Source organism: Argopecten irradians, chromosome 1 (genome assembly GCF_041381155.1).
Source record: "Argopecten irradians isolate NY chromosome 1, Ai_NY, whole genome shotgun sequence".
Taxonomy (NCBI): domain Eukaryota; kingdom Metazoa; phylum Mollusca; class Bivalvia; order Pectinida; family Pectinidae; genus Argopecten; species Argopecten irradians.
In genome coordinates this window covers 48,271,302-48,415,480 of record NC_091134.1, presented here as the reverse complement: position 1 = coordinate 48,415,480, position 144,179 = coordinate 48,271,302, and the positions used below count along the sequence as shown (strand labels likewise).

Genomic DNA, 144,179 nt, shown 5'->3' with positions numbered 1-144,179 from the left:
TATCTAGATATAACGAATTATCATTTCGATCAAATGAAATGTTATTTCGAAAAAACAAAATGATATATCATTAAACGAATTAAAATTTCAATATAGAATTATGTTTCTTAATTACTTTCATGAATATGGGCCTAGGTCCCGTTTAGTCCTCTTGGTATTATCTGCACATTTGGGCTAATAAGAAATGAGTCATTAAAACGGTTATGTGGTAATCTCAAATACTATGTCGTTTAACGAAATACCATTTCGTATTAATGTTATTTTTTCAATAAACGAAATATATAATAAAATAATATTTCGATAAAACGGAATGAAATTTCGTTAAAACGAATTAGTATTTCGTAAAAAAGAAATAATACTTCGATTAAACTAAAGAATATTACTATTGAAAATCAAAAATAATTATTTTAGATAAAACCACATAACATTTTTATAAAATGAAATATTATTTCAATAAACGAAATATTATTTAAATCAAATAAAATAACCTTTCGATAAACCTAAATGAAATTTCGTTAAAACGAATTAGTATTGCGTTGAAAAGAGATAAGACTTCGATAAAACTAAAGAATATTGCTATTGAAAAAATCAAAAAATATCGATAAAACGAAATAACATTTCGATAAAATAACATATTATTTAAATAAACGAAATATTATTTAAATCAAATGAAATAATATTTCGATAAAACGGAATGATATTTTGTTAAAACGAATTAGTATTTCGTTAAAAAGACATAATATTTCCATAAAACGAAATAACATAACCATATAATGAAATAACATTTCGATAAAATGAAATATTTTTTTCAATTAATGAAATATTATTTCAATAAACGAAATATTATTTAAATCAAATAAAATAATATTTCGATAAAACGAAATATTTTTAAATCAAATAAAATATCATTTCGATAAAACGTAATGAAATTTCGTAAAAACGAATTAGTATTTCATTAAAAAGAAATAAAACTTCGATTAAACTAAAGAATATTTCTATTGAAAATCAAAAATGTTTTTTTTAGATAAAACTAAATAACATTTTCATAAAATAAACGAAATATTATTTCAATAAACGAAGTATTATTTAAATCAATTAAAATACCTTTTCGATAAAACTAAATGAAATTTCGTTAAAACGAATAAATATTTCGTTAAAAAGAAATAAGACTTTGATAAAACTAAAGAATATTGCTAATGAAAAAAAAATAAAAAAATCGATAAAACGAAATAACATTTCGATAAAATAACATATTATTTAAATAAACGAAATATTATTTGAATCAAATAAAATAATATTTCGATAAAACGGAATGATATTTTGTTAAAACGAATTAGTATTTCGTTAAAAAGACATAATATTTCCATAAAACGAAATAACATAACAATATAATGAAATAATATTTCGATAAAATGAAATATTTTTTCAATAAACGAAATATTATTTCAATAAACGAAGTATTATTTAAATCAACTAAAATACCTTTTCGATAAAACTAAATGAAATTTCGTTAAAACGAATAAATATTTCGTTAAAAAGAAATAAGACTTCGATAAAACTAAAGAATATTGCTATTGAAAAAATGAAGAAAAAAAAATCGATAAAACAAAATAACATTTCGACAAAATAACATATTGTTTCAATAAACGAAATATTATTTAAATCAAATGAAATTATATTTCGATAAAACGGAATGATATTTTGTTAAAACGAATTAGTATTTCATTAAAAAGAAATAATACTTCCATAAAACGAAATCATATTTCGTTAAAACGAATTAGAATTTCGTTCAAAAGAAATAATACTTCGATTAAACGATAGAAAATAACATTTCGATAAAATGAAACATTATTTCGTTTACACGAAATAATATTTTGATAAAGCGAATATTTTGTTTAAACGAAATAATACTTCTATAAAACGAAATAATACTTCAATAAATACTTCGATAAAACGAAATAGCTTCTATTGTTTACCTCTCCGACAGGGTGGTTAATATGATCCTCAAGCGTAGCTATCGATGCGTATATAACCACTTCTTGTGATGTCTCAGCAGAAAATTGTGATTTTAAAGATTTGGAAATTTTTCTCCTCTGCCTGACTGTTAAAGTTCCATTTACCTGTAACAGATAAAAATGAGTTTCCATTTACTTATACTTATTCTTCTTTTAGAATTATGCGTCTACCAAACATCTTTTTGTACTCATACACACTTTAATTTCTACCAACTATTCAAATTTAATTTTGTGTTTCATGATACACTGTTTACATTTAATTAATTAGGATTATGGTAAGTTCTGTTATGTTAAACAAGTTTCAATGTCATTCAACTATATTTGCCCCATAACTATGCATGTTTCACAATAGAAAACCCATTTGATCAATTCCATAATAGTTGGTTATCGTTTATGTTTACACACACCAGTGTGTAAACACCTACGACGTCTCTGATTGGTCAAATCCAAGATCGCTTGATTCCGATTGGCTCTCAACTTCGGTCTAATTTTCATAGCGCATTTTATTTTAAATAGCATAGTATTTACTTATAACAGGTAGTTGCTTATTCAAAGTATTAAAAATTGAATATTGGCTGTTTATTGAGACACTATATTTTAGGACGGAAAGATATCACTACACATTGTATGGTGGTAAGTTTCCCTGAATGAAGTCGAGAAAATGGTCACCACGGTATAAATATATAGTTAAAGTTATAGGATAAATAAATTCCCCAACGCGTGACTGTTGTTTATCATGTTTATCTAAACTCTCGTTAATTGAGTTAATTTTCAAATTCTTAAAAGACACTCGTTAAAGCTGGTGTCTTTTCAAAATTTGAAAATTAACTAACTCGAATTTGATAAGCATGATAAACAACAGTCACTTGATGGGGAACCTCTATATACCAACCTTGAACTCCGGGAACTTTAACACTTTCCGAACACGTACTTGCGCAGGACAACCCATTTTTTTCGTTTTCCGGTGAGCAGACCGGCTAGTGGTTTCCTTTATCAAACAGTGAGATATATATTTCATGATCATCTGACCATATCAATGTAGTTAAGATACATTTTAGATAAAACAGTGTGATAATGTTTATATCAACAATAACAATAAACGCCGTATACATTATATTAAATCATTTCATAGGTAATACATTAGATCCACTATATAAAACATATGTTTCAACCAACCTGTTCTCGGCAATGATCTGGCCCCTGCTGACACTCGTATACCTCATTCTCCAAGATGACATAAGGTGTACCATCATATGGGATCTTTAGCAAGGATGAAGGATGTCCATCGTCTTCAACACGTATTCTTCGCCCTTTCAACGATGATAGACCTACAAATGATAATTACACTTGTTGCATTTTTCATCTGTATTAAATTCCATCAAACATTTTAATAACAATATCATCGTCACAGTTACTTGACATAAGGAACAATAGACACAGAGGACCAGTAACATTCACATGATGTATTTATTAAGTCACAACTGAAACTGTACGTACCATCACATAGCATATGGATGGTACAGATCAAACAATTGATATCAATTGTTCAGTTACTGTACACTTTGTCTATTTATAATAATACTTCTAACCAATCAAGTTTGACTCGTTTCCCATGATTATTGAGCCAAAAATGGTCATATGCATCATATGTGTTTATCCGAGGTCAACTTGACCCCCTTTCCCAAGGTAAAATGTGACATTCCATTGCCATGAAATTCTCATTTTTTTGTAACGTAACACATTTCAAGCTGTAAAGACTGACATATTTTGGAAAAATGGGGTAGCAAAAATTGCGCACCATCCGATTTAAGGTGGTAGTCTCACATTCCCCAAAATTTTCCTGTCGTTCAATATTTTTCATATTTGATTTATGAAGTAAATATGTTGTTATGCATCTTCTGTCAAAGTTTCGAAGAAATTGAACCATCCATTTTTTCTAAATAAATATTCAAATTTGCCATTTTTGAGTAGATACTGCACATGATAAAACAGCATTAGTCTGTACTAAATCTGCCCTTTCTACGATATATATATTGTTTAATTGATGTGATATATATCAATCCTTTTTTGAAGAAAATGCTTTACTTCTCGTCATAATTAATTTCTAGTGATCATTTTTGGGGGAAATTAGGTAAAAAAGACGCAAGTAAATTACCTAAAATATTCTCACCAAAATGAAAATAAATCAAAATTGTGAAGTTCAATTTTTATAGAAAAATAACAGACTAAAAAGTGACAAAGTTGCTTTTAATCAGTCAATTTTCAAGAAAATTGAACCACAATTTGTCAAGATAGAGCATTTTTAGCACCAAAAAACCTTCATTTTTCATTGAAAAAGACGGGATTCACAATAGAGTTATCTCCCCTAATATGTATACTTTTTATACAATCACTGCAGAATTTTCTGTTACAATATAGCCTAGATGCCAATACTTTTAGTTTTAAAATCATTAACAATGTTTAATTAATATATATTAACCAGAAAATAGCAATTTAAGATTGATAGGATTATTTGTGTTGTTATTTTTCAAACTAATAAAATAATTTATTCATAAATTTAAACTTCAGAAAAGGGGGTATTAATCAAATCGCGGTCATTCAAATGCTTGAAGAGCTTGGGGCACTGTCATAACTCAAGCGTCTGTATGAAAAAATCATGATCTATCTCCCTTACCACGAGACTACATTCTTAAACAAACAAATGCGCAGTGTTATAAGTCTCGGTACATTAATACTTCATATATTCTTTTTTTCAATTTTGCTTTTTTTTTAAGAACCGAAAATGATGTTTTCAAACAATACTCTGGGTATGTGTCAAGTGGACCCCTTTTGGACCCCTTTTCCACATATTTCATTTTTATTTTATTTATTTATTTATTTTTTTTTTTTTTTGGTGAATGAAAGATACTTCCTTCTTTATTGTATACCCATTTATAATGATATTTAATGATTGATGAATACTAATTGATTTTTCAAGCTAAACAATTAAGGGTATATTGAGCACCAAATATTTTGCATGTTATCAATTTTGTCCGCACTTTTAAATCGTTTTTAAAAATATGCCATATAATATATATAATCTTATAACAGATACTTGAAGAAATTGGAATAAGGGAAGATAGCATTTTGAAGACTGAAATGTAGCCAGGGAGCAAGGATTTCCTAACGAAATTCAAATTTGTCCAAGGTGACTTGAAATTCTAAATTGCCCATAGCTACCGTAATAGCTAAGTCAACATGCATTAGAAACTTAACAGGTATATCTGTTAAATCATACTTCATTTGATCACATGATGTGAAGTCTCATGTGATAAATTCTTATTATCTTTTTTGTTATCTTTTGTCTGTCATCGTTTGCGCATAAACCCCGGAATCAATTTGCATTTTCAACTTCTCCAAAACACACTTTTACTTCACTTAGGCAACATTAATATTTCATCTTGGATTGAAGGTTCTGCACTGAAATGCACCTACACAAGGTGTATGTTTATAGAATAATTGGAGCTTCAAAATGTGTACAAATAAATAAATGTGTTTAATTGTTATGCCGAAAAAAAGACAACTATTACTTGTATTAATGTGTTCTTTTATTTTAGGCATAGTTTATGCCATATCTTCTTTGGGTCGTTTACGTGTACTTATTTGCAGTTACATACAAATACTTAAGGCATTGACTTATCAATTTTTAACACTCGAATCAACTCCTATCATTCAGAAGTTTTACCGATACAGTACTTTCAGTACTTTGATTTCCAAAAGTGTTAAATTTGTTTTGAAATGATTTACTTTAAAGGTTCACAACCTTTCCGGAGCAAAACATAAAGGTTTCTTAATAACACATTAATAACATCAGAGCATAGATATCGATTGCCTAAGATGAGGTTTAACCAACCAACATATGCAGGATTTCTTGCGTGATATATTAAAACAGTGGAGGTAATTTCGCTGTTTTGCCGTCTGCCACAGTGGTACTCAACTACTGCGCGGTAATTAGGACGACAGCGGGAAACATAAGATGATCTGCGTTATGAAAATTAACATTTTATTTCTTATAGTTATATTGTTCGGATGGTGATGATAAATGTAGTATTAAAATTATCGATCTAGGTTTATATTCCCATTTCCAAAATTAAAAGCCGTTTTGGAAAGGTTGTGGGCCTTTAAAATGGGTTCCCGCGTATATAAGAGGTTTTTTCAACCATGAAACCGATAAATTTATTAATGTATGCATTTCTTGTTGATTTAAAATAGTATCGGATACTGAAGTTTTACTCCACAGTCTTAGTTTTCTCAATCGGATCTCGAAACGAATAAACTGGATCATGATATGAATATCCCATGATCCAGTAGATGTCACGCCTCGACTAGAAGCCAACAAGGGGTAATACTAAAATGTATATATAATGTGAAAGACATCGTGTGCGTAATGTGATAAAATTACATTATAAAGAAGCACATCCTGCTGGAAAAAGAAATTCTTATGTAAAATATACAAATCGCCTTATTATGCAGTAATTGTATAATTAGACAATTGTTTGTACGAATATATATATATATATGTACGCTCGAAGAAATAGTTTGTTTATTGTCAATAGAGTTTATATAGAAACTACTTTATAGGGGTATAACAATCCTTTATATTGTACCTACAGCAAACAAAACACCACAAACTCTCGTTACAAGCCCCTACGATCTAGTGGGCCTACACATGTATTAAATATATCTGTAACAATTATTAATGCACATCACCAATATTATCCAAGGGCTATGAAAATCAGGTTAATATAGTAGCATTTAAACAGTAACATTAACACCCATCCCCTCTATACATTGTGGTTGACTGTTGGAAACCGCTCAAGAAAGGCTCTCATTGGTCACGTGGTAATAAATATTTCATAAACAGAAAAACTTCAATAACAGATTTTTAAAACTTATTAAGCCCATGTTTAACCTTCTGCTGCAGAAGACCCCTTCCTTCTTTGCTTGACGAATCGTACGTTGTCGCGTATCTCAACCTCATGCAAAGCTTCAGTAAATGCAGCTTCACTACGATATATTTGTACTGTTGCCGCCATCATCTCTGACCGACACCGGAAGGACACAAAGTTCCATAACTCCAAGTATCAGGGATAAAGTATACATCTAGTGTACATTCAAGCCGTGGTGTCTGATTAAAGGCTGAATTAATGTATTTATTTAGATGTGGTAGAGGTGGTACCGGAAGTGGTTTTCCGTTTGAGTTTCGTTAGGGATATAGTATAGATCTGGTGTATATTCAAGCCGTGGTGTCTAATTCTTAGCTGAATTAATGTCTTTATTGAATTAAAAACGGTTGCATATGATAACTTACGATGTTGGTGAAGATATTTGTGATAGATTGATGTGGTAGAGGTGGTCCCGGAAGTAGTTTCCCAGGTAACTTCCGTTAGGGATATTTAAGGATTAACTTGAATATATTTTTTATGTTATGGAAATATAACACAAAAATCTGAGTGTACTCTAAATAAACCGCGAAGCGGTTTATGATGAGAGTACACTCAGATTTTTGTGTTATATCTCCATAACATAAAAAATATATTCAAATTAGTCCTTATAATTCAATTTACTAAAGATAATCTCTTCAATATTCAAAATTCATTATTGGACTCTTTTGTCTATGAAATCATCACGCCGTCCTCTCAGCCAATCAGAAGCAACGTTATAAACGGCGACGCCATTTTTTCCTTTATGGGCTGATAAAGTAAATTTTTAAGCCAATGAAAATGCTCGTAACAAGCAAAATTGAATTATAGTATAGATCTAGTGTACATTCAAGCCGTGGTTTCTGATTAAAGGCTGAATTAATGTCTTTATTGAATTAGAATTGGTTATATATGATACCTGACAATTTTGTGAACACAATAGTGTGATAGATGTGGTCCCGGAAGTAGTTTCCCAGGTAACTTCCGTTAGGGATATAGTATAGATCTAGTGTACATTCAAGCCGTGGTATTTAATTCTTGACTGAATTAATGTATTTATTGAATTAAAAACGGTTGCATATGATAACTTACAATGTTGTGAACATATTTCTGATAAATTGATGTGGTAGAGATGGTCCCGGAAGTGGTTTCCAAGGAAAATGCCGTTAGGGATAAAGTATAGATATAGTGTACATTCAAGCCGTGGTTTCTGATTCTTAGCTGAATTAATGTCTTTATTGTATTAAAAACGGTTGCATATGATACCTTACGATGGTGGTGAAGATATTTGTGATGCATTGATGTGGTAGAGGTGGTCCCGGAAGTAGTTTCCCAGGTAACTTCCGTTAGTGATATAGTATAGATCTAGTGTACATTCATGCCGTGGTATCTGACTAAAGGCTAAATTAATATATTTATTGAATTACAATTGGTTATATATGATACCTGACAATGTTGTGAACACAATAGTGTGATATATGTGGTCCCGGAAGTAGTTTCCCAGGGAACTTCCGTTAGGGATATAATATAGATCTTGTGTACATTCAAGCCGTGGTATCGGATTCTTAGCTGAATTAATGTCTTTATTTAATTAAAAACGGTTGCATATGATAAGTTTCGATGTTGTGAACATATTTGTGATAGATTGATGTGGTAGATATGGTCCCGGAAGTGGTTTCCAATGAAAATTCCGTTAGGGATAAAGTATGGATATAGTGTACAATCAAGCTGTGGTGTTTGATTAAAGGCTGAATTAATGTATTTATTGAATTAGAATCGGTTGTATATGATACCTGACAATGTTGTGAGTACAATAGTGTGATAGATGTGGTCCCAGAAGTATTTCACAGGTAACTTCCGTTAGGGATCAAGTATAGATCTTGTGTACATTCAAGCCGTGGTATCTGATTAAAGGCGGAATTGGTATATTAATTGAATTATAATCGGTTGTATATGATACCTGACAATGTTGTGAACACAATAGTGTGATAGAGGTGGTCCCGGAAGTGGTTTCCAAGGAAAATTCCGTTACGGATCAAGTATAGATCTAGTGTACATTCAAGCCGTGGTATCTGATTCTTGGCTGAATTAATGTCTCTATTGAATGAAAAGCTGTTGTATATGATAACTTACGATGTTGTGAACATACATTGTATTTGTGATAGATTGATGTGGTAGAGATGGTCCCGGAAGTGGTTTCCAAGGAAAATTCCGTTAGGGATCAAGTATAGATCTTGTGTACATTCAAGCCGTGGTATCTAATTAAAGGCGGAATTGGTATATTAATTGAATTATAATCGGTTGTATATGATACCTGACAATGTTGTGAACACAATAGTGTGATAGAGGTGGTCCCGGAAGTGGTTTCCAAGGAAAATTCCGTTACGGATCAAGTATAGATCTAGTGTACATTCAAGCCGTGGTATCTGATTCTTGGCTGAATTAATGTCTCTATTGAATGAAAAGCTGTTGTATATGATAACTTACGATGTTGTGAACATACATTGTATTTGTGATAGATTGATGTGGTAGAGATGGTCCCGGAAGTGGTTTCCAAGGAAAATTCCGTTAGGGATCAAGTATAGATCTTGTGTACATTCAAGCCGTGGTATCTAATTAAAGGCGGAATTGGTATATTAATTGAATTATAATCGGTTGTATATGATACCTGACAATGTTGTGAACACAATAGTGTGATAGAGGTGGTCCCGGAAGTGGTTTCCAAGGAAAATTCCGTTACGGATCAAGTATAGATCTAGTGTACATTCAAGCCGTGGTATCTGATTCTTGGCTGAATTAATGTCTCTATTGAATGAAAAGCTGTTGTATATGATAACTTACGATGTTGTGAACATATTTGTGATAGATTGATGTGGTAGAGATGGTCCCGGAAGTGGTTTCCAAGGAAAATTCCGTTAGGGATCAAGTATAGATCTTGTGTACATTCAAGCCGTGGTATCTGATTAAAGGCGGAATTGGTATATTAATTGAATTATAATCGGTTGTATATGATACCTGACAATGTTATCGTTTATATATGGCAAGCCGTTTTGATATTTAATACATAATAGCTTAAGTTAAAAAGTTATTTAGCTTAAGTTGAAAAGATTTCAACTTAAGTTAAAAAGATTTCAACTTAAGTCAAAAAATGGTTTTTTGCATTATCACTTTTTTCACTTAAGTCAAAAAAAATCTTTTTGACTTAAGTTGAAATCTTTTTGACTTAAGCTGAAAAAAGTGATAATGCAAATAAACCTTATTCAACTTAAGCTGAAAAAATCCGGTTGTAGATAAGTAAAGCGTATTTCCAATATTCCACCTGCCATCCCCTTATATTTATAATGGGTTAGGCTAGTCCATCTGTGTTCCCGACAAGCTTGTACAGCCATATTGCGAAAAAGAAAATGGCCGACGACGTGCTATCAGCAATTCAGAGAAATATTCGAACGGTATCAAATCAACTACTTCAAGGTAATCCCAACAGGCATCACCTTAGAGACATTATTAGACACTTCAAGGAAAACTTAGACCGTGTTTCCTCCACAGATGCTTTACAGTTTGTCGATGTCCACGCTGCCCTGGATGATTTGTTAGCTCTCGTCGATCGCGATCATTCCACATCTGCCGAACAAGGTTCCGCCGTTGAAGAAGTACAACTTGAAGAAACGAGTAAGTTCTTTATTAGAATGATATTGTTTTTACTCAAATATGATCATCATATCACCCAACGACTGCTAGAACCACCGTATCAAACGTTTTTCACGTTTTACTTTTTGATAGGATTTTCAAAACTGGCGCTGCGCATGCGTCCTAGACCAACTCAAAACAAAAACACAATATTTGGAAAAAAAATAAATTAAAGATGTTCCACCGCTGACAAATGGTATTTTTTCACTATCAAAAACAGTAGCAGACGATTTAGTAATTTTCTTCAGTTAAAAAAGTTACTTACTTTACACCATTGAAAAGTTTGAGCTTCTTATTTTACTTGAAGTTAAAAAAAATATGAAAAATAATTAATTGCATCCTGAAAATATTCCGTGTCACTATATCCTATATAGAATGAAGTACTGATTGCGCATGCACCAAAGGCAAAATTAGTTATTTTATATTATTTTTTTGTGTTATTTAGACATATATATATACACGATTAAACACCAATTATTGTTCAAATTTAGACTTCCGGTTGCGCATGGGCAAGAAGACGGAAGCTTTATAAATCTGTCAAGAAAAGACCAGCGAATTTTTATAGTTTTCAGGTTTACTAGGAAATATCAGTGTCGAAATTGTGTTTGCTGTAACACCTTTATTGATGAGATAATCGGGGAAGTCGATGAAATTGTGGTCGGGCTAATTTTAGTCATGTAATGAAAATTTTGGATTCGTCGGGTTTATGATCTGAGTAGTCAACATAAACAACATGGCGGACAATTTTTCGCGCGATAATCTGTTTGTTATGAATTAGTCTGATTTATCCATTGTGTGTTATTGTGTCACTATTATGAACCCTGTGTCTATTATTAAGTGTCACCAAATATAAATGTGTGCTGAAATATAATGACTGCTGCCAAACTTACGAAATACTTGGTGAAATCCGAATCAAATATTGACAAGTCATTCATAGTCAATCGGAAACCAGTGTTTGTTAGTGCAAGTAAAGGGCGTTACCTACGCTCAGTTGCTTTTTCTGATGCCGAAAAATCAATTGATTGGCACATTCACCCTGGGAAAACAAGTGATTTTCTAGTGAATTACGCTATAGACAATCTTGACAATCTTGTAAAACGTCATGGCCAAATTCTGCTAGCCGTATGGGCTGGCACTTGTGATTTAACCAGGAAAGGTCGACACGGATATATTGATCTGAATAACTCAATCTCCATCGATGACATTATATTTAATTTCGAAAGATTACTGACCTGTGTACAAAAACATAACAACAAAGTCAAAGTGGTATTTCTAGAGTGCCCCTACTATTCTATAACAATATGGAATGAGAGGAAAGGACACCGCAACCCTGAGGCCTTTACCAGCAATACTCGGGAACTTGAAAATCGTGTCAATGATCTGAATAAAAAAATCCTTCAAATTAATATCCGTAATAACGTGCGTGCACCAAGATTTTCACAGGACATGCTAAAATCTAGAAAAAGTAACAAAGGCTACACGACAACCAAAGTCTCTTACAGTTTACTTATCGATGGAATACACCCTGGTGAAATATTAAGCAGAACTTGGATGAGAAGACTACTTCTGCACACAATCCAGAGGCACTGCTAACTTCTTGTAACGAGGAGTCAAAATGGATAGTCATGAATTAATGGAATCAGGCGAAAACGCGTCTAAGCGTCTCAGAGAGGATAATGACAGCCCCCCCTCATGTGTATTATGTGAACAATCGGGACAAAAAACTTTGTTGTGTGAAGGTTGTCGCCTTCCCTTCTGTTCTGAGTGTTCCAAATTACCTGAACAAGTTTTCCTCTATATTCATGGGAATGTAACAGGCACCGGTATCACATATAAATGCAAGGCCTGCAAAATAACCCAACCGCCTCAAGAGGTAATTAAGACAACACTGAAGGACTACACAAGATCTAACGACATTAGAATCTCCAAACTTGAAACCCGGATTTCTGATCTGGAATTAAACACTAGGACTGTAGTACAAGAAGAAGTCGGTCATTCGCATGCCGTATACATGGAAACTATGCGCAGCAATGTCATTCAGTTCGTGGATGATCGAAACAAAGAATATGAGGATCGCAGAAATAAAGAACTCAATGTTATCCTGTTCGGTGTACCTGAAAAAACCGACAATGAGGGGCAGGTAAAAAAACAGAAGGACAAGGAGGATATATGCGAGCTAGCTTCATCACTAGGTCTTACAGATGTAACTATCGTAGCCAACTTTAGACTGGGACGTCTGACTGGGGACAACATTAGGCCACTCATAGCGGTGTTGGGCACAAGGGCCCAGCGTAAATACCTCCTGGAGAAAGCCTTCGAAATCAACAGTAAAGCCCCAGAAAGACTAAAAAACGTTGTTCTCAAGAAAGACATGACTAAACTACAAAGGGAAGAGCGTAAGGCAAGAAGGGGAGGGAACCCTTACCAACAGGTAAACCCTTACCAACAGGTAAACCCATTTCAACAGGTGAACCCTTACCAACAGGTGAACCCTTACCAACAGGTGAACCCCTATCAACAGGCCCCAAAACCAGCCCCGCCCCCAATAAGACCTAACCAATATGAACTGCCACACCCAATCAACCAACCCCTAGGAGGCCCCCTACAAGTGTCAACCCCCAACAGACAGACCGTAAGATGTCATAGGATCCCTAACAACCGCCCGCCCTTCGACCAACAAGCGTTTGGATTCAGGACGTCATCATTCATGGGGTATCCAGCTGCAGGCGCGCCACAGTATGACATCCCCAACCCACAGACGAACTTGTTTCACAATGGGCAGCCTCAATATCCACCTCACACGCAAATCCCACAACATCGATCTGGTCACCAAGCTAGTGCACCAAATACCAATGAAGACCAGGACAGGACACTCCCTTATTGCCTGAACGATACCCTCACTCTATCGTTAGTTAGCGAACACAACGTTAGCGATAATGAGGAAACCAGTGTGAAAACAATATAGGCTGCAAGTTTTATCGATTTTAATGATGATTCAACAGGCAGTAACAAATTAAGAATCTACTATTCCAATGTGGACACTTTAACAACCAATAAAAAGACAGAACTTGAAGAATTTATTTTGGAACATCAACCTGTAATTGTGTGTTTAACAGAAGTCCTCCCTAAGTTTTCGAGATCTGCCACATGTCTTCAGTCATACAACATAAACGATTATGACTTATATTTCGGGCCTATAAACCAACGAGGGGTAGCAATTTATCTCAAAAATGGACCTTCAGGGGAACAAATTGATCTCGGAATCAACTACTCAGAATATGTCGCGTGCAAAATCAAGCTTCGTGGTAACGACAGTCTACTAGTATGTAATATCTACAGGAGCCCTAACAGTTCTGAAGAAAACAATACAAATCTCAACATCTTGATGGACAATATATATGATCATCAATCAACCCACAAATTAGTCGTAGGAGATTTCAATTACAAAGAAATTAATTGGGATATCGGAGTCGCGAGTGTCGGAACTCACCATCCAGCTAATAAATTTCTTGAAAAAACAAAGGATAACTTCTGGTATCAGCACGTCGACCAACCCACCAGATACAGAGAAAATCAAAACCTCTCTACTTTGGATTTAATATTAACCAACGAAGAAAACATGATTAGTAACGTTTCATATCTCGAAGGTCTCGGCAAAAGCGACCACATAGTGTTAAATTTTTATTACAACTGTTACATTGACAACCATAACAGATCCGGTCTTATGGATACAAGTAGGCGTAACTTCTACAAAGGTGATTATCAATCTATCAAAAGGGAAATTGAAATGCTTGACCTAGTAACTCTAGAAACCCAGGATGTCAACACTGCATGGAACCACCTTACTGTCTTCCTCAACACGATTATTGAAAAACTCATACCAGTGAGTAAGGATCGCGGTTCTAACGGCAACAAATCTTCCTGTCTAGATCAAGCAGCTCGTGAAGCTCGTAAGAACAAATCACGTAAATGGAAGCGTTATCTGCATTGTAAAACGGAGGAAAACTTCACCGCCTACAAATTGGCTCGAAACCACTTCATCAAACTATCAAGAAAATCCACCTACAAATACGAAGAAGACCTTTCTCAAAAAATCAAATCAAACCCGAAATTATTTTGGAAACATGTCAGAAGCAAAACCAAGACTAAGACAACAATGCAGCGTGTAACAAAATTAAACGGCGAACTTTCTACGAATGACAATGAAACTGCCAACACAATGAACACATTCTTTTCAAGGGTTTTCAGTAGAGATAATAACTGTGATCCACCACCACTCGCTGAAAAAGTATATCAACAAACCCTGAACTCGATAGAAATTACTGAGGAGAAAGTAGCAAAAGCCATCAGAGCAACAAACCCAAACAAAGCCCCAGGACCAGATAATCTTCATCCTAAATTCATAGTGGAGACATGCGACTCAATCACTAAACCACTATCAATCATCTTCAACAAATCCATTGATGAGAGTACCCTACCAACAAGTTGGAAGATGGCTAACGTAACTCCCATCTTCAAAAAGGGCTCTAAATCAAATCCCTCAAACTATCGCCCTATTAGCCTCACATCTGTACCCTGCAAAATCCTTCAGAAGATCATCAGGAATGAGATCGTGGCCCACATGGAAGATAACCAACTCTTTTCAAACGACCAACATGGTTTTCGTCAAGGAAAATCATGTACCACCCAACTCCTGGAAACACTGGAAATCTGGTACAGCTCCCTTGATGAGGGCCATAATGTGGACGTGATATACATGGATTTTAGTAAGGCCTTTGATAAGGTCTGCCATACTGCCATAGATTACTTATTTACAAGTTGGAAAAATATGGGATAGCTGGTAAAATATTAGCCTGGATATCTTCATTCCTGAAAAACACAAATCAACGAGTCATCATTAATGGTACTCTATCCGAACCACTGCCTGTCTTGAGTGGAGTACCACAGGGAAGTGTACTTGGACCAACGCTTTTTCTGATCTATATAAATGACTTGCCGGAGATGCTAAATTGTACCAAAAAATTATTTGCGGACGACACCAAATTATCATCAGTTAATACAACGCCTGAGCAAAGAGAGGAACTCCAACAAAGTATAGACTACATGTGCAGGTGGACCGAGTCATGGCTCATGGCCCTTAACATCGACAAATGTAAGCACATCGAGATTGGCACCAAAGAAAAAACATCACAGTACACTCTACACCAAGATGGAACTCGGTCAGTGATAGATAAAACAAACCAAGAAAAAGACCTAGGAGTCTTTGTGGACGATAAACTGAACTTTTCAACGCATGTCCAAAAAACCGCCAGTAAAGCCAACCAAATCACTGGCATCATATATCGAAGTTTCACATATATGAGTCCAGCAATTTTTACAACCCTGTACAAGGCCCTTATTCGACCCCACCTGGAGTATGCCTCAACAACCTGGTCACCGTTATATGTAAAAGATAAAATCTCAATAGGAGGTGTACAAAGACGGGCAACAAAACGTATCCCAACATTAGAAGGTAAAACTTACACAGAGCGTCTCAAAATTCTAGGACTGCCAACCCTGGAGTATCGGAGGGAGAGAGCTGATATGATCCAAGTCTACAAAATAATCAACAACATCGACATTTTGAACAGAGACAACTTATTTACCCAGAACCCTTATGTATCAACTAGAGGTCACTCCAAAAAGCTCTATAAGAGACCATTCCGTAAACAGCTGACAGCAAATTTCTTCAGTAATCGAATCATTCAGCCTTGGAACTCCCTACCAGAGGAAGTGGTGTCGGCCCCGTCTGTAAACAGCTTTAAAAATCGCCTCAATGAATTCTGGAAGAACCACCCTCGTAAATTCAAACCATCATTCATGCAGTGAAGTGTGAGTGAGAAATAGACCAACCATCAACAACGTCATGTGAGCTATTGTTACTATTGATGAACTGGTTGTATCTGCTGTCTGGGGTAATTTGTCCCGCCACAGCTCTGCAACATTCAATATCTGTCAACTGAAACTCCAAATACTACCTGACCAACTTATACCACCATACGTGATACCACGTGCACGCTGAATATGATGAACTGGTTGTATCTGCTGTCTGGGGTAATTTGTCCCGTCACAGCTCTGCAACATTCAATATATGTCAACTGAAACTCCAAATACTACCAGATCAACTTATACCACCATACGTGATACCATGAGCACGCTGAATATGACGAACTGGGTGTATCTGCTGTCTGGGGTAATTTGTCCCGCCACAGCTCTGCATTATTCAATATCTGTCAACTTAAACTCCAAAAACTACTAGACCAACTTATACCACCATACGTGATACCACGTGCACGCTGAATATGGCGAACTGGTTGTATCTGCTGTCTGGGGAAATTTGTCCCGTCACAGCTCTGCAACATTCAATATCTGTCAACTGAAACTCAAAATACTACCAGACCAACTTATACCACCATACGTGACACCACGCTGAATATGACGAACTGGTTGTATCTGCTGTCTGGGGTAATTTGTCCCGCCACAGCTCTGCAACAATTAATTCAGCACGAATAAACTGGGGATTACTGCCTCCCCTTTTAATGTGTTAAGTGACATTATGTCATATGTGAATATGTTCTTAAGATTGAGGAGTATGACAATTAAATTACGTTTGGCATGGAACCATGCAAGTCAAAATATATAAATGCTACCAGTACTTGTGTAAATAGGCTGTACATGTTTTGAGCGCTAAGTCAGGCTACGGAAGCAAGCAAGACAACCACCCACACATTTAATAACATGGAGTGTCCACACACAGCCACAATTCGATAATCCATCACTATGACGTGAAACTGCGCTCAAGCTGATAAGGCTGAAACTGCAGGCGAAGCAGTGTTCAGGGCAAACGTAAATTGAAGTTTCGCTACGGAAACAAGAAAAATGAAAATGAAAAGAATATTAGCCGAATGCTATGCGCAACCGGAGGAAACATCAATTGATCATATGTATGTATCCCTCAGCTAGCAGGTCATATTTTAATTGAGCGGTTGCCCCTAATCTCTCAAGGAACTTCTTCTGCTCTAGGCATATCTTCTATCAACTTGTTCCAATACGACCCACCCATTCTGACTCTACTAACTATTATAATGTAAATACTAAATCAATTCAATATTTGCTTGTGGTACGAAGACGAAGCATTACTATCACATTGGGCTCATAAAAAATGTAACCTTTGGCAGCCACATCCAAAATGGGGAAAAGAACTGTGCGCTCAACCAGAGTAAATATAAACGTTGCTTTCTGATTGGACTTGACGAGTAACAGCGTCGTACAATGATTTTCTACTCATAAAGACAATAGAGTCCCATAAATCAGAAAATATTGAATAATAGAATGAAAGTTATCTTTAGTAAAATTGAATTCATTAGGATTATTTGCGAAGGAATTTGTCTATGTTATGGAGATATAAAACACATAAAATGTGAGTGTACCATTCTCATCATTACAAAAACCGCATTCGCGTTTCAATTTAGGAGTTACAGCTCAGCTATTATTCTTCTAAGTGCGTATATTTCTACGTAGCGCATAAAAAGTCTATTCAAGTTAAGAGGCCCCTTAATATAAAACTCAATTCCCATCTATTGCGTGATTGTAACATCAGGTGGCGTATCTAACCTGGAGAGAAGGCAACTCCGAACCCTTCTTATACGGTTTTGATTAATATTATCCTACTTATCTTGTGAACAGTGTACTAGATGTGTGAAACGAAAAGCACATGGACATGATGAGGTGCATTTGAAAACTTGTCGTTACGAAGCATGTCTGAAGCAGGTTTTGTGTCCGGATATGGTACAACAGTTGCTACAGTCTGCAAGTAGTAGACCTGAAGGCATTTTGAGCCCATTTTGTTAGTAACTTCTGTCATAGTTTAGGTGAACTACCATTTAACCATAATAGATGCGCATCGCCTATCTGAAAGTTATATAAATCAATGGAAACTCTGAGTGTTTTCGATAATGTGTTTCTCTTCGCGCGCGATCACAAACACTTAATTAGTTAGAGAAATAAAAGTTTTTACACAAATATCCTTCGGTCTGAAGGTCCTCAAACGCCGGACAACCGAAATTGATTGACGCAGCAAAGCAAAAAAAACAGGTCAAGGCATGTTAGTCAAATGACGTTCACATTCAATTTACAAAATCTTTACTCACTGACTATGTATTAGGGAATGCCAACAAGAGACAGTGTTCTCCGTCACAATTAGTAATATTTTCCATCTAGGCCAATAGGGCCTGAGGAGGGTCCCACATGCAACCCCCCACTTCACTCACCCCCCCCAAACCTCAGTACAAATATTTCTTTTCTGAACCCTTATAGTAGCCCACTGATCACCAATCCAAAATGTCATTACATTAGCATAAGTTGGGATTGACACTTTCCGGTATAAGGACGTCACTCAAGATGGCCACCTGCCATTCTCGGAATTTCACGAAATAAACTCGATTGAAAAAGAGTCCATACATTAACATTTTTTCCAACCGTAAGTAAAGACATAAATGATTGCTACCAAAATGACCACAATAGAACAACTAATTACATATCGCAGGAGACCAAAAAAGCCAATAAAGGTATTCTTTCCTCCTGACGCAGGAAAATGCAAAAAACGGTGATTAAAAGCGCAAAAATGGTGATTGTCCAGCAAAATTTTGCAGAGTTTGTTGTAATATGCGCAAGCATCAAAAATGTTTTTCCCAACACCAAACATTATTATTGCTAATAAGTGTTTTGTGTGAACCACTTGTCAATCAGTTTAAGCATCAAAAACAACCAAAACCACAAAATGTTTAACCATCGAGAATAAGTTTCCGTTATTGACCATCATCAAGATGGCCCACACCATTCTCGAATTATCACTCTGCACAAACACAAGATAAAAAAAATAGTCTCATAACCACATGGGCAGTGTTTCAACTGAGAATCAGACAAATGAAGGTATCACAAATGAACCACAAATAGGACACACCCAATTACATAGTCGTGACCGGCGAATAAGCCAGATATAGTGTAGATGATTTTTGAAAAACGCAGGAAATGAAAAAATCTTGATTATTTTAAAAAAGCATCAAAAATGGTTAGTAATTTTATTGTTTCAGGCATTATGTGTTAGGTCAAATTTGGCTTGACCCAGCCATAAACAGTTGTTTTACTCAACAAGTGCATCAATTTGCGTCTATTCTATCTATTCAGTGAGCTTCTGAACTCGATCTATCAAATCTCTAGTTAAAGACAACAACATGCAAAAAGGATGATAAGAAATCTGCCAAAAACGAATTCAATTGTTATACCCACAATTTAAATAGATTAGCCAGCCGTCTTCATACGACAAATTAACACTAACACCCTACTGAATAGCGAGTAACAAAATGTAACCTAAGGCTAAGCCTTGTCGTTTCCGCTTAACTATCATGTAACAGGTTCCCAAAGCGGTGTTTGAGTGAGGTACACATGTGGAGCACATTCCATTGATGTTTATTTTCCTCTGCATGAGCCATATATGCGAAAAATTGTTCCATAATTTTACTACAATTCTCACTAATCACACAGGTCTTTACCTTTGTCACTGGTTCACAAGTGATAACCAGTTATCATTAGTGGCGTGCTTTCCTTCTCACCGTGCCCTCGACTAGACCTCGATACCACTGAAGAGCCGCCTCTGCATGATCCATGGTAGCAGGTACAGGCTAGTCTGCGAACTAGAGCACTTTCGAGATATCAGTATCCATTTCGTCGAAAGCCAATCGACGTCTTCGACTGTTCAGTCACTGTGCTCAATCAGTTGAACAGCTGCATTTACCCAGTGTTGTTCTTAAATGCCTGTTATGGACACCATCTCCAATTACACACGAGAGTATAAAATATCAAGAAACAAAACCAAAAGGTTCAAGGGAAATGGGGAATACCTCTTCAGATTCTAACTTCTCGGTACGTATCTATGAGTGTTCACTCAGGGACTTCTCCGGCATGAAACAGCATAAATTACACCAGATGCACATTCTTTCAAATGGTGGCATTGGTATCACTTAAGCACAATAACTGTCCATAATGTCCCGTATGAAGAGACTCATTCAACAAACTTGTTGACCCTCGTGCAACCAAAAGTGGGCAACTGGTGGAATATCATCGAGGTCATTAAAAGAGTCGCGCCTCTAAAATGTTAAAATGTTTGTCAATTGGTTCCTGAACATTTTCCCCAATCAGGGATCCACCCTTCAGTGAAGACAGCATGAGGTTGTGTCACATCTTGTAGTGATGCGCACAAAGCAGCCCGATTTAGAAGACTCCCTCTAGGAAAAAATGCTTTCCCATGACGTTTGTCAAATGAGTGAAAAAACTTTCACTGCAGTACCGCAGTTATGACCTCAAAAGGAATGCCACCCTGGTAGTGACACCTATTGGTTCTACTGAGTGTTCATCAAGTAAAATTATGAGAAGGTGCCTTCAAGAACCGAATTAAGGAGAACCAACTCAAACCCACCGCAGAAATGTTGGATCCTGGTGTCTTTTCCCTCTAATTGGCATGGCCGGAAGTTCCCTGGAACATCATTTACATGGGGGGAATCTTAGGTGAAACTAGGTTTGAAACACGAAGAGCCTCCCCACATCCCTGAAGCCAGATTGTTGTCTGAGCACGAACTCTGAACCATGGACAGTGTGAACTAAGTTAGAACCCAAACGACGAAGGTAACCCCGGTTAATGGTAATGTTCAACATCATCAGGTCACCGAGGTCGAAGAAGACGACACCCCTGGCGAGAAAAGCACCGCAACAAGCGAACAAAGATTAGCATTAAGAACAAGTAGAAAACAGAAAAATAATGTGACATGCTGTAGTAAACAACCATCTTATGATCTTTGCGTTATACACATGAAATAAACAATGGAATGTGCTCATGTCTAAAAGACACAAATAGGTTCGAAAAGGGTCCATGGAATTAACGGAACTTTAAATTTGATACCCCGATACGCTATTAGTTAAGCGTTTTGCGCTTGTAATAAGTTCATTGTGAGCATTCTAGCTAGTCCTAACAAAATGTCGAGGCATTGAAAATGGATAAGTTTTAGGAAGTCCCACATTATATAGTCCAGCCAACTTTTAAATTGCAAATTTGTTAAAGATATAAACCGTCAGATATCCAATTGTTATATTCAGAGGAAATTCCAAGACACCAGGAAACTCGCAATGTTAGGCAGTTTGGAAAAAAATAACAATCATATATGCCGCATTCCGGTGATGTTTTTTGAAAACCAAATGATGGTATATGCCAAATCTCTGTTGGCATTTTCATATATATTTTTGGTTGTTGTTGTTTTACACAGATTGATACAAAGATGTCAAATAACAGATTGTGAATAGACAATTTTGTTGTTCTGGGAAACAATTTTTCTGCGTTCAGAGCCAAAATATGAAAAATCTGCTGAAAATTATTGACTCATTTTTTTATTGCGCTTTAAAACTATTATTTTTTTTTCGATTTCCCTTTCATGCATTCAAACTCACTAACATATAATGGCTAACAATAAAACATTATAATTTGGTCCAGAACAACAGGGAATGATGGTGTTGTCGACTTGTCGGTCAGATTTGAATACCATCAGTGGTACTACATCAATTAGAAAAAAATGCTAATATTGTTGACTAGTTTTTTCCATTTTTCCAGCAGTGAAAGTTCCGATATGGTGGGCCATCTTGATGACGACTCCAATACAACCCGCAACCTATGAACCTATCGTTAACCATTCGGTTTTGAGGCGCATAGCTGTTGGTTCCGCTTCAAACTGATCTGGACATAGATGGGGCTCGAAAAACCTAATTAGAAATAATAGATTGCCTGTGGGGAAACCAGTATTGCTAGCACGTCAAAAACAAACCATATAAAACAAACCACACATTTGGCCTGAAAAAAACAAAATCCCACCATTTTTATGAGTCGTTTAAATCCCCGAATTTTTTCAGCTTATCCTGTATTCGTAGAAATAACTACCATAATATTTGGATTTTTTTGTAGGTCCTGAATAATTTATAATTTTGGATTTGTATTCCTAGTTTCAGATGGTCCATTTTGATACCTCATTTGTCTACTCTATGCACAGGTAGTATGAAAATATGATTAAGTGTAAACATAGACGAGTTGTTCAATATTTTTAAGTGAAATTTCTTTCATCTTCAAATGGCGGACCAGCTTGAGGACTGAGTCATACCCGGAAAGTTCATACGCCAACTTTATTCAAATGTTAACCATTTTGGAATTTGTGATCCAGGTGGGGTCAACAAGGGTTCAGAAAAAATATTGGCTCGCGAAGGTTTTGGGGGGGTGGGTGTCATGAGGGACCACTCCTAGCCTCCCAAGGACTTACAAGGTATTATTTGGTGACAAATTGCCCAATCCAACTGATATCAAAATGAATGTGTTAAAAGGTTTATTGGCTGGACGTTTTGGCATATACCGTAATTGATGGCCATTTTGTTGCACGAACATGTTACTGGCGGCGTTAAAGTCATCATTATGGAGGTATATCATTTATCCTAGCTCTTTAATATAAATGTACATATATGAGAGAAATTAGGACTGTCTCCCTCACAAAAGTAAGATATTCTAAGGCAAGATATCACTTTTCTCAACAAATTTAAAAAGTGTCTTATTAAACTAGTATGGGTAGGGAAATGAGTTATTACCAGAACTACTTCCTGCGACAATCAGAATAATCGACACACACTTACCTCACTAAAAAACCAATACGAAGAAGTACAAGTGAGTACGTTAGTTACTAATATACAAGTCTGGAACTATCTGTTCGATGGTCAGTTGTAGTTACACAGTGTATCAGACTTGACTGTAATAAGAAAGTCGGACGTATGATTTTGGTTATAGATATTATACAGAAAGCGAGAACTTTTCAAAGAACATCGGGTCAATTCCGAACCGTGCTCTTTCGTCTGGTGAGAGAAATATCTTTGGGGTGGGGGGGGGGTGGGGGTGGGGAGGGGGGGCGGGCGTCACGATGAGGCAAAATCTCCCGGCTTTTTAAGATACAATGGAGAATAACTAATTAATCATCATTCCTCTTGAGGGAATGGCACACGGACGGAATAGTGAGACACATGCCCGGGCTAGAGGTGTTTGTGAATACTATCAAAGTTCACCGATTATAGAACATTACTTAAGTGAGGCACAACCAAAGGCTGAACGACACTGGGACCAAATAATCAGTCAAAAACAAACCATAAATCAGAGGAGCTTATGTGACAAACTTGGCGACCCATATGGAACCCACTTGAACGCAAGTCTGAGTTTATTAGATACATATCAAGCAACCATAGGTTAACATTCAAACACTCGCACATCGTGCTGCTGAAAGCGAAAGCTTTCTGCAGACGCTTAGCAGACAATTAAATTGCCTCATCTCTAGGATACCACCTCGCTCACAACTCCTAATACATGTGTATGTCCTAACAATCGACCCTATTGATTAAGAAACCTAGATATAATAATAAACTCAACCCCAGCCATATTGCGATATATGTTCCAATCGCGTGGTTCTTTTTAATTTAGTGGCGGCGAGGTAATAAAGTGGTTGAGAAAATGATCACTTTATAGTTCACACTGAAGCACGTTTTCGTTCGTGTTTGACCATGTGAAGCAAGTAATCTGAAACATTCGACAGTATTACAATTTCTGTCGTAAATTAATCGATCAACCTTCACATATTCCCGTGTCGGCATTCTGAAAGTTTGATATAAATGTGAACCTGTTTTCGTTACAATGCTTTTTTAAAGAGATCATCTAGATGAACAACTGTTTCCAAAATCAATCCTTCGAATGAAGATTCAAAAATGACACATAGAAATGAAACGATACAGATGCAAAAACTATGTCGACTTGTACCAGTTCTATTAGATTTAGAATGTATAAATGTAAGTCAAATGACTCATGCAATTTAAAATCTTTGAACTGATTATTTATTACACTGTTAGTATTATAGAGTAGATAAGGATGTAACACACTTCACACATGTTTTTCATCACAATTAAAAATAATGTACAAGTTATTTTTTGTTGACAATGTTACTAGCCGATTTGGGATTCAATAGTGTTTCAAGGTATAATGTCTGTACGTTTGTCCATTTCTGTAATATTATTATTAATATTATTACTAATTTTCCGTTAATCAAAATACATATGGGAATGTAAGATAAAGTACACTTTATTGTTTATCCGTTTGTGCTTGTATGACGCCATGCAGTGAAAATAATCTTGATCTTGTATCTGATCACACACTTAGATTTCACCTGAATCTGGCGTGTGCGATGAGATGGTGCTATTCTAAATATGATGAAGCTACGCGCTTGTTATTCCATCTTCCAGGCACTCGCCTGAGGGGCCAAGCGAAATGTCCCAAATACACATTTGCGAATAAATCATAACAAATACTCCAAGGAACACCCTACATTGCGTACCCAGGAGGATTTATACAGGCACTAGCTTTTGTTCTTCAAAACTAACTTCGACAATGGTATTTCGTTTATATCATTGACGTCCTTATTAACAGGAAGCAGGGTAATTAAGGATTTGCCTTGCTCGATGATATGACGATATGCTTGATATAGTATGGAATTCGTGCCGATCCTTTTATATGTGCTAGAGCGCGAATCAACGTTAGAATAAGCACAAGCCGCGAATACACCCATGGCCACATCCCACCCCCACCCACCGGTTCCAACTTATACTAGACAACATGGGGCAAATCCTCTCCCGAGAACCATGCTCTCCCATAAGTGATGAACGCTAAGCGAGGACAAGCAACCTACCACGGAGTATCTAGACTATAGATGTGTGTTGTGTGACAGTATACCAGATACCCCCAGAGACCTAACCTCTATACCGAAGGCAAAATGTGCGGTGAGAGTGCGTGAGGGTGACTTTAGGTAAGAAGAAGAGTTTGTTTGTGGAAAAGAGAAAAGATTAACCAACCTAAGTTAAGTCCGCCTTTTAAGATATAACAAACCGCAATAACGTTCCGCAGGTACAAGTCGAACGCCCAACCAGCAGGAGCAGTGGTACTAACTCCAGCGGGGGAAATAAGCAAAGATGGGCGATCACGTGCTCTTCAAGCTGCTAAAATGATGTTTGAACTCTTAGGTAACTCACAGGGACCGCAGCTCGATCCACCTAATACTTTGTCAAGTCCCAAATTAACTCTACTGATATAATTTAAAAAGAATAAACTCAATCCCATATTGAAATATTATCTAATTAATTGGGGTGTGTGCGGACCATGATATGGTATCAAGGTGAAATCCAATGTACATGATGGTAATTTTCTGAAACTGTCATTAGGAAATTATGTGAAGCAGGTTTGTCCGAGTGTCGTGATATGTCAGAAACCAATATGTTATGTTAAGCATGTATCCTGGAGCAATTGGTCATTGTTACAACTTCTTTTTATAGTTATGTGAAACCATTATAACAAATTAGTGTCCGCAATAGCAACTGGTTCGTTCTGTGGCAGTGTGTATAAAGCTGAAACACTGGTCATGATGGTAATTTGAAACCCATCAGAATTATGTGAAGCAGTTTTCGTGTCGAATATGTGAAACAATTATGACGGTTATGTGAATCTGCATTGACATGATCTGTCAACATTTTGACATGATCACATCACCTGTCATAAGTATGTGAAACATCGTGTCGCAACATGTCGCATTAGAATGTATAATTAAGTTAAATGACGTCATACAATTCAACATCGTGGAACTGATTTTTATATATTTATTACATAACACTGACATGTTCTCGTTAAAGGAAGCTATACGGGGATTTTTTGGCGAAAAAGCTACTATTTATTTTGAATAATTTGTCAAAGGTGTAATGTTGTTTGACATTTGACACATTCCTGTAATAATGCCTATAATAAATAGAGAAATAGTTCCTTACTCTTTATGCATTGCTTTTGTATGGTTTTTAGTGATGTTATGTGTAGCATTATGAATGCTTCTCTCAAACGTAATGGGAAAATAATCTTCTAAATCTCAAAAAAAAAAAAAAAAAAAAAAAAAAAAAAAAAATCAGGAGAGTGACCTTATTGCCAGAACGTGTACACTGACCCATATAGACAGCAGGATGTCGAACCCTCATCACTGACCCATATAGACAGCAGGATGTCGAACCCTCATCACTGACCCATATAGACAGCAGGATGTCGAACCCTCATCACTGAAACAATGCTTAAATAAATGACCAAAGTTTCATATTAAACAAGGACGACTACTGCTGAAGGTCATTTAGATGTAGGCAGGAGGTTACACTTGATTATTGGAGAAGACGGACGGATTTTTGTACCAGAAGACTTCAATGACATCGGTCAAATCAGAACAGTTTCCCTTTCAGCGTAGATTTTTTTCGTAGTGCTTTCAACCAGTATGTTGACATTAGTTATAAGAAAGGCTTAACCACTGGATTTTAGGATGAATTGATTATAATGTATCACCAGTCCACTTAATGATGGTGCCGGGACGAAGAGAAGTGTGGCGTCCATCCGTCCATCCGTCCGTCCTTTAACATTTCCGCTAAATATCTGCTACACCTGAATGGATTGACGGAGTGGGACCCTATTTTGTATAAGACAAGGTGAACACAACCCAACATCTAATACTGACTCTCCTCTCTACGGGGCCGGGAAGGGGGCCAATAGTGTAATCTTCCTACTATTTTCCCCCTGTAGGAATGTTTGTTCATCTATATCGCTAGAATGAGTATTGAAACAACCAGAACCTTGCATATGTTTGAGAGCGGATAGTCGCACTAAGGAAGGAGGAAGCTGTGTGGCAACATTGGGGATAATGAAGAAACGATATATCTCCACCTCTATTCTGCATTGAGTACATGTGACCTCTGATCCCCCGGTTTGGTAAAACTATCATTCGAGAACAGTTGTGAATGTCTGCACCTATATCGAGACATGTTCTTATCCGGCTAATTCTGATTATAATTGAGATCTCTCGATACACGACAATACATTGGTTGTGATTTGACAATACCAACTATAAACTATACTATTATTTCTTAACGCGTGTAGATGGAATGATTAACTTCGATTCCTCATATTCACAAAGTTAGAGGGCCTTATCAATTTACTTACCATTGTATTATATATGTATTATTGATATTATTATACTTGGAGTACCCAACCCTTCTCATATTCGCTTGCAGCTTCTCATTGCTAGCACACTGAGAGCGTCCAGCTCCGTTCCAGTATGTGGCAATTTGATTGTGTTGTGCAAACGTGACATGACCCTTAATCAAAGGACAAATCCAGTTTCACAAATGTATCAAGGTCGTTAGTAGCTCTACATTAAATGACTTTTATGTGAGATTTAGCAATGGATATAGAAATCTGCTCACGTGTGCTTTGCTTGGTCGTTCAGGATAACCATTAGACACAGAGGAGGTAGCGCTGCAAAACTACATGTAAAGTGTTGGGCTGACGCTGCAAATCCAACAACGTATGTAATGGAATGACTTGATACAGTTTAATAGCAGCGCGACATGAAATGTCAGGAAGAATAGATCTATACCAGTAAAGGCAGGCGAGCCGTAATAAACTTCACTCATAGAGCGACAATGTCTAAATAGACATTTATCAGAACGTAATCATGGTTATGATAAGGATTATACATAATATTCAAACCATCCCTCTAATTAAAGCTAACACTACTGTTTCATCTTTCTGGGTACAACGTTCATCCTGTCGCCATTTTACTGGATGAACCGGTTGAACTTGTAAAACTCTTCATCTGGCCCTTTATAAGGTTCATACCGTTTAACAAACATGTTTTTGATGTAGCGTCGATGATCTATTTTTATCAAATCAAAGAAAATTTTGAAATTATCTACGTGTATACTCTATGTTAAACCGAGATGTTTGCGGAATATGTGATAGTCTCACTTCGCTTTGATACACATAATTATCACGTTTATTAATGAAATTTTACAAAGGAATTTATAACAATAGAGAACTAAATTTGATGTAACAACATCGAAAATTGACCTCATTCAAAACTAGGAATGCAGATATTGGTGAAGGGAATCCCATCCTTAAACTAAATATTGAGAGGCCAAAAGTAATTATTGGACCATTACATGTAAGCAGAAAACAACACGAAATATAAATATGTCTGTTTTATAGTGCTGTCATAGTGAATCACATACTTCCTATAGATAATCAGCTGGACACCTCTCTCCGTAATTATGCACTAATTGTTATTATGGAGAAATTGTAAAAAGAGACAGGGACAGATGAATATAACTATTGGTTCGTACTCTATAACGTGAAACGAAAAAAAATATTACTATGACAACAACTTACAGTTACCCATAATTATACACAAGCCGGGCCTGTTTAAAAAAAAAACCCAGTTGAATCGTATTCAATAAAATTTGTAATGATATAAAATGAAATGAAAATTATTATTCTGGAAAGTATAGTCGGACAATTTCAATGATAGATAGGTATTTCAATATGATTTCAGAACCAAATTAATTGCATCCATAACGAAATCAGTTCAATCAATAGAAGAGGTTGATTTTCATTATAATTGTTTAGATAGGTCGAGCAATGGATACGCCATTATGACATTATTTATCCTCGAACCACACTGAAACTCAGATTAAGTTATGCACACGCTCAATGGGCAAATATTACAAAAGAATGCAATTTCAGTGTCCGTGCGTTATCAAAATCAATGCTTTAATTAAATAGACTAATAAGTGTTTGGTTCTATCACATTACTGGTAATGAAAAGAAATATATGATATCGGTTCCCAGACAGACTAATCACTCACTAATCCAGTTCTCTCGAGTAGGGTCTTATTTCTCTAACGTGCTACACTATCTACCAAGGAGGGACAAGAAGAGAGATGTGCGGGGGCAACAAAAACGTATCATATCGCTAGGCTAACGACGTCATCATCATAGATATATCCTTGATCATGACACTTTGATCATACAAAGTAAAAAGAAATAATAAATTGGAAATATGTTAGGAAAATATGAGGGTCGTCTCACCCAAATTTATTTCTAACTTCATTCTTCCCGGAAGTTTGACCGATAATTTTGTATCATCCGCAGATGGGAAGGGATGGACGACTTATTGGAAGGGGGAATAGGCAAATGGAAGTACGGGGACAGAACGGAACGCGACTCAGGTGATAGTAGATGACACGCGAAAGGGACATGCGCATTAATACGAGAGATGGTGCGCACGGACGCGTCCGTACGAGATCGGAATGGGTAGTCGTAACAAGAAGGCATGTGACACGCTATGGGTAGTGGAAGCGCAACAGGAACTGTATATGGGGCCTCACGCGAGAGGACGTTGTGTGACAATGAGGCAAGAAACGACTGGATAGAGACAATACGCAACATGATGGAGTGTAGTTGGATAGGTAAGGATACAACGAAATGGACGACATGGACTGAATGGAGAACAGACGAAATATAACTAGCGACAAGAGGTACAACGAGTGGTGGCGACGGAACGATATCTTACCCTGGGCAATATTAGAAACACAATGCGGTTCTTTTGGGTGACACAGGACATCGAGAGAATTGAAAAATACCTGGCATACATACTCAATACTGCTATAGACTATTGTTAGAAATGAAATTTAGTATCTGTGTAAATACAGTAAATATTCTGTAAATTATACAGCTGCAGTGACTTGATACTAATTTCTTTCAATATAAGATACCAAACTCAAGTCATTCACGTTTATGAAAATACTATACTAATATATCTTTGGTATGTTTCTAATCGAAACAAAATACTATGTACAATCTAACATATATAATTAGCGTCCTGTCCCCGTACTTCCTCATCATCATCAATCTTCATTCCTCAAAAATGAGAGTGTATAATACAGAAAAAGAAAACAAAATTAATAATTGATATATACAATATATATCAAATTTTGAAAGTCTCGTATCTGAAACAACATATCAATGTTCTTTGCTAGGGGTGTATCCCCCTGACATCTTATGGTATCATTCCATGTTCACGGCGTTAAAATACGTTTGTGCTGCTTTATACAAGAAATATATACAGTCGTTTGCGAATTCGCAGCCCACCGCATCGTTGTCAAAGTCATGTTCGCCAAGTGTTGCTTTAAAAAGAGACACTAAAAGTTTCTCGTCACTCATCTGCGACAACGTCAGATATGGCTGTACACCATAGTAATTTATTATTTTGTCCATAAACGTGTCCCTGAGAATGAATGTTGGTAGTACATTCAGTGACGAAATGCCGAATGACGTCATAGGAAGGTTTTCCGCACTTCACACATATTTTGCTACTGTGTTCTATAGGAGGGCAAGTTAACATTTTACAGACGTATAATACTTCTTTCTTATTGGTGTTTTCTAATTTTAGTAGCTTATATGGTTCACTATATGTCATGTGTACATTTTTAAAACGATTAAAATCAGAGTCATTGTTCATTCGTTCTTTAAGTTGTGCGTTTTCACGGATGTGTATTGCAGCTCTTACTATATATTTCCACTCGCGTCGATTTGGAAAGTTCCCATCTATTACGTATTGAGATATATATGTTATTAAATTATACTTGCGAAGAATGTTGACTATATCAGGCACGAATCCGCCTTGTATCTTTGATGTTCCGTCATAATTCAGGAATTTTAAAAGTCTACGAATGAAAATATCTTTTGTTGTACTATTTGGAGGACTACTTATCAGGCAGTGTAGAAAGTTCAATTTCCTCTTTTCAATTTCACTATTGATTCTATAGATGCCGAGCATCGTTTCACACATATCCGACCTTGAAGATTTCCTAAGATTTAGAATAATTTTTGTAGCATAGTGCTGGAAGATTTCTAGCGTTTGTCTGTCTTTTGCCGTTAAGTTGCTCCACATTTCAGACCCATATAACACGGCTGGTAGTATTACCTACTTATAAATGTTAACAGTGGTCAACGGCTTAGTATATGCACAGTCTGATCCCATACGAGTTATGGCATGTAACATGTTCCTTCCTTTTCTGCATGCTTTCTCCACCGCGTTTGAGATCTTTAGATCCGATGATACTTCAATTCCTAGATGAACTTCTGATTTTACCGTCTTGAGTATATTCCCGTCCAATGTCCATGTGATATTTGTAATACAGTTTTTAAACGATATTATAGAGCACTTTGAAGAATTAAAAGTAAAATTCCACGTCTTCGCATATTCTTCCGCGATGTTGAGTAGGCACTGAAGAGCTCTCGGACTCGTGCTAATGAGTGCTATATCGTCCGCTAGGCATGGGTTAGCACATTTAACTGACAGAATTCTCGCGCCTGCTGCCGATGCTTCTAATTGGTTAAGTAGATCGTTTATATGGAGGAGGTATAAAAAAGTTGACATTATTCCTCCTTGTCTTACTGATCTTTTCACACTGAACCAACGTGATTGGACATTATTGTGGAAGACCGCACTGACGATTCCTTTATATGAGTTGTAAAGCATTCTGAACAAGTTTCCGGTTATACCGAGTTCATATAACTTCTGAAACATGCCTTTATGTTGAACAGTATCGAAAGCTTTGTATGTATCTAAAAACGCAACATACACATTACTCTTTTGTTCTAGATTTTCGTTGATACATTCGTGAAGATTAAAAGATGCCATGGTGCAGCTCTTTCCTTCTTGAAATCCTTGTTGCTGTTTGTTAGGGAATTGGATATTTTCCGTTTCCATCCATCGAAGGACACGATTACGAATAACATTTTCCATCAGTTTGTAAAGGGTCGGTAGTAACGATATTGGACGGTAATTATTCGGATCGTTCTTCTTTTTTATGTCCACCTTTATATATTGGAATGACTATTCCCATTTTCCACGTTTTTGGTATTTTCCCTGAAATCCTTATACAGTTGAACAGTTCTACTATCTTCTCTATCAATACTTTCCCTCCATATCTGATATGTTCATTTGTTATATTATCAATACCTGGGGATTTATTCTGTTTTAGCTGTCGTATGCATATGTTGATCTCATCAAACGTAAACGGCGAGTCTAATTCCTCTACGTACCTATGTGGTGGGTCGAAGTCCGTCTCCTCATTTGAGTTATCCGAGTAAAGGCTTTCAAAAAAGTCTGCAAAAATGCCCGCTATTCCAATGGAGTCTCTACTATCAACACCTCCAAGTGACAATGATGTACATATTTCTGGCATTAGAAAATGTATGGCTCGCTTCCATAATATGCAACGCGGGATTTAAAAGAAGTCATCAGCAAATGATAGTTAAAGGAGGAGTATCGCTTTGAGCCATTTTACAACAAGCATGAAGATACCTTAGGGTCAGCTGCATATTGTATGCTATTCAGAATATTCGATTTTTTTGCGCTCATCTTAATTTCAGAGGTGAAAGGTCAAAGGGTAAAAATTCACATTTTCATTGTTTAAGTCCTAATTAATTAAATATTAGATTAGAGATAACATTTTCGCAGATTCTGCAAATAATATTGGGTTTGTGAAGTTCTGTTCAGAAAACTGATGAAAAGTTCAAAAAGTAGGTCACAGTGACCTAGTTAAGCATTTATTCTATTTTAGCACTAAAAACTTTAATATTTTTGCTGAAAACTAGGATTTTTCAAAGATTTGATAGCTTAAAAATAATGTTTAGTACTGCATAGGGATCTTGACATAACCTGCTTAAAATGATTACATCCAAGGGTCACATTGGCTAGGTCACGTGCATAAATTAGGTCATATTCAATGAATGGTATCACCTGTCCACCAAGCATATGCTGTTTTCCCATGTTTAAATTAGTTAGACATGTTTTATGAGCTTTATTTCAAGCAACGCCTTCACTGAGGTAGAATGTTAGAATTATGCCTGCTGCCCCACCAATGATCGTGAAAGGCGACTAAATTTGTAATCTTAATTTCACGGTTATTGAGATGAAAATATTTAAATTTTTCAACCATTTCAAAGCTTAAAAGTAATGTTAAACACTTGATTTGTATTTTGTCAGATCTACACATTTGCTGGGTCACGTGTATAAATTAGATCACATTCAATGAATTTTATTGTCTGTCAACTAAGTATCTTCTGGATTTTCCATGTGTAAAGCAAGTGTTTAAGCTATTTAGGTTTGTTGTAAGAGAAAATATTAAGCAACACCTACATTGCAAGTATGATGTTAGAATTGTGCCTGCTGCTTCTTTGCATGATCGGAAAAGGCGACTAAATCGGGATCTCAATTCTAGTGTCTACCTAGATCAAAAGATATTGGAGTTCTCTCTCAAATATCATAGAGAAGGTTTCATGAAAACTTTCCTGTCACTACAAACCAATTAATAATAATAAGATGATATTCTCTTACTGTGAACACTAGATGTTAAATACGTGATATTGTTTGGTAAAGCCACGAGATGAAGGTTCCATATTTCGTCGCCTTTTACGATCATGCAATGGAGCAGAAGGCACAATTCAACAAAATGCTTGCAATGCAGGTGTTGCTTGAAATTATCTCATAAAGAACCTTAAATAGCTTAAACACTTGCTGCATATATAGAACATCGAGAAGATACATTATTGACAGAATATACCTTTCATTTAATATGACCTAATTCATTCCCGTCACCCAGCTCATATGACCCTAAGCTGCCACCAGATCATTATAAAGTCTAAATACAGCTCTAAACGTCACTCTGAAGCTATGGAATGGATGAAAATGTAAACTATTTTCTTCTAGGTAACAATGAAATTAAGATGCCAAAAGTCGCCTTTCACGATCATGTAGTGGGGCAGCAGGCATAATTATAACATCCTACCTCAGTGAAGGCGTTGTTTGAAATAAAGCTCATAAAACAAGTCTAATTAAAACATGGGAAAACATCATATGCTTAGTGGACAGATGTTACCGTTCATTGAATATGACCTAATTTGTGCACATGACCTAGCCGATGTGACCCTAGGATGTAATCATCTTAAGCAGATCATGCCAAGATCCTTAGTCATCAAATCTTCGTTTTCAGCAAAATAATTAAAGTTTTTAATGCTAAAATAGAATAAATGCTTAACTAGGCCACTGTGACCTACTTTTGAACTTTTCATCAGTTTTCTGAACTGAGCTTCACACACCCAATATTATTTGCAAAATCTGCAAAAGATGTTATCTCTATTCTAGTATTTAATTAATTAGGACTTAAAGTGAATAGTCGGGCAAAGAAAACCAGTCTAAATGCGTTCATTGGCCTTCCAAAAGTTCTTACATATTAATACGACGGTCAAGCTCTGCTTAGTTTCCCAGTTCTGACCATTAAAGTAAAGAAAAGTTGAAAGCATTGAAAGCGAGGCTGCGTGGAAATGTAACCACGGACATAGTAAGCCGGGTGGACGTTTTAGAATTTCCATACTTTAAATTAATTTCTTCGTACGCAGACAGATTTTGACGAGAGATTTTATTTTTCCATTTCATAAGAAATTATACTGCATACATTCACACCATTTTTACCGACTTTAGCCATCCTTGCCCGACTGTTCACTTTAAACAATGAAAATGTGAATTTTTATCCTTTGACCTTTAAGTCTGAAATAACCATGAGCGCAGATAAACGGATATTCTGAATAGCATACAATATGCAACTCACCCTAATGTATCTTTATGCAAAATATTTTGCTTATCACTGAGTGGCCGTAAAACGGCCCAAAGTGATACCCCTCTTTTCTTCAAAACTTGTTGGACATTACCGATTTTCATAAATATTTTGTTTGAAACAGTCTTTGCGTACCTAATATCTCCGAGGTCTAGATGAAGAGCCTTCTCAGATGCCAATCGCAGGAGAAGTAACTGTAGACAAACCTTTAGGAGCGTTTGAGTTATATGAGAAACTGAAGGCACTCACAGTCTTTTACGGAATTTTATCGCTTAGTATAAACATCCAATAGAGGTCACCAGAAGTGTATTGTGTCCTAGTTACTGTTCATTTTGAAAACTCGTGTGGAAAACGAATTTGAGAGTTGTTGGATCCGTCGGAATGAAGTGCTTAAAATACGCATGCACAAGAGTAAGCTCCAGTTCCAGCAATAAAATGATGCATTTTGATATGTGTTAATATTTTCTTTTTTTACACTTAAAACTAGTGTCAGCGTGTTCTTCGTAATCGATACAGTGTTGCCTCAGTGTTAAAGTTGTATGGTCTATAACTTTCGCTCTTTTGGTCATAGTGAAAACTGTTTAAGTGTTATACATATTTTTCTCCGTCTGCCTGAGGTTTAAACTTTCTAATTATACCACTTTTTATAAAGTTGCAGCACTGGGAGTATCTTTAATTATAAAAGTAAAAAATCTTTTTAACGTGTACACGTGAAAAATAGGCTCGAAACATGCCGAATCATTCCGAACTCTTCCGAACATCGTCGCGACAATCTCGAAGTAAAACGAGAGTTGTGAAACCAAGAGAAAATATCAACAATTTTTCATAAACAAAACATGTGGTCGCCCTCATCAGACTCTATCTACAAAGAAAATAATGCTCGCACATTACAATATTTGATACACACAACATTTTACGGTAATGTGTAAATTGGATGTTTCAAATACTCAATCTGTGGACATATACCAGCATGATTTGCTCATATAGGCCAGAAGGAAAACGTAAACAAACACATGTGTGCTTACGCTAGTTACCTGGCTCACCACGTGCAGGTCGTGTCGAACGTCAGTCACGTGATACGATTAGGAATCCGACAAAACCCGAAGTCACTGAACATGGCGGTGATTGAAGGCGCTTTATTCAAAACCAGGAATATATGATTCCTAGATTTCTGCTGCTCTCTTATAGGCCGACATATGCTTTTGGGGAGCTAAATCATCAAGTTACATGTCAATATTTAAATATCAAATTGTTAAGTTACATATCGTTACAGTGAAATTAGCAGCAATACAACTTTAAAAAAAGTTTTTAACATTTGACTTGTTTGTTCACTAATCCGAAAAAATTGATACGTCTTTAAATTTAAATCCTACGTTTTGCACAACGCTGATTTGTCGGTCACCAACATCAACTTTTTTATTATTAATAAATAATAAACGAGTTATCCAAATTAAAATAGGGCGGCAAAGACACACACTTAGTATTGTTAACAGTGATGGAATCTCCGATTGTATTGGTCTCTTCTAGAGAGCGTTAGGACTATCCATCATCAGAGCCGCGGTGTACGATGAATGTAAATGTATTACAATGACAGCTAATAATCAAACCACACAACAAAATGGCGATTATTAAATTTATAACCGAGTTGGGATAGCCTAGTTGATGGATAGCCTTGGAAGGCAGATATATATCCGGGACCTGCTATAATCTGGACAACAATCATCGAGGTAGGCGTGGGAGCCTCGTCATTTAGCCGAGTTTGTCGCTATGAATGACAATGATTTTAGACTGTTATCGTTTCCCCTACCATTCATTCCCGATCAATCTCTGACATATTCCACATCGTTTTCATCCTGAAATCGTTGCTGCTCATCTCTAGTATCTTCTTATAGTCCCAATATCCCTGTCATTCTATTCCTTTAATCTTTTTATGTCACTTGACATTAAACTCGCATCCTATTCTAGGATATCTCAACCATCCATACACGTGCTACCTGACATGTTTTGTAACGAAATTTATAATTGAAGATTTTCTATGATATGGATCACACAATACTCATGTATAACAGTTTGGTACCTCAAAATAGATGACTTATACAGATGTTATGAAATTCAGTCTGAATGATCAATTAAATGAGGATCATGGAAACAAGATACAGTGGAATTCTGGTAACTTGACAATCTCCTTTGCTGGCCTAATTTGCTTATTCTTTGAAAAAAACTAGGAAAATTCAAATTGTACTAGCACCTTGATATAAAGCCATATACAGCTGTACAGTCGTCTGTGTGACAGATTTATTGACGAATACGTGACTTAGTGGCTTGAAAGGTTTATGAGTGGAAATTAAGATTCAGGAAAAGAGTCAAAATATGTTAATATCTACGAAAATCGACCATATCCCGAATGTTAATTTACTATCATCATAGTCAATTTGGAAAACAGAAAACAAAAAGAGTTTAAGAAGATATGCGATATCTAAGAATATCTTTTAATGCTCAATATCTATACAGGTTGAATTTATTTCTTATATATGTGTTTATTTTTATTTTGGTGTTTGGAAGAGTTTAACTTAGTACACGTATGTTCTACAAACAAGTGTTGTCTGGTTATCGTATAGCCGACTATTGTGTCCGGTCAAAATTTCGCGTCTCAATTTTTTCGCGATTTTAACTAAGAACGAGAAAAATAACTTTTAAAATGGACGCGATCAGGATTGAACGATATATATAAATTGACATGATTCACCAATGTTTCAATATTTCGCGGATCGAATTTTCGCGCCATAGTAATAACTTGCAAGATGGCGAAAAAGCAAGTGTCGAGAAAATAACCGGCTACTTATACAGTAATTATTTAATCTAATAAACTTCTGACGATTTCTGATGACACGATGGTTATCCACGAATGGAACAAGAGATGATTTTCGATGAATTGTACACCACCTACTCTCACTTTAACCATTGCTTCTCTATATACACTATCTTGAATAATAGTTTTACATATATATTGTGAATAAATACAATTTTTATAAATGTCCATGGATAAAAAGGTAAGAATTATATGTGATGGGATAATTGCAGATTTGTGCGAGAAATTGATGTAACGTGTGGTTAAGAGAGAATTTAGGAAGTTTTAGTCTCCCAGAAGAACTATATGACAAACTGAGTGTGACAAAATAGTATTTATTAAAGATTATACAACATATTTCCATTTCATTTTGTTTCGGCACCCTAAATCCGTTTTGAATTATGGGTACCACTTCATTGAACTGAACTTTTCTTGTGTTTTTTTTTCAATCTAATGCTGTCTATATATAGAAAAAGAAGCAACGTTTGTAGTTAGGGTTTCTTTTATTGTAAATGGAAGCAATGAATTGTCCTCATAAACTGACAAATAACAGTGCATATTGTTATAAAATTTACCACCATTTACTACTGTAAAAGGCATCAGTCTATCTATCGGGAATTCGAACTCCCACGCGAACCTATCACACAAAAGCCGAGCCTGCCAACCACGCATTAACCAGGAAACTAGCAATGTATCGCTGATCTCCCCTGATAAATGTATCGCTCCAACATCGACTTAGCACGCCGTCAAACATTGACAACTATACATCATGCTTTCAGTGACGGTCACAAAAAACTTCCTCGCAATCTCATGTCGTAATGACGGTCTCCAAATATCTGGAGATGGCACATTGATGATCTTTACATCAAATTCTATGGAATCCTAGAAATATTAATATAACCAAGGATTTATTTGTCTCACGTTATCATTTCATATACACGCAACTTTTATTTTCAAAATGGTATTTGATAATTATATCGCCATTGTTACTGGGTATAAATACGCCACCTGCTTTAAATAGTTGATAATTCAATATAGTATTATTTTACTATTTATTTTATCATATTATTTTAATTACAATTAAGTATATGTACACACTAAAAAGTGATTATACAAAGAAGAACAAAATTTCAATTATAAAAGAACCATATTTGTAGCCATGAGTTAGTGTTTCATTGCCGACAACCGCCATATAAATTGGGGAATAACTGAATTGAAGCATCTTACTTTCACCGTTTTGCAGCGATTTGCATTTTTCTTTATCGATTTATTTGATGTAATGCAGTTTACTAGAATACTATTTAAGCATTGATGCTACTATTTTTTTAACTTCATAGGAGTATGAAAGAAATTTTGTTTGCAAACTGTGTGAATCCGCGTCACAAAAGTTTGCAAACAAAATTTATTTCATAACCCTATGAAGTTAAAAAATAGTTACATCAATGCTTATAATTAATTTTTCAGACTACTTGATAACATAAAGTACGTTTAAACGTACGATTCTTTTGATTTTCCAATGGATTATTTTTTCTTAATCAATACGCAACGTCGACGTCACTATGGTGACGTCATGATTACGTCGGATTTTCGCGCCATTCTCGGATTTATTCTTCATAGTATATGAAGAAAAAGAATTTGCCAATTAGAGAGTTGGATTTAGTATGAAAACAAATAAAAAGTTATTATTTTTCTTCTTATTTAAGTGTTACGTCAACATCTTTGATTTAGCCTTTTCAATTTAAAATCCTGATACATAATCCAGATTATTTTAAAAGTGTGAAACGCAATATCTCAATTTTTGGAAGACAGTACACGTAGGAGGAAACATTTGTAATGGCTTTTTATTTAAATCATAACAAATGCACTTGTTGAATTAAAGATTACCAGAATATATTAACATTTTGCGGAAGATATAATGATATTGCTACTCCAAACAGAGAGCAGTAGCCGTTGACAAGTGTGATTTTAACGGTTCATATATAACGAAACATCATACATACATGGACGTCATACAGGGTGCCCAAGGGTTTTTCTCAATTTGATACTCAGGTGGATAATATATATACTACCTATATATAGAGAATACATGGTTAGTATCTTACAATACAAGGTTTATTTTGGTGCGAGACTTAGGAAAGCCGAGATGACGAGGCTTTGCCGAGTCATCTCGGCTTTCCGTGTCGAGAACCAAAATAAATCTTGTATTGTAAGATACTAATCGTGTATTCTGTTTATCCTGCAACTATTATGGCATTCAAAACGAAAGCAAATTGACAGTTATTTACTTGGTTTCGCTCGAAGCGTGACGCTTCTTTGATGCGGAGGTAAATATTCATTCACTAAACCGGATGAGAGTGTACTCCTTTTTACTGCCGTGGGAAATAAATAAGCGCGTTCACAAACACCATCCGTAAATCCATTCAGTGTAATATATCACTGAAACAATATGAAAATACTCAAAAAACAATATATACCCGTTTAAAAATTACTTTGCAATACATACCTTTGCCATGAGCCAAGAAAAAAACGACACCGCCATACGAGATTTTGGATACCGTAAAAATGACGTCATTCCGATGAATGTGACGTCACGTTTTAGCGGGACTGAATGACGTTTAATTCACCGGAAGGTTCAAGTTCTGGGTCAAGTTAGAAAAAGTTCCGTCAGATATGGAACAAATTCACGTGATCGTATTGACGGATAAAGCATTTCGTATTGACGGATAAAGCACAAGTTTATCCGGCAGTAGTTATCGGTCAGTATGTGGGACAGTTGCAGGATAAATCATAACCTCACACCAATACCTACCATGTGTCTGTTAATTCCAGCAATGAAGGGCTACCATGTAATTAATTATAGTTAATCTTCTGCAGTGTTTGTATACCCTATAATCTGGGCATATAATTACCTTGGCTTTATTGTACTGAGCACACATCAACATCATTTAATTATTGTTAGTACTGTAGTACTGTTTATTGATGTCACACGATACTGAACCCAGATAGGGAATCATGTTTTTATTAATAACCTACAGAATGACTTATACTATGCTAGTTCCAAAATACAATGCTTATTTCATAAAAAAGTAAACTGCTGTCAAATAAGTTCAGAATGATACAGAGACGCCTTGTCTTGATTAATGAAGCAAAAACAAAGAGTTCATTTTGATATTTCAACACACTTTTAGCCGACATAGTTTTCCGATACATGCTTATAAATATACGGTCACGTGTCTTTTTTCGATAGATAAATAGCACAGCAACATGCCAACATACCTTCCGAAAAAAATCAACGTCAAAAGATATTGGAAAATGACAGAGGAGGACGCCATTTTGTCACGATGTCCTCAGTCTTGACACAATACTGACGTCAACCCATGACGTCACTATATTTATTAGCCAAGTGTTTCAGATTATGTTTCATATATGCTAAATATAACATGGGCGAAGCCAATGGGCTTCAGACTGATTATGTGATAAACCTTGTTTGGTCGCTGATAACAAATCAATTTTTATGTAATATATTGCTATCCGATATAGTTTTTCTGTTATTGTTTGTAACAGAATACATTATAGCGTCACAGTGGTAGTTAAATTATACCTTTAGATCAGAATTGACTGGCCCCTATAGTCTGGTTATTAGAGTCGGTTATGTTTTGTTGGCTACATGGACTACACGAGCATTAAAATGATACAAACAAATGCTCATTTATTTGATTAAATTATATTGGAATCAATTTCTGCTTCCATTTTCAAATTTTAGTTAATATATATATTTGTAAACTTGAAAACGTCACGAATTATTTTAATAATGTTTATTATGTACAAAAATGATACGAAATCAGTACACATGTATCCTATCAATCGGATCGACACTACTCGCATATAATAGAGTGAAAACAAACACGTTTTAGGTGAACGACAGGTCATTTACATTGAAGTCTCGTTAACTCTAATTGGCGGGGTTTTGATTACATTTCCAAATGTACGAGTCTTCGGATTAAATATACGTTAATATTTGTCCATCGGGACCAGAAATACTTCGGATTAAACTGTGTCTTCAGATAATACGGGATCGACATAATGAGGTCAGGTTGTACCGAAAACCAACTGATTTTTGCGACTACTCACGTTCGCTTTTCCATGCCTAACAACTTTTTCTAGACAATTTGATTTTTTAAATGTTATTATTAATTTTTTTTATTCATTGTACTTATAGTTGATACGCTTTCGCGGTATATTATTTTTTGATTTACCATACGCTTAATACGCGAACTTAATTCTCACGAGAAAATAAGGTGGATTACAGTTAAAACATAGATAAAACGAAGGATTATCAATACGGATAATAGGTGAAATATCATCAAAGTCATACCATTTAAAACTTGCCTTTTGCTAACGTTAATTTCAGCGAAGTTTTTGAACTATCTATATTTTGCGAATGTGTTGATTTCTACTATGCTTTTATACTACGCATTTTAATTTTTCCTTTTCGACAACTTTGTTTTCGCTTTGTCGCTTTGCATTTAAGATAACATGATGATATCCCGGTCTGATTGTTCAGTCGCTAATCCGTACTTTCTCTATGTCGCCTAGGTTATTGTGTTTCATTTTTATGTTACATCATTTTATATTGTAACATGACGTTTTTTGTTTTTGTGTTTTACTTGAATATTTTACTTGACAAACGTTACATAACATCAAAATACGACATTTTGTCCGCTGTTACATAATTCTCTCCACATGTTGAATTTTGCATCCTCCATAATGTTGTCCGTTTGACAGCCACTACTCTTGCTTTTATTTAAGCTCGACAACGCTTTCATCGTGTCGTCGTTTGACACTGTGAAACTAAACGTCTAAACGTTGCTAGTTTTAAAATATCCTAGTTAGATCTTAATCTATCCAATTAACGTTATAACTGTATTTCAATTTATTGTTTTAGCTTACACCTCGTCCACTCTTTTTCTCTCTAAACAACGTGAATCATTTTTTTTCATTCTGTTAACTCTTACCTTAGTTTGTATTTTCCCTTTTTCCTTTTTCATTATTATTATTATTTTGAATTTCTAGTGTTTCGATATTTAATATGAGATAACCCCATTTTGCCTCTGCATTGTTTACTATAGAAAAGGTGTGGTTTAAAGGGTGGGCGATGTTTCATTACTTAATCTATAATTAGAGTCATTGACGTATTGTTTGTGTTAAAATCTTGTCATAAATACAGCGATGGACACTATCTATAACTGTCGAATCATTAATAACGCCATACATTGGTGTCATTGGTGTAAACTAATCCAATAATATTTCATTAAACCAATGATCCCTTGTTTACAGACATGCAAGTTAAAACAAGTGATGATGTCATAGAAATATCGGCTCCAAAGTATAGATGCATTAAAACTAACAACACGTCTATTAATTACGCCATATCATATCGATACATTGTACGCCATATCGATACATTATACGCCATGTCGCTACATGGAACGCCATATCAATACATGGAACGACATATCGATACATTGTACGCCATATCAATGCATTGCAAGCCGTGTCAATAAAGGACAACAGTAAACAGCAAACAGTATCGATACATTGCAGGCCATATCGATACATTGTAGGCCATATCGATACATTGCACGCCATACCGACGCCATATCGATACATTTTACGCCATATCGATACATCAAATCAGAAGTTCTCGTCCTTTCAAATGAGTAGACAGAGAAAAGATCATGAACCATAAGTATGGAGAAGAAAAGTAAAACAAACGTGAAGCAAAATATACATACATAAAGATCAAGGCTTGAAGCTTAATGGAGGTAGGATTAATGGACCAAAATAGACACAAGTTCTAAATAAATAAAAGGATTCTGAAGATAATCTTGCTGTAAGACGTTTTAAAATTGTATTCGACTGGGTTAACATTGGTCAAAGCGAAGCAAATTCCCTGCTATCAATGACAGTGATGCAAAACTATGCTTATTGATAGTCTTTATTCTTTGGTAGATATAGGCTTTAGAATGTGATTCTTTATAGCAGATAACTGTCGCATTTTTTTAACCTACTTTTTAACCCACAATTTTTTTGAAAACATGATGTAAACCATGAAAGTCGGTAAGAGAAGGAATATATGTTTTACGAAGTACCATACAGTGTTATTTGTTTCACTGTAGCAGTCAGCTGTTGCCCAATATCAAATTCTTAAAGTCTGGCATCAGAACTCGCTAAATATCATTGACATTGCGAAACAAATTTAGAAAAGATGAAACTATGATCAATTACTGCCAAAATACCTAGGCGTGTGCATCTTGCGGGGTTATAATGGGAATAGATTTATATAGTGTGTTGGGTTGCATCAGCAGTTCAAACCAATGCGGTGGACCTCTATAGAATATGTCTACATGTATTACCCCCTGGAGCTGCAAGATATGCACAATTGGATACATGGAAATGGAAAAAGTCCAAAGGCACGGCATTTCATTAAGTAAATCCTCAAATTTCGTTATTTGTCGTCATGCACTCTGTCACCTATGACTTTTATTTTAAATCTATAGATAGAAAAAGGTTGACATTCCCTACAAGTTTTACGTAGGGTGAATTGTGACGTGTTAATGATTGGATGTTACCCGACACTTAACAAATCTATCATGTACATCAGTGTTTAAAGCGACTACAAGTCGTAGATCAAACCTCTATTGATTTAAATGGTAGTCCATATTTACCGCACCACACTTCCGGTACGTTATTGTGCTCACGTGGCAAACACAAACCGGAAACAAAGCGTGGTCGGCAGGACATTTTCATCACACACTTAATGTTCGGATTTGTCCGTTAATTAAGATATTTCTATAACAAGAACATTTTAAAATTTTTGCAGTTATTGGTTTAATTGATATCGATATGCTGAATTGCTGATCCCAGATTTCTATCCTTTTTGTTCCTTTCCTGACGCCCTCTAGAGAGATGAAGTCATACCATTGCAAGCCAGCTGTTGTATATTTCACATGTTTTAACCGCAATGATATGTATAACTTTATGGATATTTGTGTTAATATAAAACAAATATAATTGAGTTTGGGTAAAACACAATGTATTCAATAACCGTATTGTTATATACACAACAAAATTAATTCTATCGATTGCAAAAGGCATATCAGCCCACTTCATAAACAGCCCACGTTTGTCTAAATATTCCAGGTTATTTGATAATAAATCAATGTTGATATGGATTCTGTTAAGTTTTATAAAGTCAAAGTATGGGGTTGAGGGATATAGCAATTTCTGGTTTCCTGAGACTTGTCTATTTTCCGAGGCGGAGCCGAGGGAAATAGGCAAGTTCGAGGAAACCGTTCGGCGAGTTGTCGTCTTAACATACCTACGCGAAGACATGAAAGAGCGGGAAAATTTACACGAAAACGCGCGTTTTAAAACTGTTTAAAATCTCGTCTTTTTGTGTAACTTTCACCCTTTTGTCTTTTTGCCTTATAAAATTAAGCGACAATTCGCCGAACGGATCGGGTTGTCGCATAAGAAACAACACGAAAAGGCGAAAAGGGCACACATTAGACGCCATAGGTACAGATGTAGTAATGATTGGTTCTTCATGTATAGTGATGCAACGATAACTTGTACAGCAATTGTTTAGCTGGGAAAGATCACATACTTCGTTACAAAGTTAACTGGAATGCCTTTTGTCTAGTGTATGGTCTATATGACCAAGCAAGTTAACACTATGTGGAATCTCAAAAGGTGTGTATTTTCAGACAAATCTGAAATTGCCCAATATGTACACACTTCTATCTTACGCTATCAAAATACCGGGAAACGGAACAGGATATAGGATATGTGTTTATTTGTAATAAATTACCGTTGCTGCTATCAACACTCTATCTATTTATACATGACCAATTAGACAACAAATTGTTTCGCATATCCACTTGTTTTCTACTGTATGCATCCATTGACGCTATTCGGAATCCCTCGGGCCATGTGCACTTGTGTGTATGGGAGCGGCTTATCTATCTGATTACAATAGTTTTACCCAATGAGCCTGCAAATTGCGATAACGTGAAATCAACCCGGAAGCTCAATCAATTTGATTCCTTCTGGTCTTAACTTTGAATATCTATACTTGTATGCTTTGCTGACTGATAAAGATCTACTTAATGAACCAGGGCATGTAAAGCAAAGATTTTGTTTATAGTTGATCAGGCAGACTACACAATCCGGACGGTATTCAGGGAGGGTCATTGATTACCGTTCACATCACGACTTCCATGATCAGCGTGAGCTTCCGGATTTTGTTGAATGCTCGGTATGGCATTCTAGCTAGATGACTAAACACTACTGGATTGTAGTCACTTAACGGTATGAACCGTTCCACGTTGGGTCTTACTGTCACACTTATTTATTTTGGTACATTTTTTGTATTAACTTTAAACGGATACAACAGATAAATATATGTCGGATAGTTGTGAAATGATGAAATCAGGCGTTGCTTGTGTTTTCCTATTTAGACATTGAATTGGTCATTGAGATCACAGGGACCTGGCACGAATTTTTTAACCAATTGTATACATATATATATTATAGTATCAAGGGTATGAACTCGGCGGTCGAGAGAAACGGACCTATTTTTTTAAACCGTGGTTATTTTAATAAATTGGTTCTATACAACATTGACGGATATCCTACCTTAAAGAGAAATAATTTATCTTTCCATTGAGTGCTTGATGAACAAAATTGGCCAAGTATTGACGAAGTTATGGCTTGATGAATCGGGAATTTACGAAAAATTTTCCCTGTCCGGTCGAAATGTGGCCTCGGCTCTAATGGGTACCTCAAAAACCAGACTTATTTTAACCGTCACCGCCATGTTCATTTTTCTCTCGGAACGCTTCTCGACTTTACATATCTTGACTACATTATGCAAATTATGTAATGTTTTGCTTGTGGGTAAACTCGAGAAGCGTTCAGAAGAACAAATGAAAATGGCGGTGACGGTTAAAGTAAGTGAGCTACACGATGTTTAAATGGAGTTTCTACAAAGTATGGGTCATGACACCTCAAAAGGAGATTGTGGATGAAGACAGTTATGGGTACTGTTTACCACCACAAGCGTAGATTTTGTGATTTTGGCTTGGTTTTTGAGGTGCCCATTAGAGCCGAGACGACATTTCGACCGGACAGGGAAATGTCTACCTAGCATATTTTTCGTAAATTTCCCGATTCATCAAGTCATAACTTCGTCAATACTTGGCCAATTTTGTTCATGAAGCACTCAATGGAAAGATAAATTATTTCTCTTTAAGGTAAGATATCCGTCAATGTTGTATAGAACATATTTATTAAAATAATTACGGTTTTGAAAAAATAGGTCCGTTTTTCTCGGCTATCGAGTTCATACCCTTGATACTATAATATATATATATGTATACTGTTAGTTAAAAAATCGTGCCAGGTCCCTGTGATTGAGATCGAGAACTACGGCTACTATAATTGCAAACCGTTATCTTGTATTGGAGTGTTTATCATAGAGCATCGGTGTGCAGCGGGATTCAAATAGATTGCATTCGGGATGCAGCTTTCTGATTGTCTATGAAAACATTATATCACGAACTCGGAAAACATTATACAATCCATGGCACTGACTGTGCACTTACAATTGTATTGCTTGGTAAAGTAATGGCCATCGCATTAAAGAAATTTCAAAATAACGCTACAAGTAACTTCTTAATTAGTGCTAATTTCATTGATAAAATATATATTACTTACATCTATCACTTGAAATAGCAATGAAGGTTTCTCGCAAAATCATATGGAATCATCATAGTTCATTTACTTTTGATCAAGAGGGACTCTCTCAATACAAAAGCGCTTTGTCTTATTGTAAATGTTCGTTGACGATTCCTGACATCAGTATTGGCTTTATGGAGAACGTGACATGAATTCTGTCATGACGTAGCAATACCGGAAGTAGAGCCGATGGATACAGACAAACGGTGGCAGTGCCTGTCCAGCCCCGCACACTGTCTATCCATCATAACCACTAGGAGGAGGATTAAGGAGGCGAGAGACCGGAAGCATAGCACATTATCACACTGCTTCAACAGCACTACGTCACGTAATCTGCTAACCCAAACATCCGGATTGATCACAATCCACTTCCGGTTTTTCCATTACAAAATACCGGATACAGGATTTCAATGCGTCTGCTTTTTTTCGTTTACCGTTGTTTCATTGGTAATAGATTGTATTATAGGTGAGGCAAACGGGATTTGTATTATTATTTTAGCTAACAATGACAAAAAGTCTTCACTTTTTATAGCTTTTCGATTGTTAACTTGAATTAAATTGAAGTCTCACATTCAATGGGTTTTTATTCGTACTTTCCCCTCTATTTGTAAGCACTTACCAATATCACCCGACACACGACAGCAAGCAATATGTCTCAATTGAAAAACAATACATCAACACTAATTTTTTATTTGTTTTTATGGTAGTGATATTTTGATCACTATGCTTTCTCGTTATATATATTAAATTCGATATCTGCGTAAACCTCTGTTGTGTAACTAGAGGAAGCTAATAAAAAGCCAGTTTATTATCACCCGACATTCTGTTTTCAGAAATGTGCTATCAATATTCGATTCGTTGACTCATATTATGCCACGACGGATTCAACTACCTAGCCTGATTACCGTTTTAATATTTTATATAAGTTCGGATAGCAATGCCTTTTCATATATAGAATATTTCATCCCACGTCGTGAACCTATAGGATTTGTTATATATTGAAATAGAAATCCTCAGACAATTCATATACTTATGATCTGGTTCCGCCACCTCTTGATTTTCCTAGTAATTTCATTGTCGAAACTAGGTTTAGTATTTAAGTTCATTTGTATTTGGCCTGGATCTGTATGTCGATACGTCATTGAGATCAGTTCAGCTGTAGGAACAGTTCATGTAATCCTTTTATTACTTCAAAGCGTTTCCATCAAAAACCTGTATAACTCGTTACAACACTCCAGGGGTTAGCATGATGTCGTCATGTCCTACTCTGGAATATGTCATAGTAAATCTGGATGTACTGAAGGAGAAACACACGAGTAATCACATCCCTTCAGAGACTTCTCCGAAGACTACAAGGGTGTGGGGTAGTTTATTATATCAATGTCCTATTGACAGTCATCATCGATTATCCAGGGGTTCCAATCACTTACGATCCCTACACCCCTGGACTATCTCCTTGTAAAACTGGAGGCAACAGTACAGAACAGGTAATTTAATCCTTTGGTGTACATCAAAAGAGTCGTATAACGGTACTCTTTGTGGCTTTGAAGTTGAGCGTCGCTCTCTCTGTAGTCTTCAAAGGAAATGTTTGCTGGCCTGTGATTGGTTCAGAAGTTTTCCCCTGTTCTGTCTTCAGTTTTACTATGAGATAGTCCAGGGGTGTAGATATCGTAAGCGATCGGAACCCCTGGAGTATTGAGGATAATTGGAAGTCAGAGTCATTTAAGGACGGCATCCCATGTGTGCAACGTGTTGCGATGTGTGATTGTCTGTATGTAAAACTTTTTATGACATATTGCAAAATTTCTGTCGGCTATTAATTTTCCAAAATTGACCGTTCTATCCATTCCATTTACTCAGAAAAAAAGTATATGCTACTCCTGCCTCTAACTTTTGTTGATCGAAATCCTCGTTTCTCACCTTGTTTTCCACAAAGGTCTAATAAGAGTTCTTTTCTGATGTCTAGCAGCTTAAAAGGGAAACAATGAGGTCAGCGAGCTGTACTTTTTGTCTCTTTAAAAGACTTGTTATTTTTCGGCATTTTTGTTTAAGTGAACAGTCGGGCAAGGATGGCTAAAGTTGGTGAAAATGGTGTGAATGTATCCAGTATTATTTCTTATGAAATAGAAAAATAAAATCTCTCGCCAAAATCTGTCTGCGTACGAAAAAAATAATTTAAAGTATGGGAATTCTAAAACGTCCTCCCGGCTCACTAACGTCTGTGGTTACATTTCCACGCAGCCTCGCTTTCAATGCTTTCAACTTTTCTTTACTTTAAATGGTCAGAACTGTACGGAAGCCGTGAGGGGACATTCTGACTTTTGATTTCTTACTTTCAACTTCTTACTTCTCACTTACTACTTCTTACTTATTATTGCTGTATTAAATATACGCGGGAAAGAAGCCATTTTTCTTCTAGAGGTGAGAGCAACAGCTAGTGGTGAGAGAAACAGTAAGGGTGAGTTTGTTTTAATTCCTTTTTTAATCGTTCTTATACGTTCGCAGCATGTTATTTAACTCAATTTTGACGTCGTTTTAATGACGATAGTAACCATGATAATATGGACATATAGATGACGAGAAATGGTCACCAGAACATCAGTAGTCTCCCAACATTTATATTTGCTTTACAATAGACAGGACGAAGATGTAAATGTAGGTCCGCTGAATTATTCAACAAGTAAAGTCTACAGTACAGTACCAATTACCGTGATTTCTGCTAGTGATAGCGCTAGTGACATGGAATGTTTTCGGGATGCAATTAATTATTTTTAATAGTTTAATTTTGAATTAAAATTAGTAGCTCAACTTTTTCAATGGTTGATCGACGTATGAGGTTTATTTAATGATGATAAAACATAGTGAAGAACTGAAACAAACCGAAAGAAGAATTACTCTACATCATTTTCCCGAAAAAAATCCATGACACTAGCACTAAAAACTTAATAAATTATTTTATATTCTTTTTTGTGTTAATTAGGGTTAATATATATATACACGATTTAACATCAATTATTGTTCAAATAATGAGTATCGTTTATGCTCTGTCGGCGGTGGAACATCTTTAAGGCGTGCATTCAGAATATATAAAAATGCGCTTTTAAAAACATGCTTATTGCACCAAAACTTAGTATGTGTTTAAATAAAGTGACAAACATCTATTTGATATCTTTTAATGAAATAATGTAATCGTAATGCAAGGTTAGATTTTAAGCTATCCCCCGCTGTGATTGAATGTTAAAAATTTTTATTTCAAAAGGATTTCGGTTGCAAATGAACATTTTTTGTTGAATAAACACTTCCATGGCTACCGTAATTTAGCTGTTCAAAAAATTCCAAAATATTGTGCGGGAGATTGAGCGTGCGCAGAAATCACGGTAATTGGTACTGTACTGTAGACTTTACTTGTTGAATAATTCAACAAGTAAAATCTACTGTTGACTTCTGACATCTTTCTGTAGACTTCAGACTGTTGACTTCTGACATCTTTCTGTCGACTTCAGACTGTTGACTTCTGACTTCTTGTTGGCGACTTCAGACTGTTGACTTCTGACTTCTTGCTGGCGACTTCAGACTGTTGACTTCTGACTTCTTGCTGGCGACTTCAGCTGTTGACTTCTGACTTCTTGCTGGCGACTTCAGACTGTTGACTTCTGACATCTTACTTTTGACTTAAAATGTATGTTGATTCTAATTCACCTTTGTCTGTGTTTTTGTTTTCTTTTTTTCTTTTTTTCTTTTTAACTTCAATAAAGCCAGTCATCTTCTTTTCAGATATTACAGCTTCCTTGGATGCTAGTCAAGTAGTCATGCTACTATGGATGAAGAGAAAATGGTAAGATCACAAAAATTGAACGTCTGTGTTATGTAAAATTCTACTGCTGAGGCAAAGTAGTTTTTTTTGTAGATGCAAATCTGTCCATATCCAGTTTGTCCAATTTCTGAAAATGACCATAAATTTGTAAAAATATTTTTGTCACAAGCATATATACCTGTCGTGCATTATAGAATATAGTAAACGATAGGTGAGTCGAGTTTACGATGTTAAGTAATACACGTACGAGTGTACTGGGATCGGATACATATATATATACATATGCATATATTAAGAACAATAATAAATCATGTCCAGGAAAGCTCACAGCTCAAAATGTCTAACCCGCCAACCTTTAGCGGTTGTAAAAACACATTTCTAGTACATCGTCATAAAAACGGTTACTAACTTTAAGACTAACTTTAAGGGAGGGATTCCTACAGAATCCGACGTAAAGCCTATATATGATCCTAAAATTCCAGAAATTAAAAAAAGTCCCAAAATAGGACATGTACATCATGGTACCTTGACCCACTCCACAAGTTTAAAGCATGTGTTCCAGGTCACGTGAAATGTAAACAGGTAGTTCTAAATATAAACACAACCAGTTGAGCATAACTGCATGTACTAGTATAGTACTGACCACTGAGAAAAATAGCATATCTAAGAGAAGAACAACGTGTAATGCTAAGTTCACGAATCTACAAATAAAATTAGTCTCTTGTAAACCAGTTTCCTTATATTGATCAATTCTTACATGTCACGTGACCAAATTCTTATCTAAAATTAACACTGACTTTTTTCAAACTTTTAGGTCAAAGCCACAGGCTGATGAAGACACATTATGTACAAGATCCTCATTGGCTGGCAGAATTATTCAAAAGGTGGTTACCATCTTGTAACATCGAAGACGGGAGGAGGTGTTCGAACTATTGAATACAACAAGGATGACCCCCAGAGTGTTACAACGTTAACAAATCTGGGGAAGAAGCTTTTCGTTCCAGGTGCAATAAGTAGTCTGGACAATTTAGCAGAGTTCGATGTTACACTGGCTAATTACAAAGGTGATCCTATAAAAGAATTCCAAGACCTTGATAGTAAACTATGCAGTTTTCAGGAATATTTGAAAGCACACATTTTATACTCTTCAAAATACTATGTTTATTTGGTGACCAGAGTTAAGGTACCATCCGAAGACTCTTCTGTTGTCGCCGGAAACCGCCAAGGATCTGAATCCCATCGAATATGGTTCTGAAGTATTCCAAATAAAAGTCTTCTCTGTACAGCAGCAACACTATAAGCAACTGCTTCAAGGACTGTTTTATGATGTCTGGACTGCCAGATGTAATGGAGTCTTAATATAACCCCATCGACGATGGTTTCAATGTGTCGTCCATTGCAATAAATGGTAAAAAATATCTAACAAAGACCATTGACGGACAATACCAGTTTTCCGAGAGTCGTCAAGCTGTCTCAAATGACACAGTTATAATACATGGGCCTAGTGAAATATTTGGAGTGGAGCAAGAAGTACTTTTGTGTTAATTAGACGCAAATACAGTATACATGATCAGACATCAGTTATTGTTCAAATGATCTGTGTCGTTTATACTCTGTCGGCGGTGGAGTAAAAAATGAATACTCTCAGATGGACAAAAATATAAGTTATGTTACTTGAACATAGTCATAGCTGATTGAATGGGTATTTAAGGATTAACTTGAATAGATTTTTTATGTTATGGAGATATAACACAAAAATCTGACTGTACTCTAAATAAACCGCGAAGCGGTTTATGATGAGAGTACACTCAGATTTTTGTGTTATATCTCCATAACATAAAAAATATATTCAAATTAATCCTTATAATTCAATTTACTAAAGATAATCTCTTCAATATTCAAAATTCATTTTGGGACTCTTTTGTCTATGAAATCATTACGCCGTCATCTCAGCCAATCAGAAGCAACGTTACAAACGGCCACGACATTTTTTCCTTTATGGGCTGATAAAGTAAATTTTCAAGCAAATGAAATTACTCGTAACAAGCAAAATTGAATTATATCCGTATAGCATAAAACAATAGAAATTATGTAGAAGGTTGATACGAAAAAGCGTTTGTTACCCATTCGTTCGTCCGTCCACACATTTTCTGCAATAACTCCAACAACTGTTGTCGGATATTCGTCAAACTTTGTGGGATGCAGCATTATGTGAACCTTCTAGGGGATGTGAATTTATTCGAACAACACATGTATATTTGATAGTTGTGTGTCAGTTTAATTGCAAAATAATGGAATTCCGTACAAAAAGCTAAAATTTTGTTTGTTTTTGTTTTATATAATTTTTGATATAACATTGTATTCCTTTTCTGTATGATGTTTATCATCAAATTGCAAGTTTTCATGTTACTTTCCAACTTTTTGCAGAATTAGGGTTATGACACTTTAATACCTACAATGTACATTCTTCTTACTTTTTTTTTTTTTTACAGGCGCAACTAGTCCCACAGTTTTATACGCAATGTTTTAAGCAATTCACCATGAGTTATGAGGTATCATATGAAAATGTGTATATATCGTAATGTGAAGTTTATACCAAAGAGGTATGGTCCTTTGATTTTGTAAAATTGAATTCTGACAGAAAGTGCAAGGACTTTACATTATTCGATTCTTGCCACAAGAGTGCAACTAATCATTTGATAAAGAATAAACACGTTTTCCATATCTCCTTAATTTCATTTAAATATGATTGCTGGATTGCAAACAAAGGTTTTCTCCATCATGGACTGATTTGAATACATCAGGAGACATGATCGTATGGGCAAGTGATAACTGTGTGCCCATCGTGGTCATTATTATATTCACTGTGGTCAGTTCATACTCATATATTTACACTTGCTAGGCTTGGTCACTATACGCTAATACTAGCCGATTTTGTTTACCATAACTGCATGGTAACATTGAACTTTGAACTTGCGTATGAAAATATTCTATGCAACATAAAGGGGCTACTTTTTTTTTAAAGAAACACATGGCTTTGTTTACATTTTGACGCAACATTACGTGTATATTGTTGTTTTTCATAGAATTTTGGAAAAATGTAAACAATATATACATGTTTTATATATTTATATATGATTCAAACAATTTTTAAATTAACAATTGTATAAAGAAACGGAAAAATATCCCGACCGGGGCGACGTGCTTTCATTTTTGTTAAAAATGATGGGTGTCAAATGTAAACATTACCTCTGTGCCTATGTTCGTCCTACGATCGAGCCTTTGGGGTGGACGGGTGTGAGACCCTCTGATAGAGGTCAGTTATAAACATATCCTCTTGTCTTTGTTCTTTGAGTATTTAATCATGTGTATTATAAAACATGCACCGCTAATAATCCACAGTTCCGCGTCACCACAAATACATTGTATCCATCGAACACAAGTGAATTTGTTTCATCTATCGATGGCGATATGGATCTAAGCGTAGATTATATAATCACATGGTTCCCAAGGATGTAATACCGTCAAGTCAGACGACATCTCAAACACATTGAGCTACTTGAAAATCGGTGTTTTGCCAACTTCGGCAAACTAAAGTGTGTAAGCGTGCGTCAGCTTCGCCTCGCTGCACAATAACGGTCACCGAGTTCACACATGTGGCCGTGTACAAATTCTTTATGTTATTACGCTATATATATAAACTTTTAGCAAAATTGAATATATATTTAAAGTTCTGATCTGATTAAATAAAATCATCTCTGAAATTTACTTTGGTTGTCATGTTTATTTTACACTAAAATATTGAACTTTTTTGTCGTCGCGGATGAATAATTCTACCTTACGTGAAGCGTCACCATTCGCTGTTCAAATGAGTAAGCTCCTCCCACTTTTGACCGACTTTTATTGAATAATTACGTCACTTTCAAATGACGATTTTATTGCATAAAATATAAATAAAAAGTCGTGTGAGTGTAAATATAGGGATTGGATTTTGTTTTTATGTTAACCATGCTTGTATGGAGCAATTCCTATAAGAATATATTCAATATGGGGCGCTAACGCGCCTCATAGAATATATTCTTAGAGGAATTGCTCCATACAAGCATGGTTAACATAAAAACGAAATCCAATCCCTATATGCTTATTTTATACCAAGTTTGGTACTTTCATATCTTAGTTAATTATTGTTTTAATTATTTTCTCCTCCAGGCAGATCAAGGGATATTGAGCATATGAAAGTACACCACTTTTGGTATTGAATAAAGAATTGGTTTCCTGTTTATGTTTTTCTGTTTTATTTAACAATTGAATTTTTTGAAAATACGCTTCATGACTTTGATGATGCAGGCAAACTCCATAGCTTCATAACGGTAGCTAATAAAGAATGTCTTATAAGTTTCAATTTTAGTTTCAAATGTACATCGTTCTACATCGTGCCAAGATTCTTACTGAGCTCGAAGATCCGAAGTCATTCTGAATGGATCAAATCATATATATTATCATATATCAGGGGAAATGACGTTACAGACACCTTAAAGGGACAATTCACTCGGACTAATTCTTTTACATAACCAAGGAGCAAAATATGGCATAAATGTATTGTTCTACATTTCTTATGAAACATATAACATAAAATATTGACAAATTCCATGTCATTGTTTAGTATTTTAATATATACCGTTGTAACTATAAATTGTTGATCAATACGATTCAGCAGGTAAAATATGTACGCTGTACCTAAACACGAGCCAACGCCAAGCACGTTAAACAAATGAACTACATAACCACTGAGGAGGTGATAAAATGATTTTCTAGACAAGGCAATTCACCTAATAAGGCAAACACATTACTTTCAGAGCGATTTGAGCACTTCTAGACAAAAGTAGTATTACTCTACAAGCACAGGACAGGGTTCGGCATACAAGATGTTCGACCACAATGTGTAATGGCGGACAGCGAGCGAGTTTGAACACTCCACACGCATTTCGCCACCATGGGCTTTTCTGGCATATCACAGTAAAACCGACTGATCTAATTTCCATTAGAACTGGCGTTTTTCCGATATATGTACAAATTTTAATGTTCTTTTAGCCTGAAGTGTCCCTTTAAGATGTGCTGATCGTAATATACAAACTGTAAGGCCACGCTAAAGTTGCCATTGAAACGAAATGGAGGCCACTGATTAGTCGAAATTTACATATAGGCCGATTACAGGGGACATTGGTATAGAGGCATTGAGGGATGTCGAGGGGCAAGTTGCCATGGAAACAAATTGGTGTCCTCTTATTGGTCAATTTTTAATATAGCCCGATTTTGCTGAAATTCGTTACGTAGAGGTATTACTGTGCATGTTTTGTTATAGTGACGACCCTCGTTCATAACTTCAACCACATGTTGTCGGTCAGCATTGTTGCAACTTTTGGGATTGGCACTTTCTTTGGGTGAGTTGTAAGCGCTGTCAGAGCTGCATTACAATTATATCTAGTAGTTCTTAAAACTTGAAGAACAAGTTCAACTTCAGGACGGTCATCACAAGTGGGGAAAGGGAATACGACTGAATAGCATAAATATTTGTTCTATACTTCCATACTCGCTAATAATCCCAGTAATTAAATTAAATCTATTTGAGAACTGAATAGGTTTTATACATAGATATACAAAACTATCAATTTTAATGTAATTTTCATGCAGTGTGTTTGGTTTGGGGGAGTGAGGCCTATAGCTAGGGTTTAGGATCATTTGTTTCACTTTCAGAGTGCCTAGCATTCTGCAAATTAAACCTTGCTGGTAGCATACAGCAACATAGTTTCATTTGTTATGGCTTGTTCGGTAGATCAGTTAAATGATCTTAGGGAACATTTTCACACCGATTTGTTTTTCAAGCACGTCTATTCAAAGTATTGAGGTGTTTGCAAAAACTATACATCTTTCTTTAAACTGGGTGTATTATGATTCTCATGCCCAAATTACCAAAATCTTAATCAATGTATTTTGTTTTCAAACTATTAGGTTTTCAATATTGCTGATACATTTATTTTCGAAATGTGCTACATATCCTACAGTTTCATCATATCAACAATAATTGCTGTGTAACGTCGACAATGCTATCGTGTTTAACAGTATAGTTAATCTCAACCATTACTAATTACTCTTGAACAACAAATGTATGAACGAATAGTCGATGTCTGCCTGTTATATCCTTGATTATTAATACTAATAATGACTAAATATTTGGGTAAGTTCAAAGTACAATTCCAAAGCAGATATTGTGTCAACAGGAAATTGAATGTCTGGCTTCATCAGATTAACCAATTCTTTGAACTCTTCGCAACAAATTTCTCGTGCCGATCCGTACAGTTCCATGCTTAGTTTAACATCACGTTTGTTGACCCTGGTTCCGTAGTCACGAGCACCAAATGTCTCTGGAATGAAGGATAGGACGTCGGGCTTTCCATGTCGTGCTTCGGCAACTCTCTGAGACCTCAAATTATAAAGATTCCAATGTAAAGCTATTCTGTCGAGATTCATAAAGCAAAATTTCAAACATTTGACATGGAGTGGGTTTGAATCGTTATATTATTTGGTATCTCTTAAATCTAAACAAAAGATAAACAAAATAATATATCCCAAATTGTTATGCAATCTCTATATATACATCAGTTCGCAATATGTCTACCAATGAAATAAATTGACAATAACGTGGAATATAAGTAAATTGGTGACCAGCTCTCCCAACCTACCTGTCAATATTATCGCAGCAGTTTAAACTTCACGAAAACGACGTCAAAATTACGTTGAAATAACATGTACTTCAAGAAATCCAAGCTCCGTTCATCTCGCCTTTAGAAGAAAGATTGCTTCTTTCCCGCCTAATTTCTATAACAAAAGTAATAAGTAAGAAGTTGAAAGTAAGAAGGTAGAAGTGAGAAGTAAGAAGTTAGAAGTAAGAAATCAAAAGTCAGAATGTCCCCTCACGGCTTCCGTAGAACTGCGAAACTAAGCAGAACTTGACCGTCCTATTAATATGTGAGAACTTTTGGAAGGCCAATGAACGCATATCGACTGGTTTTCTTTGCCCGACTATTCACTTTAAAAAAAACCCAAACATTTTTCACTTAAATATTGAATTGAATATTTTGGAGAAAAGATTGAGAGTTCATCTTTCTACAAAAAAAAACTTTTTTTTTTCAAAGAAAAAGAAGTACACAATTTCGAAATGGACGCAAAATTTCTCCAAAATAAAATATCTACAAACAAATGTTGCTACATTTTTATTTAGAAAAAATGCTACAAATGGAACTCTTGTAAAAACAATATGAATTCTGAAATTTGTCAATTTATCGAAATCTCCCGGTGATTTGTAATGTTTCATATCGGGGTTTCCAATCTCTTCAGCTAACGAAAAGCGCGTGTTTTCACTAACAATATATATATATATATATGCTGACTGAGCGCCAACTAAGCCTAGTAAAATGTGTGAAAGGTTTCTTTTATTTTCTCCATCCCTGTTGTGATGATGTCACATCTTGATGATAATAAAGCTGTTGCCGCCATCATGTGCACTTGGAAATTCTTCAAAACAAAATAGCACTGACAATATTATAGCAATCCTCAACTCCCACACCTTTGGCCTTTCCTATTCACCGGGAGAATCTGCGAAGAAAGACATTTTTTATGTCAATCTTGGTATAGATTTGGAAGCACTCGCGAGTATGCTTTGGAGTCTTCTGAAAGTGGAATTAATGGAGTTAATGGAACGCGGATTATAAAACCATCCAAGGGCCTTGTAATCTATGTTTGATATCCGCTCGTTTCAAATATCCTGTCTGAAAATAAAAATTGTTTCACTATATATACATATATTTGAAAAGCATCACAGCATCGCAATGCATTAATTGACACTAGAATATTTTTTGTGAAGCAAGCAGTGGTAACATACGACCGTAAGACGTTTTCTAATTTTATCTATTATCTTCTCTTCCTCAAAACTTTTGGCTTTATGATCCTAAGACAGAAACTGCTGCATGGTAAAATCTACAACCTAATATGATGTATACTTTCAGAAAGTTTTACCGGTGTCTTGATAATCCTACATAAAATGTACACTTCCCTTTTTATAACTGGATGATATACGTGTTCAGTGGTACTTGATATACTTATGTGATTATTGATCGACATCTGATTCTCGTTTACGTTGATATGGGTGTGAAGTATTCTTGGTCCCCAGGGGTTCCGTTCTCTTTCGTAATATCTACACCTATGTGTGCGACAACTAATGTGTAAGATGAGATAAGATAGTTGGGACCTTTGATGTACATCAAATGAATTCGGAGAATAAAAAAACTGCACTCTGTGTATGCTTCGAAATTGGGCGTCGCTTCTTTGTCATTTTAATAGAAGAATAAGTATAGGTATATCACTGGTAAGATTTGTCGCCTGGAACTCCTTCCGTTTAGCCATGACATATCCTAGTGTTGATTATTACGACAGTGATAGTTATGCCTGGATCATCGAGAATTGCAGTGAAGTAGACGTATGACGGTCTTTGTCTATAAAGCGGGCAATAATACGTTTTCCAAAATTTTTGTTTTGTTTATTCAATGGGTTTCCAAATCTAATTTGATATTGTCGGTATTTTAATATTTGTAAATACATTTTTAATCATCGTAATACATGTAATCAACACCAAAAACAACATCATCTCCAGAATAATCTGATCATAATCAAGAAAATTCAGGAGAATTGCATTAATACATATCATCATCTCGATGCATGACTTTTCTCACGTCCTAGCCATTTTGCAGTCAATACCCAGATATTATACAGATATTTACCAATTCTGTGCGATAAACATATTGCAATATCGAACTACGTGACAGTCATATACATTGTATCAGGTAGCTTAATAAACAATAGGGTGTGATGTCACCAGATTATTGTTTAAAGTAACGGCAAACATCCATACCCAGTCGATTTATTAAAACCTTCTGATAACTGACAAACATGTTTGTTTAATCTCAAATCACCTCTCATGGACGTCCCTCCTGCAAATTGTTGCATACAATGTTATTCTCATGCACCTGTACTATAATAGGTTTATACAGCGACTTAGGTAAACGCATTATGAAATGCTAATATTTCTTCTATCAATTCAATAAAACTTCTCCACTTTTCTTTCCTGTCTGTAACTATAAGATTAATGTTGCACGTCAAGCTAACGTTATCATGGATACCGCTATTTGATGCTTAAATACAAGCATAATGGGAACGAGGATAATAATTCAATACAAATATGACGGGAACGAGCAGATTAGCCGATATGACACGATTTCAGACACGACTAAATGTTTTATACATGTCTGAGCCACAAAAGTAAGCGGTTCAAGCTGAAGTCGATAGAGAAGAGTTGTAATTTAATTACTACCGCCCCCACCTTACATGTAATACTCAACACACAGGGAACAATGATAACGGTCAGACAAGCGGGAGCCGTGCAATGGTGGTTCAAAAGGCAGATCTACTTCTCAATGATCGGTCTTTGCTACAGAGGAGAAAACAATTGCCGAAGCTTTTGTCGTCGGTGGCTACCGAAAGGTTATAGTATCCTCTCCACCGACAGACTTTTAATTAGGGTCTAGCAGCCAAACTCAATATTATGACTTCTGCTAACGAAGTTGGAGGAGTCGCGCCCGGTTTCGCATTTCTCTCGTCACCTTCACCGCAAACTATGCGGCTTCGTATGACATAGCCAGTGGACTTCATAAAAATCAATTTTAATATTCCACCGTCTCAGTGTTGCTCTCTCTTAAAACCGTATCCCACTGATATTGTTGAACTAGTAATAAATAATCCCTTGGAAAAATCAATGGAGTTGTACGTGTAAACGTATTTCATTTTATAAAGTAGATTGGAAAATTAATTATAAACATTGAAGTCACTATTTTTTAATTTCATCGGGGTATGAAAGAGATTTTGTTTGCAAACTTCAATGCATTTTTAAATATACAAGGCCATTTTCTATTTTTCTTTGGTTATACCCTATTAAAGTGATAGTAAATATGACCGGTCAGTCTTAATTCAATTCAATTCTTTTATTTCCTTAGGCCATTTGCCCTATCGGCTACAAACAAGCATATACATTTACACAATAACACAAATTCTAAAGAATACATTTGACAAAATACTAAAGCGGTGCGTATTTTCCAAAAACGTAATCATATGAATTAAATACATACAATGTAAACAGAATAACCAATATATAATACTTTGAATAAGATATTGCACCTAGAGTTACAATATGGAGTTATATGTACTAAAATTATACATGTACAAATGACAAAGGAACATGCGGACGAACGGACTGATTGAAGGACACGAAAATATCGGATAGAGAGCAGCACTTAGAAGACAAAAACATTTCAGTAATAAATAATGTAATTACACAATTCTACGTTTATTGGTTTCTACTATAAATCTTCCCAGCAAATTCAATTCTTTCTGAATCTTTGAGTTTAATAATTCGATAACTTTGTGAACTGACGGCTTGTGCCAATAATATTTCTTTATATATTTCAATCTAATATCAGAATAAAAGTGACAGACAAGAAGAAAATGTTATTCATCTTCAACATCTAATAAATTACAATATTGGCAATATTTGTAACACCTTTCTACATTCCTGTATCTCCCGGATTCTACAGCTAAATTATGCACAGAAAGACGAAATTTCGTAATCATAATTCTTCGTTGATTTGGTAATGGTTTAGTCAATTAGAATTGCAAAGTCACTTTATCAACCATATGCCTATAAAGATCACATTTACTTGAGACTTGTATCAAATTGAATAAATTTTGATTGGCCTGATCTTCAATTCCCTGTTTAGATAGAGGCAAAAGATAGATATCGCTGGAAGTCTGTCTTGTCCAAACATAACCAAAACCTAGCTCAAATAATTTACGCTTTAGATATACTAACCAATTTTGCTTAGAATGTTCCTTCTCCGTTTCCATGTAAAGAAAGTTATAGACCTCAGATAAGATACAATTTTCTGATTTTAATATTTTAAACCAATATTTTAACATTATATACAGTGTGCATTAGCCAGCGGTTGACGACCAAGTTCAATGTATACCATATCGTTACATGTGGATTTCTTTACACCAAGTAAATTTTTGCAAAATTCCAAATGAATTTTTTCTACCTCAACCGATTTATTAATTCCCCATATTTCACAGCCATAGAGAAGAACACTACAAACATATGAATCAAAAAGGCGCAACATAGTTTTGATATTCAAAAGAGCAAATAGAGCTTTTCGTCCCTGTTCAGCCACATGTTTAGACATAAAACTAAGATTATTGTTGAGTCGGAAGAGGGCGCCTAAATAACAAAATTGATCAACTAAAGAAAGCTGTTCTCCATTGAAAGTCCAAATTTCGTTTGCTTTAACTATACCTACATTACGAAAAACGACAATCTTAGTTTTTTTCTGTATTAACTATTAGTTTCCATTTATCTGCATATGTATTCAAACTGTTTAAAAGCCCTTGCAACCCTTCAACCGATTCAGAAAACAATACCAGATCGTCAGCGTATAGAAGAAGGAATAAACTTAATTCCCCAAACTCGTAACTAGGAGCAGCATTTTCAATAAAGCTATTCTCAAAATCGTTTATAAACAAAGAAAAAGGCAGAGGGGACAACATTTCCCCTTGCATTACCCCTACGTTATTAGAGAAAAAATTTGAACAGTTTCCATTTACTAAAACACAAGATTTAACAGATGTATAAAGAGATTTGACCGTTGTCAAAAACTTTCCACGAATACCTAATTTGGACAGTTTGTACCAGAGACTTGCTCTATCTACATAGTCAAAAGCTTTACGAAAATCTACAAAACAACAATAAAGACGTTTTCTTTTAGACAAAGTTTTTGCAATTATAGTTTGTAAAGCGAAAATAGCATCCATTGTACTAACCCCAGGTCTGAATTCGAATTGAGCGTCCGTTAAAATATCACTTCTGTTACATACATCTAATAATCTTTTATTAAAAATTGAGGTAAACAATTTACATAAACAGCTGATTAGACTAATGCCCCTATAATTGTTGGGGTCAGTTCGACTCCCTTTCTTATGAACAGGTACAATAACTGCAGTAGACCATTCAGACGGAAAACAACCAGAGTTTAAAATGTTATTAAATCATGTATGCAACATAGGCAATAAAAACACTTTACCTTCGATAAAACATTCATTTAACAAACAGTCCAGACCGTGTGATTTACCACGTTTAAGATTATTAATTGCAGATTGTATTTTATTAATAGAAAAATACGTGTCTAACTCCTCAAAAATTACCGCCTCATCAACTACAGCCTCGTTCTCGATTGTAGAAGCGGAGTTAACTCCATTGTTAGCTACGTTATTAAAATGGTCAAACAACTGATTAATTGAAATTTGGAGTGAGTTAGAATTTTTGTTTTTACTGAATTATTTTGTAAAAAATATTTTGGGTTATGCTTATGAAGATATTCTAACCTATCACCCTCTCGCAACATGTATCGTCTTTTGTTCTTTTTTTCAATGATTTTATAAAGGCCTTTTCTTAGCAATCAACTCAGCGTGCGTCACTGCATTTTTATTTTTGTTAAAGATGCTAAGAGCACTTAAATATTGCCAACGTAAACATTTAATTTCATCGTTAAACCATGACTGGTTTTCAGTAGATTGACTATTTTGATACTGAGCTTTGCCCGCCATGTCTGTATTACAAGAATCAGTAGATATATGTTTCTTAAAGAAAGGCTCCATAATATTTTGTAATTCAACGGTGAATCGATTGACACTTATATCAATATACAAAAAGTGAAATCATTGGAAGCACCATCATTGTCTCTGCCGTTTCTAATATGAAGACCGTTAGACTTACACAAATTAATTAATCTTGAACCATAATCATTGATACCTGTATCAGGGTTATATCTAAGGGGGGATTTTTGTCAACATTATCGCATACATTGTATATAATTAGATATAGATTCAAGGTGATTTCGGACACTTCCGTGAATAAAATCATAATAAATAAAATCATCAATATTACGAGTTCGACTATCTGAGTCTCCTAACAACATTACTTGTTGGAAGCAGAGGCCTCCAAAATCAGCGATTCTAACTCCTTAAATATCACAATTATAGTACGTGTAATATTTAGAAGAACTTGGGGTATATATGTAAAAATAAGCATAATATCTTCATCACTGTGTATTAACCTCTTACTAATATTCACAGGAACGATAGTATAAAAATATGAGTTACCAAAAGATATATAATTGGATATTTGCTCACGAATAAGAAGAGCACAACGAGTCAATCGTCGCGGTATAACAATGGATATGAATTGGTCAATATCTAACGTGTAATCATTTGGGATCCAACACTCTGTCAGAAATATAATGTCATAGGTAGGTATGAAAATTTTAAATTCTGGAATTTTCAATTTATTGTCCAGATCACCGTTAACATTCCAAGAACTGAGTGTTCACTTCGGTTGGGTACATGTACACTTGGCCCTCCCCGACACCCCTAACTGGGGGTGCTAGTGTTCCGTCTCCTCCGTTTCGCATCATGTCGGGACGAAGTCGGCGTAGTTATTGCCACATCGCGGTCCGCTACTGACAGGAGGTGAATCGCGAGATGGACGCCTGTCGGAATTGGTATCCGAATGGTCAGAAGATCGACTGCCAGCAGCATTGTCCACACAGTATACAATGTAGCTGCCCGTCAACGTACAGTCTATCTCTCACTAAGTTGGCTTTATGCCCATTCCTCTTGATCTCCTTCAAAACTGGATATAGTTTTCTTCGCCTAGCCTCGACATCAGCCGGATATTGCTCATTAATTCCGTAATCCGTATTTCTGAGTTTGTGAGCGTTGTCCTTAACATAAGCGAGGTCCTTCTGATAAATGAATTTGGCAACGATCGGCCTAGGTTTGCCACGTAGAAAACGACCGAACCGATTGACATTGGCAAATTCTACATGGCATATGTTGGCAATTTGATATCGTTAATCATCCATTATAAGTCTCTACGATATGTATTTTAATGTTCCGAAATAAAGGTTTACTACCGTGAGTTTTCTGTGTTTACGTTTACTTTCATAAATTCAGCGAATATCTACAACTGTAATTGTCATCAGTTTCAATTTTTACTCTTTTATAATTGTTAAAAAATCCTGAGTACCATTCGCCATTAAAAAAATTGCCACGATCTAATTCTAGTTTCCTGACCAAAAGACTTACGAAACATTTATTTCAGGCAGTAGTATTCAAAGCAACACTTTGAGATATTGTTAATTTTGTACGGCATCATCAAAACATATATTCATTTTTAGGTTCATCATTTGATAAATACCAATTCAATTCAACATCACCTCTCAACGTTTTAAAACCTTATGTATGACAGGCGATTTGTAACTATAAGGGAAAAATGAATATAATGCTACAAAGATCATCTAATCTGAAATATAGGCGAACTGCAAAATAGCACAAAGCATTGAACAAATAATTCATTATTTAAAATTCTAGTATAGGATATCACTCAAAATCATGACGATAACAGTTTTCAATAGCGTATCAACTTCGTGTTTATCAATAGACGTATCAGGCTCTATCTTTGATGTACAATCGAGCATACAGTGGAGGAGAGAGGTTTTATATAAACATTTATCTGTTCATTTCAGCAAACACAAATCAGATAGGAATTATCCCGTGTTTTATAAAACATATCGACACGACAATCCAATGGAAAGACATGACCTGAATTACGCCAAAATGACATGCATTATTGATGGTGAATATACAATGTATGTGAATGGTTAGGAGGATTTGAAACCCCATCAACGAAGTGTTCGCCTCTGACAAGTGATCCCTAGGGGACGATTCCATACAGTCAAACAACCGATAGCATGTTCGGAAGTTCGGAATATTAAATAACAGTTGTTAATGTGGTGTAATTATTGATTATTTTGATGGACAGGATTTTTTTCACAAATTTTATATTTCATATATTTCACCAGCCTACAGTATCATGTATCAATCAGTAGCTACTCGCTGTATTGAGTTTCGTTATCTCGAAGTGCAGTAGAAACAATTTGCTTTTTACATGTGTGACTACTTTATTTTTCTGTACAATGTTAATTTGACATGTGTGCCATTTTGAAGACAAATCGTTACATGCATGTGATTTCTAGTTCCATGACGAGTCAGGGTTAATTTGGGGCCAGTGCTTGGTTTGTTATGCGGATATTTCGCTGATAAACGTTAATGAACAGCACTTTTAAACGGTAAGGCTGTAAGTTGAATAGGCAGTGATCAATTAACTAGAAAAAAACAGACATGCTAATTAAACGCTTAGTTGATCCATATAATCTGATTCAGTTAAGAACAAATATTGTCATAGAAGGTGATAATAGAAGCTAAACAATTAATAAGGATTTAAACATGGTTAGATAGGTGCGCTAGCGGTACAAGTAAAATATCGATACATTGATTGATAAATTAACATCACATACCTGTCAGTTAGTTGTGTAATTACCTCTTTGCTAATAGCCTTATTAAACTAATAGTCATAAAACAATCATGCGATAATTAGAAACCTTGAAAATATAGATTAAATCATAGTTATATAAGCATAATTGTATTACCTAAAGGGAGCACGTACGTGACATATATCTTGTAATATAACATGATGTTTCCCTATCATTTACGCCACAAGGTTGTTCAATGTAAATCTCAAATCTTACTGAAAAATTCAATTTATTATAGCAAAACCATGACACTTACCTTCAGCTGCCAGACATTTTTAATCTGTATAGTGCATTTGAACATAATTAATTACATAATTTTTTTTACATAAAAAAAAAGAAAACAAAAAACTTTCAACGTCCGCTCTGCAGTTGATGATACCGATGCTTATATCAGGACAGTAATCCATGTTTTACTGAATATCACGTTATACATTTGATCACCAAATTCTAATTCTACTTCAATACAGTGTCCTTACCGTCCGTCTCGTTTGTAATGATGTTGGTTCATCTAACCTTGTCCAACAAGGTGTAGTCTGAGGGTCAAAACTCCAACCATAAAATACTCATATATCATAAACAATTAGCAATGGATGGTGTCCCAGCAAAAGCATTGTTAATTGTATGACTAACCGATACAGTTATTTTCTTTGTTTTTATTTCTGTATTTTCTTCAGATAACCAATGACTGTTACCATAAATAAACTTCAAAGAGCTACACTAACGGTGGTCTCACTGTTCATGGTAATGTGGCCAACACATTTAATTTGAACGAGGAACTTTTGAAGGCCTTTTCCTATTTTCCATGTAATAGTATAAGCTGTGTCTTATCAATACGTCCAACGCATGTGGATGACTCTGTATGCTATATCGTTAACATATATTTCAAATTTATTGATACGTTTTGTTTTGTTTTTACTATTTTTTCATATTAGTATCGCAGTGTATATTATTTCGAAGGGGTAATCTTTAAAAACATTAAATAGCAATTGCTTCGCTTTGATTTGATTAAAAATAAGTACCTCGTGTAGATAATACCAAAGTATATAAGAAACAGTTCATTATTTCTATAACAGTACTACATATGTTGAAGTGTACGTTCGTTTGCTGTGTGTGTTCCGTCTTTGCATATTAAAGCGTTATCTGTCCTTGCGGGTAGGTATTTATTGTGGCGACGTGTGCTTGTGAGAGTACCGTCATACTTTTCAGAGAAAACGACGCTCACAAACAATGACGTCACAATTGATATCTTTCCTCAAGGGATTATGCCGATAATGATACCCCAGGACGGAATACTAACATAAAAATGATAAATTATCTAAAAAAACAAAGAAAAAACAAGAACAAAAAAATAAAAACAAAAAATGCGAAAACAAACAATAAAATTATAGCTGTCAGTAGCTGGAAAAATGATAAATTATCCCTATTATTTTCTCATCAAGTTTTAATCAACCACATTTATATAGAGATAGTTAATGTTCATCTTTAGCGTTTACTAATGACATTTGTGATTAACAACAAATGGTGATGTAGATAGGTTTTTATGAATGAGAAAGGAGTGATACACAGGTCATTACGGTACATGCTCCTATTGAAATATCTTTTAATAAATATGTCTATCACATAAGGTATTTAAATCATTAGCACTGGAGAAAAGGTTATACGACACAGGTAAAGAAATGTCAATCCAAGAAAATACATCTGATCTGCAAAATGTTCTTCTCGGTTATGAGTCAACTGTTTATCATTTATTGTAGTTACAATATCATACATTGTCCATTGGTAGAAATGAGAACGTTAAAAATCCCAAAAGGATCTTAGTATCACTTGTTTATACGCACCGGCAAAAATGCTAAACATGCTGGAAACGACGTTGAAGATTATCAATTTTCGACGAGTTTTAAATTATGGAAAGCTGTTGAACTTTGTTTAACTATTTCGGTCTTGTTGCAGTATGACGAAACGGTAACAATAGGCTCTCTGGTGGCCATCAATGATGCGTTCTTTTTTTGCATAAAGCTATCTTGTAACATGAAATTGAAGTCGCATATCATTTCCAGGTTGTGGGGTAAAATGGAGGATCAATTTTATATTTCTCCAATTGTCACTAAGCGTTCTTGTTATTTACAGTTTCACGTGGTTACATTAAAAATTACTTTTGAATTAGAAATATTCTCGCAAGAAGATCGTTTCCATTGCCGATTTCTACTGACGCTTCCCATTTCGATTGCAATAATATCTCTATATATTATGATTTTATCTTACTTTGCTGGTATACTAACCAGTGTAAATGGCGGTGGAAGTGATATATAGATTCATTTGGAGATCTTTGTTTTATCATCAGACACAAACACATTTATCAGTGTACATTACATGTTTTCAGTTAAAGTATCATTTATATACAATACTATCACCTGTTGTTTTGAACCACCAATAAAAAGTTCAACAGAAACACCCATTTTTATGATCAGTTTACTGTACTGTACGTACATATTAGAGGTAAACCAGAACTTACGTATACCGCTGTATAGTCACAGCTTGATAAGAATTTTATATTTTGATGTGCAGTACTAATTAATGTAGGGTTATCATCAGAAAATTATATAAAATGATAGTTGATTTCATTATACTATATATACTTGAGATATTTTATGGTTCTTATCTTCAGTGTGCTTCCCCCCTTGTTTTAGTTATTGTGTTTTCTTGGAGGGGGAATTGTTTTCATAATCTAACATGTGTCGTTCCATTTTAACCAGAATCTTGCTATAAGCTTAACAAGATCATCGATAAGTTTCTAATTCAAGGACGTTAGAATTGTACCTGCTGTCCTTATTTGCATGATCGTAAAAGGCGAATAAATTTAGGATCTTATCTTTTCTCATCTTCCTAAGTGACTATATCCTTCCTAATGCCTCCCTTGTCACCGCCTCACTTTTGGCCTTGAGTTGAGCGTCCGCCTCTTTGAGGAAGGCTCTGGGTTCTGTCCCCTGGCCGAGACACACCAAAGTCTATAAAAGTGGTAGTTTCTGCTCCTGTTTAGCGCTCAGCATTCAGGGAGTGGGGCGACTGGTTCGCTCGTTTTCAGTATAATGTGACCGGGTGGGATGTGTTGCTTGGTGTCTTCGGCGGCATGCTTCAGTGATATAGCACTATAAAAAGGGCAACAGTTCCACTATACAAGAAGACACTACATGAATTTACCGCAATCTCCCAAAACACACACCTCGCAAAACATACACGCAACACATATCATACATTGGAGGCCGTCCTTACTTGACCATAGCTGTTAATAGAACGTCAAACAAACAAACAAACAAACAAACAAACAAACAAACAAACAAACAAACCCAAGTTTGCGGCCATAAACCATAAACCTGGTGAATGTTGCCATATCAGTGACATATCTTAGTTAGCACTTCGTCTGTGCTCAGTATACGAGGGGTGTTCCAAAAGAAATGATTCTTGTTTATTCCTCAAAAACTGTGATTGTTTTGATCATTTAAATTTTCCCTGTCCCTCAAAATACTCACCAACTGCCTGAATACACCTTTTTAGACGGCCAATCCAACTTTGAAAACATTGTTCCTAGTCTTCAATGGGTACACCCATAAGAAACTGGTAAACAGCAGACACAAGGCATTTCTTGACTTACATCTCTTTCCTGGCATTTGAGATTTTATTTTGGGAAACAGAAAGTGATCACAGGAAGCCAAGTCGGGTGAATGAGGAGGACAGTAACATTCTCGACTCTAAAAACTCGGCCACAAGGCGAGCTTTATGAGCAGGGACATTATCATGCAAAAGCCGGGGATACTTGATTCTTGTTTCGGGACGGCGACTGTTGAAGCAAGCCTTGAATTGTTTTTCACAACATTTTTGTAGAATGTTGATGTCACCGTTCTGCCCTTCGGTAAAGGTATTAGCATAATTGGACCCTTATTATCGAAGAAAAATACTTTCAAGACTTTCTTGATCGTATGATGTCGATTGCCACTTCTTGCGAGTCTTGAATTTTTTGTTGTCCATATTTTTGGATACATTTTGCAGAAGTTGTTTGCGTTCGAGACACGGGATCTCTTCTGTTCTTGATCTGTTAACAGATGGGGTATCCATCTATCATTTATCTTTCTAAGTTTTAGACGTTTCCTTAATATACCATAAAATCGCGCTAGGGCAAAGTTCGTCAATCGTGCTAAATCGCTCACAGTGAATCGCACATCTTTTTCAGCATATTACTGAATATTTCAGTGTTGTTTTTGTTGTACTTGTTAAAGGACATCGTGGAAGAGCAGCATCTCTAAGCTGCTGTTACCCAGTCTTAAATTCAGCTACCCACCTACAAATAGACCTATGAGACTTTATGCCTTACCCATAAATGTTACACACTTTACCGTGGATATATATCGGTTTTACGCCGATTAGCGACCTACCTTATAATAGTTAGTCAGATTATGAAGAAGATGTTTACCTGTGTTATGCTCCATTGGTCACTCTATCAGGCAGAGACAGTTTTGAGTATATAGGTAATAATATTCACAAAATAGAGGCCAGGTGACATTATTTTTGGCACAACCCTCGTAGTTTGATTAGTTCTGAAGTATACTGTAAACAAATTGAACGCGAATTGAAAAGTTCCGCAAATAATTGTGAAAATGTATATAAGGATGCAAGATTTTCATAAGAGTCCTTGATATGGAATTCAGGAATTATTCAGTTTTATTCTGATTTGAAAATGAGACAGTTTCCCTAAGATCGTCATTTATGTTTCCTCAGAGGAAGCTCACGATACATTCTAACACACTCACCCACATCAATTACTGCGCAATAATCCAATTTACTAAAACATTAATTCTAAAATATCAGCTGTTTCCTTTCCTCACTGTCAATTTATATTGCTTTTGTGCAAAGACAAGAATAATATTGTCTTTTTCTAAGAAATGACAAACAAACGTTAATACTAGATATGATAAATGGTACATATACGTTGAGAATGCCAAAAGGTTCAAAAGCAACAAATTATTATCTGGTAATGAACATCCTTGATGCGTCTATATGACAACAAAAGGGCAAACGTAGCTATCTGATTATACTTAATATTGGTGAGTGATGAAGTATTATTAATATTAGTGCAAGCACCTGCGTCAGCATATACTATTTCAGGTTACTATCCAGCTTCGGCGAAACCATTGCGAAATAACGTACTTGTACATATATGAAAATAAAATACATGAAATATGTATGAGTCAGATATTCTGATGTTTATCAGGAAAAATCCCTCTAGTTCGGCTTGAACTTCAGATCACAACTAAAATTTATTCTATTCGGGTAAAACTTTTATAACTATATTTAATGTTATCAGTATCATTAACTACCTACGGAAGATATACAATTCAATAAAAGTTTAAGCGTTATAGAAATTATTTACTCTTTAACCTTTAACTCTAGAAAACTTGAGCAATAAACATCAGTTTTCGACACGTAAAGTGTACTTTATAGAGTCGGAGAAATTGTATCAATACACAATTTTATGGGTAATGAAAAGAATTTCCGTTTTTTGTAAATTACGAGTTCTCACTTAGTTTGTACTATTCTCGGACAGTGATCAACCGTATCTACCCCAGTGTGAACACATATGTAACAATGGCAAGCACAATTTATGTGAAAAATATATTAAAATGAAAACATGGACTTGAACATGGGTATTGTGAAAAACGTTCTAAATCGTTTTTATTTAGATAACTACTAAAGAAAACAGATGGATGGAATGATGGAGAACTCTACAAATTGATTTATATTCTATTCATAGATACATTTTACACCGAGTAACTTTTGAAAAGGCGAACTAGTTCACATCTGCATCTATTTATAGCACAGGAGAGTATCCAAGTACATACTATTCAAACAAAAGATGTGAAAACAAAATGTCAATTTTAAATACTGGTTCTACGATAAATTACTGACATCATCGAATTAACTCTCAAAATAGGACCAAAGATCGATGATACGAAGAGTATTTCGATGTCGGAATATTTCAGTAAATTGACGTCATAAGTAATGCTAAATATATACCAACCGAGACGTCATAAGCTCTGAACAGGATATACGTGGTTCAAAGACACATGACTCGTTGCAGTCATGACCTTCCCTGCCTCCTACCCACTTAATTACATATATGGTCAAATATCGCCAAAATCATTGATATCCAACGGATGTCGAATGAGGAAATATACAAATATACCGTAGTCGATTTTTCTGTATTGTAATAACAGTAGAATTAATATTATTAATTACATAGACAATGATGTGACATCACCGAAATACACCTGGTACATCAGATATACATGGAATGATGTATGACGCAAACGATACTACAATCAGATAAACAACAGGATACATTCATAGCATATGATTTCAGATATATAACTACATACAGTGGATAAGGTTAAAACGTTCATTAATTACAAAATGCAGCTGATGCCTGTCTTCGTGAAATCCGCAATGATGAATATATGCGCGAAAAGAGAGAATATGTCAGCATACAATACATACATTACTAATTAGTAATATAGCACCTAAGTAATGGAATACAAAAAATAAGGTGGTAAGACTTCAGGACTGAGGTCAACAGAGACCATTTGGTAGCACCTCATGCAGTGAGGTAAATGTTTATCTTCAACGCGAAGAACTAAAAACAAAATGTTTTATTTCATTTGCATCATGAAACAAACCTTTTGGGGGCTCAAAAAAACCCATGTATCCTATGATTAAACCCCACGTATAAAAATTAGGCAGCTATCACTTAATTTCTCAGCTGTTGAAGTGTCAATAACTTTATAATAACATGTTCAAAGTACTTCTTTTCTCAAATAATAAACAAGTCTTGGTTGTAACGAACATTTTCATTGGCTTAAAATATGTTATAATCTCATGACTTAAAGCTGATTTCACCATTTGTACCATAGTCTCTAATGTGGTGACACAGCGGCGTAATGATTTTTTTTATTGAAAAAGAAATTTAAGAAATTTGAGGTATTTGTTTTACGGAATTAGATTAATAATAAAGATTAACTTGAATATTTCTGTGTTTAGTGTTATTTTACGTTATATCTACATAACATAAACATCTACTCAAGTTAATCGCTAAATAATTTCAATTAGCTTATAAACAGAAAGGTTTATTTTCATTTTTAGACATTTGATCGTATTGTTTGTCAGAGCTCCTCAAAACCAGTAGTTTCGAGTATTACAGTAGCAATGCCTGTATATCTTCGTTCAGAATATCAGCTTGTCACTGAGGGTTCACAAAATGGCTGGCACCCCTCTTTTCATTATTTCATTAATTATGTTGTAAGTTTTTAACGTTAACAGGTAGACACATCCATTATCAAGCCCACAACATCGTAGACATGCCGATCCTCAATGTTTTCCCGTGGTCACAGTTTCTTACAAAAAGTCTAAAATTTCATCGGAAAACCCATCATAGGGTAAAGAAGACAATCATTTGTTTAACTCTTAGGATTAACCGTTATCATCTTTCTGACAATAAAACCGGAACGAACTCTGAGTACAACACGACAGGATCTAGCTCAGGATTTTTATCATTCTTGCTGTGTATTACTTGTATGCGAGATATTTGAGAATTTCATCTTCTTTTCTTATAAGGTCTTATCTCCTGATAAAATATGATACTAACACAGAAACCTATTTTAACAGAAGTATTGCGTCAACTTTGAGTGATAATCCTTTATGAATTTCACTTTTTTATGATTTTTGTTCGCCCTATCACCTAATCAAATCTGACATTCACACAGAAACATATTTTACAATACATTGATATACTAGATTTTAAAAGGCTCGTTACAAGTTTATGTTAATACTTTGATCATTACTCACAAAATAAAAAGAACCATAACTCAGTCATAAACGATCATTCATAAATATATACGGTGGATAAATGATAACTTGGAATAGTAGTTGGGATCAAGTTCAATATTGCTAGAGCTGGGCATTGGTAGCTACGTAAAGATGTCACAGTTTTCCCTTTTCATATTTTAAAGTTTCGTTTTCACTTTATCATCGACGTTTTCATGGTCTACAAAAATGAGCAAGCTACAATGTATAGTAAAATAATGTGCCGAGGATTAAAATTTCAGAAACAATTGCTTTTGAAATATATATTGTTATAAAGAGAGGTAAGGATGATGGCATCCAAAATATGTCTTCAAATGTCTTTTGCATAAATATATCGCCATGTCAGTGTCTTTTTATTTTGATATTGATGTGAATGTTCCACGTCGACTAGTGTCATTGTTGACTACCACGCATTTGTAATATCATCGTTTTTAAGAGTTTCATAGAACTGTAAGGTTAAACGTTCTGCTAAGGTCTTCTCTGTTAAAATTGGTTTTTGGTTTGTTGTAACCATTTGATTCATGTTTGAATTAGATATAACCAATATTTGTATGGCAAGTATCGGACGCTTGCTATTCCGGTATTTCTGTGTTACATTTATAAAACTTTTATGAATCGCTATGGTGCCATATTACCTATTTTGACAATATTAAATCTAACTTCTAATACTGGACTGTTTTAGATGGCATGACAGAATATTTATATTTTCACTTCAACTCCACTGTGTAACTTTACCAAACGTAATTGTTGCATGAACTGTCGTGTGCTTATTTTGACGTCAATTTCATTGTGTTAGCGCGCTTCATTGAATTGGCCGTTGTTTAGTTGGCATTCATACTCCCTTAATTGCCATCTGAATGCAGTCTGATGCTAAAAAAGGTACCGACTAGACAAAAGATTTTTCAACATGAATTAAAGTGCGCTTACTTACATTTATCACTGCCCAGTTGGTATGTAACCTGCAGTAAGTGCCATCTGAAAGCAGGTAAATGCTTAACACGATGACACAAATAGGATTACTTTTTAAGTTGATGCGCTTTCTTTATTTTACATTTTAAATCAGAATGCCGAATTTTAAGTTTTTAATGCACAACATTTTATCATTGATAAGTTTCTAAATGACGGTGTTTATTCAAGAGAGCATTCATTTAAAATGTTTATATGTTAAGTTGCCTCGCCATTTCGTGGAAAAACCCTCGATTAACCATGAGGGTTGCAATACTTTAGTGTCTCCTCACCTAGAATATGCCTATCCTTCATTCCTGTATATCAATGAGCCTGATATCACATGTAACAAAGGTGTATCGATAGAAGAGAATAGTTAATTATAGCTATGCACGGCTTTTGTTTCTCAGGTAATACTATGCGCATCGATTTAAACAAACAAAAACTCATATAAATACTTTCATAATTGAAATATCCGGTGGAATGCCATGAAATTTGCATGGATCTGATATTTATTGTAGTTACATGATATACACATAGGTGTAGTGTTTACTAGTGTAACACATAACGACGCGACCCCCAGCTGTAACGTTATATGAACGAGAATAAGGGCAGGGCGGAGTGTCATCCCAACTGTCATAAAGTTACATTTTAGTACAAGAAAAACATTTAATAGCTACCATCCACAGGGGCATCAAACCAGGAAATATCCAGATTAAATATCACTACGGCAGTGTAATCTCTGAAGTATAACAAATTTCTACGCTGGCATTACGCATGTCATAGTCAAACACTCTGATTACCAAGTATATCCTAACTATCGATTCCATGCAATTGATGTGAACACACTTCTTTATATACATATATACATACACGTTCATATGCTATACAATCCTAATCCGGGATCGTCATAGACTTGAAGTGAAAACTATTGGTTGTAGAGTAAGTAATTATTACTGACGGGGTTACCCTCCTCCCCCTAGATCGATTGTTCCGCTGGTGTAGCCGCCGCACCACCCGGTATATCTGGTTGACGTCGCATCGTCACACACATCCGGCTTACAGTGTCATCCCATCACATATGTTTATTTCAATAGAGCCATCTTGCGGGTAGCCGTATCATAAATATACACATATTGTATTGTTCTGTTCAACATAGTCGTTAAAATATTTTAATGTATGCCAATAATTGACCACGCGAACAAATACGGCATTAACGGAGGTATAGGGTGTCAGGGAATCACTACAGCGCACAGGGATATAAGGTGGGTGTCGATTTTGCTTATAAACAATGTGTTACTACAAGTGCTCTCACATTTGACGTTTGCTTGACCAGCGGAGAGCTACTTCATGCCCTACCAGCCCTATGGGTTTGTGATGTGACTTTGTTCGCTTTATACATTCCTTACTGTGATGAATACGTCTTACTTTTCATTAAGTTTCTACTTAGTGCTTGTGTTTCTACAGGGAGCAATATATGGTGCTATGGCTTATAGACAGAGGAACTTAAACCATAAAAGGATGTCATGGAGACTGAAACTTCTGAGAAAAATATATGCACAGTTTGATAATACTGAGGACCTTTTAAAACTTAATGACAGACGTCATTCAGAAAAGTTTACTGGAAATTCTGACTATAGAGCGAAGATGTATTATGAGAGTAGGTCAGCCAACCATTTACCAATTATAGGTAAGTTACAACTAAACACAACCATTAACCAATTAAAGGTTAGTTACAGATACCCACAGCTATTAACGTCATAGACTAGTTACAGCTAGACACAGTCATTTACCGATTACAGGTAAGTTACAGCTAGTCACCACCATTTACCGTTTACAGGTAAGTTACAGATGTCTCAACCATTTACCGATTACAGGTAAGTTACAGCTAGTCACCACCATTTACCGATTACAGGTAAGTTACAGCTAGTCACAACCATTTACCTATTACAGGTAAGTTACAGCTAGTCACAACCATTTACCTATTACAGGTTAGTTACAGCTAGCCACAACCATTTACTGATTACAGGTAAGTTACAGCCAGTCACAACCATTTACCTATTACAGGTTAGTTACAGCTAGTCACCACCATTTACCGATTACAGGTAAGTTACAGCTAGTCACAACCATTTACCTATTACAGGTTAGTTACAGCTAGCCACAACCATTTACTGATTACAGGTAAGTTACAGCTAATCACCACCCTTTACTGATTACAGGTAAGTAACAGCTAGCCACAACCATTTACTGATTACAGGTAAGTTACAGCTAGTCACCACCATTTACTGATTACAGGTAAGTTACAGCTAGACACTGTCATTTACCGATTACAGGTAAATTACAGCTAGTCACCACCATTTACCGAGTACAGGTAAGTTACAGCTAGTCACAACCATTTACTGATTACAGGTAAGTTACAGCAAGCCACAACCATTTACCGATTACAGGTAAGTTACATTTACTGATTACAGGTAAGTTACATTTACCGATTATAGGTAAGTTACATTTACCGATTATAGGTAAGTTACATTTACCGATTATAGGTAAGTTACATTTACCGATTATAGGTAAGTTACATTTACCGATTATAGATAAGTTACAGCTTGTGACAGCCATTCACCAATTATACGTAAGTAATTTTCTTGTCTAATGTTTACAAACATTTAACAATAATAGTTAAACCATATTTTCTAGTCCATTTTTTCGCAATATTTAAAAATAAAATAGGCAGGTAGACAATCACGTAAACCAGCATTAAGTTACACAACAGCAGACGAAATGCCTTTGATTTTATTATACGGTCAGTGTGGTGACATTGAATTTGATATGTAGTGGTAAGATCAGGTAAGACGTTTTATCACCTTACACGCGATAGTCTATACGTGTTCTCAATGACCTTGAAAAATGCTATGTGTGGCAATATGGGAGACTATGCATGTGGTATGTCAGAATATGAGATTGTGACAGATTGATAAATGTTTCTTTTTATAAATGAATGGAATATTGAAAATTTATTTGATGAATATTCTGGATTACCACAAATGGTTCCGATCAATAATCGATGAAATATTGCATTTTGCTTATAAATGTTATTTATTGAATCATATCAAATGATAAATGTGTGTTTTAGAAAGGCAGATTCTATCGTGGATATTCAGAAGATATCGACAACTGAAATTCTTGATTGGTAGTAATATGTTAGTAATTAAGACGTCACATTTGGAAACATTCAAAGGATGCCATACATCGAGATAATGCATATTCCCTTAGCAGAAAGATGATTCTAGACATCATTAACTATTTGTCTCATACTATGTCATTGTCGCCAATGTCAGGAACAAAAATATTGAGATAAAATATGTTTCTTTAGCCAGAGAACTGTTGGACTAGTTGTTTGCAGCTCACCTTGATGACTGATGAATTGACTGGTGGGGGAGTTAACGTCCTTGTTCTGGTTATAACCATATCCCCTTCATTTTGATTTTGATTTTGTACTTTAAGATTCACATAGCGTTGTGCTTGATACTATATAAAAGCTTGAATTGTCCTTTTTCACAATGCAATGCTACTGCTATATAACACGAACAAGCCATTGTCTGATCATTGTAGGCGGGCGGAAAGGTGTTGTTATCTTAGTATTGCTATGTTGCACATTTCCATATCTACAAAAAATGGATCCCCTGTTATTTATACATTATCCGACAGACCGTGATAGGGTACTAAGGTCCTTTGTATTATATTCTTTAGGGGGCGTTGAAACTGATACCGTAGCTACCAGTGGTTCTGTCATGGTTTATACATACTGCATATCTATATGTGTTGTGTTCAATAATAAATAATGCAGACAGAGTAAACAAGTGCGGTTTCCCCACTCACTCAGATATTGAAATTCATATCATATTTGATCAAATGAAATACATTTCCATATTCATGACGGAGACCCATTGATTTAGACACGCATCATGATTACTAAAATAAAATATCCTTAAATATCATTATAATGTCGGAATCACTTGGCATATTCGCAAAGCAAATAAATGCTTCCAATATGTTGAATTCAAGATACCAAACGACGTGTGTAAATACGATTTACGATTTAGTGTCGCATATCGGTGGTTATGACGTTAACTATTTTGCGTTTGCAAGAATCTTTCGGCAACTCCGTTTCCTCATGTTAAAATTTGAAATTCGATGAACATCGATGATGTACATATGTATCAGAAATATATATACAGCAAACAGTAGAGTAATATCATAATTAAAAAAGTCTAGGAGATGTAACTGACCTATTTTCTGACTGTAGAGAAATGTACATTACCAATGAGATCTGTAAAAACCTGGTGTATAAATTATACACAGGACAATCAAACACTACTGATGTAATCGGGGCCTGCATCAATCGGACCCATGTGATAAGTATTTCATTTATCTAAAATCTAATATATAGCTACATTGCTTAACCCTATCGTCATTACGTAGTATTACAAAGGATACAAAAAAATCTATCATCTTAAGTCTCAAACAGATGCGAGTTGCTTTAAGTGACACAGGATGAAAACATCAAGTAATTCTAGGCAAGCATAGTACACAGAAAGTGTGTCCAGTAGGGACAGTCGTTTTCTAATAATAAACTGACCGACGGTCGTTCCACATCAAAATATTCTACGTAGATATCAACTAAATTCTGGAAAATTGAATCCTTCTGTGTGGAGGTAAAAGTGGACTATTCATATCTATATTTACTGTTTTGGTAATATACAATAATTTAATTGTAGTAGATTAAAGACTCTAAGGTTAAACTCGTTTTGGAATCGCAGTCAGATTTAAAGTTCTGATTTATTCGGTTTGATTTGATTTAATACCCATATATTATCAGCATCACATAACTGGTTGACCTTCGAATTATTTTTGTTTGATTTACTGGAATTTAGAACGAATGTGGGGACATAGGGCATACACATCACTCATTAGTAATGTGTTTAAACAATGTAACGAGAAAGAAGAACAACTGGATGAAAAAAAATACAAACTTCTTTAGTCTTTAGTTTCGGTGTTTGGAATCTTATTGTTAATGACATAATGTTATGCTGTAGTGAGTAACGTTATTAAGGCTATGTCTTCTTGGCATTTCTGGGCGTACAGTTCGGAGTACATGAAGCAAATGTGTTCAGTTTGCATTTCGTCTACAATAGTATAAGATTATTAAGGATTCAAAATCAATTTCTACTGTCAATTGAATATTGGATCGGTATAATATATCGCTTAAATTAAGTTTCTCTTCAATGTCTTGTGTTTCTTCTTATGTTTAATTCTATTTGACAAGGTGGTCAAGAATTTCATGTCACTACTTCTCTTAAGGTCTCTATCCGAGAATTCTAAGATTAACTCCACATAGATACGACGAATATTCTATATAGTATAGACTAATCCAACATCAGTTGTTTTTATTGCCTTTTTGATTTCAAAGTGTCCTGATGTAAATTTCTACCTATTTATATACGATTCTGATTTTACATATTGGTGTAGTATTGCCGAAAATGCTCTTGTTCTTTAAATGATATTGATTTTTTGAATGAATGTTGTGATAGAAATAGACTGTGACGACAAAGACAGAACACAGTGATATGGTAGATAGGCGACACACCCGTCCTTTTGATGTTATTGACAGATTATGTATTAAATATCCAATCTCAAGCATTGCCGATATTCCTGGTATTAGTGTCCATTTCGAGTCTCTCGGCAGTCGTCCTTATTTAACCGAAAACACGATGGAAATCGAGTTAATTCCTACGTAATGTGTTATTTCAGTCCCTGATACAAGCTAGATACGCGAAAAGTAACGCAAAGATTGTGTTTACTGAATGGGTATTAGTAATGTGTAGGAGGACAATATAGGATATCGTTCAACAGCTCGACCTGTAATTTAGTTTGTGACTGATACACAAATACAACAAATTCCATACAAGAGATGCGTGGGTAATGTGTTAAGTTAGGAACGCCTTATCTGTGATAATCGGACGTCTTCTTGCTACTGTCACAAGAACACTCAAATAAATTTCATCAACGCATCACCGAAAATAGAATGGATGCTTGTCGTATATTGTCAGTCGGTCATCTTGTAGACCAAAGCAGGACACTAATTTAAAATCACAATCAATATTATGGCATCTGAAGTATTAAGGAGAAAGAATGGAGAGATGACCTTTCTCCGGCAAGTGTCTATGAAAGCTATAAGTTTTCTACTTTCGTAAATGCAGTTATGCCATTTACGGGACGAAAAGAGGGTACATATATGAGGAGAAAGCCTTGAGTACAATTAAAATGATACCTTTAGAGCTAAATCAAAAGAAACCGATACCTGTAACTTGCTTTTTAAAGTTTGGTTGCTTACCATGACTTCAGTCAATGATATCACTGACACAACTTGTAAAAGTCGTTGAATTAAGTATGAAAGAGAATGAGCCAATGTATCGTTAGGACTGTTTAAACTGTCAAATAACACGTATTTTGTATTCTTAATGTTGCATACAAGATAGGAAGTAAAATATGTTGTAATACTGCCCTTGAAATAAACCTTTATTGAGACTTTTAAATTTATTCAACTTTTGTGACGCAATCACTGAACTGGGCATCATTAGAAATATCGTGGTCAATGTTCCAAATCGTAAGCCCACACATCGGTGGCATTCACGACTCACTGCTTGACTACGAAAGTGTTAATTATTTACAGTACTCTCTTATGCCAATCGGAATTCCATGGCAATCTCCTCTATTGACAGATTAAAATCGAACGTGCGATTAATACAAATAGCATTTAACATTATTTGTAGAACTCAGGTCATGTTCCATTATTAACTTTCTGACAATATTTGATTGAGTTTTGCACAATAACGTTTAATGTATAGACTCCCACGCGAAGCTTGAACAAAAGCCTTTATCTATTTAAACACTTCAGTTCCTGCTGCCAAACATTTGAATATCAATACATATAAACTGGAAACTTAATGTTAAACACCGGTAGGTTATTTCCTGAGTGCCGATGATCGATGACATTTGGCGCATGACATCTCATCTTTCAAGTTTCAATCAAACCTTATCATTTGCAGGTTTCATAAAATCAGGTCGAGAAAACTTTAAGCATTTCGACATCGATATACTTTAGGAAGGTTTTCCTGATTTTAGAGTTATTATAAAGTGTGTCTATGACTCTCCACGTGTATATTATGAGCGTATACGAAATTGCAATAGTCATCCAAAAAATGAACATTTAAACTTACTATCAAATATCCAACATGTGGATTAGAATATGAACTAGTAATTTTCAACGAGAAATTACAATAAAACCCAGTATAACATATTATCCAATATAATACAGCCTGAGTGGCGCAAACCGAAACAAAAACACATTCAGTAGCTAATCAGAAGGGTGGGCTGAAATACTCAGATATTAGATGCGTACTAAAAATCAAGATGGCTGCTGCTGATTGAGAATAGGGATGCGTCCTCTCAGGCCATTCCAACCAATTAGAAGCCTTTGATATCATTCCGCCATCAGCAGCAAATCAGAATATCATAATGAAACCATCTAGGATTATATGTCCGCGACATGAAAAACCAACAAAACGTTTTAATTTTACTTTAAAAATTGTAAAAATACATTTTCCATGTAAGACACGTAACAATGCTCCTTTTGTTTAGAAGACCTTAGTATGACCATAAAATGCTTTGAAAGTAAGATGATGTTTACACCCTACAAATTTAGCAAACTACACATATACATTTTCGACATAATAAAAACGACATTACTTACTCAGCGTAGAGAAGCCGAATGAAAATTTGTAAATGTCATATTATACACTACTCTGTCTAAGTCCTGTCGGAACTGGAGACCGAGAATCCCGTCTCCTCATTACCACCCTCCTCTAGTCATATCGACAGTTCGGGAAGCCCTTGTTCTTATTTGTGTAGGGCTTCACTACCTAACAAGCGCGGTTGTTACTTATCCGTTAGTTCACAATATGTAGTCATCGAAATGTCATATTCTATTTTGACCATATTTCTACAACGTCAGTGTAAGGATGATGGTATCGGTCACATTTTAATCACTACTTTATATCAAACAGATAGACTTTTTGTGAAGAGACTTCAGTATCGGAAGAGATGTGGAGTAAACATTTATATGAATTCATGTAGTCTAATGAAAAAAGACCAAAATTCGAACAACTTCCAGCTTATTCAGACTGCAAGACTGACGCAGTGGATTCTCTATTGCCTTGTTGAACTATCCAGACAGCGTACCAACGGTCTAATTGATAAATATAAATTATTCAATATGTAATGAGTGACTCAATGTTTTATTGTGTCACGTAGATTTTTATATGTGCCTTTCCAATAATGAAGTGCGTATCATTCATGATAGTATCATAATAGTTGATGTTAATATGCACCGTTGATATTGCAAAGAGAGACATTATTTTCAATAGCACCACCTGGACGACGGCACATACCTACTGTTTTAGATGTTTCGATAGCTAGTCAATAGTTTGGTGTACTATTTAACGTTGTAACCTTTACTTCCTTCTTCTCTATAAAATGAAGTTTCTACTATAGAGAGGTCGTTCCGTTGCTCTAGATTAACAATATAGGAGAGAAATATAATCAGAGTTTATGCTATGTTTCTCGGAGTTATCGACACTACGAATTATAATATATATTGTACTTAGGTAATATTGAACTAGACAAGAGGGCACCTGTATAAGTTTGTGGCTAGTCTTCACTCAAACGTTGCTTATCGTACTCATGTAATATTGAACTAGACAAGAGGGCTCCTGTATAAGTTTGTGGCTAGTCCTCACTAAAAACTCGCTTATTGTACTCATGTAATATTGAACTAGACAAGAGGGCACCTGTATAAGTTTGTGGCTAGTCCTCACTAAAAACTCGCTTATTGTACTCATGTAATATTGAACTAGACAAGAGGGCACCTGTATAAGTTTGTGGCTAGTCCTCACTAAAAACTCGCTTATTGTACTCATGTAATATTGAACTAGACAAGAGGGCACCTGTATAAGTTTGTGGCTAGTCCTCACTAAAAACTCGCTTATTGTACTCATGTAATATTGAACTAGACAAGAGGGCACCTGTATAAGTTTGTGGCTAGTCCTCACTAAAAACTCGCTTATTGTACTCATGTAATATTGAACTAGACAAGAGGGCACCTGTATAAGTTTGTGGCTAGTCCTCACTAAAAACTCGCTTATTGTACTCATGTAATATTGAACTAGACAAGAGGGCACCTGTATAAGTTTGTGGCTAGTCCTCACTAAAAACTCGCTTATTGTACTCATGTAATATTGAACTATACAAGAGGGCACCTGTATAAGTTTGTGGCTAGTCCTCCGATCCTTTTGATGTACATAATATCAATTAATAAAATGTTGTTGAAATTAAAATTGAGGGACACCTGTATGAGTTTGTGGCTAGTCCTCACTCAAAAGTCGCTACACTGTATCATTACTTTACTGATTTTTAAGTAGTAATTCCGTGTTTTAACGAATATTTTTACCATCAGGGAATGAATGTTCAAGAATGGTTTGCTCGAAATATATCTTTAACATTTATAACTACAATTTCTGTTCCAATATAATGATATATTACGGGAGAAGACGGACTATAAGTTGTGTCTGATCCCATTTGTATATATGCAAATAAAATATGTTTAAATCAAATCAATCAAATATAATGATACGGTTCTTGGCATGGATCACCTATCCACTATTACTTGTCCTTTAAAATATTTTTCATCTGTGTATGGACTGCCTATACGCTTTCAAGAATATTTGTAAATGCATTAATCCATTTAAGTTACAGCTTTTGTTTATACCATTCTATATACAAAATTTCAGTACATTACACTAGAGTTCATTGATTGATTTTGATGGAAAACAAAAGTATTTAGAGTACCATATTTCATTATCCTTTATGGAAACTTAATGCACCATTTATGGACTAAAATAAACGGTAGCTGTTTTGGTGCTCATTTGAACCTCATTAGCTTAAATCCATATAATGTGCTTAATTTGGAGAGGTTTGTCAATCACGACGACAGTTCTGATAATTTGAGGTCTTTAATTGGTCCTATTTCGGGTTAAAAAGGTGTGACTGTATTGTTATTTATATCATCACACTTTGATATCCACTAACGTCCTTCATATTTTTGTGTTATCCAGAATGTGCCGACAAGGAGACCCAGATACCATGTCCAACGCCGACATTAGGAAATGAATATTACTGTATAAGTCGAACAGCCCTGTGTGATAGTCAAATAAATTGCCCCTACGGTGAAGATGAAAACCTTATTGCATGCATGTTCTACAAATCGGTAAGTATCACTCTTGTAAAGCGGATATTGGTGATTAGAAATAATGCTCGAGCATTAGGGAGCTGATAGTGTCGATTATCGATATAGCTCTTGAAACATTAAATTGGCTGAGGATAGCCAGAATTTCCTAATAAAACCATTGTCCAATATAATTTGTATTTATGAAGTGACATTAAAATTAACCAAATGAATGACCCCACATATTGTTCCCATTATCTACAAAATGGTCGTCCATCATCAGGACGTTTGCTGAAAAAAATATGACTTGTTAAAAAATGATATTATGACATGTTCTTATGTTAAAAATTTGATATATTCCACTATTCATATGGTACTAGAAATTACAAATCACTTGGCCACCATTATACATGTATAAAATTGCTTGATTCCTTCAATATTCTCAACACTCTATATTTAAACTTTTTTTCTTCTCCCATACAATATTCCATACTTTTCCCATTGACCACGTATTACGATCTTATCGATTAGCAACAGCGAGATCGCTAAGTGAGATAATCCAAACATAGTTCTTGCATGGCATCGGATTATGAGTGAGCTATCAATAGTTCTTCGGAATGAAACCATAAAAACATCACATACATTTGTATTTACATGACCAAACAGCATTACAATTTATACTCGATGATATTCATGTTTCCATTTCTGGCACACACAAACTAAATTTGTGCTTTTCTAGTATTATCGAAGCTTCTTCATGTAATGTGGCTATATTTCTGTAGTTCCAATGCTTCCTGATACGTCTGGCCGTATTTTCTGCCCTAACATGATTTTTGGCTGAGATTGTAGCTTAATCCGGATATTAGCTAGGATTGTGTTGTGGGTGTCGTCTTGAGGCAGATAATTCTTCCGGTTCATATTGGGTTTTTGTCTCCTCATGACGATTCTAGATTTTGTTGATATTTCCCCTTTTATGATTGATTCTGAGTTTGGACAATCATTTGTCATGTAGGCTGTATATCATTGCCATAACCAATTTTGAAGACAATGAATATGTAACGCGTGCTATTCTTTTCCCACTGCGGCCATATCTATTGAAGTCTGATACTATTAATTATATACGCAGCGTACTTTTGTTAATATTTCGTGACGACTCTTGATATGAAGATATTTATGTTGGTTTTTTCTCAGTATTTATCAAGGACTAATTTGAATATGATAAGGAGACATACGAAAATGTGAATAAACCTAGCGTAAAAATGACGTCGAAACATCGTGTCTAATTGGCCAATACGATGACCTAGTGATCCTAACTCGAATGTTATCCATATGATCATGGTATTCCGTATTTGCATATTACAGAGCTATCTATCCTTGCAGGACGGTATTTATTGTGACGTCATTTGTTTGCGAGCGTAACGTCATACTTTTCGGGGAAAACGACGTAAATTTGCGCTCACAATATAATGATGTAACAATCGATACCTACTCGCAAGGGAGCTATTTCTGTAATAAGCAAATTCTGATTACTCTAGTGTTACATGTTGGCTGCTGATTCATAAATATTATTTTGTTTTCTTTTTTTGCAGATAGACATGAAACTAAAAGATATCTTTAATGCCATGTCGTTGCCGAGAAATCATGATAGATGACGACACTGCACGTATGACCGAACGGAGTTTACGCAATGTGTCTGGTGATGTGAATCGTCGTCGTGTACATTGCAACCGAAAATCACGTGATTCTTCACCGTTTTGTGATTGGTTATCTGACAAAGGTGAAGAACAATGACATACCTCAATTTGCTTCCATAAATTGATGTGATTAGTGTGAAATGTTTCTTAAATGAATCGGTCCAAATTTACCAAACATAGACATCAGAAGGTGGGACTGATATATAGAAACTGTGTACGACGTCAGGACTTGTAGGTAAAATGTCTATTCGGACGAATATATTCCTAGATAATATGAACCATGAATAAGCTCAGTTTATTATATTGTCGTATGCATTACAATGTTGGTATTGAACTACCTTAATGGATTTTTTATCGAATATTATCTTTACTTGAGGACTAGGAAGTGAATCAAATGTAACTATTGAATACCACACAATTTTAAATAACTATTTATTCTGTATAGGAGTGTTTATGCTGAATCTCTAATGTGCCCTTCTGTGGCAGCCAAGAGAGTGGTGTTACACTACGGGGTATATGGTAGTGAATGTAACTAATTGTCGGACCTATTTTTCTGTTTAAATAAAGACTATTGCCGTTATATTTTGTGTTAATTATCGTAATTATTACACATGATACATTAGGTTGATGTATACACAAATAACCACAGACAAGGATATATAAACATCCAAAACAGAAACAATAGTTAAATCTAATGCGATATGGTCTTAAATGGTTATTAGTAACTGATTTTTAACATTTTCTCCAAGCAAACATGCGTTAGGTATTGTTTGTTTTACCACACATGGAGTGACGTATATCAAATCACAGAGCACGGAAATAGTCCATAATCTTTATGTCATGTCATGAATATTTATATCGATATAAAAACCGTATAATTTGATAGATTGAAATAGGATTATCCATATATATTTTACCTTGTTTTCTATTTTCTTTTTTTCCCCGCGAAATTTTCATTGAATACTCTTTTTGTAGCTTTAATGCGTGTGGTATTTTCCATTTAATAGAATAGTTGATTTGAAATTGATCGCCATATTTCACTATGCAATTCATAATTCTGATAGACAACCTGTTACTGATTGGTGAGCTGTTTTATCCAATAATGTATATTCGTGTTCTGTTTCCTTGTAACATGCTCTTATAGTGAGGCATGCCGTTAAACAACACAAATAAGGAAACCAGTCGTCCCACTCTCTTTATGCTGAGCGCTAAGCAGGAGTAGAAACTACCACCTTTAAAGACAATGGAGAGCCTCGGCCAATGGATCGAACACAGAGTGAACACTCAACTCAAGACCAAAAGTGAGACAATGCTGATCAAGGGAGACGTTAGGAAATCAAGAGGGAAAAAAAGATAATATCCAACATTTAGTCTCCTTTAACGATCATGCAATTTCGGGACAGCAGATACAACGTTAACCGTAAGGTTGATTAAGATATATGACTTGAAATCAAAAATAGAAACGAAATACTTACTTATATTACACTAGAAATAAAACCATCAGGTAATCACGCCATAGAGATCCAGGGCGATCAAATCAAATGCGATTTTGAGCGTGATATGGTAACAATGCATGACAATGTTATTCTTTGGGAGAGAGGCGAACTATTGTTAAATGTGTGTGAATACAATTGTTGAAATAGCAAATATAGTATAAAGGTCATAAACTTTATTGCAAACTGAAACCCATCATCGATACCCCGGGGGTTATTATCACTGACGTTATATCCATCCCTGAACTATCTCATAGTAACACAGGAGGCAGTTCAGGAGAAGAAAAAAATACCAATTACAGGCCGTCGGGACTTCCTTTGGGGATTAGAGAAAGAGTAAACTTCATATAGTGAACCACAGTGTATCGTTCAAATACTGTGATTTGTTGCATTCAATCTTGCTATGACATCTTTCAAGGGTGGATATAGTGTTAGTGATAGTTACCCCTGTAGTATCGAGGATGACAGAAAACTGATAAAATCTTGATATCAGTCCAAATACTTTCCCACGACCTTCATGAAAATGCTTTTGCTAGGAAGTTGGGAACACCAGTCAGGAAAATGTTATACTGTAATTAAGTCATCAGATAGAACGAAGCCAGGGATGTTACTACATACAAAGAGAAAACTAATAATTAGACAAACTATTGCTCACGCTAGTTGTTAGCTGTCCTTGTTGATGTCGTAGAAGGCACGACTTAAACAGGTGATATTTAGGGATTGTGTAATGCTATCCGCTTAAAATTTACTTATGTGATTAGTGATCGATTCTCAATTTTTCATATCCTAATACAATATGAATCGATAACGTATTCATTTACATGGTTATATCCCCAATTCTGCTTTAGAAAATACTCTGAAGTACGTTGAACTGTAGCTATTGATTTTGATTTTAAAAAATAGTAACAATAACCACGTTATATAATCTACAACTGCAATAATTTAAGCTGGATGCGGGTTACACATATCGCCAAAAGACGTCACATTATTGACATCGGCTTATATTTAAGTAAGTAACAAATAACGATGTAATAAACATACGTAGTTGACGTGAAGATTTAAACCCCTAACTCTATAAGCACTTGTTTACATGTGTTCAAAACGTGTTAATTTACTAGAGCATCATAACTGACAGCACATTATGACGCAGATGACGAAAATCGCATGAGATTGGAATTAGTAAGTAGAAGCAACTTGTAATTCTGTGATGAAGACGTCAATACATCAATCGGTTCTGTGATCAATCAGTGTGATGTCGACATCTATGTTAATCTTTAAATAACTACAGAGAAGATAACGCTTTCGGGCTTGGTAGATAACTCTATCAGGCAGGGTAGATAGCTCTTTCAGGCTTGGTAGATAACTCTATCAGGCAGGGTAGATAGCTCTTTCAGGCAGGGTAGATAGCTCTTTCAGGCAGGGTAGATAGCTCTTTCAGGCAGCGTAGATAGCTCTTACCCACTGTGTAGTTAACAAACTGGTTCAAACCTCTTGATTAGTTAACATTAATATATTGTATTTTAAAAACGAAATTAAATTGGCAGTATTGGGAAGTTACGTTACCCAACGTGTACTCTACACGTTAAATTCAGGCGCGCTTCAGGTAGAAATTTTCCGATCACAACGTGTTATTGAACCATTTGTTTTGCGCTTTTGTACACCTTATATGCACCGGACAATTACATACTGCGATGTCATCAATGTATGCGACATAACTGCGACGTACTTTGTCGATGAAAGAATATGAAAGGATGAAGTACATGGTGGCCCACAGCCGATTTTTATGTAATGTTCTAAATTCGACAAATTCTGCCAAAGATTCTGTCTGATGCTCTTTTGTAGCAAACCATAGAACCGTCAAAATTTAAAACAGAGTTACAAATGGAAAACAAAATCGGGGATAGTATGCTTTGACAACAGTGGGAAATTAGCGTGGACGGGTCTAGCCTATCTATGTATCATCTCCTTTTATCATTTTACTTCCTAGTATGAGAGAAAAATATTGAAACATGGGTCTGGTCTGTCAAGTGGATATATCAACCCTTGTATAAGATTTGCGCTTTTTAACACAAGACAATCTTCTAATTGACAAGCCAAAATCATACAGTGGGGTTGAGATATCCCTGTTCACTTGACAGACCCATGTGAGATTATATTAGTCCGTTGATCAACAATAATGTTAATAACGCGGAATAATCGTAAAAAAACAATATAAAAGCCTACGGTATTACTCAAGGACTGTAGTCTGAAGGCAAGGCATTAGAATTGAACCTGCTGTTCATATTGCACGATCGTACAATGTAAAAGGCGACTACATTTAGGATATAATCTTTTCTTTCTTCCTAGCATACCTTTTTCTTCCTAACGTCTCCCTTGACACCACCTCACTTTTGGCCTTCGGTTGAGCGCTGGGTCCTGTGAGGAAGGTTTTGGGTACTGTCCCCTTGCCAAGACACACCAGAGTCTATGATTGTGGTACCTAGTTTCTGCATCTGCTTAGTGCTCTAATGCTCAGCATTGGGAATAGAATACTGTTACCGTGTGGAGTGTGTTGCTTAGTGTCTTGCTTAGTTCGTGGCATGCTTCAGTGATATAGCACTATAAAAAGGGCAAAACACACACGGAGTACCAGGAGAAAAACCACCGACCAGCGGCCAGTTCCTGGCAACTGCCCAACATGGAATTCGAACTCGCGACCCAGAGGTGGAGGGCATGTGGTAATATGTCAGTACATCTTAACCACTCGGCCACCGCGGCCCCATTTGTGAGAGAAACAAACAGAATAGTTCAATGCAATGAATTGTAAAGTTCTATGGTTTGGTTTACATCATGTCCAGAGGATAATAAGAGTGGAGAATATTATGAGAGTAATTCCCGTTTATGCAAAAGTGTAATTTTAACGGTATTTTATTGTGTAAATCCCTCTTGTTTTAATGCTTATAATCCAAAGACCACGCCGTTATATAACTGTTTTTGCGCTCACGTTGAATGAGACATATTCAGCTATCTGAGCAAATCAAATTTATGTGACAATCATGCACATTAGTAATGTAACATGTTGAATTCCACCTACGCATCAGAGGCATCGCACGTGTAAAATATGGTATTCCCCTTCCAAACCATGTGAGTTTTTTTAAGTAAGGCGAGTGTTTTGAAGTACGGCGATTGTCTAAATGTTTCCATTAGAATCAACGTAAATTAGTAAAGATGAGATTTAGTTTTGCAAACAAATTAACGATTAATCGCTTTATATGATGTTACGAAGCTCTTTACGACAGCAAATTAAAAAAATATAATTTTGAATAAAAAGTAAAAGTGATCTGTATGACGAAACCCATGGTCGAAGAATGCTTTTCATTCAATAAGAGTGGCTTGAATATAGGTATATATAAAAACTGGATCAAATCTAAGTGTGTAGCACTAGCACAGCTTTCAGTGATTATAAAGGATGAATGGCACATGGAATGATATAATATGATTGATATCATGATATTGTTTTTCGTTTACTGTAAACAATCTTATTTTGTTTTGGTTTACTGTAAACCATCTTTTTTTTTTGGTTTACTGTAAACCATCTTATTTTTCGGTTTACTGTAAACCATCTTATTTTTTGGTTTACTGTAAAAAATACTTATTTTTTTGGTTTACAGTAAACCATCTTATTTTTTGATTTACTGTGAACCATCTTATTTTTTGGTTTATTGTAAACCATCTTATTTTTTTGTTTACTGTAAAACATCTTATTTTTTTGTTTACTGTAAACCATCTTATTTTTTGTTTTACTGTAAACCATCTTATTTTTTGGTTTACTGTAAACCATCTTATTTTTTGGTTTACTGAAAAACATCTTATTTTTTGATTTACTGCAAAACATCTTATTTTTTGATTTACTGCAAACCATCTTATTTTTTGGTTTATGTAAACCTCTTATTTTTTGTTTACTGTAAACATCTTATTTTTTGTTTACTGTAAACCATCTTTTTTTGTTTTACTGTAAACCATCTTATTTTTTGGTTTACTGTAAACCATCTTATTTTTTGGTTACTGAAACATCTTATTTTTTGATTACTGAAACCATCTTATTTTTGGTTATTGTAAACCATCTTATTTTTTGGTTTACTGTAAACCATCTTATTTTTTGGTTTACTGTAAACCATCTTATTTTTTGGTATACTGTAAACCATCTTATTTTTTTGGTATACTGTAAACCATCTTATTTTTTTGGTATACTGTAAACCATCTTATTTTTTGGTATACTGTAAACCATCTTATTTTTTTGGTATACTGTAAACCATCTTATTTTTTTGGTATACTGTAAACCATCTTATTTTTTGGTATACTGTAAACCATCTTATTTTTTGGTATACTGTAAACCATCTTATTTTTTTGGTATACTGTAAACCGTCTTATTTTTACTGATGAAGCCATAAGAAAAAACAAAATAACAACAAAAAACAATACACCCCTAAAAAGGGATTGTTCTATCCTCATACAGTTAGGGTAGATTTTCTAATTGTCCTCTGACTGTCTATTCCTACCTGTTTCAACTTCTGATGTAGAAGCTTATTCCTCGTTGAATATACTTTGACCAATCCGTTCCTATGTTAATTGTTCCGTTGGCGATATACCATAGTGGAGGAAAGATTCCGTCACTGAAAAATAATTCTTCAACTTCACTCTTGATTGATAAATAATAGTGTCAGTTAGACCTTTTGCGTAAAAAATTCTCAATGATGGCCGTCATATCATTGACATTATATCCCCCCTTGTTACTTACCATGGTGTCAAAAGAAAAAAGAATCAGATAGCGTTATCAAGAAGTTCATATCCAATCTACAAGTAGCGAGCTAATATGTAGAGACGTCAAAATGTAACCAAATAATTCCATCATTACACTGGCCATTTTGACAGACACGTGTAGCGACAGATTAGCTCGTGCAGTCTTTGTTAAGGCGTCACCATGGTACCATTGTTGTCTGATGTCCGTGTCCAATATCTTTGTTTTCTTGCAATGATACTGTGTAAATAATGCAATCTCCCGATGACCTCAAAACGCAGTTGATAACAGGTTCATTCTGTCTCTTGAATTGAATGTATTTTATAAAAAATATCGATAATGGTATACATTTCAGGTAAATACGGGAGTTTCGAAATACCAAACTGACGTAGGTTCAGTGTAATTTACCGTCGATTAGTCCCACCTTCCGGTGATTATGACATCACAAAAATCACGTCAAAAGATGACGTTGCTATCACCGGACAGTGGGACTAATCGACGGTACTTTACCCACGTCGTTTTGGAATTTCGAAAGTAGGCGGTATTGAATCTCTGTAAAGTGAATATAGGGTTAGAATTATTAATTGATAGAAGAGAAAAAAGAAGTCATTGTATAAGATGAAACATCATGAAACTTCAAATTTTCTTTATTACGCCCTAAGTGTGAAAATAGAGAAGAAAGCGAGACAACTCCTGTAGGGTACGGTAAACTCTAATGATTTCATGCTTGTATTGACTTCATTCGTTGCCAAGCATACACGACATTTTCAGTGTGACAAACAATAGAAAATTGTGCATTGATATTTAACACGTGGCACGTAATGTTATGATATTCGAGATAGCTTTCCAGGCTCTTAGTACTACATACTTAAAACATTTCAAACTAAACAAGCCGGAGTTATCGCTCTTCCTACAAACAAGCGTCTATCCTGTTTTAGCCCTGATAAAACCACTATAACAAACATGTATTACACGCGGATCAGTAAAAAGTAAAATCTTTACCAAAGTGAAGCTGAAAAAGAAAACAAGAAATGTTCAGGGCAGGTACAATTACTTCGATACTTGTACGGTAACCAATATTCACAAGGCTTTGGAAACAATCCATAATCAAAGTGGAGCGCCTTGATGCGGATCCCGTTGGAGAACTCTTCGTGTTTTTTAATTCCTTACTTAAGATAAGTTTTCCGTGACCTCAGATTACTAAACAATGACCTTGGATTCGAGATTTGTAGTCTTGTAATATTTATATATAATAACGTGGATTAGTTATCCGAGGTCAAGGTAAAGTGATTTATCCTGCAACTGTTCCACATATACTGACCGATAACTTCTGCCGGATAAATTTGTGCTTTATCCGTCGATACGAAATGCTTTAACCGTCAATACGATCACGCGAATTTGTTCCATATCTGACGGAACCTTTTCTAACTTGACCCAGAACTTGAACCTTCCGGTGAATGAAACGTCAGTCAGTCCCGCTAAAACGTTACGTCACATTCACCGAAATGACGTCATTTTTACGATATCGAAAATCTCGTATGTCGGTGTCGTCTTATTCTTGGCTTATGGCAAATGTATGTATTGTAAAGTAATTCTTTAATACTTAGATATAATTTATTTCCCACGGCAGTAAAAAGGAGTTATAATACTCACATTCAGTTTAATGAATGAATCTTTAACTCCGCATCGAAGAAGCGTCTCGCTTCGAGCGAAACCAAGTAAAAAAATCTGTCAATTTGCTTTCCTTTGAATGTCATAATGGTTGCAGGTTAAACAGTATACACGGTTAGTATCTTACAATACAAGTTTTATTTTGGTGCTCGACACGGAAAGCCGAGATGACTCGGCACAGCCTTGTCATATCGGCTTTCCTAAGTCTCGCACCAAAATAAACCTTGTATTGTATCCGAGGTCACGATCAGTGATATCTGAGGTCAAGGTAAAGTGATATCTATTGTCACGGTCGATGATGTCTGAGGTCACGGTAAAGTGATATCTATTGTCACGGTCGATGATATATGAGGTCACGGTAAAGTGATATCTGGGATCAAGTGATACGGGTCACGTAAAGTGATATTGGGTCACGGTAAAGTGATATATGAGGTCACGGTAAAGTGATATATGGGTCCGGTAAGTGATATTGGGTCACGGTAAAGTGATATCTGAGGTCACGGTAAAGTGATATCTGGGGTCACGGTAAAGTGATATCTGGGGTCACGGTAAAGTGATATATGAGGTCACGGTAAAGTGATATATGAGGTCATGGTAAAGTGATAACTGGGGTCACGGTAAAGTGATATCTGGGGTCACGGTAAAGTGATATATGAGGTAACGGTAAAGTGATATCTGGGGTCACGGTAAAGTGATTATGAGGTCACGGTAAAGTGATATCTGGGGTCACGGTAAAGTGATATCTGGGGTCACGGTAAAGTGATAATGGGTCACGGTATGATATCTGGGGTCACGGTAAAGTGATATATGAGGTAACGGTAAAGTGATATATGAGGTCATGGTAAAGTGATAACTGGGGTCAGGTAAAGTGATATCTGGGGTCACGGTAAAGTGATATCTGAGGTAACGGTAAAGTGATATCTGGGGTCACGGTAAAGTGATATATGAGGTCACGGTAAAGTGATAACTGGGTCACGGTAAAGTGATATCTGGGGTCACGGTAAAGTGATATATGAGGTCACGGTAAAGTGATATATGAGGTCATGGTAAAGTGATAACTGGGGTCACGGTAAAGTGATATTGGGGTCACGGTAAAGTGATATATGAGGTCACGGTAAAGTGATATATGAGGTCATGGTAAAGTGATAACTGGGGTCACGGTAAAGTGATATATGAGGTCATGGTAAAGTGATAACTGGGTCACGGTAAAGTGATATCTGGGGTCACGGTAAAGTGATATCGGAGGTCACGGAAAGTGATAACAAGGGTCACGGTAAAGTGATATCTGGGGTCACGGTTAAGTGATATATGAGGTCATGGTAAAGTGATATATGAGGTCATGGTAAAGTGATATATGAGGTCATGGTAAAGTGATAACTGGGGTCACGGTAAAGTGATATATGAGGTAACGGTAAAGTGATAACTGGGGTCACGGTAAAGTGATATCTGGGGTCACGGTAAAGTGATATATGAGGTCATGGTAAAGTGATATATGAGAGGTCATGGTAAAGTGATATCTGGGGTCACGGTAAAGTGATATATGAGGTAACGGTAAAGTGATAACTGGGGTCACGGTAAAGTGATATCTGGGGTCACGGTAAAGTGATAACTGGGGTCACGGTAAAGTGATATCTGGGGTCACGGTAAAGTGATATATGAGGTCACGGTAAAGTGATATCTATTGTCACGGTCAGTGATGTCTGAGGTCACGGTAAAGTGATATCTATTGTCACGATCAGTGATGTCTGAGGTCACGGTAAAGTGATATCTGGGGTCATGGTAAAGTGATATCTGGGGTCATGGTAAAGTGATATCTGGGGTCACGGTAAAGTGATATCTGGGGTCACGGTAAAGTGATATCTGGGGTCACGGTAAAGTGATATATGAGGTCACGGTTAAGTGATATCTGGGGTCACGGTTAAGTGATATATGAGGTCATGGTAAAGTGATATATGAGGTCATGGTAAAGTGATAACTGGGGTCACGGTAAAGTGATATCTGGGGTCACGGTAAAGTGATATATGAGGTCACGGTAAAGTGATATCAGGGGTCACGGTAAAGTGATATATGAGGTCACGGTAAAGTGATATCTGGGGTCACGGTAAAGTGATATCGGAGGTCACGGAAAAGTGATAACAAGGGTCACGGTGAAGTGATATCTGAGGTCACGGTCAGCGATTTCTGAGGTCACGGTAAAGTGATATCTGAGGTCAAGGTAAAGTGATAACTATGGTCACGGTCAGTGATGCCTGGGGTCACGGTAAAGTGATATCTGGGGTCACGAACTATGAATCATCCGTGGTCATGGTGGATTAAAATACGTTATCTTTATAATATTCAGTCATGACAAAAATTATTGGTGATTGGAAACTAACTTTTGGACTAGATTGTAAAACAAAATGAAAGTATTGTGGAGTACTTAGCAGCTTTCGGTCCCTTTTATCGAAACAAAAATAAATAAATACATAGATAAAACATGAAGTTCATTTTATGATTATGTTATAATAAATTTAAAGACTTAGAATCGAAATTTTATGAATGAAAATTAAAACGTAAAAGAATTTTTATATTAATAGTCTAATAAATTATAACAAAAGACAAAGTTACGAGAGTAAATATCATAATTTTCTGTAATCGATAACTTCTGCTCGGTTATTTGGACGACGCCAAGAAAAATGTTTCCTTCCGGTTTACTATAACATGGTCCAGGGGTGGATATAACGACAGTTGCAGTTACCCCTGGAGTATCGAGGATGACCGAGGGGATAGAAACACTAATTTAATCTCGTCCGTCCGCTTCCTCCTTCACATCTTAAGAAAACATACACAACTGACCAACTTCCAATAGGAACACATTAAACGCATAAAACAACATCAAAAAGCAACACAAATACCTTTAGATTTATTACTAATCAATATAACTACAACTATTTCAGTCGACAAGACCTAAGGACAGATTTTCATAGCAGCAAAATTATAATTCTTCTCTATCTTTTGTTAGGTTAATGAAAATGTTTAGATATCTCACTAGTAAATATTAATCAAACCAACGATATCAGTTCCCTAGGTTAATTAAACTGTTCAGTTACGTATCTTACTAGTAAATATTAACAAACCAAACCAACTATATCAGTTCCCTAGGTTTATTAAAATGATCAGATATCTTACTAGTAAATATTAACCAACCCAAACCAACTATATCAGTTCCCTAGGTTTATTAAAATGATCAAATATCTTACTGGTAAATATTAACCAACCCAAACCAACTATATCAGTTCCCTAGGTTTATAAAAATGATAAGATATCTTACTAGTAAATATTAACCAACCCAACGATATCAGTTCCCTAGGTTGACTAAAATGACCAGATATCTTACTAGTAAATATTAACCTCACAAAACAAACTACATCAGTTCTCTAGGTTAATTGAAGTAATCAGATATCTTAGAAGAAAATATTAACCAACCCAAACCAACTACATCAGTTCCCAAAGTTAATTAAAGTGATCAGATATCTTACTAGTAAATATTAACCAACCCAAACCAACTATATCAGTTCCCTAGGTTTATTAAAATGATCAGATATCTTACTGGTAAATATTAACCAACCCAAACCAACTATATCAGTTCCCAATGTTAATTAAAGTGATCAGATATCTTACTAGTAAATATTAACCGAACCAACGATATCAGTTCCCTAGGTTAAATAAAGTGATCAGATATCTTACTAGTAAATATTAACCTAACCAAACCAACTGCATCAGTTCCCTAGGTTAATTGAAGTGATCAGATATCTTTCTAGTAAATATTAACCAACTCAAACCAACTATATCAGTTTCCTAGGTTAATTAAAATGATCAGATATCTTATTTACCAAACCAACGATATAAGTTTCCTAGGTTAATTAAAGTGATTAGATACCTTACTAGTAAATATAAACCAACTCAAACCAACTATATCAGTTTCTTAGGTTAATTCAAATGTTCATATATCTTACTAGTAAATATTAACCAATCCAAACCAACTTTATCAGTTCCCTAGGTTTATTAAATTGATCAGATATCTTACTAGTAAATATTAACCAACCCAACGATATCAGTTCCCTAGGTTAATAAAATGATCAGATATCTTACTAGTAAATATTAACCAACCCAAACCAACTATATCAGTTCCCTAGGTTAATTAAAATGTTCAGATATCTTACTAGTAAATATTTACCAAACCAACGATATAAGTTTCCTAGGTTAATTAAAGTGATCAGATATCTTACTAGTAAATATTAACCAACCCAAATCAACTATATCAGTTCCCTAGGTTAATTAAAGTGATCAGATATCTTACTAGTAAGTATTTACCAAACCAACGATATCAGTTCCCTAAGTTAATTAAACTGTTCAGATATCTTACTAATGAATATTAACCTAACTAACTATATCAGTTCCCTAGGTTAGTTAAAATGTTCAGATATATTTACTAGTTAATATTAACCAACCCAAACCAACGATATAAGTTCCCTAGGTTAATGAAAATGATCAGATATCTTACTAGTAAATATTAACCAACCCAACTATATCAGTTCCCTAGGTTGATTAAATTGATCAGATATCTTACTAGTAAATATTAACCAACCCAAACCAACTATATCAGTTCCCTAGGTTAATTAAAGTGATCAGATATCTTACTAGTAAATATTTACCAAACCAACGATATCAGTTCCCTAGGTTAATTAAAGTGATCAGATATCTTACTAGTAAATATTAACCAACCCAAACCAACTATATCAGTTCCCTAGGTTAGTTAAAATGTTCAGATATATTTACTAGTTAATATTAACCAACCCAAACCAACGATATAAGTTCCCTAGGTTAATGAAAATGTTTAGATATCTCAAAAGTAAGTATTAAACAAACCAACGATATCAGTTCCCTAGGTTAATTAAACTGTTCAGATATCTTACTAGTAAATATTAACCAACCCAAACCAACTATATCAGTTCCCTAGGTTTATTAAATTGATCAGATATCTTACTAGTAAATATTAACCAACCCAACGATATCAGTTCCCTAAGTTAATTAAACTGTTCAGATATCTTACTAATGAATATTTAGATTTTAAAAAGATGCGATACGTTTAAAGTAGTAACGAGTACCACAAAAATGGAATAACTTTATTTTGTATTTTCCAATCAACCAGTCTTACAAATACGTATTTTCAAAAAGGTGCTCAAAGATTTTTGTAAAATAATTATTTCTAAATAACATTTTAATATCGTATCAATTTAATATCAAGGCGAGAAATTGATTGCAAAAATACAAGATAAAAAATTAAAATTAAGATTAAAAAAAAAAAAACTAATGCTTTGTTGTAACCTCCATGCACGAAAATTTGTTGGGTATTTCAGATTTACGGTTTCCACCAAGTGAAAGATATCATACTCAGTGTTTTCAAAAGAGTAAACTGCTTGATACTATTTTTAGAGAAAGATTTGTCAATGTTTGTTTTAATTATTTTGTTGTTTTAAAGTCCAATGCTTGATTTGCATTTGAAAATTTGTGGAATAATCCACTGCGCTAAGATAGGTTTGGATAATCATTTAACTGCAAATGTGGTTTTATTGACACTGCTCATAATGAACTGGGTGGGAGAACGTGTCCTTGATTATGCGGTATAAATGTTGTGTTAAGTTTAAATCAATACCGAATAGTAGACAAAATATTTGGAATAAAGATTAAAGAAACTATTTGGGAAACATCTACCTTTTCTTACTTCTTTGTTTGAAAGCTTAAGTTCATTGTAGAGGACAGGTAAATATATTTGTAATAGTGTAAACATAAGTTTGTTTTATCATATATTGAATGTAATCTTTCATGCATATTTAGTACGAATAGATAGTTTATGCTGATAATTTAACCGAAAGCTGGCAATGCTTTTTAATCCGTATGATTAATTTATTTAATTTTAGAATTTGGGATTAGAGTAGTATTGATAAGAGAGTACAAATTCGCTAACTAAGCAAATGGCATTTCAAGGTTGATCTGTTAATGGTTTGGAATTCTTTAAATTCCAGATTTTGCGAAGGTCATTTGTACTTTTATACATGTATTAATTCGTAACTTACTGTTAAGAATGTATCCCTATATCTATAACAGCAGCAATCACTGACTAAGGTACCTTATTACATGTTATCATTACATATGTAACTTATGAGACGTACTGTTCAATATTTTGATACATGTAGGTTTGATAGAGCAGGTGTCAATTTCTTGTGATATTGTTTCCTTGAAATAACCCTTTTAAAAGGCTTTTTAGGTCATCTGACCCGAAGGGTCAGGATGACCTATAGTCATCATGTTTCGTCCGTCGTCGTCCGCCGTCCGCCGTCCGCCGTGCGCCGTGCGTTAACTTTTCACATTTTGAACTTCTTCTCAAGTTCTACCAGTGCGATTTGGCTGCGCCTTGCATGAAATGATCCTGACATGGTCCCGACAAAGTGTTGTTATTTTTCGGGTCGATCCGAAATTCAAAATGGCCGCCAAAGCCGCCATCTTGAAAACACATTTTTGAACTTCTTCTCAAGTTCTACCGGTGCGATTAGGCTGAAACTTGCATGAAATGATCCTGACATGGTCCCGACAAAGTGTTGTTATTTTTCGGGTCGATCCGAAATCCAAGATGGCCGCCAAAGCCGCTATCTTCAAAGCACATTTTGAACTTCTTCTCAAGTTCTACCGGTGCGATTTGGCTGAAACTTGCATGAAATGATCCTGACATGGTCCCGACTAAGTGTTGTTATTTTTCGGGTCGTTCTGAAATCCAAGATGGCCGCCACAGCCGCCATCTTGAAAACACATTTTGAACTTCTTCTCAAGTTCTACCGGTGCGATTTGGCTGAAACTTGCATGAAATGATCCTGACATGGTCCCGACAAAGGGTTGTTATTTTTCGGGTCGATCCGAAATCCAAGATGGCCGCCACAGCCGCCATCTTGAAAACACATTTTGAACTTCTTCTCAAGTTCTACCGGTGCGATTTGGCTGAAACTTGCATGAAATGATCCTGACATGGTCCCGACAAAGTGTTGTTATTTTTCGGGTTGATCCGTAATCCAAGATGGCCGCCACAGCCGCCATCTTGAAAACACATTTTGAACTTCTTCTCAAGTTCTACCAGTGCGTTTTGGCTGAAACTTGCATGAAATGATCCTGACATGGTCCCGACAAAGTGTTGTTATTTTTCGGGTCGATCCGAAATTCAAAAAGGCCGCCACAGCCGCCATCTTGAAAACACATTTTGAACTTCTTCTCAAGGTTTTATTGACACTGCTCATAATGAACTGGGTGGGAGAACGTGTCCTTGATTATGCGGTATAAATGTTGTGTTAAGTTTAAATCAATACCGAATAGTAGACAAAATATTTGGAATAAAGATTAAAGAAACTATTTGGGAAACATCTACCTTTTCTTACTTCTTTGTTTGAAAGCTTAAGTTCATTGTAGAGGACAGGTAAATCTATTTGTAATAGTGTAAACATAAGTTTGTTTTATCATATATTGAATGTAATCTTTCATGCATATTTAGTACAAATAGATAGTTTATGCTGATAATTTAACCGAAAGCTGGCAATTCTTTTTAATCCGTATGATTAATTTATTTAATTTTAGAATTTGGGATTAGAGTAGTATTGATAAGAGAGTACAAATTCGCTAACTAAGCAAATGGCATTTCAAGGTTGATCTGTTAATGGTTTTGAATTCTTTGAATTCCAGATTTTGTGAAGGTCATTTGTACTTTTATACATGTATTAATTCGTAACTTACTGTTAAGAATGTATCCCTATATCTATAACAGCAGCAATCACTGACTAAGGTACCTTATTACATGTTATCATTACATATGTAACTTATGAGAAAACTGTTCAATATTTTGATACATGTAGGTTTGATAGAGCAGGTGTAAATTTCTTCTTGCAATTGTTTCCTTGAAATAACCCTTTTAAAAGGCCTTTTTAATTTCGTGGTCAATGCTCGTCAAATTTTCGATTAATATACTTTTGAATTTAGCATTTGTAACGTCAAACTTATATCTTACTGTATTAAAAACGTAAAAAAAATCTGCTCAATACGAATGTTTGCCAGTGCAAAGAGTGTTTGAGTTCGATAATCATTTAAATGTTTGTGTGTACAGTTTAATTAATTAATTCATTGATTTATGTGCTTTTTGGATCTTTTATTATTTCTTTGAACTAAACCCATTTCCCATCGTCTAGCTCCAAATAACTTAACATCATAAACATTATGTATTATGGGGCCACAATATGTTTTCATAAATTTGTTGTAATTAATTGTTAATTGTTGGTATGCAGAATGCAGACTTTTGATTAATTAACGGTATTCGTTCGTATCTCTATGAAACAAAATATCCATAGACAGCCAATCTAACCCCGATAGCTCATTTTTTCCTTATTCCATTATTAAAATAAGAAAAACCAGAGGAAGTTTTTGACATTCGTGTGGTTCAGGTGTGCCACAATTACCAAAAGATTATTGTATTTTCAAAAAATGAGGTGCAAATAAAGTACAGAATGTGTTAGGGTCTTTAGGGTAGGCCTTATAGCTAGTCGTATGATTAGGGTATCTGTTACACGAATACTACTGCACTTATAAGATATACAGTATACGCCATATAAGGACGACGAACTCGGTCGAGTGGAAAACATAAACGCTGTATAACGCTGTTTAACAGTTGTAGTTATTTACGGGGTGAGTTCGATTCGGGGTGATTACTCTGTATCAAACAAACGGGGTATTCTGGTAATTTTTTTCCCGTAGGTAGACCCCTTGCGGATCGCGTTATGGCCTAACAATGTGTATCCTTTCTATGTAATACACAGCATTTAAGATTGACCTACTACCGTGTCACGGAAGTAACTACTAACTCGCCTATAAAATACAATCGTATCGATCTTCACTGCTATTCATAACTTTCCACAATACACTTTTGCGTGTAAGTGTTCTTGATTATCGTACTATTTATCATACAAACGAAATTCTACTCGGCCACTTAAACTCATTCATAAATCTCCTCGTGGTGTAATCAAATTAACGCACCCTATTGACCGTGCTATCCGGGGGTACTCGCCCACCTAGTCTGTTCTACATGGGGGTAACATCCACCCTCGTAACGCAGTGACGATAAATCGAGGTGGTCCTAACCGCTTCATCTCTTTGTCTTTGTAATCTACAAACCTATATAGATCAGCAATTTACCATTGTTATCAAACCTTATCCATATTTAAGCGTGATCGTGCCATAAAAATCCGTTACATATCCTGTCCACTAAAACAGTTGATGTACTTAGTGCCAAAAACATTAAACTTCGATGATAACATTAACAAAGTGCAATGAATTACATTTTTAAATATTTTATCCTGCCATATTCCATACATAACACAATTAAGTCGACAAATGTGATTAATTTTAGATGCATCCTGCCATATTCTATAAATAACACAATTAAATCGACAAATGTGATTAATTTTAGATGCTGTAACTTATTTTGTTGTGGTTTGCGTGTTAAATGACATATGCTACTCCTCACGATAACTATATATGAAACAACATTTTTAAGTTGTGTAAACTAATATAAGATATTGACTATCAGATTACCGTATAGACATTGCGATCTTGTGGGATTCATCGTGCAGTGGGAAAGAGAATAAAAAAAGATAACTAAATTTTAGACCTCTATTATGTTCAAATTCCATCAGGTATTCTTGTATAGTAATGCTACATGAGCATGTGCGTCTAAAAGACATGATTTTAATTGAAAAGACAAACAAATTTCAACCAGCTTGTATAGGGAACGGTTAATAAAACTTAAGTTCTCACGATACAGTTAAACTCTTTTCTTTGGTGAAGTATCACTATAATATACAAAGCCATTAATTTATGTAAAAGATCGTCGTGATAGCGACTGACAGTAAAAAGGAAATGAACGTATGAGGAGTTTGTCAGATTTATTTTTCAAAAAAAAAAAAAAAAAAAAAAAAAAATTCATCACACAACGCCTGATTTTAATCATTTGAGGAGTGGTGAGCAAGTTTTCACCGTAATTCACCTTTCAAAACCATTTTACATTTAAGAATTATGTCATTATGTTAATAAGATATCCTCGTCAATAAAAAAATACTTCTTGGCCAATATTGGATGCATGTGTTACACCTATGATGATTCTCTTGTACTTTGAAATAATTTGAAATGTGAATATGTTATTTCACGTCTTCGTACATTGATTGAATAAAAGACATGAACATTTTCCTTTTAAACTCAAACGACCTGAAGTAACCCCATGGAACCCCAGATAATGGGAAGATTTAAAGTGTATCACAGGAAACGCGAACTTTTATCTATTGTTAGGAAAGTCTAATAGGTTGGGTGTTTTCTAAATAAGGTGTGGAAAGCTATTTGTCAATAACAGTTAGATGTATGGATAAATGAACCTTTGGCTTGGAGTTTAGGACAGGAATACATCGCCTAAAGCATTTTATACAGAATGTACAAAACATTGCATTGAACAAAATTCTGTAAACAAGGAATGAATCTGAAAAATACCTTTTATATACTGACGCCCATCTCTGATACATGCCATTATGTTTGTGTGTGAAGGTGTTGAACTTCCTCTTCAATCTTGTCATTTTATCTATTCAATGTCAGATTAATACCAAGCGGCAATGCCCTTGAAAATGAAAAGATCTAACAGATAATAAGACATATATTACCTCCTCCGATTTCATGTAACTGTAATGACATTCATCGGAATGTTCTGTAGAACTGGTCGTTTTTATACTGTCGATTTTAAAGCTAATTATCAATGTAAATCATTTAGTGGTAAATTAATTGTAGGTATATGTTCTGAATTGACATATCATGCTTACTTTAATTTCTTATTACTTACTTGTAACGAGTATTTTCGTAGTTTATTTTCTTCTAATGGAAAAAATGACGCCGTAGTCTGTATCAACGCTTCAAAGTAAGTTTGCGGAATTATGAATAACATTTTAATGATATCAAGCAAAATTAAGACCAAAATATCTATATAAAGGACTGAATATTAGATATAAGCATTGACCACAATTTGTTTTATCTGCAGTATGCCTTTCTTCTCTTAAGAATTGATGTCTTTTTTCTTGATTTTAATAGAGATAAAAAACATTTTGTGAGAAGTTTTTTTTATAGTTCGAAGTGAACAACTTAGCAGTCACCTGGCAACATTGGCATCAGTTAAATAGGAAAAAATGAAAATACAGGTTTTTTTTTACAAGATGGTGATTTGGCGTCCATCATGGAAATGAGGAAAGTTCAAATGTGTTTTTAAGATAAACGCTGTGCCGGCCATGTTAAGATCATACAGGCAAGTGTCAGCACATGCCTATCGGTGGATTTTGAAATGAAGTATCAAATGTGAAAAGTTTACTGGCGGCACACTCCGAATGACGGACGGCTGAAGGTGAACGATGACGGACGAAGCGCGATGGCTATAGGTCATCCTGGCCCTTTGTTGTCAGATGACCTAAAATCATTACTATAATGCTTAAAATTTATTTTACGGACTACTTGACGAAATAAAATATGGTTTAATGTACTATCCGCAGAGTGAAAAATGGATTATTTTTCCCAATCAATACGCAATGTCAGTGCCTCTATTGTGACATCATGATAACCTCTTTCGCACCATTCTCGAGCTATTATTTACAGACGTAGGAAAACTGAATCAGCCAATCACGTCAGAACGTCAGGTTAATAAAAAAAACTTTTATGACCTCCTTATGTAATTTTACAAAAAAAAAAATAATAAAAAAAACAATGATATTTACACACAAATCATTTAATCATTTTATATTTACTTAATAAATACATGTAATTATATGATTTAATCAAGATTCTATTTTGCATTATAAAGAGTATACATTACAAACTAATAACTATAAACCGTGTGTATAACATCATTAATTTAATGATAATTCGTGTTGCCCGCCTAAATACGGCTCGTGATTTAACAGTAGAAAGCTGTCAGAAAGCTCACCAAGGGGTCACGCCGTGTATTTATCTCAGTTTGATACGTGTTCTAGTTTTTACCCGATATGTATCCGTGTTAGTTGCTGAGGTAAAAGTCTTAATGGGACTCTCCGGTTCAAATCGTCTTTGTCTGTTGTGTCTTTTTTTAAATATTTTTTATTTTTCCTAGGTTATCTGTAACATTACTTAATTTGTACACAATGCTGGTGTGTAACATAATTACGAGATAACTCTGTGTAGGAGACTCTCGACAATGGATGTCCGAAACACCAACATACATTGTTAGGTGATTCTGCGTCATACACTACTTACTCACCAAGGCAACGTTGACATATTTGTGGTAGCTAAACGTTTCAGTGACTCGGGGTAGTTTTCAGCTCTTATTTTTTTCCTTTTATCTTTTTCTTACTCCAGTGATAGTCTTTGTTGAAAAGAGAGTACAAAAATAAAACTGAAATAATAAAAATTAAAAAAAAATGTTAAAAATATATATATATAAAAAAATTAAAATTAAAAATCCAAACAGAAGGGAAAAAATAATAATAAAAAATATGAAAATAAAATTTAGTTAAAAGAAAAGGGAAACTTTAGTTATTCTTTAAAACATCAAACGGTATTGACTTTATGACATTACAATAATGGTAACTTGATTTTAGCAAAAATATTCTATATATTTATTACATAACGTGCCTATTACCCGTGTCTTTGTCCATGTGATATATTTGCATACCAGACTAAATTGCTTCGTATCTTATAAGTTATTACAAAAGTATCATAAATCTTGGTTTGTCACATCTCTAATTCTTTATATTGATTTCTACATCAGCAAAATATATCTGCATGGAAACACAATAAGCAAAGGGAGCAAACCTTCAGCGACCAAATAGTACTGCATGGAGGGTTTTAATGCATTTTAGATTAAAATTAACAAGATGATATGCTTATAGCAATAAATATCATATTCTACTTATTGAGCTTTATTATATTCATATTCGTGCTATGCATTAATAGATTGTTTAATATGGCAACTGTGTTCTAAAAAAACCACTCACCATGTCTTGGCAGACTGGAATTAATATTTCAGCAATAGATCTATAATTTCGAGTTAGCTAATTGATGTGTTTTGTTAAAAAAACCCACATTGTATGGCATAGATATTGAAACTTTCTGATTTGAATTGAATAGCTGTACTCTCCTTTCCGATTTATTTGTTCCGCACATCTCCCAAAGTATAATCTCCACATAGCTTCATCCACAAACCTATCCAAAGGCATGTAATGAAATGCACGTTTTGATCAGATTGTGTATGTTGATTACATTAATAAAGCATCTGGTTTTTATTATTTACAAATATATACATAGGTCTAAATTTCTTCTTCACGATATTTCGATAAAGGAATTTTGATGTTATGTTTTCGCCGCTACATAATGTTTTGTTATTTCATATGCTTAATAACTAATTTAATACAAACACATATAAAGACTGTTTGTGGGCCTGTAAATTCCGTACATTTTTTCTGTTAAATATTTTATATACACATTTATATTAATTTCCATAGATTCCATAAAATCGTTGATGTTAACCAATAAATGTCGATATCAATCTATAATTTGTATTTAATGGATAGAAAAGTGAACTGCAGGGTACAAAATTGACAAAGGTATGAAATCCCCAAATAGATTTGAATTTGATTAAAATCCAAATTGGAATAACTTCCTATGTGTAGGGAAAGATCGATCCTGAAAAAGTCTCCCACTATTCACTGACATAACCTGACTCTAATAAATTCCTGTGGCGACTGGAGCGTGTAAGTAGCGGTTATGTGGTGTAGGTGTAAGATGTTAGTTACTGTACACCTGGCCTTTATATCGCCACACACTCATCCCAAAAGTGAACACAACTATGCTGAAACTGGTGGATTCCTTGATAAGGAAATAAAAAAGAATGTGAAATGCACTGCATGCACTTGAAACATCTTAACATTATAATAATCGGTTACATGTTTTACATGTAACACCGTCAAACTGTATGCATCAAAATGTCTGTATTTCCTGAAATAATTTAAGAGCTGTTTGTAGTGTACATTCCAAATGCACCCTAACATCAATAATATTTCAATCAACCAATTTTGGTCTTCAATTTCACGAAAATTTCAAACAGGTATGTTACAAGATGGTACGGAAATGAAAGACTGGCTTTTGAAAAGGATTTTTTAAAATCATAAATTACTTCCAGTTATAGCTGAAGATGACACTTACGTCCGTTACGAGTTTTGTGACAAACGATTTTATGAGAAGCAAATATAAACAAATATAATGTTATTGTGTATCTAAGATGTTAACCTGGTCCCTTGGGATTACTCTCATAAACCGTCGATAAGTAATTGAATCCGATTACACTCTCTCACTTCAAAAATGTTGATAATGATCAATTGACCACGCAAACCTAACATGTTATTAAATTTCTCACACTTTGTTTTCAGGTCGAACTTTAAAGCTATATGTGCCGTAATTTTCAGTCGTATGAATTAATAAGAGCTTTTACCATTCTAATCACCACAAAAATTACCAATATTTTGAGAATTACAATAATTTTAATCCGTAAGTTTTAAATTTTACATTTACAATTAAGTGATAAAAAGAAATTTCAGCAGTACTGCCAAAAATCATTATATTTACATCTACAGTGCAGGGAAATGTGTCAAAACCATTGCAACCACGGTGTGGTCTACAATTTCATTTCCCTTTTCTACAGTGTTTAACTTACTAGTAATTGTAAAGTGACTTCTGCAGGTATGATTCCATCCAAACCTGCAAAAGGCATAAAAAACTTAAACTCTGCATGTTTGTCCATTTGAATGATTTTAACACTTTAATTTATCAAACTTTGTGGTTTTCGGTAGATCACCGAAGAAAAAAATAGCATGTCAAACTTTTCGCCCAGATATGGCAGATATAATTTTAAGACATTTAGTGCATTTTTGTATTTGAATAAAACAGAAACCGATTAAAAAATAAATTTGGGGTAAAAAACAGCAAGTTATCCGATTACAATCCGGATTTAGAAAAGCAACCTTTTTTCTTTAAAGCTGCAATATATTCAAAAATGGTAATAAGAACTTTCTGTATGAATGTTTAATCTTTTGAAAATTGTGACATTTACGATATTAGGGGGTATGGGTGACATACACGTATGCTGCTATTCTGAGCAACACTAACTTATCAGATAACCATTTGAAAGGTATTGCTGTAAGGTCGTGTGTATGGTTAACAGTGAAAAGCCGGTAAAGTCACATATAATGTCAGATAACTATCGTTGCTTCACAATGATATAAGATCAAGCACACCAACATAATAATTATGATTTTTTCTTCCATTTTTAGGTATGAATCACATTACATTCAAAACTTCTAATTGGGAAAAATAGTAAAAAGAAAGTTTTGAGCTTTCAGTAGAGATTATATTTTATTAATAAAACTACAGGGTTATTGTAAAATGACAAGTAAATATATAAACATTATTATATTATCATTCTTCGTTCGACGTCTCTTCGAAATGTGATACACCTTTCTTCATGGTAGGTAAAGTTAAATTTAAATTACCATCCAGGGGGTTTGTGGAAGGGACCTCCCATTGTAGCAGGGACAGTTGTGGATATTATAATAAACAATACTTGCAATGTATGATTGGATCTTATCAGTATCACTAATTTTGAAGCAGGATGTACGAAAATGTGACATCGGCAATATGGACAGTATAATGCCAATGAAAGTGCACCAGCTGCACTTGGATCCTGTGGATTCGGGTACCACGACGTTCTCTCTCCTATTGTCTATTCAACCCTATTTATCCTTCATTGATAAAAGAATTTATGATCAAAGACCAACGTTTACCGCACAAAAAAGTGTTATCTTCCCGACGATTCGTAATAGCTTTACAAAACAATACAAAACCACATCTTAGATACATTATAATCAAATATCAATTCAGATTATCAAATCGGAGACTTGGCAAGATCAGAGTAGCTAATACGTCAATTGTCGGTCTTAAAACATCAAAGAGGTATATCATATTTCATAGATGCTAACAGTGTTAATGTTTCCGTGTCGTTTACATATAGTATGACTTAGCAAGAATAGCATATAAATATATATCTCAACGGACAAAGTCATTAAGTGCATTACTGCTCACTCGATCAAATACCTATATTTTCACGGTAAGCGTTTTTTGTTGGGTGTAGCAATAGATGCAACTTGTTACACTTCAAAAAATGTCATCATCTATATATTTATAAGTTTATTTAAGAGTCAGCTTCGTCGTGCGCTGCATTACCGTAAGCTTAACATACTTAGTGGTGAGCTATATATAGACGAATAAACAGGTCATAACTACCGCATTTTTACGCCCACCACCAACACAGTTTCATTCAACTATTTCGATAGAAGAAAGTGAAGTACTGATAGAACATAGGCTTACGGCACTTTGGTACGATTTATTTTTGTTTTGTCTGCAGCATTAATCCCTTCTGAAACATTCAAATATTTAAAGAATGTAATGTCAGAAAGAGTTAAAAACATACAGTTGTGTTAAAAATAACATTGTTTAGTGATAGTATATATAGTTGCCGATTGTTTGAATAGCGGCATGAAGAACTTAATTAACTCACTTATTACATGTTATGAGATATATTTATTTCAAATTAACAAAAGCTACATTCAAAATTATATTCTGTATCATATTTGTAGATAAACATTCGTTTTTTGAAGACTTATATAAGAGCGTTCTGTTAAAGCAAAAATGTCTACAATCCATTTTAATTACTCAAAATTAACAATTATTATTTTTTAATTATGTTAAAGATGCTCCACTGCAGCGAGTGGCATTTTTTTCTATATAAAAACCGAAGCAGATGAAAAGGTATTTTTCCTAATTTGCAAAAATTACTTACTTTACACCATTACCACCATGGGAAAGTTTGAGCTTCTAATTTTACTTCAAGTACTGATTGTACATGCACCGAAAGCAAAATAAATTATTTTATATTATTTTTGTGTTAATTAGACATATATTTATACACGAATAAACAACATTTATTGTTCAATTGATGAGATTCGTTTATGCTCTGTCGGCGGTGGATCATCTTTCGATTACGGAACAAGTTTATCACCTTTAGATTTGGGAAAGGCCAGAGTGCCCAGATAAAAAAAAAAACATTTATACAACCCCTCCCCCCACCGAATTATATAGCTTGAGAACAAACAGAGAAGTTTTAGAAAAGAGTAATTTGATTTTGCTACAATAATTAAAAATAATAAAATTATAATTGAATAAAGAATGATATAATTGTTTTCTTCGTCAATCAGCCATTGATTTCAGTGATTATATAAGATTATATATACTCATCGAATACCGTTAATAGTGTTATTATAATGCACTTTAATACTTTTGTCACGAGATTATCCTACAATAAACGAAACATGAACATAGATTATGCGTAGGGTTCATTCATGACCAAACATTTAAAACATTTGCACAGAACTTATTTTTTCATTATATACATTTAGCTCTCCATTATAATATTAGATTGTATGACCTCCAGTGAGGCGCATGTCAAGTACATATTACACAGGACGGGGTCACTCGAGCGAGTAAAGCACCACGCGACGAATGAATGAATAATTTCAATATACTTATACCACTCCCAGGGATCTTTCTGAACATATAAAAATGGTACTTTTTGTTGTTTCTATCATACATTCTCCGACAGTGCGAGAAGTGACACCCTCCCGATATTACTTCACACGAGGGACTAACCATGGACTCTTTACATATGGTGCTACTGTTTACATTGTTGCTGGGTCTAACAATGGCTAATGAGTGTAGTAAGTTTCACCACGTGTATACACATATAGTACTCGTAACAGTATATCAAACAACGATATGTAATTAATTTTGTTTTTCCTCAATCATTACAAAAATATATTAGTAATACTATGAAGTATCTTTTCTTCCATTATTTCATAATTCTTCTTTTGTATGATGAAATATTATGAATTCATTAAAGAATTAATATTTTCTATATTTTCAATGTGTCAATAGTTTTGAAGATGTGAACTGAATTATCGTAATTCAATAAATTGAATTCTTTTTTGAAATATTTTAATTGAATAGTGTCGAGAGTATCAATTACATGAACGTCAGTTTTCGTGCATTCGTTAATTTATAGATGATGTCACACCTGCGTAGCATTACAATTCATAATTGCTTGCCAAGTTCAAAGTGGCCTACATCTCATAACCTCTATATATATAGGTGTAAAACTCCGAGCGCTATTTTAAATATGAATCGACGTTTTAGATCATTCAATGTCTCACAAGCATTTTTATTCCAAATATTTTTACCTGAAATTCATAACCACTAGCGGTGGTTTATGTGATAGTTGTTTAATATTTGCATTTGATTATTACAGATGATATCGACCAGGACTTTGATGAGCTGACTGCTGTTATACAGAGTAGTAGAAGAAACGACGAATTGTTGTTACTCAATTTGCCAAGAGTATTAGAAAAGGTATGTACATTGAAGTTATTGAATGTTAATTTTTCGATAATTTACCTAATGGACTGCTCCACTCATTTTTTCTTAAAACGTAAAAATTGTTTATAAATCATATTTACGAGTTCACAATTTTGATTCATTCAGGTCTCCGCCTTTTTTAAAGCAGATTTTTGTTAAGTCATGTCCATTAATGTTCTCACAAACGATGAAGAAGTGACAAGAAATACATCAAGCTCCTATATAAACGTATGGTTGGTGTAAGTCATGCATGTCATCCTTGTAAAACTACGACCATGAACCATAACCAGTTTTCTTTGTTGATCTTACAGATACAGTGTTTAGATATAAAGTTGAACTATCTAGTCGCGGAGGTGGAGTCAATGCAGAGACACCGACGGTCATCAAATCACCCCACGCGAAGAGCAACAAGTACAAGAAAGTTCATACACAGGAGAAATCGCCATTAGTAAAGGTTGTAGTTTGGTGTTGTGAGCAGTAATTGACCGAACGTTACATAAAAGTACTGCCAAGCTGTTGAGTTGTACTGTAGATGTGCAGGTATGGCCAGGACATTATGGTAGAAGGACACTTTGAGTTGGATGTGAATAATCCGTGACGATATGAATGAAACACGCAGTGCTTCATTATGTGATGTAGTGTGATGTGTGGTAATTGTTAACATGCAACATTTATAATAGAATACAAGCGTAAATTGCTCCGGGATAGGAAGCGTCCTAAGTTTAAGAACCGAGAACCGAAATAAATTCAAAGTAACTCAAAGTATATCTGGGTAACATTTCGATCACAATCTGTAGGCAAGACTAGAGACACTGGACATTTAAGTAACGTATTTTATAAAACATAGATTAAATGTTTAATGCTACGGTTGAATTGCTGAAGTGTAATATGATCATGATGATATGGTAAAAATAACTTTGGTAAAAGTGTGTGTGTGTTTTGAACTTCGATATGTAAGTTGTAAAGTGTCAGAGTAAATGCGTTGTCGATAGTTTCGCTGCAAATAATGCAATGGTACACGTGTATTTCTTGTTTATTGATGTTCACAAACAATAAACACAAGGCACATACAGAATGACAGCTTTAATATATACATATATATACATATGTGAATGCTTATTTATACAATGTAAACGTGTTTAATTTATTGTGAGAATGAAAAAAATGAATGCTTGTGCTAGTAATATTTATAAAAATGACTTTGCAATATTTTTTTTATATCAATCCATCAAGCAAGCGATTTTATATTTGTTTTTTACATGTTGTTACCATAAATTTTGTTTTCAATAAAATTGTTGAACGAATATTTGATTTTGTTTTGCAATTAAGTTATTTACATTGAATTCAACACATTTAATAGTATGTGTGCAAATATGACAAGGGTATGTGTAAACGAGCAAAGAACAAAAAACAAAGACTCATGTGTTCTAAACCTAGTGAAACAAATGATTGAATACTAAAAACCACAAATGACGTCCCTAGATGAGACACGCATGACGGTTACCAAACCACTGAGCAACAAAGACGCAAAAATGAAATGTCTTACATTTTTCCCATTCTTTAACGAATATGTGTTTTATTATTACACAAATAATTTTACTCACTATTTTTACGTTATATTTATGAAATTTATGTTACTTATCTGAATAAACAAGTCGCTAGTTTTCTGTTAGAAATACAAACACAATACATTGAGATAACTTAAAGAGCTTCGAACCTTTATCATAGACAAATAATAGAATAAGGAAACATGATTAACTCAAAATTGATAAACCATTCTGAAGTATAACCCTGAAGACGTCAAATGAGAATATCATCTAGAGTTACCGAAGAGCAAATCTTTCTTTAGAGACAACTTTATGACAACTCATACTACCCAAACATGATTTACGTGGTCACCATGCCAACAATGGCATCAAAGTGAAAACAAAGTCAAAACAGACTAAACAAATCATTACCTCTAAGAGTTCCGCTGGATATCAATTTTCATTAGCGAGGATAACAAAGAGATACTGATTTCAAAATTTAATTGTTACATACATTTCATCATTCTCGATACTGCAGGCGTTATTATCACTGATGGTATATCTACTCTGGACTATCTCATAATAAAACTGGAGGCAACAGAAGACACAGGTAATTTTATCCTTTGATGTACATCAAAGGAACTGCATAACGCCACACTGTGGTTGACTGTGTTAAAGTTTGGAGTCGCTCTCTCTGTAGTCTTCAACGGAAGTCTCTACAGGCCTGTAATTTATCAGTGATAGTAATCCCTTGAGTATCAAGAGTGACTTTTCATTTTACCACATCTAATTCAAAAATTGCCAAATAAGCACATCTTCCATTTTCTCATATGGTTGACATACTATACACATAACTTAATTGAACTAAACACTAAAAACGTACAATAATGAAAAACACCACACCCAAAATAGCTATACAGAAGATATAAACGCCCCATCAAAAACATAACTATTAGCAATGCAACTTTCATTTGTCATATAATTCATGACCATTAAAGATTCTATCGCTGTCGTTAAATTTTCATTGTACACGTGAATATAAGCCTAGTTACAAATCTAGGAGTAACTTCATTGCAATGAATTGTGCAATACAAGCGAATGAAACGTCATCAATATATGTCTTCAACTTCAAAATGCATCTCCATACAACATCTAAAAGAATTGATTTATCAGGACCAGCATCAAGAAACAATCTTCAGTCTAAAACAGGCTGATGTTTACACTCCGCCAATTACTGCTGACGTAACAAAAAGTTAAGGCTGTTTCATGATCCTAAAGCTTGTTCTCGGTAAACGGCAATGGTTATTAAAGTAAAATAATTTCAACTACTCTCATAAAGCAAAATCTTGAAAGTGAAACCAATACACAAAAATGGTGAATGTCATTTTCCGTGGAGAGCTACATTTACCATTTGGTGTTGGTTCGAACAAGAACAGTCTAGAGCCCTGATTATATGAGAAAATGGTGATAATATCACACAAAGCCAGGTTTAATGTCCGGTTGGGGCTAGATAACATTTAAAAATCTACAATCCATTTATTTCAATTAAGAGGTTTAAAAGTAAGAAATATCAGTGGTTGGCCGATTTATCAGTTTCGTTTTTTTTTTTTTTTTTTTTTTTTTTTTTTTTTTTATTTATTTATTTTTGGTTTCATGGCACCCACGGAAACAAAGAATAGTTCATGTTATAAGTAATTGTTTTTGTAACGTAACAACTCCTGATATTCCCATATGTTTGTTATGCAAAAGGCAATAACATTATTTCAACAACATTGTAATCGCAGAATCAACAAAATCGTCATATAACGTATAAAGATCAACAACAATCAGCACACATATTAAGAAAATATGGTGTTAAATAACACACCTTATATAATTTCATAATCATATTCATTATTGGTTTTATAATCATTATCCTTTTTGTAATTAGAAATTGTTATTGAACGCAGTTTGATCAAGTTACCATCAATAAAGTAGGTAACATTTCGGAACGGAACACGCGGCTGTTCTTTTCTTCTACGATTTTTCATTAGTAACCGTTAATATCTATTTCTTTTTTATTTTGAAATTAGGTTTCAGTTTTATTGTGTCACCGATATTTATGTTCACAACTAGCAGATAAGCACCCATACGCTTGAGGAAGTCATTGAGGGTTTTGAACCCGGATTTAAACACATAGACGTAACAGTAAATGTCCTTCACTAACCTACATGTACTTCTTTGATAACATCCGTGACGTAAACGCGTATCCAAAGTCCACAGTTACATGTACCAGGGATTGCAATTCACAATATCGCTGAGTCGAGAAAAATGAGAGAAACATCAGTCAACGTCTTAGGGTCAATTGAGTTTATCTTCAAATAAATATGTATTAATTTTAAAAATGTGCTCCTGTATCTGATGTTAGATGTAAATTAAATATAGGAAGCTATGATGAATGTGGTATCGTTAGCCTATTAACATTTTATTAAATTGTCGTGAGAACATACTTGTTGAAATTTAGACTTAACCTTCAAAATAGATAGGGAATCTGATATTACATAATTCTAAATATTTTCTTCAGATTAGAAAATATGGTTATTATTAAATATTGTTACACATCCAGAAAAAAAATGTGTGTGATAACAACAATATACTTTGGAATATGTTCGATGATTAGTACGAAGTGGACCCTGTCACCTTCATAAGACGAATGACAATGTGAATAACTAATTTTTGTTCATAACGAACTCGTTCGTGCATCCGTTCATCTTATTTCCGAAATAATTAAACATTTATATAACGAATCGCAATTGAATGATATTTGTATTTGGACGTTTCCATGAAAAATACTTTTAGGAACAAAAGAAAGGTTGTTTGCTTGTAAACACAAATTTATCTTATAATATCCGATATTCTACATTAAGAACTTTTTAGTGATTGGCAGGTACAGTTTAGGCTTGAAGCAATGTTTCATGGCAGACATTTCTCCAGTTAAGTGGACGTCGTAATTATTCACAAATAATACATATTTTGAAATGAACCGTATTAAAGCCATCGGACAAAATCTGAAATAAGTTTTTAGTTGTCTTTTTTAATTATCTTTTCTCTTCTTCCTAATGCTAGGTTTACACTATGTTCCCGGCGGCCACGGCAGCCCCGTTTCGGGCCACCTTGGACAAAACGTGGTGACCGCGAGACAACTTGAGACAACGCAGAAGGACGTGATAGACAAACGTGAGCGGTCGTGATTACCGTGGATGCCGTGCCAGATTTTTAAACTGTCAAAAAATTTGCCACGGCAGTCACGGTACAGATGGTAAACGCCACAGGACGTCATAAAACGGGATTGACGTAACAAAACGTAACAATGCGTGCGAGGCCGTAACAAAACTTCCAGACGGTCCGTGGTGGAACGGGCAGCAAGCACGTTTTCCGGAATCTAACGGTGATTTGTGTTTTGTGACGTTCTGTTGCGTTTTTTCCACGTTTTATCACGGTTGATGCAGATTGGCTGCACGTTTTGTGCCGTTTTGTCAAGGTTTGTCAAGGTTTTGACGGCAAGCCAAGGTGGATGATAACCGTTTCGATACGTTCTGTCAAGGCACATCACGGCTTGTAGCGATTGAAAGCCCGACGTGATACGGCGTGTTACGTCTTATTACGGTCTTACGTTGCAACCAATAGCTGATGAAGTATCATTGCCTGGCCTGGTACATATTTGCTACTTCATGGATTATTTGTATTATTAAATAGAAATAGTCATTATCAAACACATTAAAACCATCAAATTATACAAAAGCTATTATTGCAAAAGACAGATTAAGTGATTAACCATTACAGAAAAAATGGCGTAAAAACACTTGGCTATAATAATTATATATTCATACCAAATATAATTTGTAATTAAAATGTGTTTGAAATGACATTTTCGGCAATAAATATTGTTTCATTTGCTTCAAAAAAAATCATAGTGTTAACCTAGCATAACTGACTTTATCTTTTCCAATGTCTCCCTTGGCACCGCCTCACTTTATGGCCTTGAGTTGAGCGCTCGTCCCTGTGAGGAAGGCTCTGGGTTCTGTTCCCTTGCCGAGACACGCCAAAGTCTATAAAAGCGGTAGTTTCTGCTCCTGCTTAGCGCTCAGCATACAGGGAGTGGAACGACTGGCTCGCCCGTTGTCAGTATAATGTGACCGGGTGGGGTGTGTTGCTTGGTGTCTTCGGCGGCATGCTTTAGTGATATAGTGTGTGAGATACATGGGAGGCCGTCCTTACATGACTCTGACTGTCAAGGATGTACTCCTCTGAGTAGTCAAAAATGTCTTGTATTAAACTGTTTTTCTCATATAGAGTTTTGTAAATATGTGTTCATACCATAAAGGAAAACGTAAGAAAAAACATATGTCCGTGTGCTCGTTTTTGAGCTATTGTCACTTAAAGATACCTAGTTGACAAAATATTGGATTTTATGGGAATTTTGCCATTTTGACAATATACTTATATTAAAGCCATAATTTCCTAATGAGATGTGTGATTTGTATAGATGTTTGTAGAATATATTTTCCAGTAGTGTTCTTTAAAAATATACCAGTTTTGATTGATAAGATTAATACGTTTTTCATAATAACAACATATGCTACCCCTACCCCTTAATTTTGAGCTACAAAATGAATTCACCATTTACAGCGATTTTTGCCAAATTTAACCCTTTATAGAAAAAGTTCTGGTATTAAACTTTTGTTAATATTTTGCGTATCAACAGGGAAAGGATTGTTCTTTCTAAATCGGTCAGAAAAATGGGGGGTCCGTGTGCTTACTTTTTTGTCCAATTTGAATATTTGTTATTTTTATGTATTTTAGACTAAAAAATAAAAGGGCTCAAATTACCATTAAATGTAAAAATAAAATGACAAAAGTGTATCATTTCACACATTAATGCCCAATATTTTAATTACCACGAACACGGTAAAGAATTACAGCAAAAATTAGCTCGATACAGCTAATGCAGCGCAGTGATGATTTAAGTAAAAACAATTTCAGTAAAAAATGGTAAAACTGTGGCTCTACTCAAAGCGAAAAAAGACACAATTTCAAAATGGCCACCAAATGGGCCATTTCTTAAAATCCCCGCATAAAAAAATCAACTTAATATAGAAATATAATGTTTTGACAAAATTTGCAACTGGCAACTTATTACAGATATTGATAGATTTTATTTGAAAATCTCATAACTTCTTTGATCTATGTCGAAACGAGACTTCAACGAGAATTAAACCTCAGAAGAATACATCCTTAATAGGATGTTAAAATAATCAAACAAACAGACAAACAAATACTAATGATGTAAAACGAGCGAATATATATATATGAATGAAGTATAACTAGGAACAATACTTAGTATTCGATGCGTTTGCTTGGTACATACAGTCGCAGTGGCAAAAGGGAGGTAAATCTCGATGCAGTCCTGCTAAAGTACGTTTATATACGTACATTTCGTATTAGTCTAGGTGCCAACCAGAAAAACCCAAAACTATAGTTCGTGCAAAATGATTTTGCTGATTATGTTACATTAGGGTGTGTTCAATGCGATTCCGAATGATAACCCCTTGGCATCTTCAGAGAATTGCAAATATTCAAGATAGTCGCCCCGAACTGTGTCGAAACATTCCTTTCTTGATTCTGAAAAAATAGATGAATTAGAAATAACAAAACTACCTTTTAGAATCATTATTTCGACATATTTTTGTCGACAAATAAGCATTAATGTTGTATTGTGTATTTTAAGTAGAATATCATATTTTAAAGCGATCATTTACCAGAAAATATTTTTAAAAATGTACTTTATTGCTCAAACTGTAAACCATTTATACAAACATATCAAGTCGACGTCGCATCAAGATACGATGTACAATAAAATCACTAAATAGCATTAAAAGATGACTTTAAAATGCTTTCAGAAAATAGTTGATATTGTATCGTCATTTACCGATATGTTACATAGAACATAACAAAATGATAAATAAAAAGTTTTCTGAGGTTAAGCAAGCTTCTTTACGAAATGACATTCTAGAAAAAATGGTTTACTTATTATTTAAATAGTTGTTGAAGAAAATTATAGCTTAATCAATATCGACTTTAAAGTTAGCACATAGTAATTGTGACACCGTTAGTTATTGCCTTTTTGGACATGGACGTTTCATCAGTATTTGAGTTATCCCCACAGTCAGATGATAAAACCTACTTATCCTTGTTACTGATATAAATGATGTACTTTACATTTGTAAGAGGAGGAGAAAATATTCTACTGACTAATGATATACCCAGTTCAATCCCGATACACTTCTCCCTTCTGTTTTCAAAGTAATCTTCCTCGGCGAGATCATCATACCACAGCCATGAGTATTTTAATCGGGTGCCAAAATGTAGCGTCTAAACAAGAATTCGAACCCGAGAACCACCGAACACTAGTCGCACGCTCTTCTGACTGAGCTACCTGGTCAACGAGTATCGACCCACTCCAATCACAGTACACATTAAAAGGTGTAAGCACTATTTATCCATAGTGTATTCAACTTTATAACGGAATACTAGTGTTTACCCAGTACGGCGTCCTGCAGGTAGGGCTTTTTCATTATATATGTTTACCAAATGTTTGACGTAAAAGACAGTTTTTTCTCCCTACCATCTGTATTATTCCTAACGTTTCCTGTTACACCGTTACTTTGAAATCGGTCATGTGAGGTAGGCTCTTGGTTCTGAAACCTGACCGATTCCACGACATAGTCTATAAAAGTGGTAGATTCTGCTTTTGCTCAGCTCTCAACATATAGAGAGAGGGACGACTGGTTGTTATTTTAATGTGACGAAGTGGGTTATGTTTTTCCATTTTTTCCTGTGCCATGATTCTGTGAGATGTCACTATAAAAATCAAATGTTCCAAAAAGAGGCATATCACGAAATTACTAAAGTCACTAAAGAACACGCACGTATTTCACACACGCATCACACCTCATACACGGTATTCCTTCCTTTAATGACCCTGACTGTAAAGGACATTAATCTAATCAAACAACTAAGCCATTTTAGGTAGGAACAATCTGTAAATATGAGAAGTCTGTATTGTTGGTTGGTTGATTGTGTGTAATGCCCTACTACTATATAAGGCCATGCTAAACCTCTCAAGCCTGCGGTGTGATATGCGTTTGTTTAGGGAGGCTATGATGTGATCACGAAATGTCTATTTGTAATAAATAAAACAGAATTTAGACCTATATGCTAGCAAAGATACTGGGGAGTACATCCTAGTTTATACGGACATCGGCTAAACCAGTCGTCCCATTCACTTTTCGCAGAATGCTATCCAGACTAACAAAGACTAAAATGTACATACTATGGTGGACGGTCAAATCTAAGACCAAAGATGAGATGGTGTAAGGAATAGACATTAGAAGAAAAAGTCGGTTATGGAGGAATGAAAACATATTGTCCCAAATTTAGTCGCCTTTTATAATATCGTGTAATGGGGAAAACACGCACAATTCCTCATGTTAATGCCAATCAATGTTGGAAACATGATTCATTGGTATGGTAAGTAGCTCATTAAGAAGACATTTTGTTTCAGAACAAATATCGCAAAAGCTTTGTAATCCAGATTTAAGCGAACATGGATGAAAATGGAAACGCAGAGATATACATTAGATACGTAATTGTCTATATACATGTCTTAGAGTTATAATAAAACAGTTTTTGTCTAAATCTATAATGTATATTCGTACAAAGTACTCATCTTAATACTAATATGACGCAATTAGCAATTTGGAGATGAAATTATTCAACTAATTTGTTAAGTATTTCACATAAGAAACGATTAAAATATATTTAGACTAAATTCAATTGGTAGTTTAAAGAATGCATACACAGATTGTCATAAAGATTAAGAAAAATTCAAACGGCGACTGACTTTATAAGTATTCTAGAACAGTTGTTATAATAATTACAGTGTATGGTAGACATATCTATAGCATAAATTACAATACTTGTGAAATCAGAAGTAGCTGAAAAAATTAAAACTCATAGTGACTCAGTTAAACGTTTGTTTTATTTTAGCATTACAAATCTTTTTTTTTCTGAAAACTTTCATTTTGCAACCATATGATTTATGTAGCTTGCGATTGATGCTTAGCACTGCATGTGAATCTTGACATTAATTGATTAAGATCATTACATCCTAAGGTATTTGGGCTGGATGAAGGGGATACATGAGGTCATATTCAATTAATGATATCGTCTATCAACTAAGCATTTTTTGTCTGGTTAAAGCTGATAGTTAAGTTATGAGTTATGTAAGTTTGCTTTATTAGAGAATCCCAAAGCAACACCTGCACTGCAGGTAGAATATTAAGAATTTAAGAAACCAAATTTAGTCACTTAACGATATCATGCAATAGGGCGGCAGGTAAAATTCCTAAGTCGCACCTGCAGAGTTGCTTGAAAATATCTTATAAAACAAACATATAAACGTTATATTAGAGATATTTAGAGAGCTTGAATAACCAAGTTTTTGGGTTTTTTTTTAAATAAAAATGAAATACAGAGTCTATATAATCAAAATTAGTAAAAACCGAGAGAGATCTAACAACTCTTTGGACGAGAGTCTTAAGCTGCCAAATACTCAAAATCTCGTGTTTGACAAATTAAGAAACATTACCGTCAGGTTGTGATGACCTGTCCCAACCCAGAGGGATGAAGTATTTTAATAATTTGATATTGAAAATATCAACGACACGACAATTTACTTTTCATAGGTTTTCTCGAAAGAAATCCCAGGTCTATAACATATAATCACCAACGGAGAATCTAAACATTCGAATAAACAAAACATAATTTATTATTACATTGTGTTTTTGTAATAAAATAATATTTCATAAACATAAAGACGAAAGATGACATTTTTTGTGACTCGTGTCCTATCCGGGTCTCGAACTCACGATCTATAACCACACCCGTATCCTAAACAAAAATACGTTTCATTGACGAAATGATGGTCGGAATGATTCAAAGAATTCTTGGAATCGGTGATCAGTGAAATGTAACCTTCTTAAATATACGCCGTATGAAAAACCGCGGAATAATGACCCCGCGCAAAAGTACACGGATACAAGTTACTGTGCGCATATATATATATTCATGTAACTTGTTAACATGCTGATAAAAGCCTGGCCACGTTAACAGAATTAATCCTGTAATAGAGGTAGCCGTGGTATATATTAATGTGGTACCTTGGCATGAAAAAAAGTTGATAAATCAATGTCCGAATGCGATGTTTCAAGGAATCAACTTAACCTTAATTTGAATAAAACTTTGGTAAACGTAATCAGCTTGTTCATTGTATTTTATGAACTTAAGACTGCTATTGATGATGAAAGTAGTTAACTAATAAAAGTTCCACATAGATCATCAGGTATTTGGCCTCGGTTTGTTACATTTACCTTCGGCCTACGTCCTCGGGCTAATACCACTGACCTTGACCTAATAACACGACTAATATGAAATTAGCTGATCAATAATACAATATTATTTGTTATTTGCATTAATAAATTTTGGTCTTAATGGACCATTGTTCTTGGGTGTCGATATCAATACGCAGATTCAATGTTTCCGACGTCGGTAATATCACTATGATTTTAGGCCTGTAATGATTCAATCCGACTGACTACATTCTTTCGGTTTTTTTGTAAAGGGGTATTGAATGTGTTCCGTTAGGGAAGTAGTACAGCTCCCTAAGGACGAGCCTTAGGAATTGTATGTTGCATTTTGTTACTCAGTTAATGTGATGTGTATACCAATATTAATACGTCTGTTTTTAATGGACGAGTGACCTTATCAAATATCAATCGATGTATCAATCGTGACCATGCAATGAAATCAAGGTATTTAAAACAATTTACTAATGGAGGCTTAAGTCTAAAACGTAAAATTATATAATAACTATCAATGTTAATAATTTGCCTAGATTAATTTTTTGAAAGTAAAATTCGTCATTTTGGTTATGAGTATCATTCATATGATAATGATTAATACTTATGTGTTGTGATTAAGTGTTTAGAGCACTTTTAAATTATCATGTTTCAGTTGCCCACAGGTCTTGCAAGGTGTGACAACGGGGGTGTGTAACGTTATTTAGCGTAATATAATACAATTGGAAGACGCACATGAAATCAATGAGACAAATTGAAATGTAACTAACATGGATCCGGTATCTAGCACAATAAATTAAGCAAATTATTAGTATCATTCAAGGATACTTAATAGTTACTTAGAAAAGCCCCCGTTTCTGAATACTGCATTCAAAATGAAAAACATTCTCGAACGGAGACGTTGACCTCGTGACCTCGATACCAACCCATTTACATGACCTATAATGGTAGGCGTTAAAATAGTTCTTCGGTTTTAAGAAATGGATTGTGTTACTTATATCTCAAAATAAATTCTTGAATAGTTGTTTAAGAACATAAAATATTATCAGGTATTGCCTTGAATTAAGAAGTTTGAATGACTATTTTCCTACTATTCGTTATTTAAGTGCGTTTCAACAACGTTAATTTTGAAAATTTATAAATCATTATACTGATGTCCCTAAATATATATTGGAACAAGTTGTTTGTTGTATGAAAACTAACGATACAAACTTGATATACAAACCCATCCTCGATACCCCAGGGGTTACTATAACCGACGTTATTTCCACCCCTAAACTATCTCACAGTCTATATATGAAGTACTCAGGAAATTAAAAAAACCCAACTTTACCCAGTGAATACGAACCATAACAAGCAAACATAAAAACAACTGTGCCTGTGAATGATCTGAATATTTAGTTAATTTTAATAAAACTACAATCACATTATTAATACTACAACATAATATACGCTTGACATTGACAAGAAAACAAGATCAACAATGTATCTGCAGTTTTGCTTTATTTTGTTGAGCTTATCATGGGGAGTAACGCGATATAAACATAACACTACTGTTCTTATTCTTTTTGTACCTGGAATGGTATAGATATAGACAAAATGATAAAGATATGATCAATTTCTTTTTCATGTATTGACGGAACTACATACAGGGCTTAAACGTAAAATGGATGTTTTATAATACACTAGATGTATGAATTCTATTAAGTTCTTCCTATTACCAACCACCCCGTTGTCATGATCTCAATGATACTGATTAAGTCTTTCGAAAGAGTTCCTGAAGTTTGTCTATACAAAATATGTAAAAATGCTTTCTTCATTAAAATTTTATCTGGAACGTTCTCTTCTGCGAACATTTTGCTCTTTTTTTACAGATGTTCCACCACACATTCTTTCATCGACAACACCTGCTAATACAAATCTAGATTACAGACGATACCGCTCATACAACAACACTAGGCCACAGCCAAACTGCAATAGAAATCTAGGTCACAGAGACACCCGTCATATAAATCCAGGTTACAAGGACACTCGTCATACAAATCTAGGTCACAAATACACCCGTCATACAAATCTAGGTCACAGAGATACCCGTCATACAAATCTAGGTCACAGAAACACCTGCCATACAAATCTATGTCACAGGGACACCCGTCATACAAATCTAGGTCACAGGGACACTCGTCATACAAATCTAGGTCACAAGGACACCCGTCATACAAATCTAGGTCACAGGGACACTCGTCATACAAATCTAGGTCACAAGGACACCCGTCATACAAATCTAGGTCATAGGGGCACCCGTCATACAAATCTAGGTAACAAGGACACCTGTCATACAAATCTAGGTTACAAGGACACCCGTTATACAAATCTAGGTCACAAGGACACCCGCCATACAAATCTAGGTCACAAGGACACCCGTCATACAAATCTAGGTCACAGAGACACCCGTCATACAAATCTAGGTCACAGAGACACCCGTCATATAAATCTAGGTCACAGGGACACCCGTCATACAAATCTAGGTTACAAGGACACCCGTCATACAAATCTAGGTCACAGGGACACCCGACATACAAATCTAAGTCACAGGGACACCCGTCATACAAATCTATGTTACAAGGACAACCGTCATACAAATCTAGGTTAAAAAGTCACCCGTCATACAAATCTAGGTCACAGGGACACTTGTCATACAAATATATGTTATAAGGACACCCGTTATACAAATCTAGGTCACATGGACACCCGTTATACAAATCTAGTTTAGATATGGGTAAGAATATCTGAAGTGATGAATTCATTTTCGTTTTAATATGTGTGCCATCAATAAGTTTAGTAACAACGAGACAATATATCTCCGTAGTAACTTTTATAAACACATTCAGTAAATCATGAAATACATAATAACACAAAACGTGTTTCCCGACATTTATTTTAATAATCAAACAGAAAGATTACTGAAAGATTAATTTTATCGTTGATTGATGACTTATCTTATGTTACAAAAAGGTCTTAAATATGTAATAACATATATTGATAGATAATTATACAGAGGGAAGTTATAACTAGTATATATATCATCAGGGGAGGTGTAGACATTACAGATGTAGTACACATAGCGAGAGGTCATTATGAGTAATGGGGTTCAATACATGTCCGAAGCTAATTAAAAGTACACATATATTGTTAATTAGATACCGTTACCTACGTAAAGAGCCTAGACTTAGTGGTAGGAGTAAAACGCTGGTCAAGCGGTTTATACTGGACATGGGCCCAAATAAGGTAAAAGGGTTCTGGAGTCTTCTCAGAATCGTAGGAAGTTTGGGGATAAATAGAGAGTGCGGGGCTTAGGAGAGAGAGACCGGACAGAGAGGAGAGAGAGACTGGACAGAGACCAGAGAGAGACAGGACCGAGAGAACATCAGGGAGAGTCCGGAAAATGAAACGAATATAGCAAGAGAGATTGGATATACTAGTGACAGTGAGAGAAAGAATATGAACACTATACGATCATGAACCAGGAATAAATTGTCAACTTTACAAAAAGACCCAGAGTTATGTTTTATAACATGGGGTCTTTTCTGGTGCCTTTGAAGACCAGGATGACGAACTTGGACATGGAGCGCAAGAAATGGGCATAAAAGGTGAGTGACAAGAATGTAACATGGCCGAAAATGTAGGGCTTCTATTTGGCAACTTAGGGCAACAACTTACCGGGTTAACGTCAGCAATCAATGTCCAAGGGGTTGTTGGTTCTATACCTCCTTATGATGGGGATACAAAAAATGTAGAGAATGGCTCAGTGCTATAGATAAGGTAGCCACATTGACACAAATAGGGCCCGATAGGACTAAATTAATTGCGTACCAAACAAGCAGTGGGGCAGTAAGTGAGTATATAAAAAAGATTTTTAGCTGAAGCACCCGGTGGTACGTGGGCGGAATTAAAACAAGAATTAAGGGGACGTTTCTCAGATGTAAGCGACCCTCAGCATGCTTTTGTCGTGTTAAGAAAAACACGTCAAAAAGAACATGAAAGTGTTCAAGTGTATGCTGAGAGACTCCTTACTCTGGCAGAAGATGCATACGTAGGGATGCAACAAGGGAATCCTGTCATTGAAAGGCAGATGATAGGTTTCTTTACAGATGGGTTAGTAAATGACCAATTAAGATTAAAGGTCATGAGGGACAACCCACAAACCTTTCAGGGCGCAGTAACCTGCGCAATGACAGAACAAAATCTGCGGAAAAGATTCGCACTAAGAATGCCGCAGCGTTCTGGTCCTTCAGTCCCTACGCATGGGCCTGAACCTATGGAAATAGGTCAGAATAGGATACGAAATAGAGAATTGGTATGCTGGGAGTGCAACCAAACAGGTCACCCTCAGAGGCTGTGCCCGAAATTAAGGAATAGGAACCCTAGAAAAAGGTTAAACTAAGACGCTCTTCCTTACAATGAAACCGGTAGGCAGGGCAATAAAACAATGATTTATGAAATACCCTTAGCAGGCTCACCAAGTTCAGTATTGTTAACTTTTGGTAAACAGAAATTTAGATCACTTGTAGATTCAGGAGCTCAAGTATCACTTATGCATAAACGAGTATTTGACTTATTGCAGCCAAAAACGAAACTTTTAAAAAGTAGTATTAAGTTACAAGCAGTAAATGGTAATACTATGGACACGTTAGGTCGTGCTATATTGACATTTAAGCTAGGTGACGTGACTGTGAAACAATGCTTCCATATTGTAAATGAAATGAATAGGAATTTGCTTTTAGGTCGTGACTTTCTGACAGAACACGGCGTGAGACTTTATTTTGACCTCAAGAAATTGAGAATAGGGAGTACCTATGTTCCATTAGAGGAGGATATACATATTAGTTCATTATTACGTTTACAACAAGGTATAAAAGTAAAGCCTCAAACGTCTGTTTTATGTGTAACTAAAGTTAAGTCCCATATGAGAAATAATGTAGGGATAGTTCAAACCAAACCTGTGGTTTCAGGTTTTATAGGGTCAGAACCAGGCCTAATGGTAAGTCACTCAATAGCAAAGATATCAAAACATGGTAATCTACCGTTACTATTAGTTAACAGTACTAATAAAACATACCATCTTAAGAAGGGTTGTATTATCGCAAAAATTGAATCAGTAAATGAAAAAGAAATAAATCAAACATCATGTCGCTTAGGAGATAAAAGTGTAGAGACAAAAGATGAAACGAGTACTGAAAATCCGTCAATGCATGATAAACTAATACAGGAACTTGTAAAGAAAAATGAAGATTTGTTTGTAGAACATGATAAAGATTTAACTCATACTGACACGGTAAAAATGAGAATTGATATTGGTAATAGTCCGCCAATAAAAATGAAACCGTATAGAACTCCGTTAAACAAACGTGAAATAGTCGATAAGGCCATTGATGAAATGTTGGATGCTAAGATCATCAAAAAGATCACAATCACCATTTTCTTTTCCTGTAGTAATAGTTGATAAGAAAGATGGAACAAAAAGGTTTTGTGTTGATTTCAGGCAATTAAACAAAATCACTAAACCATTTTCATTTGCGTTACCTGTAATTGATGATATTTTAGCCAGGTTAGACCAAGCAAAATATTTTACGTGTTTAGACCTTAAAAGTGGGTATTGGCAAGTATTGGTAGATGAAAAAGATAGACCTAAAACAGCCTTTGTTTGTCATAGAGGACTCTTCGAATTTCTTGTAATGCCTTTTGGGTTAACTTCAGCTCCAGCAGTTTTTAGTGAATTAATGTCAATAGTACTAGAAGGGTTAGATCACATGGCTATAGCTTATTTGGATGATATTTTAATATTTTCAAAAACCATTGAAGACCACATTAAAGATGTTCAAACAGTTTTTGATAGATTGAGACAACATAATTTGAAATTAAAAAGGAAGAAATGTAATTTTGTTAAAGAGGAAACAAAGTATTTGGGTTTTGTAATTAATAGGAATGGAATTAAACCAGAAATGGACAAGGTAAAGGCCATTAGATCCATGGGTGAACCCACTAATGTAAGAGAAGTTAGAGGATTTATCGGTTGTGTCAGTTATTATAGACGATTTGTACCAAATTTCTCAGAAATTGCTGAACCTATCATAGCATTAACAAGAAAAAGGGCAAAATTTAAATGGACTCCGTCATGTCAAAAAGCATTTGAGTATCTCAAAGAAAGTTTAACTGCAATACCCCAACTTGCGTATCCAGACGTAAATAAACCATACGTATTATATACTGACGCTAGTGATAAGTGTATAGGAGCATGTTTAACACAAAGATCGGACAATACGGAAGATTCTATTCCAAATGTTAAAAATGAGCGTCCAATATACTTTTTGTCGCATAAACTAAGTGAAACACAATGTCGCTGGTCAACTATTGAAAAAGAAGCGTATGCAATTCACTATGCATTACAAAAACTAGATCATTACTTACATCAGGCAGATTTTGTAATCAAAACCGACCATAAACCTTTAAAATATCTACTAGAAGCTCCAATGCAAAATCGTAAAATTCAATTATGGGCATTAAATATTTCAGGCTATCGTTGTAAAATTGAATATATACCAGGAACTGAAAATACTTGTGCAGACTTATTGTCAAGAACACCAGATAAAGTTCACCCTAATACAGGAGACCAAACAGGTGATGAAGATGTCCTTCCAGATATTTCGGGTAAAACTTATGAAATTGCTGTTTTCAATTCCAATAAATTTGACTTACAACCAAGAAGGGATAGTGAAAGTGATCAGGAACATAGTGAAAAGGAATTACCAAACTTACCTAATATGGATATGAAGGTAGAACAATCATTAGATGTTGAACTTTCCAAGATGATTGACCAAATTAATAACAATAAAGCCAGTACTAGGGATCAAACTAGGTTTATGTTAATAGATGATGTCCTTTATTATCTGCAAAATGCTGACGAAGACGTTAAGCCACGTCTGTATGTTCCGTTACAACTAAGAAGTGAGGTTATAAAACAATATCATGATGGTAATGGACACATGGGTATTGATAAAACTTATGCTGCTATTCGTCAGAAATACTTTTGGCCAAAATTATATAAAGAACTATATGATTACGTCTCAACCTGTGTTACATGTCAACAACAGAGTTTACAAAAACGTAGAGCACCTATTCAAGAAACAGATATACCAAATTACGCGTTTGAGAAAATCAGTATGGATATTTCTGGCCCATATCCAAAATCTCTATCGGGAAATAAATATCTTCTCACTATTGTTGATTGGTACAGCGGTTGGCCTGAAGCTATACCATTACCCGATAAAAGTGCACAAAATATAGTACATGTGTTAATAGATGACATCATTCCAAGGTTTGGTACTCCATCATCTATTGTAACTGATAATGGTACAGAATTTGTCAATCGAATGGTAAGAGAAACTTGTGAACACTTAAATATTAAACATATAACAACCTCTTTCTATCACCCCCAAAGTAATGCTAGGGTTGAAAGATTTCATCGAACTATGCATGATGTATTGGCAAAGAAAATAAATAATGACACATCTGCCTGGGATGTTTATTTAAATCAGACATTAGCTGCTATTAGATGTAATATTAGTGAATCATCTAAATTTTCGCCATTCTTCTTATTGTATAACCGTGATGTAGTGTTACCGCTTGATAACCTATTGCAACCACGTCGGAAATATATGGGTGAAGAAACTCATAAGATAGCTATGGAAGAACAGCATAAAGCCTTTTTAACGGTTCATAAAAATATGAAAAAAGCTAAAAGAAAACAAGAAAAATATGCAGAAAAACGAAGTAAGCCTGTAGAATTTGAAGTTGGAGATCCAGTCTATTATCGAAATCACCTTCGTAGAAATAAATTAGAAAGTAAATGGAAACTTTATTTTAGAATTATTGGTCAAACGTCTCCTGTTTCATTTAAAATTCGAAACCAACTTACTGGAGCAGTAACTAAAGCTCATGCTGAACATCTACGACTAGCTAATATTTGAATGGGACATACCTCAAGGTCAAAATCAAAACAACACTAGAGCTCGTTCACTAAGGACGCAAAAATATGTAGTAAATCCATCTGAATCTGATAGTAGTAACAGTGAACATAGTGAGGATAATGATCAATTAGTAGGTAGATTGTATAATAGAACTCGTAAAGAACGTACCACATCTGCTTATGAGGATGATATCCCCTTAATGGAATTAACCAAACGACTCAAAGAGCGACAGCGAAATCAAAAATTATTAAAAAATGTAACGAGGAGTACAGATTCAGAAGAATCTGACTCTGAAAAAGATATAGGACACGACATAGATGTTGAGATGGATCAGGGATTTGAGGCAGACGTAGCTACCGACAGTGACAATGACAATCACACGGACAAAAGCTATACAAGTAGTGATCAACAAATGACTATTGACTTGGTAAATATGAAACACAAAAAATCTAAAAAACGACGAGATGTTAGAAAACGACAGAATAGATACCACAGTAAACAAGAATATAAGGCAGGCCTGTTAAGAGTGTTAGATAAATTAGTAGGTTTCGAGCTTTGACATAATGTATACTATTGTATTTATTAATTGTTTTTGTGGGGTGTGAGAATAAAATATTATAGTAATACTTAGTCATTTAAGTTCTAAAAGAGATTAATGAAACCATAACGGGAAAATTGTGGGATCCTTTCCATAAGCAACTACCCGAATTTAGTCCATTGGAGGTACCCAAAAGATTACGGGAAATAGACCACATTCCAATGAATCAACTCATCAGTGAATTAAGGGGTAGACGTAGAATTAAGCAACAGTTAGGACATCGCTGGCCTACTTGGAAAGTTGTGCTCACCACAGTAGTTATAACAATTATCTCAATTATATGTTCGGCTATCGCATGGTATTACCGTGCAAAATTACAAAATTGTACAAAATCTCGGCCAGTTGCACTTGTCCGACCCTTGACTTCCGTCCCAGTGTCCACCACATACACATCCACTACGCCTTCACCTACACTTCTCCGGAGGGAATTGACGATGCTTAACAGTTCACCTCCTGCTCAACGACCTTCAACCACGCCAGTTTGGGACGCTGCCAGGAGAGCACATCTACGCTTTGCGGCACCACCGCCGACTTCTCCTCAACAACATTTGGACATGTTACGATTTAGAGTACCCACCAGAGATCCTCCGACCTTCCAACCTGTCCGATTCCAACGATCCCTGGAATTGCTCCAACGTTTGAATGCACCAACACGGACGCCCAGTAATCGGGTCCCTACAGATAGTGGGGCTAGCATTAATGATAATGCTACGTCCGCAGAAAATGTGTCAGGATCCCCCATGAGCGGGTTATTAAACCCAATATCGGATCCAACTCGATCCACAATGTAAACAATGATGTTCTTAGTAATTGTGGATATTTTGTGTTATTTAACTTTACATATTACGTTGTAACCATAACGTGCAATACAGTGCGAACATTGCGTGGCAACAATTGTTATACAAGGATGATCACTACTTCCAGCAGTGATTAATATTTATTATTAGACATAAGTTTATGTCAATATTGATTAAAACGCTTCGTGTGAACCTTATATTATTGACGCAGTGGTGTGAATTTCTTCAGTGGATTATTAACTATATACAATACAAACAATGAGTAATAATTATTAATTGATTACAACTTTGTGACAATATTGATGAAAATGTCTTCGTGTGATCCTTATATTTATGGACGTGTGAACCTTATATTTATTGACGCTGTGGTGTGAATTTCTTCAGTGGATTATTGACTATATACAATAGAAGTCGTTCCGCTTCATTGTGAATCCTGTATTATTAATTACGTGAACTATGTTTATACTATGCGTGGACCTTATAAATAAATTAATTAACATACGAGGATTACTACCGCCTGTGGATTATACTACTTAAAGACATGGGATTATGAAGTTATGGATTGTGCTAACCAAATATTTATTTTATAGACGTGAAAGTTATAAACTGTGCTAACCAAATATTTATTTTATAGACGTGGAAGTTATGAACTGTGCAAACCAATGCAATTAATAAGCATTATGCGCCTTAATTATAATTCTAGGCGTTATGCGTATTGTTTGATTTCTAAGTGATAAGCTTATAATTTGAATGAAGTGGTAAGAGAGGTAAGAGGGTGTTGTTCCGGAACTCTTTGTTTAACGAACCAAAAAGCTGGGTGTTAATTGAATATTAGTAATTGGAGTAATGATTAAACTTTTTGTAAGTAATTGTCTGGGAACATTTGTCGATTTAACATAACTACAAATATTCCTTAAGTATGGGAGGTGTGTTACAAAAAGGTCTTAAATATGTAATAACATATATTGATAGATAATTATACAGAGGGAAGTTATAACTAGTATATATATATCATCAGGGGAGGTGTAGACATTACAGATGTAGTACACATAGCGAGAGGTCATTATGAGTAATGGGGTTCAATACATGTCCGAAGCTAATTAAAAGTACACATATATTGTTAATTAGATACCGTTACCTACGTAAAGAGCCTAGACTTAGTGGTAGGAGTAAAACGCTGGTCAAGCGGTTTATACTGGACATGGGCCCAAATAAGGTAAAAGGGTTCTGGAGTCTTCTCAGAATCGTAGGAAGTTTGGGGATAAATAGAGGTGCGGGGCTTAGGAGAGAGAGACCGGACAGAGAGGAGAGAGAGACTGGACAGAGACCAGAGAGAGACAGGACCGAGAGAACATCAGGGAGAGTCCGGAAAATGAAACGAATATAGCAAGAGAGATTGGATATACTAGTGACAGTGAGAGAAAGAATATGAACACTATACGATCATGAACCAGGAATAAATTGTCAACTTTACAAAAAGACCCAGAGTTATGTTTTATAACACTTACGAATGAAAGTACAGCTTTGGCCGGGCTTCCCAATCCTATAAATCCTTTAATACATATATTTTTTTACTTGATACTGGGGAAATATTACAAAAAAAACCTTTCATCAAATGAAGGACTTGTGAGCTTTACTCATGGATATGCGTTCATCTATTCCTATATTAATATAAATTTCATGGTAAACCACCAGAAAAATTTTCAGGGCGGAGGATAAGTTCACTTTTGCCTGCTTGTATATGCGAAAACAGTGCTATACCTCTAATAAGAGGGCAGAATAACAGAAAACGTGTACATGTATGTTTAAAAGTAAAACAAGTATTGCTCATTGTTATACACTGTTCTACAATATTTTGGACGTCACACCAAATCAAAACGGTAAAATTACAACCTAAAATTGCGTCTCACATCATTGGCAAAGAAGGAGGTTGTAAAAACCCATAGATCATCATATTTGTAATAATATTTGATCAGCAGAATCCACTAAGTGGGTGAGGTGGTCATTCCTTTAACAGGTAAACTATACCAATTGCATCTCACAGCGACTGGATTTATTACGTCGATTCATCCCTGTGCGTGGGATGACCATCGTATAAAATTGTATTAGACACCACAATCACCACTCGATTTACACAGACAAAGAAGGATTCCCAACAATGATGGTCACAATTAAGATACTTTGTCTTATAGGGCTCATGGCCATCCATATCAAAGCTAACTGTGGTAAGTTTTTGAAATTTTTATTTAAATAGTTAGCAGGTAAATACAAACCTCTGTTGTTTACATATATATAAATGTTTGTTTAAGATTATCTTTATGACTCTGTATGTGTTCCGTCTAAAGGAGTATGCATCATAATAGCTAATATAAAGTTTCTGTTTGAAAAAGAGGGCGAAAATTTGTGCTTGTTTATTCAAAGTATCATTTAGCATTTGAGGTCAGCATGAAACATTAAAACATATAAATCATTAACATTTCGTACCAGTAAGGATTTTGGAAAAAATTAGTGTTTCCCTTGTTGAATTTAATATACAAACAAAAATCAATTGTTATATTTGATAATCCAATATGTCCAATATGTCTTTATATTGTCATTAGTTTATCAAATAACGTTGTTTACGGACAAACTTGTATGAGATACCACGATATAACAAGAAACCGTTATGTAAGTACTGTTAGTATAGGATAGACAATAGCGAACTTTCCATATAATATATAATGATCCCACATGAAATGTATTCAGGTTCTTAATATTTATTTGTTCATTTCTATGAATTAAAGCATTTGGAATACATTGATAAGCTAGTGGTATTGCTAGATAAATATGTTTATTAAACTTGTTAAAAGAAATAAAATATCCGGTGAAAGAGGTGTGACGATTAGTTCAGTTAAATCATTTACGAAAATAAGAGGTACAGTCCTTGAAATATAGCCTGTTGAAAAAAAACTGAACGATGAAAGGAAAATACCTCAAACTATCGAAAACGAAATTACAATATCATTAGATTTCGATATAATTTTGTGGGTAGTCGGTAAATATATTTTTCTGAGACTAAGTTCTGAAAGCGGCGGAATTGAAGTTTTAAGTACTTAAGTGGTTAGCACAAACTCTGATTTTTTTTTTTTGATTTTTTTTTAATTTTTGAAATCATTTAGAATTTTACGTACAATACAGACAAAGATAGAGAACATTCATTATTGTTACAAAAACAGAAGTATTTCATTTGCACTAATTTTTACATTCATATTCATACTTTTACACACCTTCATATGAGACATGAGTAAGATACAAAAATATTGAAAGTGCAAATAGAAGGATCAAATATTCCGTTATTCAAACAGTCTCAAATGTTATCAAAAGAGAAGAATATATAAATATAATATCAATGACATATTTTTGACAAAATATTTATGTTCAATTTTGCGTTGTTTCAATTGTACTCAGTTTATAACGTTGATATTGATAACTATCATTGATCCTATTATTTATAATCCGATTTGAGTTCAAATATAAGTGGAATAAAACGTTTGATAAGAGCTTGTTGTGGGAAACTTTACTTAATTTTCCACAAAAAAATTTTTTCCAACGGATTGTTTTTATTTTGTGAAAGAATTAGTTATATATACTACAATTATAAGATTTACTTAACAAAGATATTGCTGTTTTTTGACATGCGCAAATACAAATATTTAAGTATACTAACGCATAAGAAACAGGCAAAATGTCTTGAAATTAACTTTTGTATCAACATCATGCACATAATATACATACATACAATACACATTTTGATTGTGTTTTGACGATGATCAATTTTTCCATGCTGATTTCTAACAAAAGTGTAATCTTCCTTGTGCTTTTTGGTTTTTCCTTCTCAAGAATTGTTAAGTGAATAGATTGGTACTACGTAGATCTAAACAGAATGACTTTTGTATGTTCCCCGTTGACTTACTATCTGTTCTTGATTCTATCACAGAGTCTACGGGTCCAGATTTCCTGGAGGAGTTAGAACTAGTCCGAGAGAGTCATGGCAATGGCTACAGGTTGAATCCATACAGAATACGCACACTGCTTGAGAAGGTAATACACTCTCTTTGGTATTTTTTATTGTAGGAAATCTAAGAAAACAGCTATGACTTATAAACTTAATTTCATGATATCAAGTGATTTAAATTCATTTATGAATTTCATTGTACCACACGGAATGATATCATGAAAATTTAATAAGAATCCATCTTTTTTAGTTCACCTATTAATGTGCCTATCAAGAGACAGGTTGAAACATGCGTTAAACGACATCATACTTTAACGACTAATTAAAAACATACCGCCGTATATTATTGTTATGACGAAATACGCAGCCACGGAAATGTTTCGGACACGGGGAAATTATAGGTATTATAAGTATTTTTTTTTAGTTTTTAAAGAGAACAACTATTTTTTCGTAGTTTTATTGAATCTTTAATGGAAAAAAGAGATTATTTTGTCCATAAATTGATATACCGAAACATCACTAGCCTTAAATACTATCACGTTCGTTCTTTCAACCAACTGATTGTCTCCCTTAGTCCACACTGTAAGTCATGATTGACACCGAATTCTACTAAAAAAAACTGTTGAAAACGTTCCTATGTACACAGTAGGCCTACCTCAATACTACACCAGACCGTCTGTATATTGAAAGCATCACAAACAAGAGTGACACAAACATCCATCTAACATTTTAAACACAATCTCCTTGATCATCTGTGCATTCTTGCTGAGATAATCAATGAAAAGTTATGCCGATAAATTGGTTGTAGAGTGAGGATTGATCTGTGTGTCCGAACACCTCCATTTGTTTATAATCACAGTCTAGAAAACGCTTGAATCGCTACGTTTGACTTTCGCCGCGTCATCAACTTTCAAACTGGCGTAGGGAAAGCAACTCGTATTTAAAAAAATGCATTTCATTTAATTTGAAGTATTAAAACGATTAAAATTATTTTTACACAAAAATTAACAAGTAATATATAGTTTTACGGTAATGAAGTGGTATATTTAGTTGAAGAGAATGTGTTTAAATTTTGAAGCGTGGGCGACAGCCGCCATATTGCACCATAATAAAATTTACTGACCCCCTATAAAGTGTTAGGGGGTCACCACGTGACGGCTCTCCGCCAATCATTTGGGGACATTTCTGTCCGAGGTGCGATAATAATAAAATCTGTTACCTGTAAGTTATCGAGATCGGGTTATCTCAGTCGAGGACTAAGATTTTGTAACATAATCCCAACCGAGGCGTTAGCCGAGGTTGGGATGTTACAAAATCTTAGCCCGAGACTGAGGTAACCCGATCTCGATCAATTAAAGGTAAAAGATTTTTTTTCTCGCGCCTCTAAGATATAGCAAAACCCGTCTATATACGCGTTCAGAGTGTAAAACTATCCCGTCTTGGGCCTCCCGGTTCAAAGCCGATTAACCATTTCATCTGCGCTTCGATTTCAGTTATTCCGCATAAAACTATATAGTTCGGTTATATCAAAGAAAAACGATGATCTATCGGTACATACTGTTTTCATAATTAAAAACAACGAACAAACAATGCATGGTAAATGACTGAATGCACATATTTCTAATAATATTGATTATCTGACGCTTGTGACGTCACCGGTTCGAGAGTTTGACGTCACATGCGCGGACTGTTACATGAATGGCGTAAAATTCCGCCAAAATTCGCGTAAAGGTACCAGACAGATCGGACGAGATAGAAAAATCTAGCACCGGGTATCAAGTGAGATTTCCCTGTCCGAGGTGCGAGAAAACGGGATATCATGGTTTTTTTCTTCTGGGATCTCTTAAATAATGTATCCCTGAAAGTTTATATGTAGCTTTATGATCACTCACTTCATGATTTTAACACACATGAGGATTTTTGTTGGTAATGTGCAACATGGTTCTATTCCATTGATGTCACTACATTGTATTTTGATAAATTCACAGGGATATGAAAAATATGTTTGCAAGCAAATTAAATTTCATAACTCGATGAAATTAAAAAGATGATGTTAATCTGACAGACTGTTAGATAAAATAGAATACGATTCCGTTGATAATCTAGGGAGATTTTTCCTAATCAATACGTCAATGACTTTATTCTAACGTCTTGGTAACGTCGGATTTTTGCGCCATTCTCATATACTGATTTTAATAGCAGTAAGATTTGGCCAATCAGAACATCAGATTTAGTATCAAAATTTAATTACAAACAGTTGCTCCACCGTCGACATCGAACAAACGATACCCATCATTTGAACAATAACTGATATATAATAATGCAATTAATTATTTTTAATATTTTCATCGTGAACTAAAATAAGAAGCTCAAGTTTTTCAATGTGTGTAATGGTGTAAAGTAAATAACCTTTGTAATTGAAGAAAACTACTAATTCGTTTGCTCCTGTTTTGATAGCGATAAATACCATACGTCGTCGGCGGTGGAGCATCTTTATAAATCATATTAAAGACCATATCTTAACACTTTCTTGTAACAGGACCGATGATTCGTATAACTGTAAAATTACATGACAAAACACTTAATTACAACCTGGTTTTCCTTTTTTCGCTTCAGATCAACTGTATTGATACAAAAGTGGCGCTGCTTATACGAGAAGTGAATGATATTCAAACGTCAATGTCGACAAATTAGTAATCTTCAAATGGCAGACTGGGGATAAAAAAAGTCATTGGTACATTGATGACATATTCACACAGCAGACTGGATCAAAGAAGTCAATAATGTTACATTGGAGACGTATGCACATAGCCGACCCGGGATCAAAGAACTCACCGTTACATTGGAGACATACACATAGCCGACCCGGGATCAAAGAACTCACCGTTATTTTGGGGACATATACACATAGCCGACCCGGGATCAAAGAAGACACTGTTACATTGTATGACATATACACACAGCAGACCCGGGATCAAAGAAGTCACCGTTACATTGGAGACATATACACACAGCAGACCCGGGATCAAAGAAGTCACTGTTACATTGGAGACATATACACATAGTCGACTGGGTCAAAGAAGTCACTGTTACATTGGAAACATATACACATAGTCGACTGGGTCAAAGAATTCACTGTTACATTGGAGAAATATACACATAGCCGACCCGGGATCAAAGAAGTCACCGTTACAATTGATGACATATACACATAGCCGACTGGGTCAAAGAAGTCACTGTTACATTGGAGACATATGCACACAGCAGAGTGGATCAAATAAGTCACTGCTACATTGGAGACATATACACACAGCAGACTGGATCAAAGAAGTCACTGTTACACTGGAGACATATACACACAGCAGACTGGATCAAAGAAGTCACCTATACATTGGAGACATATACACACAGCAGACTGGATCAAATAAGTCACTGTTACATTGGAGACATATACACATAGCAGACCCGGGATCAAACAAGTCACTGTTACATTGGAGACATATACACACAGCAGACCCGGGATCAAAGAAGTCATTGTTACATTGGAGACATATACACACAGTCGACCCGGGATCAAAGAAGTCACTGTTCCATTGGAGACATATACACATAGCTGACTGGATCAAAGAAGTCACTGTTACATTGGAGACATATACACACAGCAGACCCGGGATCAAAGAAGTCACTGTTACATTGGAGACATATACACACAGCAGACCCGGGATCAAACAAGTCACTGTTTCATTGGAGACATATACACACAGCAGACCCGGGATCAAACAAGTCACTGTTTCATTGGAGACATATACACACAGCAGACTGGATCAAAGAAGTCAAAGTTAGATTGGAGACATATACACACAACCGACCCGGGATCAAAGAAGTCACTGTTACATTGGAGACATATACACACAGCAGACTGGATCAAAGAAGTCACTGTTACATTGGAGACATATACACACAGCAGACTGGATCAAAGAAGTCACTGTTACATTGGAGACATATACACACAGCAGACCCGGGATCAAACAAGTCACTGTTACATTGGAGACATATACACATAGCAGACTGGATCATAGAAGTAATTGTTACTTTGGAGACATATACACACAGTAGACTGGATCAAAGAAGTCACCGTTACATTGGAGACATATACACACAGCAGACCCGGGATCAAAGAAGTCACTGTTACATTGGAGACATATACACATAGCCGACCCGGGATCAGAGAAGTCACTGTTACATTGGAGACATATACACACAGCAGACTGGATCAAAGAAGTCACTGTTACATTATATGACATATACACAAAGCCGATCCAGGATCAAAGAACTCACCGTTACATTGGAGACATATACACACGGCAGACCCGGGATCAAATAAGTCACTGTTACATTGAAGACATATACACACAGCAGACCCGGGATCAAATAAGTCACTGTTACATTGGAGACATATACACATAGCAGACCCGGGATCAAAGACATCACTGTTATATTGTATGACATATACACAAAGCCGATCCAGGATCAAGGAACTCACCGTTACATTGTATGACATATACACATAGCAGACCCGGGATCAAAGAACTCACCGTTACATTGTATGACATATACACAAAGCCGACCCGGGATCAAAGAACTCACCGTTACAATGGATGACATATACACATAGCAGACCCGGGATCAAAGATGTCACTGTTATATTGTATGACATATACACAAAGCCGATCCAGGATCAAAGAACTCACCGTTACATTGTATGACATATACACAACGCCGACCCGGGATCAAAGAACTCACCGTTACATTGTATGACATATACACAAAGCCGACCCGGGATCAAAAACTCACCGTTACAATGGATGACATATACACATAGCAGACCCGGGATTAAA

At 35.0% G+C, this 144,179-nt stretch overlaps 3 protein-coding genes and 1 pseudogene across 3 annotated transcripts; 3 read left to right on the top strand and 1 right to left on the bottom strand.

Annotated features, from left to right (window-relative positions):
- Positions 1-15,664: 15,664 nt before the first annotated feature.
- Positions 15,665-16,531, top strand: LOC138329634 (uncharacterized). The gene has a single exon (XM_069276789.1). The coding sequence runs from the start codon at positions 15,665-15,667 to the stop codon at positions 16,529-16,531; it is 867 nt and encodes a 288-aa protein (XP_069132890.1).
- A 45,725-nt stretch (positions 16,532-62,256) lies between these two features.
- On the bottom strand, positions 62,257-65,571 carry LOC138329481 (uncharacterized; annotated as a pseudogene).
- Positions 65,572-77,158: 11,587 nt separating this feature from the next.
- LOC138330809 (uncharacterized) lies at positions 77,159-88,872 on the top strand. The gene is made up of 4 exons (XM_069278327.1): positions 77,159-77,524; positions 77,727-77,949; positions 86,489-86,640; positions 88,188-88,872. Exons 2-4 carry the CDS (start codon positions 77,745-77,747, stop codon positions 88,248-88,250), a joined length of 420 nt encoding a protein of 139 aa, XP_069134428.1. The 5' UTR covers positions 77,159-77,524; positions 77,727-77,744; the 3' UTR covers positions 88,251-88,872.
- A 25,141-nt stretch (positions 88,873-114,013) lies between these two features.
- LOC138330798 (uncharacterized) lies at positions 114,014-116,325 on the top strand. Its single transcript, XM_069278319.1, has 3 exons — positions 114,014-114,187; positions 114,775-114,875; positions 115,193-116,325. The coding sequence occupies exons 1-3, from the start codon at positions 114,121-114,123 to the stop codon at positions 115,328-115,330; spliced, it is 306 nt and encodes a 101-aa protein (XP_069134420.1). The 5' UTR covers positions 114,014-114,120; the 3' UTR covers positions 115,331-116,325.
- The last annotated feature ends 27,854 nt before the right edge of the window (positions 116,326-144,179 follow it).

Coding starts and splice junctions, on each gene's coding strand:
- LOC138329634 (XM_069276789.1), top strand. CDS start 15,665: ATGCTAAATTGTACCAAAAAATTATTTGCGGACGACACCAAATTATCA.
- LOC138330809 (XM_069278327.1), top strand. CDS start 77,745: ATGGCTTATAGACAGAGGAACTTAAACCATAAAAGGATGTCATGGAGA. Junction 77,950..86,488: donor CAACCATTTACCAATTATAG/GTAAGTTACAAC, acceptor TGTGTTATCCAG/AATGTGCCGACAAGGAGACC. Junction 86,641..88,187: donor CATGCATGTTCTACAAATCG/GTAAGTATCACT, acceptor CTTTTTTTGCAG/ATAGACATGAAACTAAAAGA.
- LOC138330798 (XM_069278319.1), top strand. CDS start 114,121: ATGGACTCTTTACATATGGTGCTACTGTTTACATTGTTGCTGGGTCTA. Junction 114,188..114,774: donor AACAATGGCTAATGAGTGTA/GTAAGTTTCACC, acceptor TGATTATTACAG/ATGATATCGACCAGGACTTT. Junction 114,876..115,192: donor TGCCAAGAGTATTAGAAAAG/GTATGTACATTG, acceptor TTGATCTTACAG/ATACAGTGTTTAGATATAAA.